Genomic DNA, 139,548 nt, shown 5'->3' with positions numbered 1-139,548 from the left:
TTCCGTTTGTTTGTTTGTTTGTTTGTTTGTTTGTTTTCCAAAATTCATACCGTGGTAGCGTTACTCAGGCTCACGGTCTGTCACTGTTGGCTCTTAGTGTGCGCAGAGTGAGCTGGACGGGGAGACGGTGAAGAGCATCCTGGCGGAGTACAAAATCCACAACGCCGACGTGACCCTCAGGAGCGACTCTACCGCCGATGACCTCATCGACGTGGTGGAGGGAAATCGGTGAGTTCCTCGACCTCGAACGCACCCCGACCCCCCCCCCCCCCCCCAAAACTCTCCGCCCGGCCAAACTCGTCCTTTACTGGGTCGTCGTTGTTCCGCATCCAACCTTGACGTTCCTTCTCCTCCCTCTTTCCTTTTTCCCGCCCAGGGTTTACATTCCCTGTATTTATGTGCTGAACAAAATCGACCAGATCTCCATCGAGGAGCTGGACCTCATCTACAAGATTCCCCACTGCGTCCCGATCTCCGCCCATCACCGCTGGAACTTTGACGACCTGCTGGAGAAGATCTGGGACTACCTGCATTTAGTGCGCATGTGAGTGACCAAAAAAAAAATCACCAGCATGAGGGAGCCAGGCACCTCTTAAGATCAGATAAAGGAAAATTGTAGAGGCTAAGATGCATATATTCTTCCACTTTTAAAGTGAACAGTTAAGCTGTACAAGTTTGACATGTTTAAGTCTGTGTTTCTAGTTCAGTTAATCTAAGTTTGCTGACTGTTTATGATGCAGCGTGTGATAAACTTAGCTGCATAGCATACCTGAGATAAAAATATATTTGCTGCGTATGGCGGACTGACTCTGTTCCAAAATTCGTGAAATGCTTCCCTTCTTTATGACCTCGCTCTAGTGGCACTAAATTGGCGAAGTTTGTTTGGTGTCATTTTAACACATTCAGTCCTGGTAGAATTTTAGTAACTTTAGTTTAAAAAGACACAAGAGCCCCTTTCACACATGCAGTTTTAGCCATTAATGTTCAGGAAATTTTCCAGACAAGGGTTATGCGTGAATGTAAGCCAGAGTCAGAATGAAGGAAAAGTTGACCAGGTGATTTTCTGGGACCAGAACTATTCCAGGACTGAGTAAGGTTCCTGGAAATGGTGCGGATAGTCTGAAGTGTGAGCAACGCTGTGACATTGCTGGTTCAGAGGATGATGTTTTTGATGACATATTTGTCCGGTGATTTTTCTTACAGCAGGTTTAGCCAGGAGATTTCAATCAGTTAAACAAAAGCTAGTGAACCTGCGATAAGCGGTCGACAAAGATAACCCAGTATGTAGCAACACTGGTTGTTTACAAAACGTATTGTAAATTAATAACATCGTCAGCAAATCGACACCCGATAGGATCTGTTCACGTATCATTTCATTCATTCATCCGTTCCTATATTTGGTAAAGGAAGAAGTTTTAACTTAGGAGTCATATCTTCTCTGGGATTTTCATTCCATCTGTGAACATTCTTGTCCTGGCCAAGGGGTGCAAATGTGAAAGGGGGAGTCCGCCAGCAATCCCGGAAAAGTTAAGCCGGCAGCATTCCGGGTTCTGTGTCTGGAAAAGGCTATGGAAAAGGAAGCTTGTATAAGGACAGGCCACAGTCATTCAGATAACTAAATGACATTTTCGTACAGGTGCAATAGTGCAGTAGTGTTGACTGACGGAATAGTCATTCTCTCTCGTTCTGACTGTCGTCTGCGTTTCAGCCACACATCTCGGTCTCGCACGCAACGCTGGGGTCAAGGTGCATGTCTGCCTGGCGCTGCTGTAAGTTTACTGACACACATTAACTGAGGGGGTTTGTGTTTCGGTTTCTTTTCCTACAGCTATACCAAACCGAAAGGCCAACTTCCTGACTACACCGCTCCAGTGGTCCTTCCAAACGGACGGACGTCTGTGGAGGACTTCTGCCTAAAGATCCACAAAAACCTAATTAAAGAGTTCAAGTAGTAAGTCACGCCTCTTTCATGAGCTTTGCAAGCTACACACGTGTGTTAAGCACTTTAACTTCATTCCTGTGCCAACCAGAGGAGGATGGGTTCCCCCCTATGAGTCTTTGTTCCACTCGAGGCAGCTTCCAGTGTTGCCTTAGGCTTGCTGACTTGGGATACTTCAGGCCTGGTATACTGCAAAGCACCTTTGTGACAATGTCCACTGTGAAAAGCACTGTACATATGTAATTGAATGTGAAGTGTGCTCCTCAAAAAAAAAAAAAAAACAAAAAAAAGGTCCAGGGGATCGTGATCAGCGCTGGTTCCCCAGGCTGGTATCTCAGACGGGGCACTGTCTCTCTTGCTGGTCCCCATTGGTTCCCACTACAGCCAGTCACGGACACATCACCATGTTAACATTGTTCTCCTTCAGTTGCCCTGTGTTGCCCGAATGGTGAGATGCAGCCACAGAGTGAAAACGTTCAGTCACTGTTTTCACATGTTTCACAGACACTGTGTGTTTGCCTCACTGGTCCAGGCCGTGTGAACGGAGCACTTACACAACACACGAGTCATTGGCCATGAAAAACGAATGAAGCCCCTGTATTTATGAATGGGAAACAAGGCCATTGACATGCTTCATACTGCCTAACGTCTGTAACAGGGTTGTGAATGGGGAAACGCAGGTTTGGAGTTTGTGTCTGTTGGTATAGGTTTACTCTCTGACCTCTTACTCTCTGTCTCTGTGCTTTCCAGTGCCTTGGTGTGGGGGTCGTCGGTGAAACACAACCCCCAGAAGGTGGGAAAAGACCACGTGATGGAGGACGAGGATGTCATTCAGCTGGTGAAGAAATAAAGGGAGGGATGGAAATCCACCCGACGGAGAAGGAAAAAGACTCTTGAGAAGCTTTGCATGATCGTTTCGTTCTTATGAAGGAGCGATGAACACGCCCCCCCCCCCCCCCCCCCCCCCCCCCCCCCGGCTGTCTTTCACTCATTTGGTCTTCATTTCATTTTGGTGGAAAAAAAAAAAGAAAAAAACACATGAATGTTGCATCGGACCCCTCTCTTCCCGCCACACACACACACACTTAAGACTTAAGTCTAGTATGACATTGAAACATAGAAGAAACAAAAGTTCAAATGCATCTTAAATGTGGGAAAAGTTCAAAATAAACCCTGGTAATGGAAATCATTCAGCTGTCCTGAGATTTTTGAATCCTTTGACCAGGTCTGTATGACCAACATGGAGAGTGGTTAATTATGCCACATGAGTTTTCCTGAAAACCTTACAAACTCAGAAAAAGGAAAGAAAGATTTGCACCCCATCTCATTACTATTCAGGGTTGTTTTGTTTTGCGGGGGGTTTTTTTTCTTTGGAATGAAAGAAATAAAGCTTTTTTTTTAGTAGGACTGGAGACACACAGGTCCATACACTTTCTGTTTTAGTACAGGACTAACACTGGTACCCGAGGCAGGTGAAGGGGTCACTGAGCTGCAGTCATATTGGATCCAGCATCTTTTAACGGGGCCAGAGGGACAGTTATGCAGGAGGAGGCTGGGATTGGAAAGCGCTGGTGGAAACAGATTGATGGGTACATTTTTACCCTCCTCACCCCTTTAACAGACGGTCACCTCGGGTAATCAGGCTATTTAGTCAATGACACGGCCAGCGCAAAGAACATAGGCTGTTTTATACCCAGACGCACAGTCTGGGGCGGGTTGAGTGGCATGAAACATGCAGTCTGAAATGTCTGATCTCTGTCTGCTCTGGGTTACAGAGAACACTGAAAGGGAAAATTAATGTAAATTCTGCCAGTGGCTGTACTCCACAGTATTGTCTCTCATCACACAATATCCAGATTTGCTTTATGACCTCATCGAAGGAAAAAATTCTTTTTGTGTTTTTTTTTTGTTTTTTTTTTTACTCAGTGACCGGAATGTGTCCGTATCCCAGCAACCACTTTATTTGCAAACAAACGCTGCTGCAGGACAATGGACTGGTAGGTCAGTGCCGAGATGACACGACAGAGCAGCGATGCCGTGTGAATTCATATGTGGGCTGATCTGTTTCCCAGTGCGCTGTCTAATCGCACTGAAATCTCAAGGTGCTAACGTAGGGTATTCTCAGGCTTTGGGTGTATACATGAACCATATCGAATAGAAGTGTGGAGATACATTTGGGTGTATGCATTAACCATATACCAATATCAAGACAGAAGTGTGGATGTATATTTGGGTGTATGCTTAACCATATACCAATAGCAGCAGTGTGGATGTATATTTGGGTGTATGCTTAATCATATACCAATATCAGACAGAAGTGTGGAGATACATTTGAAAATGTGTAAAATTCTAAGACTCAATCCTTTGGCATGAACATTTCTCACTGCCCCCCCCCCCTCAAATTTTTTTTTACTGTAGTCGTGACATTGGCACTCTTTCTCCTGAAGTTTACATACTGTAATGGGGACATTGTTGCTTTGTGCTCAGTCTAAAAAAAAAAAAAAAAACAGTTCTTCTAAGTTTCTCTGGCGAAGAATTTCAGCCAAGTGAACTAAACTGGAATTGTCACCTGGCAAAACCACTTCTGTGTCACTTGAAGAGAGAGTGTTTACAGGTGTCTGTTGGAAGGTGTGCTACTAGTCTTCCATAAAGCAGAGAGGAGCCAAACGTATGCACCAGATCATCTCCTCCCTGAGAACTGCACAGAAACAGGCGTGCATCACTGAGCCTTCTGTCTCTCGCACCAAAGTCTGAAGGGTAATTGCACGTGTAGTGTTAGGGAGCCGGCAGCAATTCTGTCACAAAAGAAAAGGACATGTTTCTTGCTCGCATGCATTATTAAAAGGTGGTAAGACAGCGAGTGATTGAATTTTGACCTGTTGAGATGAAGAATGTGTGGTCTGAGCTGAACCCCACGGATGTATGATTGGTAAGTACCCCCCCCCCACCCCCCACCTGCCGACTCTTCCAAAGGGGTTATTGAGTTCATGTCGGATGAAATGGAGGCATATTGGAGGACTCTGGAGGAATAGTCAGGGGTTTTTTTTCCTTTTTTTTGGATGCTGTGTCTATAGAGGAACTGCTTGCATTCAGCCTGCCAGCAAGAACATCACTAATCAAGCTCCGCCCCTCCCCCACCCACCTCCCCTGCTGCACTTTCCCCCTGTAAATTATAGCAGCACTTTAGCTAATGAAAGAGTTGAAGTCCGGGCACTAATAAAAGCCATTAAGTGAATAAAGCACTTCCCCCTCTAACAAAATTAAAGAATCGGCCCCCCCCCCCCTTCAAGAGGTTGGACTCCATATTAATATTTATGAAATGCGGAACTGGACCCCGAACCCCCTCCCAATGACACCCAACCTACCCCACCCTACCGAAGTTGTCTTCAATGGTCCACCTATCCCAGGACATCTTGAGCGACCCCCCCGCGAGCGGAGGGAGGGGCAGAGGGTGTGGGGTGTTTGGAGGAGAGACGCCCAGGGCAGTTTGTCTCCAGTCCATCCAGCCGGTCCAGTTCAGACACCTACCTCAGAACAGCGTCTCACCATCTCCACCTCCTCAACCTCAACTCTTCCCCTTATGCCGCCGTGGAGCCGAGGGAAGGCAGGGGCAAACGGTCCGGATGGAGAACCGGATGGAGAACAGGATGGAGAACCGTCTGGAGAACGTCCTTCTCCAGAATGACCCCGTCTAAGGGCTTCTGACAGACTCTGAGAAAGGTAGGACAAAATGGGAAATGTAATTATATTGTTTGACTGTCTGATTGTTGTCTCTCTCTCTCTTTCTCCCCACAGACAGCTGCACACAGCTCCTGGAATCCTTTTACGAAACCGAAACGTAAAGAACCGTCCGTGATATCCAAAGAAGCGAAAGAGAGCGGAGCGAAAGAAAGTGGCGGCAAAGGACATTTCTCAAACCGTCCCCCAACGGGTAAGACGTTGAGAAGTCTTTAATCGTATACACTATGTGATGAGTACAGTCATTAAAAAAAAAATTAAATTCAACCAAAGGAGCAATATCACAACAAGCTTATATGAAGTAAACCGTTGGTCTATATCTAGCCATGATGTCATCTCAGCCATTCACATTTTCCATATGCTCAGAGACATTGTTTTCTCTCTCTCTCTCTTCACTTTCGTGAAAGAGATTTCATCGTCTCAAAGTTGAATCGGAATCCTATTGTTGTGTTTGTTTTTGTCTTATTTTCATTAGCCGAAGTGGTGGAGTCGTCCTTTAGTGGGTAATTGACACCCCAACTCTTCCTGGTCTCCCCTCAGAATCTCTCCTGGGAAATGATAAGTATGGAAGTAACGAGATTACCATCTAAACAGATTGGCAGAGCTTTGGCAAATTTCATTTTTGGGAAAAGCCATTTATGGTGTGTGCACAGATGTGTCACTGGTCTGTACGCTCGTCTCAGAGAAGCATTTGCATCTTGTTCATCCAATTTTGTTCAAACACAGCTGAAACCCTCCTCTTTTTTTACCAAGGTCTTTCAGCTCTGCGTTTAGGCCGAGCAGAACCAAGTTTTCTGGTTTCTCGCAGGACGGTTTTGTTGCTTGTCTGTACTTTACTTAACTTGACTTTATGTTCTTATTCCTCCTTGTCTCTGCACTTGGAAACAGAGACTAATCTAAGTCTATTAGAAGTGGGGACCAGAGAGCAGCATCTCTTTAGAAGCTATAGATGTTCTTTAACAAGACAACCATCGCTCCCACAAACTCTGTTTCTATTGATTTTCTAAGAAGACAAACAGGGCAATTCATTCATGTCTAAGTGATTTGATTAACAAAACCATTTTTGTTTGTGATGCCTATACAGGGTGAACTCCTAAGTCTTTCTTATCTTTTATATTTATACTGTATTTCTTGAAAATGGATGCATTTAACAGGTTGGTTGTTTTATAGGTCTTTGTGCGTGATTATCAGGGAGGTGCGAGGTTTGAAAATGGGGGTGGGGTTTGACGCAGTTTTTTGCGCAGGAAGGGCGGTGCCATATTTTTCCGCAGTGAGTGTACGACCTATGACTAATCCTTTTTTTTTTTTTTTTAATTTTGCAGATGTCCTTAGTCGCACTGTATCACGAACATAGTTCCTCCTCCTCCTCACCTTTCGTGTGAGACAGTTCCAAGCCAGTCCATCACTTTGCAAAGACCTCTGTGACCCTTAGCCATCCTGAAATAAATGAGGCCTGGGGTCTTGGTCGCGTCAACTTTTTTTTTCGGGTTTATAGATTAAGCCGTCTTGACTTTGTACTAGACTTTTCCTTCACGAACCGCAGGATGCTGGTGACACATCAAACCCAGTCTGGAAAAGGACAGAATCTTCGGAACGCTTCAGCCGTCGGAATCATCCCCACCCATGTCTTACAGCTTCACGAGTTTCCACCTTACACTTCACCCATTTGATTTGGATCTGCTCACTTTTTTTTTTCTTTTTTTTTTTCCGAACAGCATGTTTAACGTCCTCTGCATCTGCAGAGCAGGAGTGAATTTCATGTCCGCTGAATTGCTTTCTCTCTCGTCGCAGGCTGTGTCTCCGGACCGAACCCTGAAGCCAGACGATGCCTCTGCCGTCTCAGGCCTCTCTGCCCAGGACCCCATTGTGCTTGATCTAACCATGCGGTTTCTCATCTGTCCATGGTTGCGCCAAGCACTTTGGAGACTTGTGTGCTCTCTCTCCTGCTTCAGTCTTCACCCTCTCCAAAACTTTCCACTCCGTCCCTTACTCTGCATCACCAAACCAGCAGCGTGGACTGCTGGAGACAATCTCCCTTCTTACACTATTGTCTTGTTCATTCAGTAGTTTGATTTTTTTCTTTTTCCTTTTTTTCTATTTTTTTTTTTTTAATTTGTCTTAACTGGAAAGGAGTGAAACTCAGAATGAGTTAAGTCTACAGTGAAAGAAACTGTAGTCATGGCGGGATTCGATGTTGCCACTGTCAAAACAAGCTCCAAACCAGAGGGTAACATCCCATGTTCTCATTGGTGACCTTGGGGTTGAACTGTCCAATCGTAATGAAGCCAGGAAATGGAAGTGCAGCTGTATTAAAACGTAGGCAGGGCATTTGTACAACCTCCATTTGCGTAATGCAATTTTGAGCCAAAGACACACAAGAAGAATCTGCCATCGTTGGTGAGTAACTTTGTTGTTTCCAATCTCAGTTTAAGCAAATGACAAAATAAAGGAACAGATTAAAAAAAACTGAGTTTGATTGTCTGGGATGGTCATCCATATGACTTGGCAAATATTAAAAAAAAAAAAAAAAGTAGACATATTATGATAAAATAGTTGGGGGAGGGGGGTCAATATAGATTAGTCAGTAGGTCTGTGCAGACTTAATTTACCCTAGTGAGTGTGTACTTCTGTTCCTCCAGCAGAGGTCATGTGTAAGCTTGAAGTAGCAGTCGGGGAGTATTCCTCTGTGCCCGTACTGGAACCCCACGGTCCGGCACGGCAAGGCAAAATTTGTTCAAAGCCAGCGTTCACCCACCCCCCCGATCACCCACCCCCCTGGTCAAAAACTTGATTAGTATGAGTTGAATAAAGGAAAGACGTGTTTGCACTTTATCTGAAGCAGGAGGAGTGGACAGCTCCGTGGGCTCCTGTGCCCAGAATGAAGAAACGGACACCTGAGCCGCAGAGACGGAATGTGTTGCCTGTATATGTAACTGAATAAATTACATTTGCAAACCTGTGGTATTGTCTTTTCAAATGGTGATTTATTGTAACGTACCTCTTGTGGTATATAATGGCACGGTACCTTCTGCACCAAATCTGAAATCCCACCTGTTAAAGTTGCTTTCGTTATTTATCATGGGTAAAGCCTACATTGTCTACTGTCTCATTAAAACCTGGAGAGCCATGATTTTACCTTCACCATAAGAGTTTGATATAGAGAAGGCAAAAGCAAACAAAGCTAAGAGACTGGTGTTGCTAATTCCTTGGATATAACCAGGTTTCCTTTGATGTCTCTACACTTCCCCTATATACAATAATTCAGAGAGAAACATAAAAATCCACATTTTTAACTTTGAGAGAGAAACGCATTGAATATAAATGTATTTGGGATTTTTTTTCCCCCCCAAGAAAACCCCAAGATCCCCCCTGCAACACTACATGATGTCTCGTTAAGAGTCACCTGAACACTCAACTCATCATCCATTACTATTTGAGGACTGTAGGTAGCCTTCGAATGAAAATAACACGTTACATTCCAATATCTGGTGTCTATTGTCTAATCGGCCATTTAAGGAACCGCTGAAGGACTGACCTTGGTCACGCGATAAAAGACAAATACGTTTGCGAGGCGTCGGCTTTCGCGAGCCACACCACCAAACGAGGCTTCATAATTAGCAACCTATGTGAGACATCTATACTGGAAATGTCAAGAATCCTCGAAAACTACATAAACAAAAAATAAATAAATCCAACTGCACTTTCGTTGAAAAGATTATTTTATTACCACCTATTAGTGAATTTATTAAGCTGTCATTTTCACGTGAAAACACACAAAATCAGAAATTCTACACGTAACCTTGACTTCATCTCATCTGTTCCGTCTGTGAGTAAATTATAGTCATCAGACATTTTCAAATGCCATTTAAATACAGCATCTGCGTTGTGAATTATTGACACATACCGGTGGCATACAAAATGATCGCACACCAGACATTTTTAACTTCTACATTCACAAGCCGAGCATTCTCAAACATTGCATCAAACAATGAATTACATCTACTAAATTCGAGTACATTTCCTACATTTCCATGTTAGATACCTTTTACACTCTTACGTCAAGCAGAAACAGTTCGCTTTATTCTGTCAAATATGATAGACAAAAGCGGGATCACTCATCTCGAAAGCAACAAAAAATACATACAGTAACACAAATTTGTATTCGTCGCAGGAGTGACGTAACACTGTAAAAATTCATGTGAGAACACGCCGAGTGACAAGTTAGAGCGAAGCATAACTTTGAGTCACTATACAAGCAGACACATTTATTTAAATTCCACATTTCACAAAACAAACCTGAAACAAACTGAACTTTCCATTTCGCTAAATTTAAATCAAACCGTGGAATCCCTAGAAAGGGAAAGAAAAAAACAAATCAACTGGAATAACACAAAGAAAAAGTCTTGATTTGACAACGAAACATTTCCAGTAACACAACTAGATTTGTCTTCAATTAAAAAAAAATTTAAATGAAAAAAAAAAAAAGAAAAAAAAAAAAGATAATGGAGTTTGGGGTGGGGAAGGGTGGTGGCATTTCCCATTCCCGGGAACACAATAGTTCACATACAAACAAACGGTTAAACTGAAAACAATTTTATTGGGTGCTGAAGTCTCACAGTGTTCTCTCTGAGCACAAGAAACAAACAAATAAAAAAAAAAAACCAAACAAAAGATAACAACACAGGAAACATGGGCGTTGTGAAATTATCTACCACTGGTAGTAACGAGGAAAACTGTTTGTGAGAGTCTGACATGGGTGAGCGGAAAGGACTGAGTTTGGTGTTATCTAATCACTGACTGCAGCGTATCTGACCTGTAATATGAATGGCATGTGCTCTCGGCCTTGTGAGCCTGAACAGGCAAACAGTTAGTTTACAGAGTACGGCGCGTGGAGCACGTGTTGAGGGACTGATCACCTTAAACATATTCTCTCTCTCTCTCTCTCTCTCTCGGTCTCTCAAACGCAAGTCCTTCACGTACAAAAAGTACAGCACATCAGATTGACTGCCCACTCATCCCAAAATTCATACCAACAATAAAAAAAACAAAAAAACAACCAGATTCACTTCTTCTGTGACTGAAATGTGAGTGGAAATGAGCTACAGCACATTAATCAATCAGTCTAGTTCCAAAAGAGAAGACAAGACTGGAAAATAAACGAACCCACGGAAATACATACACATATGAACATTTGGCTTCATGTATGCACGAAAGACCTCGATAATCATCTCAAGGTCAGATCTCATACTCCCACATAGAGTCCTCACAACAACAGGAAAATGACAAGCCATACATTAGGTGGAGCAAATGATATTATCTATGTTCTTTTTATCTCGTTGTTCTTAAAAGTACTGCACTTGAGGAGTTTTTTTTGTGCCCTCCCTCCCAAATATGGCAAAAGCCAGAAATAGGTCAGAAATCTAAAAAAAAAAACACACAAAAAACTGGCATTGAGTCTGACAGTCAGGAGTCACTGGACGCTGGTTCTGCCGCATGGAATGCTACTGTCGTTACGGTTTCACTGAAAAACGGGCACAAAGTAGAGGGCGTGGAAAAAGAACGGACGAGTGGAACACCGAGGGCGTGAGAATGTTTTTTTTCTTTTCTTTTTAGCCTATCAGCCTGTGAAGAAACAAAACTGTAACAGCCCTGGGCAGCCACCTTGACAAACAACAGACGTTTGAATTAACAAACGTAATAGTATACCTGCCTACATGCTCTCAGAAAACTCGCAATACGACAACAGGAAAAATGGGGAAAATGCCCTTAGCAAAGATGCCGTTTGACACCCCGGAAAAATTCCAAAAGACTCCAAAGAGAGAGTCACGTTTCCTAAACCTTTTCTCCCAGACTGTGCTGACAAGTTCGTCTGTGATCCCTACAGTTAGAAAGCCATAAATGATTTCCGTTACCATTACATAAGTTTTCACAATGCAGAAGTAAGAAAGCTGGGAATTCCAGCTTAGGGCCAGTTACTCCTGATCTCATTCTGAGGAAACACCCATTCACATTCACTCCACTTCATGTTCACATCAACGGTAACTGTTTCAGCACTAGTGTATACACGGGTTTCTAATGCTGATTCACTCTTCCACTGCGGAAAACCAGTGGCGTGTAGTTCATAGTGTGGAGGCAGACAGAGTGACCAGACTTTTTCAGATGCTTTTTCAGCTAACGTTTATCTGACTGTGACAGGAGTTTCATCTATAGCCTTTGGCTGCATGACCTAACGTAGGTAAATATGCATTTAGCATCAGGGCACCTTTAAAAACACACACACACACACACACACACACCAGTACCAAAGCAGGTGTCACTAACAGGTCTCTGCAGCCACATCATCGCTAGCACTGAATGCAAAGCCTCATGTCTGTTCAGAGTCCTTTTCTAAATCAGCACACATCATCATTATCATCATGTATGACACGGTTGTCCTGCGTCACTGTTCGCGATGTTCCCTACGGCCTATCCCCAAAGGACGAGTCAGGACTCGTTGCCCCAGCGCCCGTGGGTGGATAGGGACGGTAGAACGAGGATGCAGCGGTCGGTCGTAAAACACGACGTCTCGTAGGGAAGAGGTACTGGTTATTTTCTGAAGGCTGTTTGGCTTGAACTGGCAGATTTGAAAAAAAACAAACAAACAAACAAGCGAATGAACAAACAAACAAAACATTCGCGTACGAAGTGGCCGTAAAAGCCTGAGGCGCAAAGAGGCCTCGAACAACGTCACAGTCTCCGTGGTGTGTGTGAGGCAGGGATCACACGAGCCCTTGGATTCGACTTTTACAAAAAGGATTCAAAAGTGTGTGGCTGGCTGGGACCTTAAAGTGATCCAAAAAAACCCAAAAATGCTCCTGAAGCAAGTACTGAGAGAAGGTGGTGTAGTTTCCATCTCCCAAAGATGGTTAGATGCTTTATTTTTCCAGTGTCATGGTGTGAAATTGTAGTCATTGCAAGAGAGACATCAATAACAGAGAAGGGAAAAAAACAAAAAAATACTGCTTTGGCGACGGTATCTACAGAATAACACAGATCTCGGCTAAGTTCTGCTCTGCGGTGTTGCTCTTCAGTGAAAAGCAACAGGCCTTTAGTGGAGTGGAGATCAGTGCGTGACTGATCCGGGGGGAGCTTTCCGGCAAGACAAATTTAAATCACTTCTTTGCGAAGGGGGCTAAAAACAAACATGTTAGAACAAATCATGCATATTTCTGCTTCAATGTACAACTCAGGGAACAGGGAACGGGTCTGTTCTCTTCATCCAATGGCCCGGCGCCAGTCCCGTGTTCGGACCGGGAGCCGTGTGAGTGCAGGCTCAAGAACAATCCCAAACCACCGTCCTCTGGTTCCACCTGTGGCCGGACATTCTGGTTTAGGCGTAGATCTGGTTTGGGCCTCCCGCGTGCGTGCCCTCGTTTCCTAGGCGATCCTGGGCTGGCTGAGAGGACTTGATGACTCCGGCGTAATCGTGGATGCCCACCTCGAGGTTTTTGGCCCTCAGGGCAGCGGTGTGGAGCTTCTCCAGGAAGTCGGGCATGCCTGCGAAGGAAAGAGAGGAACGTCTGATGGGCCAGATCGGGTCGAAGGAGCTCCTTCAGGGAGGAGCTCCGTAAGTACACTGAAGAAAGAACCTTTTTCTCTGAGAATGGTTTTATGCTATGATGCTGATAGACTTATGCTTCCTACTCAGTCAGAATATAATTCTTGCATATTGTTAGGGATAAACTTGGAACTATAGTGTTAATCAAGCCACTGCTCATATGAGTGATATTCAGCAGTGAATATCACTCTTTCAACTACAACTGAGGTCAAAAAGAGGCAGGAGTTTCGCCAGGAACTTGACAAGAGACCAAAACTATAAATTATGTTTAGTCTCAAAGCTATATCATCCATAAAATAAAAAAAACAGAAACACAAGAAAGGCCCTCATTCACCAAGTGTTCTTAAGAAGAAATTTCTCCTTAAAACCCACTTGCACAGTTTTCACGAAAATTCTCACATTCACCAATCTTTTCTTATTTGGGATTTCTTCTTAGGTAGGAACAGAATCTATGGACACTCAAGAGCACATTTACGGATGTGAGCGCCGACATGTTTGTGCAAAATAATTGTTTATTGCATTTTCTTCAATTCCACAGTGGTATAATATTAAAGGATTTAAATTACAATCATATTTTTATCATTTATAATATTTTTAATATTTTCATCGTTTCATAAAGCATTATGGTCTTTTAAAATAAATAAACACTACACTAACACTTCATGTAACACTCAAGAATGTAGTGCATATTTATTCATACTTTTTGAACAATGAACAAAAAGAGCAATATGAGAATATAACAGTTAACGGAGATTGTGATAAGTGAGCAGTAGTTTTACATACACTACTTAGGGGTTATCCCATCTGAAACCAGACAGGTTGTAAAGCAGGTGTGTGAGAATCAGTCAGTTTTATTTTTATACATATGGATAAATATTAAAATACCTGGACAGAGCAGACGCGGCCATTGCTCCTGTCTGCTACTGTACGCGCGTTGCATTGAACTATTAAAGCGGGAGGAGAATCGATGGCTCAAGCTACTTGTTGGTTGTTAGAAAAGAAAGTCAGAATTGCAAGAAATAGTCGGAATTCCGCGAAATAAAATCGGAATTGTGAGAAATAAAGTCGGAATTCCGAGAAATACAGTCGCAATTAAGCAGTTTTTTTTTTTAATGTTGTGGAAACGGGCTTCCTGCACACGGCCCAGCAGTCTCATGCCCTTTTACAGGGATTGGTGGGGCATTTACCTATGCTAATTAGGAACAGCTGACACACGCTTTCAATTTACAAGGAAAATGGGATCCACCATTATAAAAACAAACGTGCAAACAATTCTGCTGGTGTAAGAACACATCATGAATCTGCCGTGGACTTTTTCTTAGGAACTATCTCAAGAACAAATTTAAGAAAAAAAAATGACGAAGATATTGGTGAATGAGGCCCGATAATATTCCATCCCTATGTCAACGAATGAAGAACAATAAACAAAGAACCATAACAATAAACACAGAAAACAGCACGGAACAGCAATCAGCACAGGTTTCATGGCACCATGAATGGCGAGATAATAAAAGAAGCTGGAAGCCATAAAAGCATTTCTGAATTGAAGTGAAACACAGGGTCATTCAGTGGAATTATGTAGGACAGCGAAACCCTGTCCAACACTCAACTGAGAGGAGACATGATGGAGTCAGAGTAAAAAGAGAGGGTGGCTCACCACTGGACACCATCCAGCTCACGCAGTAGCGCGGAAAGGCCGTCTGAGGGTCGTCGCTGTAGGTCAGCAGGTAATCAAAGCCGTTCTGCGAGAACACATTGACTTAGGTCAAGGTCAAACGCTAAAAAAGCAAGAACAACAATGCAGCGAACGCAGTCCCGCCCCCCGCCGCTCACCTCGTCGAAGGATCTGTGGGGGCGGATGACCATCCTGGACTGGTAGGATCGCACGCGGACAAAGTCCTGGCTTTCTGGCACACCAGGGTGTTCCACCGCTCTGTGACGACGCAAAAAGAATGCAGGTTAACATTCTAGAACCCCAGCTGTCGAACTCTAAGAATTTATATTGTTTAAATAATATAAATGCATAAAAAAAAAACAAAAACAAACAGTTGAAACTAGACAAAAAATACAACAAAGCAAAACAATGTATATACCTGGAAACTAGAACCATCAAGTTGTTTTCCAAATCCACGTTGTACCGGCGGACATAAACATAATCCCTGGAGTACATGGGATACTGCATGAGTGAATCAAAAGATACATAACAGGTCAATAATAATTAATGTCCCTGTAGACCACACAAAACAAACAAACAAACAAACAAAAAAACACCATCGTCTCTGCACTCCTGAGTCCTCTTCTTAATGCTGCAATCTGGTCTACCCTAATTGTTTCCATGAGGAATACATACATGTGGAAATCTTGTTCAAGAATGGCCTCAAGAGAGAATGGGTGCATTATACTTCCGGAGAGGTCAGTCTATATTTTCCAGTGGTATGAGCAGAGAGGATGAAGCCAACTGCAAATCTGTTATGAATGACCTACACACAGCGTTGTAGGCTTGTGGAATAACCATGACATTTTGTAAAAACCGTGGACTGTCGCTTTAAGGCCAGGTCTTGTACTTACATTCTCTCCTAACAGACAGATAAGAAAGAGGATTAAACCTGCGACGACTCGGTCTCGTCAGGTGCTTAATTAAATGATTTGCTCAAGACAGGCCACACGTCTGAGGTGGCCAGCAATGTGGGTTACAATTTAGCACAGCTGTGATTACAATCATGTTGTGTTGTGACAGAGAGCACTGAATGGGACAGAGAGCTTACTGGAAAATGTGTGGCCCAGTGCACAACCTCAGAGCCTGTGTTGGTGTCCCTGTCCACCACATCCAGTTTGATAACAAGGGAGTCCCACTTTTTTCTATACTCTGTGTCCAACTGGAGCAGAGAGGAACAGAACACATGAGACATGAGAAGGGTCCGGGACTAAATATAACTCACACATGCATACTTACATCACAGACCTTTCACACACATCTAGACACACATATCCAGAGGTACATTCCAGCATCAGTACACACGTGGCGCACAAACTCACTATTCAAGTTTAACCCATCCAATATCCAGCACAAACATCCAGCACACATCCAAAACAAACAAACAAATAAACAATCAAACAAACAAACGCCAAACTCTACCAGCCACACAAGGGTTACTAAAGACACATGAGAGGTTGCACATGTCACAAAGCAGTAACACCTCCATACCTGAACATTGAAGAACTGCCGGGGGGTTATGTCAGTGTATGAACCAAATACTGTCACGAAAGAGAACAAAAGGTACTTTAAAAAGTCACCTGTACATACCAGTCATGACATTACTACTGTTTGGGGGGGGGGGGGGTTGTGATGAGTATGACATGAACAGATAAAGGTGCAAAGAAAAAAAAAAAACAGAACAATGCATTCAATATTTTGTAAAGAAACTACAATATGTGAGCAAAGCTTGGTACTCCGTCAGCTAGTGGCTGACCTCTGTATTCAAAAAGATGGCTCCCTTCGATGGGTCGTCTCCACACTTTGAAGTTTTTCTTCTCAATGACGACTTCCCAATCATTCTCTGCCAGCTTGGGTGTCTGTTGTTTGGCAGTAGTCTGAGTCTTGACTGCTTCCAAGGACTGTAGTTCAAACGCACACCTCGACAGGAGAAAAAGATAACTCTTAACATCTATATTTAAGGTACCGGAAACTTTCGAGGTGAACTTCAAAAACACACATTAGCACGTGTCCCATATCCACAGAACATAAAACACTTGTAAATACCTTCTGAGTTCATCGTCTCGAATCTTCTCATCTTCCCACATGAAGACACCAGCCAGAGCTGCAATCAACTTTCCAGTTGGGGCGTGTTTGCTCTGAAAACGGCGCCATATGCTACCGACAAGTGTCCACCTAGAGCGCTCAGAGTACAAATTGGAGTACAACTCGCCAATCTGAAAGGCACGTCGAAGCCTCTGGCCTGTCACAAAACTACAGTGGTTTGCAAATATAGACAGGAGTCCTTCCTTACGCTTTTTAGAGCCAGTTTCGTACGGTTGTACTCCTGCTTTCTGAAGCCATGACAGGAGCAGGGCCACGCGCCGACCCAGCCATGCGACGGTCTCAGATTTAGCATTGCGCTTACTGCTTTCAGAACCCCCTCTAAACGCATTCGTGGTCTGTAACCTAACAGCACGAATGCTAATGTCGCAGATCGGGCGACGCTGGACGGACGGAAACATTAGTGCTTACAAAAGAAGTCTGTCTCTCAAACTAGCAAGAGATTGAGTAAACTGAACACGCGTGGATACGGACGTTACAAAAGCTCTCTTCGCTTGAACATTTTCCTTCGTGCCTAACTTAAGAAAGTCATTTAAGATGAAAAGGCCTTGAACTCCAAGCGTTTTGGAAAAAGTCAACTTAGACTAACAATGCGTAATGAGCGTGCCAGTACTCAAAGTCAGTCCCGTTGTATCAGCACAAGAAACTGTTCAGGAGCTTGCAATGTCACACTGACACAAAGCATGCATGAGTTGTTGTCTATCAAAAACTCCAGCAAGTATTCAGCAATACTGACCGATCTACTTGCTAGCCCAACAATAAGCGATTGGCTACGTACCTGTCAACCAAGATCACAATGTACCGCTTAAATTACAGTATGGTCACCTGGAGAACAGTTTGACATTTACATAATAACATGAAGTGACTCTGTAGTAGTGAGCTAGCTAGCTAGCGACGCAGGCTAGGGAAACACTTAAGCAAACACAAGACACGGACAGGGTATTTCAAGCAGGTATAAAACAAATTAAGGTAGAATGCGTGAACTGTTTTATCACATAAATCGGCACTATGGATGAGTTTGCTGTTTCTTTTCTTTTTTTTAAAACTATTCTCTCACCACGGTCACCCCCGTGTGTTAGCCAGCCACACGCCTTCCTCGTACTAGGCAGATTAATCTTGACTGTACAGCAGGTCACGCCCACTTTGTTGCGTTCCCGTCACAAAGAGCGATATTATTGGCACGCGCTTCAAAAATTCACATTTCCATTGGATCTACATGGTGTCTGTCTCTACTTGAATCTACTAGGCAAGTTGCTCTGAGTCTTTTACGTCAACACATGGTCGAGGACCCTAACTGGTTTAAGGTCAAAGGGCGACTGAACATTTGCCTGACTTTGTGTCTTCATATCAGACAGTTCTCTCCCATGTTCTATATGACACAAAGTGATGGTCAAATATGCATTTTATTCGTGTTTTCCTATTTGTCAGCTTTTCAGTTCACAGCTCTCTGACAGGACGATGTCGTTGAGATGTCCCAGCAAGATTCACGCAGTTTTGGGTTTTTTTTCATCAATCGTCATAAATTCTCAACTAGAAGCCGGGTCTCAAATAATTTCTGGGTCTCAAATTATTAGCCAGGGGGTGCCTCCTGTTTGGGCAAATACAGGCTGGCTGCAAATACATGCGGGGTAAAAAAAAAAAAAAAAGCCTTACTAACTCACACAGATTGTGGTCGCTGTAGCGCTATGTGTGTTAATGGTCCATTATTACTATTCAGGGACATCACTGCCAGAATTCTCTCCTTCCCATTTCCCATGCATTATTTCATTATTTCTATGAGTTCTATTAGCGGTACTTGGAAAAAGTCACGGAAGGGAAATAAAATGTCTCACTACTACAGAAAAGGAGAGAGGGAATCTTCCTTGGGTCAGATAAATGGTTACAATTCTTGTATAAATGCAGGGTGTACATCAGAATGGACCTCTAAACATCTCTTGGGGCAAAAGACAAATATCTGAGACACTCCCACAATAAGTATAAAAAGCCTTTATTAAACACTGTCTACATGCCCACGCGTTTCGACTGCAATGTCTTCAGTAGTGCATGCCAAACAGACACAGGTGTGCACATTTAACAGGCAAAAAAAAAAGAAAAAAAAATCATACTCCTTTTCTGAAATCCATTTGTGATCAAATGCTTTATACAGAATGTTAATGAGGTCAGATTTCACCAGGTTCACTGGGTTAGATGTAGGAAGAGAGTAATAATGTGAACTGCTCACTTACCTGAATACCTCTTCTATGTATTGCCATGAACCCCAGAAAACTACAGCTCCACCCTCATCAGCTGTTCTAACAACAAAGTCTTTTTTCCTTTTTTTTTTTTTGCAGTCATTGAATCGCCTGCCCCTCCCCAGCAGTCAAGTTTGATTGCCATATGCAATCATCATTCACTCCTCAAAAAGCACATCCACGTCCCTTTTTTAGTAAAAGCAGTGAGACCAGGTTATTAGTAAAAACTGGGGTATTTTCCACAGTGACCCCCCCCCCCCCTTACATTCAGTGTTCTCAAAGCCGCCCCCCCCCCCCCCCCCCCCCGTTCTCCCTTAGGTCGCCACCCACTCTCAAGGATAAACTTGTGAGGAACTATCTCCCTCCCTCAAAAAGCCTACCCCGCTGTCTTCCAAAACCTAAGGGTACTTTACAGATGGGGCTCAAGCATATCTTTCAAAGGGAGACCTGGTGGATTGTTAAATTAAAGTCCACCACATTTCCAGGCCTTAATGAGGATGTGGACTTTTCTCTTTTTTTATAGATTCAAGGTTTATCACTGTTTTCTACCTAGTATGACACACTCACAAGTGTTTTATTTGTTTAAGTTTATGAATGCATCTGTCTCTTGTGTCTCGTGTCTTTGTTGTGTGAGCATGCGCACATGAGTATTTTTTTTTTTTTTTATCTCTGTACAGTGTTTTCCGTTTACTGTTCTTTTAGACATCATTAGTAGAACAATCTCTCTTTTCTTTTTGTGTTCCTTTTTATTGTTCTCTGTGTAAGTGGTCATGTGAATGATGTCTTTTGGGCATGGGCTCTTACTTTGTACTTCTTGAGTGGCGGGCCAAGTCATGTGACTGTTCACGCCTGTCTCTTTACCTGTTAAATGAGTTTTTTCCCTTTTCCTCAGATTTTTTCTTCTTTTCCAGGGAAAAAAGGTCTGATTTTAGATGACGTAGGTGCGGTAGGGACATGTCGCCTGGTGAGCTGGAAACAGAGGAGCAATTCTTCCCTTTAAACCTGTCATTATTTCAACATGTTCCCATTTATCCTCCTTGATTAACAACAGAACAGATAATTCACAGAATAATTGACACTAATCGATGAAAATATATATTAAACAATTACCGGCTTAATTCTGTGATATAATCACTGTTCTTTGCAAACTATTGCATCATTTGCTATATCCACAGATGGTTTTAGTCTGTCAATAATTGTACTCTTCATTCTCTCTCCAAATTCAGGTAATACTGGTACACTAAAATGATCTGCGAAAGTTCTGCAGTTTGAATGCTCATTAAACATCTGCTTTTGTGCGGTCTGTGCGCTAAACTTTTTTTGTGAATTGTTATTATCAGCACCAAATCATTATAATCTAACTCAAACTGCCTGTAGTAAACCTAATATTTAAAGGCTTTATTCAAATAGTAGTATGCCAGTAAATCCTTAAAGGATCAATTAGAAATGAAACATTACCACAATATGACAAAATACACGACTAAAAAGGACAAATCATAAATAATGGCCTGCCACTAATAATATCCCATCTCAAATAAAGGCCTGGTTCTTTCTTCAGTTGAGGTAAATAAGGGCCTCGGCCACTAATTGAGAATTTACGGTAACAAAAGAACATAACACAGATTCAATATACAGGGGATAGCATAGAAATAGAACAATAACAGAAGAGCCAGGGGTATATCACACCAGATAAAAGTATTATAAAACATACAGTTATTAAGTGTTTTGATAGTCTTTTTGTTTGTCCAATTAGAAAGAAGTTTCACATATAAAATATGATTCATGAAACAAATTCTTCATGCTGTGAAGTCAGCTGGGTTGGGCAAAAATACGTATGGAGGTGCAGCCCTAGTTACATCCTCAAAAAACATTATGGCCTGTTGGAACTACAGCAAATTCCTTACTGGGGAACTGTGTGTAGATAAGAATTCGTTGTAAGTGAACAATAACCCCTGCCCACTGGACAAGTGACTCACCAGCAGAATCTGATTCCAGTGTGGTGAGAAGTTGCGCTTGTATATCAAAGACCAGGCTGGAAGGACCTGCTTATGGAATACAGATCATTTTACAGGGAGTGTGTCTTCACGCAGTTTTCTGTCCTGTGCACACGAGGGTGCTGTTCTGTCAGACCTATCAGTACATGTGAAGCAAAGGATTAAGCTCGTCCTATTTAAAATGGGAATTTGTCGTGTTTGCCCCACTATTTCCATTTCTTTCTGTTCTGTTTTTTTTCTTTTGTAAGAAAAAATAAATTAAAGAAGTGTCAGTCAGACAAATGACGAAGACCCGCCTTATAGTGAGGACACCTTAGGACATTACTTCATACAAAAAGTAAATAAATGCCAGAGAATTAGATCGTTTACAGACATTTAAGAATGTTTTATGTGTTTAGCTGGCCACTTCTTGCGTTTCCTCCTATAGTGTGCAATGTGTATGCAAATTATAAACTATATTGTATATTAATGTTTTGTAATTGATGTGATAATGAGTGTTGTTAACTCTTTATCCAAACCGAAATATGTTTTGAGAAAACTTGGCAAGGCTGCAGGTGACTATGGTTGCTTTATTCATAATGAAAGGCAGGTTTTTCAGACAATAAAGACATCAGATATCAGATGACAACAGAGACTCTTCGCGAAGATGGGCTCTATTTCCACATAAAGGGTGTAGCAATGCAAAGACTGTCACATCCTGTCAGACTAGTACTTTTCCGAACCTGCCGCTGAGAGAAGTGGGCGGGCTTTGGGTTTGTCCTCACCCATTTGTGAACTGAAAAAAAAAAAAAAAAAAAGTCCCACCTCCTACAACCACATTTATAACCAGCGTGATCTGGATAGGAGCAGCTCAGCGAGGTGACGCGTGAGTTGTAGAATTAAGTCAGTGTGCTCTGACTACCAGGTATTTCAGTTTATTTAAAACTTTAAGAATTTGTACTGTGAAAGAAAGCTGACTCTTCGGGGGCTATCCTGAATTGATAGAGCTTTCGAGTTGGGTGTTAAGAAAAACCGGCGTTCATCTCGTCACGGTCCCGCGCGCGCCCAAGAGGTTTCGGGAAATAGCCAGCTTGTGGTGGAGAGCGGGCGGTAAAAGGCGGAATATCAAGACTTTTGACTCTTTCATCGACATTTTGCAGTGTGTGGTAAGTTTAAGTGTTTTGTGATTTTTTTTAATTGTGACATGTCATCGGTTAGTACTTGTCAGCTTCTAATAGACGTATGACTTGGCTTATGTTACGTTAGCTGAAATTAGCTTACTGCATTGTCATACGGTTACAATGTGAAACAAAGCTCGGTTCATTTAGTTCAGATAAAAGTTATAATTGATCATTTCAAATAGAATGTGGAGTATTTTCTGATGTGTTTATTTATCGTCTAGTTTATTCGCTTAAATTGTCTCTTGTCAGTCTTAAGATGCGTGGGGGGAAATTAGCTGCTCTGTTACAACAGCCCTTCAGGAAGCCCGTAAGCCTGCGGCTCTGAATGAATGACGACACGTGTTGTAAAATCTAGCTAGCCGGTCTAGCCACTAGACGACATCGAATGAATCGTCATTTCTAATTCACAAGTATTGGTGTTACTGGGCACATTTAAATTGGATGAAAATGTATAGCGTCTCTTGGTCTAAATTAATTTGCTTGCTGCTAGTTTAGTCTTAAAATAATATCTCGGTGAGATAAATGGTTGACGGTAGCTAAACAGCACAAGGAGTTTTGCTGGAATAGTTGCTGAGACTGTCGCTGTTGCCGGTGTATGATGTGCGATAACGTCGTATTTTTCTCTGACGTCTTGTTAAAATAAGGCTGCATTTTTACAAAGGACCTTGTGACGATACACATTGTTTTTTAACATTGTGCTGATCACAGCTGCGGTTTGTCGCATGAAGTAGAAGACCGGTATGCAAGCGAACTAAAATGGCTCCCATCTAATTAGCCACTTACTTGCGGCTCTAGATCCGGTTAGCGATTTAACAGCTGGTTTTTACTTTCATCTAGCGCATTTTCCCTATGTTTTAGGTGAGCTGTCACATTTTGTTTCAAGAGTTTGTGATGTTGCCGCTGGAAATTTAATGTATTGTTAAATGGTTTGTTGAGTGGAAGAAAATGTATTGGCATTGTCGTAAAGTAAACTGGTGTTTCAGCTGCGCTCGCGACGCACTACGATGGTTTAACTTGTGTTCTCGTGAGGAGGAAGTTGTTACGCAACGTGGAACCATCCTATTTCTTTTTCTGCATTTCAGGATGTGCTGCCATTCACCTTTCGTGGCTATCGCACAATGGATGTCCGTTCCGTCTGCTTAATTGCTTCAACCCATGCCCATTGTAGCAGTATTAGTCTATTCAGAGGATAGCAATAGCCCCCTCACTCCGCCCTCTCCCTTAACTTGGCACGTCAGTTTAGTGCAGAACGGAGGTAATACCCTCTCCAGGTCTCTGAGTTGAGTTGCTGTCAAAGCGAAGGGTGAAGGTAGGTCTGAGGCAAAAAAAAAAAAAGTTTAGAAACACTAGTACCTCAGTTCTCTTAAATTATTCCAGATTGCTGCTTCATAAAATTTGCGTGCCAAGTTTGGCAGACATTCCTCTAAGATTGTGAAGACAGGATAGTACCCATAACTTGAAAACAGCAACAACAACAACATCAAAAAAAAAATCACGCACAATGGTGGCAACAACGTTAGCTTCGACAGTAGACCTACTGCTGCATTCCACTGTGCTACCTACTGGTGTACAGGTCTCTGACTATTTATGGCTGCTGATAGTAGGATTCATCATAGCTTTTGTCCTGGCCTTCTCTGTGGGTGCCAATGACGTAGCTAACTCGTTTGGCACTGCCGTGGGCTCAGGGGTAGTCACCCTAAAGCAAGCCTGCATCCTGGCCACTGTCTTTGAGACTGTTGGCTCCGTTCTGCTCGGGGCCAAGGTTAGTAAGACAATCCGTGATGGCATTATCGACGTGGACATGTACAACACGTCGCAACACGTCCTGATGGCCGGCTCTGTCAGCGCCATGGTTGGTGAGTGGAGTCGTTAAATAAAAGGAATAAAAAAATTCTTTTGGAATTGTTAAGAAAGATTAGGAAAAAAAAAAAAAAAGGTGATTCCTGATCTTTGTGATATCGCTTTTTTTCACCCCAACAGGCTCTGCGGTATGGCAGTTAGGGGCGTCTTTCCTGAAGCTTCCCATTTCCGGGACCCACTGTATTGTGGGAGCCACCATCGGTTTCTCCCTGGTTGCAAAGGGTTCTAACGGAGTTCACTGGTTGGAACTGCTCAAGATTGGTAAGCAAGTGTTCCGTAAAAGCCTGACTGTAACCTTAAAAAAAAAACAAAAAATAATAAAGGTTACCCTTTTCTACATCTCATAAGTGTGCTTTGCTCTAAGAAGTATTGAAAGGTATTTAAGTCACTGAAATTCTTATGGTATGTCTTATGGTTTTTTTTTTTGTTTGTTTTTTTTTTTTTTTTTTTTTTTTTTTTTTTTTTTGTAGTTGGCTCTTGGTTTCTGTCCCCCGTTCTTTCTGGTATCATGTCAGGCGTACTCTTCTATTTTGTCCGAATGTGCATCTTGCAGAAGGTAAGTGTTATTTCCCCACTTTCAGACAATGTGTTGTGTGCGTTGTAAAAAATAAATAAATAAAAATAGCACGGTGAATATCAGACTAGAGATGTCGTAAGCACGTTGGTGTGTGTTGAGGGAGATGCGCTGTTCTCATCTTTTAGAGGTTGAATTTCCCTGCTCCCGTTCTTTATCTCAATCATATCGTCTGTGTTACGATATCACGTCTTCCATTTAGTTAACAAATGCACCACAACGCGATAAGATGTCTTCAGTTCATCGTGACATGCTGCTTTTTCTTTTCTTTTCTTTTTTTTTTTTTCTTTCCTGTAGAAGGATCCAGTGCCAAACGGGCTTCGAGCTTTGCCTGTCTTCTATGGTGTGACTATGGGAATCAACCTCATTTCCATCCTGTTCACGGGAGCAACGAGTGAGTATCATGTGCCTATGTTGGCTCACCTTTTTTTTGTTGCATGCTTGCGGCTTCTGCTGTAAATATCCTGCTCCTATTGGTGGATGCCCACATCAGCCCAGACTCAACCACGGTCTGTTTACGGTGCTAAAGGCAGGACAGGGTTGTGTGCCTTTTTATTTTTGTTTATTTATTTTTAAGCAGTGGGCTCAAGAGAGCACAGTGGAGCACATTAGAGAAGGATGCATCTGATGTCCTTTTTTTTTTTTTTTTTTTATTACTTCTCTCTATCAGTTCTTTCTTTCTCCAACACAGAGCAGAACATTAAAAAATACAGTGGATTTACAGAAGCCTCATCCTTCAAAAAAAAAAAAAAAAAAAAAGGATTTGTTAATGACGTTTGGGAGCACTTCATTTTTTTTTTAAGTGCTCTTGAAATGTAGACTTTTTTTTTTTTTTTAAGACACTTTGAATTAAACGAGCGATTTTCGCTCCTTTTTGTTTTTTCTTCTATCTGCAGGGCTCAACAATGCAAGAAGTCAGCTGGCCTGGGCCTCTAAAAAGACGGCTACAGGCCAGAGCATAACGACACAATCTCTCGAGAGCGTGTATATGTTCACTTCATGGTGCGACTTTTAAAACGACACCCCCCCCCCCCCAAAAAAAAACAAACCCAAAAAACCTCAGCATGGTGTCTCACAAACATACATACATTTCAGCACACAGTTAGCTACTACATTCGAACACTGGGAAGTGCACAGTGACACACAGACTCAAGGGACACAGAGACAGACAGACAGACCCAGAGAGCGAGAGTGGGAGGAAGAAATCACTGGGTTCCACTCTGAGAGGGGTAGTGCTTGCAGAGCTGACTGGGGGGGGGCGAGGGATGACTGGATGAGAGTAAGGGCAATAAGTTTGACTCTTATCTCTCTGAAATTTAGCTGCAGGTTTTGGAGGCATTCCTACAAATGCAACATCTTGGTGCGTTTAAATTCCGTATGAGCTTGCGGTTGTGGATAAAACTGAAGACAGTTTGTATAATTGCTGTCATTGCGATTCATTAGACTGTTCCATTTTGGTACACCGAAGTGGGGGGGGAAAGTAGGACTGGCCCCTGGAGTCCACTCCTGTTATCCCATGTCTCCAAATACTTACTCACTCACTCACTCACTCACTCAAAATATAAGTGACCTTACTTAACTTTGGGCCACACTTACAGGTGCTGATCAGTAGGAGATGGGAACTTTGAACACATTAATTCATTAGTCACCCACTGTATCAAACACACGCACACATCCATTCATGCACAACATGGTATAGGTCCTCTATGGCACATCTATCCAAAATGTGGTGTCATCTCTTTTTCTCTCTCTCTCTTCCTGCCTCTCTCTCACACTCACACACACACACACGCAAATTCAGAGTCTTAGACCCATACAGACGTCCATGTTAGCCCCAGATTAACTCGGATTATCCCGATCTTTGGCTACACGTAGTGACTTCTCATGTCATCTGCCGGAGGATTAGCTTTAAAAACAGAACACATGATGCACCCACCCCTCTCTGAATCTACCTGTCCTCAGTCACTTGGCCCCAGTCTCACATGTTTAGTTCACACCAAAACCTATTTGTTTTTGTTTTTTCTTTTATTGAAGTGGAGGTAAAACTTGTTTTACTCTCTTCCGCCCATGCTCTTGTCAGCGAGGAACGGTTGAGGTGCAGGCTTAAAAACGTAAAGCTTTTGTGGGCGTTTCCGCCACGTTGCATACCTGCATCTGCTGTATCTCCTTCCTAGGAACTCCTTGTTCTTTCGGTTGCATATTAACAGTCGGAAGAGCATGGCAGTTGGCTGCTACATTCCAATGGCTCTGCTTGGCAGGGTGTTAGACAGACAGCGGCCGGCTTGGCTTGGCCGCAGCGTGACTGACCGACGCGCCGGTCGGTCAGGGGGTTTGTCACAGACAGGTGAGACCTCGTGACGGTGGGTCTCACTCCGCACTTTGTAAATCATGTGAACTCTGAATGAGCTGCCGCCCCGCAACCCAGGGCCGCCTGCCCCGCAGCGGGGCCTTCCGATCATTCAGCGAGAGCACCTTCTGGAACGTTCTCCTAACATAAAACTCGCAGTGAGAGAGAGAGAGAGAGCACAGCACATCCATTTCGTTACCGCTAATTTTTTTTTTTTTTTTTTTTTTTTTTTTTATGGGTACGTCCCGCTTGGAAAATTCAGAAAATTCTCCACACTGCTTAGTCTGGGTGTGTTGAAGGGCTCAGTTGTTCCATTTTTCTTCTCCCCCCCCCCCCCCACTTGAAGAGTATTGTTGGTGGACTCCCCTCAGCTTGTTTTCAGAATGCGGGCAGGGGTCGTTCAGAAAGAACTGGTTGATTTTGTCCTCTGTTCCTCCCCCTTTTATCAGCGTGTATCAGTGCGCTCTGGCAGGAATGTTAATTTTCTGGTCTGATTCCCCTTTGGAAAACAGATGACGGTTTGAGCTGGGAGTTTAAAACAAACTGACAAACCGATGGGGGGGTCAGTGACCTCACTTTCTTGTTTTCACATGGTTTTTATTTAGATTTCCTGAGCCATCAGTTCTGCAGAAGCAGGTCAGTGAACCAAATCTTTATGTGGAGGAAGAAACCAAAAAAGAAAAAGAAATGACAGAACATTATGATAAGATAAAGACATGCACATGACAGACGTGGCATCCATTTGAATGAATTTTAAGAGACAAAATGCAACCAAATGCCTTATCAGCCATGTAGTTACCTTGCCGTTTAATGGTTCCCCAGACAATGTGGCCCTGACTGGTTTGGTCCAGAAACTGTTTACAACCTGCTTTATGACAGTTGGTCAGTTTTATACTTGGTCTTCTTGTTAGCCTCTTGCCACGAGGAAGCCGAGGTGTTATTATGTAAGGAACACGTACACGATAGTATTTTACGTGCTTCTCGTGTCGGATACAAAGGTGGATTGAAATGGTTCTATTTACGCTTCTAAAGTAGGACGAGCCCTTTGGAATTGAACTCTTATCTGTTTTCTATCTTTTTTTTTCTTTTACGAAGGGAAGCTTTCAGGGAGAAAGGAGATAAGGACAATGATAATAATAATAATAATAAAAAAATGTTTGAGAGGGTTTTTCTTTTTTTTTTAATCCCCCTCCTGCCCGTCAGTGAGTCATAAAACAGTTATGAAATTGTCATCTGTTTGGGATGTGTATCTCAGACACTGAAAAACACCTCCCTGTTATTGTGTAATGAGGGCCATGAGATAGGTGGATGAGTGGTTTGCTCCATAAAACAAAACCAAACCCCCCCCTCCCCAAACAAAAAAAAAAAAACCCTCTGGAAGTGGAAAGGAATGCTGCTCTCTCATTCATTGAGCCCAGTGCATGACTGTGGCCTGGTCCACACCCACTTTAGTGGGAAGGAGAGGAAAGAGTGTGTACCAGGAACTGCCTCATTCCTACTGTGTGGCCTTACTCATGTTTCTCAGTACATACTGAAGAGGCATACCACCCCCCTTTTTTTTCTTTTCTCTATCTCTCTCGCACATACTGAACCCGGCAGATGCTGAGCTGGTACATACTTGACACATGTCAAATGAGGCATACATATTGACAACACACATTCTCTCTCTACACTCTCTCTCTCTCTCTCCCCCTCCATCCTTTCACACACAGTTGCTCATTTTAGCCTTGCTCTTAATTTGGGCCTTTGCTCCTGTTCACTGGCATTAGCACCTGTTTTTACCCTTCCAGAATCTGCTGGTTCATTCTGGTAAAAGGACGTTCAGCTGTTCTGCCCACTCTGGGGTTTTCTATTTTTTTTTTTTTTTTTTTTTTTGTGGTCTCTCTGTACTCCTTTTTGAAAGAGACACACCACCTCCTCCCTATATCCACTTCCCTCCCTCCCTCCCTCTCTCCCTCTTCACATGGAGACAGTAAGGTGGAGTTGCGTAACAGAGGCCCATAGTGCTGGTGCTACAGGCCCTGCTGTTTGCCTTGCCGTGGGGGCATGTGTGAGAGACAGAGTATGAGTCAGCCAAGTAAAGGCAGTGAGGCTAAACTGGCAACCTCTGCCCTTCCTCTGCCTGCTCCAGTTTTATCTCTCTCACATTTGTCCCCTCTGTTTGTTTTTCACATCCTCTGCTCAGTCTGGGCACTTCTTCTTTTCCCCCCCCTGCCACCCCCCCCCTTCCCCTGCCCTCCTCTTTCTTTCTCTAAATACTGTGCCAAAGACTTGTCCTCAATACCTCTGTGGTTTTCTTTCATTCCCTCCCTTTGCTCACCCCCCAACCCCCCCCCCCCGGTCTCGGACACATTTTAGTGTCTGTGGCTTCGGTTTGGCAGGGTAGCGGGTAGCTAATGGTCCCTTTTCTCTGCCAGCGTATTCTCCACACACTACATGCTGGTCACATTTCTTCCCCACGGTTACCGCAGTCTTGGCACCGAGGTGAAATCACTGCACGAGTGGCCTCAGGAGAGAAAAAAAAAAAAAAAAAGGGAGAGAGAGAGACTAGACCCTCCTCTGTCTCCTTGAAACCACTTTTTTTTTTCCCCCTCCCAAGGCATCTACAGTTGCTGATGTTGTGTAAGAGCGGCCAGACCCTCAAGGTTGAACTTCAGCAGCGTTTCTGTCACCCTCCCTCTCTCTCTCTCTCTCTCTCTCTCTCCCCTCTCTCTCCCCCCCCCCAGGCTGTTACATAAGTGTCTGTACGTATGCTTGCATTCTGGATGTGCCTGGGACTTTTCCCGCTTTCCTGTGGCGCTCCGCCGCCTCTTTGCTGTTTGCCGTGATGCTTTTGAAGAAGCTGCCACACCGCTCATGTTCTTGGAGAACTTGTACAGTGGGCATTAAACTGCTGCAAGCAACTCCCAACCCCCCCCTCCCCAATTGCCCTCACCTCTGTAAGAGTTGTTCTGTAGCTTGCACCAAGTGCTTTCAGCTGTTTGCTGGTCATTGACAAGGGAGCTTCAGTCTGAACTGAACCACGTTTGTTTAAGGCAGTACTAACATAACGTAACCGCTCCTTTTAAATGATTCCCCTGAGTTTTTGTTTTTTTTGTTTGTTTTTCCCCCCTACTTATAATGCTCATCATGATCTGAAACGGTAGCATCAGCTGCCTCATGTCTCAAATGCACCTCTTCCCTCTTTTTTCTCTGTCTATCTATATCTCTCTCTCTCTCTCTCTCTTCCCTTCCCCCATCTCTCCATTTCTCTCTGTCTCTCTCTCTTATCTGTGGGCCTGCAGTGTTAGGCTTTGATGTGTTGGCCTGGTGGGGCAAGATCCTTATCTCACTTGGCTTTGCCATCTTGACGGCTGTGTTCGTCTGGTTCATCGTCTGCCCACGTCTGAAGAAGAAGATTGAACGTAAGTAGAACAAGAGTTTTTTTTTTTTTTTCCCCTTTCCTCCCCAGGTTGATAACAGATTACTCAGACTCTGAACGAGCTGCCTGTGATGAGAGACCATAAAAAGTTTGGGAGTAACACTGTATTGTCTGACACGGTGTGAGCCAAGTCCACAAACATCTGCTAAAACCCGAGTTTGTGTTAGGAATTATAATTAATTCACAGGAATTTAAAGTAACCAGCTTGAACTTGTTAGTCAGTCTAACCTCATTGCTATTGCTATTGCTATGCAGACTGGAGAGGTCAAGAGAAGTATGAATGTGATCATGTACCTTAGCTCTGTGTGTGTGTGTGAGCGAATTAGAGAGAGAGACAGATAACCCACCCTTTCAGAAACAGCTCTGTCACATGAACCCAGAACTTCAAAATTAGATTAAAGTCCTGGAACAGCTTCATAAAGATGCCGGGGCTGATCTTAGTGTTGCAGATTGGAAGACGCCCCACTCATTAATTCACTGGAGGTGATGGCATTGCGTTAGCCAGAGAGAGAGAGAAGTCTGCGTTTTCAGTCGACCCATCTGGTCAGACGGCATGTGTCTGGGGCGGCATAGGGCCCTTGCGGAGGAGCGGCAGTCTAATTGGGTCACAGTGATCCAGTAATTGGGCTTTGCCTTCTGGACTGGAATAGCTCTAGGTGATTTAAGGTGTTGACGGAGAGTTAGCACATCCTCGCGGGGCAGGGTTAAGGTTCAACAAAAGGATCAAGTTATGCGGTGCTTTGACAGGGCTCCTGTTTTAAAATAGACCACCAGGTCACTTTTTCATACTACTCTCGACTCTAGGCTTTTGCTGGACGGTGGGGTTTGACTTGCGTCATCATATTTGACCGTCATGGATATTTAGGGTAAACCAATCTCTCGTGTCCCGTAAACGGCTGAAGACCAGGACAGCTTGTCACTCAGGCCAGTTACGATCGGACGAAGAGTTGAAAGAATGTTGTATTCGGCTAATGATTTAGAGCCTGAATACCAGGTTTCAAATAGAGACTATGAGTGTATTATCAGCATCCTGTTTCTAAACTGGGTTACATGGGGACAGTGCTCTCTCAAACATTAAAAATTGATTTGTGAGTCCTGAACTGGGTCTCATGTTGTCCATTTGTTTTAATATATTTCCTGTTGCGTTAGTGCTGTCCCTGAGTCAGTCAACACAATCGTCCAATTATGTCTTTTAAAAGAAAAAAAAAAAAAGCTAGCTTTCATGTTCCTCTTCCGTCCGTGTGTGTGGACAGCTGTGTACCTGTAATCTCACCTTTGTACCTTTTGGTCCTCCCAGGTGAGGTGAAGTCTTCCAGCCCCTCTGAGAGTCCACTCATGGAGAAGAAGGAGGTGCCTGAGGTGCACTGTCCCATTCTCAAAACTGTTCCAGAGGAGTCCTCCGCCGCCCTGACCTCCCCTGCCCAGCCGACACCTCCCGCAGAGGAGCGCAAAGTGACCTTTAACATCGGAGATTTAGACGACACTGAACCAAAGGACCCCAAGGACTCTGAGACCAACAACGGCACCGGTGTGTGTCTTTGTGTGTTCGAGCCCCTACTTTTTTATTTTCTTACTAGTCTAATGACGTTGGCGCCTGTTGTAAATGCCAGCCAGTCCAACCCCTTTTGTTGTTGGTGTCTCTCCGTCCAGGTCCGAAGGCAGCCCAGGTCCAGTTCAGCACTGGGCCGACCCACATTCCCAGTAACGGTTACAGCCAGTACCACACCGTGCACAAGGACTCAGGCCTCTACAAAGACCTGCTGCACAAACTGCACCTGGCCAAGGTGGGCGACTGCATGGGCGAGGGGGGCGACAGGCCCATCCGCCGAAACAACAGCTACACCTCCTACACCATGGCCATCATCGGCATGCACGGAGACTTCAAGCCCAAGGAGAGCGACTTCCGCGCCTCGGAGGAGGGAGACAAAGACAAGGCCGGGGGGCAGGAGAGGAAACGCGTCCGCATGGACAGCTACACCAGCTACTGCAACGCCGTGGCCGAGCACGGGGCCCCGGAGGGCCTGGAGGAGGGGGAGGTGACCGTGGAGGTGGAGGAGGAGGACGCGGGGAGCAGCCGTAGCTCCCTGGAGGAGGACGGGCTGGAGGCGGACCGACCGGAGGTGTCCATGCTCTTCCAGTTCCTCCAGATCCTCACCGCCTGCTTCGGCTCCTTCGCTCACGGAGGCAACGACGTCAGGTGAGGTCACCAAGGGGTCAAAGGTCACGCCCGAGAGGACCGCGACGGTTCGTCGACCGAACCGACGGCTTTGGCGAAGAAATCTTAATTGCCGTAGTTTAATTTGTTGTCTCTGTGTGGAGTGACTCGATAATGCAAAGTCACTCGTCCAGTTTGCAGCAGAATGCAGTACGTTACAGTAAAGCAAGATGCAGCACTGAGCAATACTGAGTCTTATGTTCTTTGCACCAAAAAAACAAACAGAACAGAACAGAAATGGCTTATTGCACTTGACAGAACTTTTAATGATGTCAAAGGGGGAGGTACTAACAGGAGGCAACACTGGGAATGTGCAGAGTGTAGGGAATTTTTTTTTTTTTTTTGGTTTTTTTTTGGCCTTCAGCAGAAGTAACGGCTTGGTGCACTGCAGCATATGCAAAACAGAGACGTGCTTTCATAACAAAGCTGATCACTGACCTGAGAACAGCTGAAGAATGCTCTCAGGGGTCCTGTCTGAGGCAAAGCGCTCCTGACTCTTCCCTCTCTCTCTCTCTTCCCTCGCAGTAACGCTATCGGCCCGTTGGTGGGGCTGTGGCTGGTGTACAACACCGGGGAGGTCGCGTCGAAAGCGGCCACGCCCATCTGGCTGCTGCTGTATGGAGGAGTGGGCATCTGCGTCGGTCTCTGGGTCTGGGGTCGTAGGGTCATTCAGACCATGGGCAAGGACCTCACGCCCATCACCCCCTCCAGGTATTCAGACGACACCGCCCACCTCTTAACCGCAAACATACACACATCAGAGGACTCCCTAACTCACATATTATATATATGTGTGTGTGTGTATATAATATAAAACACACACACACACACACACACGAGTTCACAAACTGTTTTTCACTCTTTAGCATCGCTTTGCAAATATACCCCAATGAGTATTATTTTTTTTTTTTTTATTCCAAAACCAGTGGTTTTAGCATTGAGCTGGCCTCTGCCGTGACTGTAGTGGTTGCTTCCAACATCGGCCTTCCTGTTTCCACCACTCACTGTAAGGTAAGCTGGCAACGATCAAACAAGCCACAGAATGCAAATCGGGTCAGCTGACCGCAGAACCCGTTTGAAATGAATGGAGGGGGGGGGGACTGCCAATGTGCCTGGCAGGGTGTGGCGGTTTCCTGATTCTCTCTCTCTCCGATGACAGGTCGGTTCGGTGGTAGCGGTAGGCTGGCTGCGTTCCAGGAAGGCTGTGGACTGGCGTCTGTTCAGGAACATATTCCTGGCCTGGTTCGTCACCGTGCCCATCTCTGGCCTCATCAGCGCCGCCATTATGGCCCTGTTCATCTATGTCATCCTGTGATCGCCCGCCGGGTCTGTGGGCTCGTGGGTGTGAGAGAAAGAACGGCGACATGCACCCACGAGAGAAAGAGAGAGAGAAATAGAGAGAGAGAGAGAGAGGGGTGGGGGTAAGCGCTTCCATTCTCATCCCGCTGTGCCACATCACCCTCCCTGAAGGGAGCGTGAGGGGGGGGGGCAGGGGTCTTCATACCGGAACACCCTGACCTCCACTGACAGTTGTGTGCATTCTGTCTCTGCACCATGTCACGTAGGAGGGGAATGTATGTTCACTGTTTTTTATTTCTCCTCTCTCCGGCAAGAACGAAGTGTTGCCATCAAAAAAAAACCATATCTTGTAAATAGCTAATCAAAAACACCAACATGATTGATTTTGTTTTTGGTTTTTTTTTCTGATACTCCAGTAGGTTTTTTTTTGAGATATGTAATTATGTACATAAAACTATTCCATTTTTTTATTATTATTATTATTGTTATTATAATTTTACTAAGAGTTAAGAACAATAACAATGCAGTATTAGGTTTCAGAAAAAAAAAAATCTCTTTCCATGTTCAATAAATTTTCACATGTATGCTGAAAATCACTTGGCATATCAACGTTTGAGGTTTAAAACGAGGTTTTCTGAAATTTCCTCATTTCGGTTAGACAGTACGAAAGGGAAGCGTTTGAATAGAGGACAGAGGTTTTGTGTCGTCATCGACTCAGACAGGAAATGCGAATGTTGCAAATGTGACATTTCATCAGTTTACCCAGTTAAAATAGTCTTGCCCCCCCAACCCCCCCCCCCCCCCCCCCCCCCCCGTCATTTCTAACCCCGTCCCCACACTGTTCTCTGAGCCTTAACTCCAAGGGCCCCCCCCCCCCCCCCTTCTCTCTTAATGAGCTTGAGAGTGAGGAGTCCATATGACATTGCATAATCTGTGCATGAGTTGTACTGGGACCACTCAGTGAGACTTTTTTTTTCCAAAAGTGACACTATGAATCAGGCTCCAGCTTACACCACACAACACCACCCTAAGCTCACACAGCTTGAGTTCAGCCAAACTGGGTGTAAAAACAATGCCAATAGTTTCACAGGGCAGTTATGCCGTATTTCAATGGACTAGTGTGTGTCATTTCCCTTTTTTTTTTTTTTTTTTTTTTTTTTTTTCCCCCTCCTCACTCTGGTTTTTGGGAACTTGAATTATCTCTTCATTCATACAACTTATGTTGTAAAAGGCCTCTTTGATTCTCTCTCTCTGCACCAGAGTGTTTTTTTTTTTTTCTTTTTTAAATGCAGTTATTTATCCCGTTTGTGTGTGTTTTGAAAAGATTTTGTTTTTTGGTCCAAACTATTGTCCAGTGTTTGGTAAGAGCAGACACGAGGTATCTGACGAATCGCACACAGAAGCAGGCATTTTGATGCAAATAACTATTTTTTGTTTTTGTTTTTTTCCGCCTCCTCCTGTTCCAGTGCACAGTTGATTCGGGTGGAAGGCCAAAGCTTTTGTCAGGGCTGACAGAAGTGAAGGGCTTTAGTGCAGAGATTGGCCGAGATTGTTATAGCGTTCGTTCGGTCAGTACGTTCAAACGCGGCGTGTCCCTGCATGCATGCCGCGGACAATTCGCCTCCATAATAACTGGACTTTGGTCCTCTTTTGTGTTTCCAGTCGGCATGCGTGCCGCTGTTGTGAAAACCGATGGAAACGTGTTACCAGGATACTTTAGCTCTCGCTTGTTATTGACCAGTTTTGAACGTCGGCCAGTCGTATATAATCATCCTCTTTGGAAACCCATCGAGCCGCGTGACTTGATTAACAAAACCTCCTCTGTCAAATTAGCGCGGTTGTCCATGCTAAATTAGAGACGGTTGCCGTCATAGTCGTTTCATTTTTATTTATTTTTTTTAGACGAGGGTTCCTAACCAGCCAGATTAGCTGTTGGTTTGAAAACAGTTCAGTTTGCCATTTGATTTGGCGATTACATGCTCGGACAGTAAGTGTTGGAATGCAGTAGGTTCAAGAGAACTTGGGACCTTGGAATAGTATTTGGATCCGTTATGTTGCTATGCTAGGCTAAACACGGACCTGTAAGACTGATACGAATGAGGCGAATCAATGCTGGAAGAGGAGGGGGGTGGAAACAAAAAACACTCAACCTAAAACGAGACCTTATCGTTTCCTGTAAAACTTGATAGCATATTAACTTAAGACGGTGTGGTGTTCATCTGCTACCAGCCTTTGCCGCAGCCCGGCCTGCCGTGAGAACGGCAACGACAACATCGCTTAAAAAAGCCCTTAGACCTGTGAGAAGCTTCTCTCCTGCTGAATGTACATACACAAACTCAGCGTACACGTAGGTGCAGCATACTGTATGTAGACACAGAATGGCTTTTCTGCTAATGGCTGCAGCAGTAGTGAGGGGGGGAGGGAGGGCTGACGGATGGATGAGGGAGGTGTGGGAGGTGAGTGATGGGCGTCGGGGGTAAAGGGGGGGGAGGGGCGGTAGAGCCATGCGCTGCGAGTGCTTGCCTTGAGGAGGGTCCTGCGCCCTCCATCCCTGCTCTGTAGCCTCCATTGGCCTGATGTAACCAGGCTACCGTATGAAAAAAAAAACGCATCTAGACCTTTAGAGTTGCTGTAGTTGCCTTAAGAATTGGTTTTTTTTTTTCCTTTTGTTTGTTTTGTTGTGTTTTTGTTTTGTTTTGTTTTTTTTAATTTTTTTTTTTTTTTTAGGTACCAAAGAAAAATCTTGGCGTGTGTTGTTGTTGCCAGCATACACACTATTGTCTAAAATGACTGGACTATGAGGGGAGGGGGTATAATCAAATAAAGTGGTTTTTTTTTTTTTGTGGGAAATGAACTCTTGTGTGGTCTGTTTGCTTGCTTGTTTTGGTGTGTTTTTGTGAAATGAACCAGACAACCCAGGGACTCATAAAAGCCTGTTTTGTTGTTGTTGTTGTTTTTTTTTTTTTTTGTAGTTGCAGTGAATGGAGTACACACACGCACAGTACAACACTGACACGCAGCATAGAATGGATTCTGTTTTATTCATCACAGATCATTCTCCCATAGCTTTGTCTCCCTCCCTCATTCTGCCAGAGCAGAGAAAAGCTCTCTGTGTGTGTGTTTGTACATTTAGAAACAAATATGTACACACACATCAACTCCTTCCTGTGCCCTCATCAGCCATCATCCCTCTCCTGCACTCGGTCACTCCTCCAGTCCTGGTCGACAGGGTCAGGGGGGAAAAAAAACATGGTTCACTTATAGCTCGTGAGTCAGGGTTTTCACGTCACATGCCACAGACACACTGGGAGTTTGTCCAGCGTGTCTCTTCCCTTTGTCCCAGTGAGTCAGTAGCCCCGCAACGTGTCTCTGGGGCCAAAAATAAGCTGGGACAATGCAGCTAGCATAAATCAAACTGGATATAAGCACCTGGGGAACGGTAGGCCGCGCTGCCCCAGATCTGGTTTCGCTCTAATTTCTCTGAGGCCCATATTCAATAAACAAACGTCTCCCATCCAGGTCATTCGTTAAAAGCCTGACCGACGGGAGACCGAAGTGTTTACGTTACATTGCAATACGTTACAACTGTTACATTAATGCTGGCCATAGCCCGGCACCATAGCCCAGCATACGTGGGCTTTTTTTCCCCCTTTTTTTTCCCGCTCTGTCTGAAAATGAGGGAGTCACGTGGAAGGACTCGTAAAGTTCTGTAAATAACTTTGCGGTTAAAAATTGAGCAATGTGCTTCATAAAACGATACAACCCTAATGCCTGTGATTTATAACACATCACGTCGCCGTCCCCTCCCCCGTTCACTCTCTCCTAAAATCCACACTGATGGACACACGACAGTGTATTTACCTTCCTCTCTGACCATGTCCTCAAGGACTTCACCTGTAGAGAGAACAATTATGACAGAACACTTTATCAATATTTCAGCGATTTAGAACATTTTATCTAAATTTATTTACATTTACTCAAAACAAGACTCCTCCTCCAGCATTTTTTTTTTAAATTTATTTTGTACAGCTCAGTAACTGAGAAAACTTACCCAGGTTTTTTATCTCCTCCTCCTGCTGGTGTTCTGAAAAGATTAATTTTTACAATTTACACTTTTTTTTCTTTTACACAAAATTCACACAAACTGGGCTATTGGACAGTAATCTTGTTTTCAGGATTTGACGTCAATAAAAGAATATGATTAATCAAGACAACGTGACAAAGTACTAATATTCTAGATATCCATTTAATTAGATCTCAGGAAACTAATGGTTCAACCGGTTATCAAAGATCACTTATTTATCGAAATATTCAAGCATAAAATCATAATTTTTTCTCTTTACCTCGCTTCGACCGCATATCTGTTGAGGGGGAAAAACGTTTAAATATAAGTAGTGACCTTGACAACAACGCATTTCTATCTCGTCAGCTATAAACATTACAGCAGTAGATAAACAGTATTCTCTCAGACCGAACTTTAAAATGAAGTCCGTCATTGAATTTCTTACTTCTTAAGAGTTAAGGTTTGTCACTCAATTTCTTCGACCCACCGCAAAAACAGATGGTATTAGGCTACAAGTAATTTAGAAAAGTCAGCGAATACATTCACTAAGCAGCTTAAAGACCAGAGAGCTGTAATTAGGGACGGTAAATGTAATTGGTTTTACATAAACATAGCAGTAATGTTTTCTCACATTATTCTCGGCCGATTAATTCAGTGCAACTCATTTCAGTAGGATACTGGAGAGCGGAAGGCTTTATACATTCCTGACCAGTGTGATCTTCATTCAACATTGCGAAAACTGGCCGCGTCTTTTTTTCTTTCTTTTTGTTTTTTTTTTTAAAAAATACGAAATGATGGTGAAATACAGTTTTAAAAAATCGTGGCACAGCCTTACAGAAAATCGTGCTGAGGCGAAACTTTATTAAGACTGCGCAAATGAAAAAAAAAAGAGGAAGAAGAATACTCACTATCTGAATCCTCCTCTGATTCTACCTCTAAGAGAAAAACGGGTTGTGAGACGCTGTAGTAACTTCATAATTCTTCAGTTTTATAATTTCAATGACTTCGTCCGTTAATCTGAATCGGAAATCATTTATTTGTTGCAGATCTCTGTCGCCCTCTTGAGGTAATAAGAGTGTAGTGAAGAAGAGCTCACCTTCCACCTCCGCCTGGCTTTCTTCATCCTCTGTGTAGAAGGCAAACACAGGGATTATGCAACGGTCGCAGCATCATGTGACAAGTCGTCATGTGGTTCTTGTAAGCTTTTCGGGGTTTTTTCCCCATAGGTTTTTGGCTACATATCCTTACCTAGGCTGTCCTCTGCGGCCTCTCGTTCGACATCTGCCAAAGGGAAACGATTATTACGTAATCCAGATCAGTAATAAAAAGATTAGAAACATTAAATTACTTGATAGAGTTAGAGTTTATCTGCCGTGATGATTCTTACCATCTGTCTCCTTCTCCACAGCCATCTCTGCATTAATTGAAAGAAAAAACATTGCTTCGGCACTAATATAATTTCATTCATACATTTTTATAATTTATTTAATAGTTTTTATTTGATTTATTTTACTATGTAATTTAATTATATTTGTATCTTATTTTATTCACAAATGGTTTTGCCCAGAAATTGAAAGCCAAGTGTTCAAATACTTAAAAAAAAAAAAAATATTGCAGTAATACTTTACCCTCTGATTCGTCATCTTTCACGGCCTCTGTGACGAAATGACACTCTATGAGTCACCTTTTCAAACAGTTTCAAACTGTCAGACTAATTATCATCAAATACTGTCAGACATACTGTACAACCTCCTGGCATATTTCTACGAATAAAAATAACATATAGACTCTTTTATAATATCACAATCATTAATGTCACAAATCAGTAAAAATCAGTTGAAACCATTCTCACCCAAGAACTGAACCTCTTCTTTACTTTCCTCCTCTGCAATCAACAGACACAAACTCTTATTGTTATAAGATCTTCACTATAGTGTGATGCCAACATGTCACCTTTTCGGGAAAGTCTTCAGGGCCATATTTATGGTGCGCTGAGTTGAAACTAATAAGGACAAGTATGTGCCCGTGAGAACTGGATGCCTGAGTGAATGCATCGTGGACCTGGATCCTCTGTCACTGAATTGCATATAGTTTATGACCAGTCTTTTGCCTCATCTCATATTTACCTTCTGCGTGTGCCGCCTCAAACTCCATCTGATCTGAGGACACAGAACAAACAGAAGACTGGTGAACCCTGTTTAACATGGATAACATGGACAATGGACACCTCACACTGCAGAGCTATCGGCCGCTGAACGGTGAACCGTTTAGTCAAATTCAAAGTAGTGACGGCGATAAGGACGGTTCAGTGAACCACACATTCGTGTGTCTGAAAAGACAGAGCGTGTGTGAGGTTGGCACAGAGGCACAGCTGTATACTCTTACACTCAGCCCTAAAGCAAATACCTGCTCTGCCGCACTCCCTGACGCTCTCAACGGCAATATCAAACGATTCACTGGCTGAACCTGTGAACGCTGGACAGTCCCATTAGAACCAGTGTAATGATGAAGATGAGGGTGGAATAGTGATGAAGAGGAATGATGAAGATGAGGGTGGAATGGTGATGAAGAGGAATGATGAATATGAGGGTGGAATAGTGATGAAGAGGAATGATGAAGATGAGGGTGGAATAGTGATGAAGAGGAATGATGAAGATGAGGGGGGAATGGTGATGAAGAGGAATGATGAAGATGAGTGTGGAGTAGTGATGAACGGGGCTGAAGTGAAGCGGTGTGATGAAGATGAGGGTGGAATGGTGATGAAGAGGAATGATGAAGATGAGTGTGGAATAGTGATGAATGGGGCTGAAGTGAAGCGGTGTGATGAAGATGAGGGTGGAATGGTGATGAAGAGGAATGATGAAGATGAGGGTGGAATGGTGATGAAGAGGAATGATGAAGATGAGGGTGGAATGGTGATGAAGAGGAATGATGAAGATGAGGGTGGAATAGTGATGAATGGGGCTGAAGTGAAGCGGTGTGATGAAGATGAGGGTGGAATGGTGATGAAGAGAAAAGATGAAGATGAGGGTGGAGTAGTGATGAATGGGGCTGAAGTGAAGCGGTGTGATGTACCTCTCTTCTGCAGATCATTCACGTCCTCAGCTGTGACGGGGAAAGAAAGAGATCCATTAGTTAGTTAACTACATCTCACCTCATTTTACGCAAAACACAATAAAATATTCAAAAGATGCAACAAGCCAAACAGTGAGAAAGTCAGGACCTTTCATTGCATCTGCAGAACAAAGAGAATTTCAATTCGGGTTTCATCTTCATTTAAAAGCCTTTTTTTTTTTTTACCTGTCTCACTCGAAATATCCTTACTGTCGTCAGTTTCCAGAGAAGCGGAAAGCACTGAAAACAGCGAGATTTGACAGTGAGTCATGGGTCATTAATTATGTATTACAGTAAAAAATACAGAGCAGTCCTGTCAGTGCATCCCAGAAGACAGTCTCCTGTCTGCTCAGAAAACATGAAGCTCTCTACAATTATTTATCACATATTTCAACATCAGTAATAAGCAAGATTGGTGATGCACATGCACTCACAGAAGAATTCATAGACTCCTGCATGAATATAACTACTTGATGCGATGCTGTGTGCATTGGAGTTATTTTAAACAAACTAAAGAAACTAAATGAATAACCCGGTCAACACAATGAGCAAAAAAATGATATATTTTAGTGACGTGCACATATAATTAATATGCTGTGAACAGTAGCTGGAAAAAAAAAACGACTTCCTGTGTCACTCCTCTACTGATAACTCCATCCACAGTGACCTGCCATTCTTTCTCAACTTAGAGTTAAAACAATCAGCGACCAGAGGCCACCAGTAACCTCCGCCCCAAACCAAGGCAACTCTTCATTTTTCACTAAATATGTTTATATTCATCTATATTATTTAGACTAACCTTAACCCATGTACTCAACCACAGTGGATACAGTTTCAGCACAAAAGATGAAAATGTTGTAAATTTCATGTTTTATCCTCAAGACAAAATAATTTAAGAAAAATACTGCTATAAATACATGTGCATGTACATATCTCTCCCTCTCTATATAAACTGTGTATAAAATGCTTTCATCTTACCGCTTTGGAAACCTGCGATGGCGAGCAAGACAAGAATTGGCACATCGGCTCTCATCTTGGAAAGGATGACTGAGCTGCAGTTGTAGGCTAGGTAACTGGATTCTGGATGTCAGTATCAGCTGCGTGGAATATGTGTGTGTGAGATTGAGTGAGTGTGTGCGTGCGTGCGCCGGCTGGGTCTATTATACTGCCACAGTCATCACATGCTTTGCATGGATCGGCAGGCACATCCCTCTCTACCTGCCGGCAGCTGGACGGCACGTCGCGGCCGCGGCACAGACGGGTTATTATTCGGGCCGTGAATGAGGCACATTGTCGGCTTCTCCGTGAGATGCCCCTTTGTAGTTTTGGAGTTTGTTTGGTTTTGTGTTGCGTTTGTGTTTGTGTGCAAGGGGTGCGGGGTGGACCTTTGGCCACAGTCGTTTCCTCTGTGAACCGAGCCAACGTGTGGTTAGCGATGTCATTCACAAACGCTCCGAACAGTCTCCACGGAAACAAACCGTCAACTGTCAGAACAGACCTGATGTCATCGCCACCGGCACATGATTGGTTGTTTTGCTCTGTGTCTCTGTCTTTCTGTTATGGAGACAAAACCCAGTCTGAGTGGACGGCTCATATCACAATTATATCATAAGCTATTTCATAACTATGCCATTAAATTGACGTATAAAATGAAAAAGTAACCTCGAAAACATTTTGGACAGTGTCACAGAATCAGTCGGAGGTATCGGAAAACCAGTCACAATTACAATGAGAGAAACGCTGACAAGAAGGAAGGCTCGGTTTCAAAATAATTTTAAAAGAAGTGTCACTGTCCAAAAACATAGCTCCATGTAAACTGGAAACACTGTGCACATGCACATGCTACAAGGATGTATGTTCCTCACAGCCTGTGGTCAACTTCTGTATGTGACCGCTCCTCACCACAAAAGATGTGGCATGAAATTCAGCGTGAGATATGACAGAGATATTATAGAGTTATGACTGAGCCGTGAATGAAATATCACTATATGACAAAGATATCAAGAGATATGGAGAACTGAGACAATATGACAATAAAGATAAGAATGTCACTTTGGCAACAATACGACAAAATTATGGCACCACTATAACACAGATAAGGAGACAGATGACAGAGATATAACAACAGTATGCCTGGGTTATGAATGAGGCTTGGAAACATTATGAAACAAGAGACACAGAGTTTTGAGTTTTGACAGGGATATAACACCAACACTAAACATGACAAGAACACGATAGAAGCCTCACACTGCACTGATATGAAAAAGGCATGAATTCAGACATATGCCCACGTGACAAAAACATTTCTCAGAACCTCAGAGCTGAGTGTGACATGTAGTGTTCTCTTGTAGCCAGCCGGGCTGTGTGTTGTATAAAACTTACTGGAGTTGGGAGCAGATATAGCTGTCTCAGACTATCAGCTCAGAGTGTAATAGAGAGTCGGCTTTGGCAGACAAACACAGTTTATCTAATCTGAGCTCTTTGCCTAAGCGGCACACGTAAGGACCACATTACTGATAGTCAAATGTGGTTCTTTCAAGGTCAGTGCTGTGGAGTGACTTTCGATGGGTTCGCACGCCTGACACGATCCCTCACACGACACACGTCCTCCACGAGACACAGTTCCCCGAATCCACCCCTGGAGTGCCGAAGGTCATGCCAAAGTTCTTCTGACCCTGAACTCTTAATGAAAGGCTTTACTTTCACCTGGGAATTTTTTTTTTTACCGTGTTCACAGCGGGGTGTGTCCACTCTTCAGCCAATTGGAGACTGACTTGTGTGCTGGAATTAAAAAGCCAGAAAGCGAGACTCTGGGCTTCCAGGACTCAGTTTGGTTAACCCTGGTCTGTGCTGCATCTGTTTCATCCAATCAGAGATTAGGGTCTTCAGAAGTTGGAATGGGCTTTCAGTCTAGGGTTTATAATGATTGGCGTAAATACATTTTCTTATGGTTGTAAAAGACCTCCGAATAACCCACAAACACACTCTGAAGATAAACTTATCAGTTTATTACAGTTGTAAAAAAATGGATGTCAAACTCAGTTTTAATGCTATCATTCAAATATTTATCAACACTGTTTAATCCAGTTCTACAATCCCCTCTTTTACAGAGTTACACTGTTAGTTTACAATCAGTACAAATCATTTCAATTCTAAGGAACATGTATTAACATCTACGTGCACACCGTCAGTATGGATTGCTACCCTCACAATTTCAGTAATCAAAAATCAAGAGCTGTTCGTCATTACTAAAAGTGAAACAAACAAACAAACAGACAAACAGACAAACAAACTTACAAAGTCATCCATTATTAATTTTCAGTGCTTGTTATAGGAATTAAAGATCCTAAAAGGAGCATTTTCATCAGCACCTGTAAACCGTACAATTTCACTGTTTCAAAGTGGCAGCTGTCAGTCCACACTGTGGAAATTACACAGCCCGGAAATGTGCATTCGGAAGACGTCAAGGAACATTACAAAAGAAAAAAAAAGTGCCAGTGATTGCACTCCCATTTCCCTCAGTAGTAGCAATATCCTTCATTTCCACGGGAGGGCGCCAAAGGATTGTCTCATTATTAGGTGCTTTGGTAAAGGAAAGTCATGTGCGAGGTCAACAACAGAAAACAAAACGTGGTTAGAGGTGTTTAGTAAGACTATTAGTCCCAGCCTGTAAAACAATGTCATATTAATCAGAAACGCTATCAGAACTGATCGAATTGGCACGATCTAAAAATAGACCTGTAAACTCGAGTTTGGTCCTCATCGATTATAAATCAAATACGTCGGGTTGACGTCCATTTCACGCGAATGATGTCGCGAGCGCCCCCTGGCGAATATTCTCGTTTTTAATGCTGCACTAGCTGAAAAGGCACACAAGGTCATCTTCAGAAAAAAAAAACGTTTACTCATGATGTTTAAAGAAGAGAAACGGCTTGGTTCAATCAGCGGGGGAAAAATCTTCCCATCAAATGTACAGAACTTTTTGTTCTCAGGTAGCAGGCATAAACCATTATTTTTCTTAGAAAAGCTAATGCCACATTGGTGACCTAAGTTACCGTGTGCTCACACCGGCAGCGACTTTTTTTCTCTCACCAAGTCGCTTGCAGCCAGCTTGTGGGCGTCGCTAACGTAGTTTTGAAGAATAATACAATACTGGGCTACAAATATATTGACAGAGGATGCATCAATTTTCCTTAGAAAAAGAATATACTAATAAATATTATAAATATATGTTATATTTACGCCGTCTTAGCTATATTCATCGTGGAGTTCTATGTTTGTATATTCTGAAAGGCAGACCTGTTGATATATCGCTCAATATATGCGTGAACAGATCAGGTGCATTCCCGCAGAAAAATAGGTTTTGGAGATAATTTATTTTCCTATAAATAGTGTGATCTTGCTTCAAACACTACCGTTTCACCATGGACCGCAAAGTAGCATTCGCAATCGCCGCTATCCTTGCGCTGAGACAGCGTTGGGAACCAAAATGCTAATATAGGAACTAAGAAAAAGTTTCACAGCGAAAGAATATAAGAGGAACATAACTGCCCTCTGATTGGCCGTCGTTCAACTCTGCCGCTACTCATTTGCATAAAGTCGAACGCTGCTGAACTTTTTTTCGCGCCGTCTCGCTCACTGTACGTTCACACTGAGAGCGGCGAGAGCGTCAAGAGTCGCCCAAACCTCCCTGCCAACGACGCTGTTGAACACTGTGGACGCTCTGCCGTTGATGAAATAGGCGGGTACAAGTTCCTTCGGAAAGCTTGGTTATGCAAATGTTTTTAAAGGGGCTATAAAGCAAACAAACCGGTCGAGCGGTATCTTTGTGCTGACTGACCACCAGTAGGCTATAAGTTAACCTTATGAAATATTTTAAATGAGAAGGTGCGAAATCGACCGATGACAGAAATAAATTAACAATGCTAATTACATATTTCGTAACAAAATAAACTAATGAAAAACACTACTTAAAAGCTTTTTTTGTTGTGTGTCTTTTGTGTTAATGATAGGCTAGGTCAAATTCCAGCATGGAGTTTATAGGACACGTTTACTAGCCTTGGTCTTTAATTAACACTAACGTTTGTGCATAACCTACATTACAGTACAACATGGGGAAACCCACCACCGATATAATCAGTTTCTCCTCCATTTTGCTTAGGACCAAAAGTTTTGTGGGAACAATAGTTTATACTGTCGTGTTCTCTACAATTCTCTAGAGCGGAGCATTTCCAAGTTTCTATTGGCTGCCGCCCAACCGCGTCATATCTCATTACCATAAAGTTAACCGAACTTCAACTGTATTTTGACGCCCAAACCACCCTCGCCGCGACGCCCTTTGCCGCGACGCTCTTCGCCGCTTAAAGACGCTGGCTCTCATAGAAAATGAATGACTTCCGGTCACTTTGACGCTCTCGCCGCGCTCAGTGTGAACGTACAGTTAGTGTCGCCCAGCGACCATTGGAAACGAATGGGTTCCTGTCGCTTTTTGTCGCTGCAGGTGTGAGCGAAGGGTCAATGTTTTGGCAAATTTTGCATCGCTTTAGTTTATAAATACACTGAGGAAGCTCATTGTTATTTCCGTGAAAAGATTCAAACGCCTGAGAGGTTTTAAATCATCGACAAAAAGGAAAAGTGTCTTCAAAGTGTTTTCCTTTTTAAAGTAAGGTCTCAAATTCAAAGTAAAAATTCACCTGTAAAATTCAGTATTCAAGGCACCAAAGAGTGGTTACTGACAAAGTTTTAAAAACTCAAGTCATGGGGCGTAATCCTGTTCTTTGAGTTACACGTATTAAAAAAGTGTTTTTGCCCTTTTTAGGAAAGACTGCAGATATCTCTAAATGTTCAACATACTTCCTTACACAAAAATGTGTAAAATAAACTGTGTTTCATGATCAAATCACTGAATGTACCGTTAGAGAGCAACATGTGGCCTTAGATGTCGACCTAGAATTGGGGGGAAAAAAAATCAACTAATGTGATATCCCTGTGCAAGTATGTTATTGCCACCATAATCAGTAATTTAAAAAACAAACAAAAAACAAAATCAAATAGAAGACATTTCTGATGTGGGGTTAAAAATTTGTCATCATTATTTTTGGGGTAACAGTAACATTCGTCATTGTTCGACTTGTGTTTGACACAGAGGGGAACCGCTGTCATTTCTCTCTCTGTCACACACACGCACACGCACACGCACACAAACACACACAAAAGCTCTGTTTCATGCTTTGACTTGAACCTGAGTGAGTGACAGGCTGAGAAATGGTAAATGTTACAACATCTGACTTCACCACAGTCCACGTGAGGGTGTGCAGGCCTCTCTCTGTGAGTGTGTGTGTGTGTGTGTGTGTGTATGTGGCTTCTGTGTCTGTCACTCTCACTTCCCTGATCATTTGTGCTTTTTATATATATATGTATTATATATGTATGTATATAGGTGGCATTTGAATAACAGCATTACAGAGCAATACAGAGCTTACGGGGCAATACAGCATTAGACTCAAAGTGTTTCACATATTTTCCCAAAAAAAACCCAACAAAAAAAAAACCCCATACAAAACAAAACAAATCAAAACAAAAACAAAACAAACTCCTACCTCCTTAGAGCTACAGTAAAGACATCTCTGTCCTTACCTCCTCATTAAATAACTCTGCTCTGTCTCTCTATAACTCCCCTCTGAGCCTGGTGTGGAGGTCCTCCTGGTCGATCTTGGCAGTCTGCTCGTGCCAGCGGTGATGGGCGAGGAGCGCCACGTTACGGGCGGAGATGGCGCTCATCTCCATGGCGCTGGCGGCCCACTCCACGGCGTTGACGTAGTAGATGCGGTCGTGGAGAATGAAGGGCGGGGTCCTGCGTTGCGGGGGGCTGTACGACGGGTACGCCAACCAACGCGTCTCCGAAACCTCGTCCCAGGACAGGAACATCTGCTTCAGCTGATCCTCAGACAGGGGCTGGGGGGAGAACACCTTCCAGACTTTGCGCTGGTTGGCCGGGGGGGGCCTGTAGCCCTTGGCTACGTGCACAGGGGTCAGGGCACTCAGGCTGTTGATGAAGGAGCCTTTCTGGTCCGTGGTGAGGACGTCGGTCACTCTGAAGTCAGCCGCCTTCGCGTTGGTGCCCAGGAAAGACACGTTGAGAATGCCGTGGACCAGCGTGGTGACGGTCTGGTGGTACTGGCCGGGGAAGGTGGAGGGGATGGGCGGAGAGAGGCCAGAGAAGGTGATCTGAGACACGTCCTGATGGAGGGGCGTGGCCACTATCACAATGTCATAGAAAGAGTGGGCGGAGCCTGATTCCTCGACATAGTTCACCTCGTAAAAGTTTGTGGTGGCCCCTAAGGGGGAGGACAGACAGAGAGAGACAGAGAGATGAACAGACCCATGGCAGAAACCCACTGGGCTTAAAGCACTGGCAAGCTTTACAGTAAGATTGCACACAGTACAGTAAGAGTATAGCAAAACATTCACTTCACTTCTAACATTCACCTCCACTTTTAGCAGTATAGCGAACACGTGTGTTTGTTTAAGTTTGTGTGTTGTCGTGTTTGTTTCTTTCAGCTGACAAGGCCTGACATATGATTGTTCTATCAAGTACTCTTGCCTTACGACAGTCATGGCACTCCACACAATACAATGAGCACAGACTGGTTTCACATGGCCAACATAACGCAGTCGGTTTGATGGGGAAATGAGTGCGTTACGTACCAGCTCTGGTGGACCGTAGCTTTACAGAGATGGCAGTTACCCGGGCTGGGATGAGCACAGCTTTGCTGTTGTACAGCAGACCAGAACACACCTTCTTATTTCCCCCATCCACTGCCCACAGACCTGAATCTGCCCCCGCTAGAGACACCGCACCTATACACACACACACACGTAAGCACGCATACACATGCACCCGCGCGCACACACACATGTACACACACACACGTACATGCATGTACGCATGCATACACATGCACCCACACACACGCGCGCACACACACACACGCACACGTACACGTACACACACACACACACACGTACACACACACAGAGCGAGAGAGAGACACCCAAGCTTATTCTAATATTCTCAGTGGGGTAACAGCATGAGGTTGAAACAAATTTGTACAAAAATCTACAAGAATCTTCCGGACTAACCATATAACACCTGAAAAACAGCCGAGGTTGGGTTGTTTACATTATTTACGTTTAAAATCATTAGCTTTCGAGGTAATAAAAGTAGAGTTCAATTTCGCAGCGTCATTCTCAAACCCACCCACGAATCCGTTGACGCGGACGCTCTGCCCGTAGTTGACTCGGGTGACGGGCGCCACCATGTCGTTCAGGAAGACCTGAGAGAAGCCCTCGGCCAGCATGGCTTCCTCCAGCGTCTGATTGACCAGAGTGAGGAAACTGTCTCCGCCCATGGCGTGAAGCAGCTTCTCCACGCTAGAGAACGAGTAGCCAAACTGCTGATACTGATAAATCCTGTCACAACACAATGCGAGCAAAAGGGTTTGAGGTTTGTGCTAAACGCCAGCCACAAGACACCACCACATTTTCACCAGCACAACATGTTTTTATTTTCAGCTGTTTATTATTAACGTTGTTGTCGTGGCAGCCAGAGGAACTCCACAGCCCCATGGTTGGAGTTGTACACAAAACAGGATTTCCCAATCAGTCGGATACCTAGAGCCAAAATTCAACCCCGACCATTAAGGGAGGAGTTCAGGAACATTCTAACTGGACTTTTTAGGCGTTTTGGGTCATATAATGTCTCACTGAAAAATTGTGCATTGTGGAATACCTCACTGTTACTATGACATTTTGACAATGGAGGTCGGTATCACTGCATTTTGGTAAGAGAACTGAACTATTCTCCAGAGGGTTCAAACCCCAATCATAGCACCATGCTACTAATGTGACCCTGAGCAAGGCACTTACCTCTAAGCTTAGGTCAGGGGTGAATGACCTCTGACACAGATCGTAATATTTCAGTTTCCTTGGACAATAAAGTCAGCTAAATAAACATTTCATCTCATGACAGCTGAAGCATACAGTGAAGACAGTGAGGGACGGTGTAGGAAAACCTCTAACGTGTTTTCAAAGGTCCGGCTGGCCCTGGTTAGTGAGTGCAGTGCCGTCATTTCAATTAAACTGAACACCCCCCCCCCCCTAAAAAAGCCAACAACAACAACAAAAAACCCCCAAATGTGAGCCATACCTCATGAATTTGTCCAAAATGCTCTCCACCCACATGTGCATGCGGAGAAAGTTGAGGCCGTAACGCCACAGCATTCGAAACACGTTGACAATGAACCAGTCGCTCTCCTCAAACGTCAGCTCCTTCCCATCAAAGATCGCCACCTTAGACGGAACGTCCGCCCGTGGGGAGAGACCTGGAGCAGACGAAGGGACAAACGAGGAACAACGTTCATTTGTCCTCAAGTCCATCTCTTTAGATGCATTTCTGTGTGTGTGTGTGTGTGTGTGTGTGTGTGTTTGTTGAGACAGTGTATCTTTTTTGCGTGTCAGGTGAGGATATCTGTATGAGAATAGAACCATAGGGTCATGCTTCCCAATCTGAGTCTTATGAATCAATCTGAGTCTTATGAATCAGTCTGAGTCTGAGGACGCATTTACATTACAGTCAAATCACCATACACCTCACTTAATTAAATTTTCACACTTAATAGTGGTTACGAGATGTGCGGAATTAGGACTCAAACGCCTACACTTGTCTGAGTGTGTTGCCCAGAGTAAAGACAGAAAGCACCAAAACAGTCTTTGTGTTAACTCTGTGTGTGTGTGTGTATGTGTGTGTGTGTGTGTGAGTGTGTGTGTTTGAAAAACACTGCCTTTCACCTATTTGATCCACAAAGTGCTTCATGTGAAGGTTAAGGGGGTGAATAATGGATCCTCCTGTCTCATAGTCATCTCCTCCGATGTTCTCCGTCGCCAGACGTCCTCCCACTTTTCCCGCCTCAAACACGTCGATCTTCACCCCTGGCCCGAACTCCTGCCGCAGGAAAAACGCCGCCGCGGTTCCGCCGATACCAGCTCCGATTATCGCTAAACAGCACCGAACACAGAGAACCCAGCTGGGTGAACATTCATTCATTCATTCATTTTCCTAAGCCACTTATCCTAAGAGTTGAAATCTACGGCACAGATCACAAACCCCAAAGACAGCGACCACTGTCACATTCTGAAAGCCGCGTTCAGCAGGGGGAGGGCTCTAACGTTCTTATGTTCAGCCAATGTGATTAGAGTAAAATATGCGATTGGAGTTAAGAGCGTTGCTATTTTATTGAACTGATACTAATGCGGGCGGCACGGTTGGCGCAGTGGGTGGCAAGGCGGTCTCGGGTTCGATGCCCGGCCGGGCGGCCAGGGTCCTTTCTGTGTGGAGTTTGCATGTTCTCCCCGTGACTGCGTGAGTTTCCTCCGGGAGCTCCGGTTTCCTCCCACAGTCCAAAGACACGCAGGTTAGGTGAATTGGAGATACTAAATTGCCCCTGGGTATGAATGTGTGTGTGAGTGTGTTTGTCTGTGTGTCTGCCCTGCGATGGACTGGCGACCTGTCCGGGGTGTTTCCCCGCCTTTCGCCCTATGAGCGCTGGGATAGGCTCCAGCACCCCCCGCGACCCTAATCAGGATCAGCGGCTTAGATAGTGAGTAAGTGAGTGAGTAATACTAATGAACAGTGTGAGTTTAACTCACTGGAATACTTGTTGTCTTACCTATTTTCTTGGGTTGCTCTTTAACTTCTGGTGCTGAGGCAAGACCACGGCGTCCTACTTGACAAAGTCCCAGGATAAGGAGAGTCCTCACTGATACTGTTGTTAGACTCATTTTCTTTTCAATTGTTCAAAATCATTTCACCTGAACAAAAATAGCAAAGAAAGCATAAAATAAAACATGGGGCTAAGGGGAGATATAGGGGGACAGAACAAGGGTGCAAAAACAAGTGTGAAGGAAAAAAAAACGGAGAGAGAGAGAAAGAGAGAGAGAGAGAGAGAGAGAGAGAGAGAGAGAGAGAGAGAAATAGAAACAATTCCTCAGCATCTCGATGAGATCGTTTGTACAGCAGAATAACTTTATGAATAAGTTATGAAATACTGATGTTGTTGAAAAACAACAAACTGTTTAATCCAAAGGTAAATCAAAGTGGAACAAGGTCACACCAAGTAATAAAACAAGGGTACGACAGCTCAAAGGTTAGTCCAGAATTGGCGGAAATAATCCACCATTTTCTCAGTTAAATTTATACAAGAACCAGTGTCAGTGATATAAAAATAAAAAAAGCAAGACAGATTGACTGGTCTTTAAATTTATAGACAATCTTAAAATATTCTACATAACTAGCTGTACTTCTCGTGAACACTTGCTAACTAGAAAATCCGAGAGACTAGTTCCTAAACCAGCAGCGAAAAAGGAGAGACATAATACTTGTTGTGCAATGTTTGTTGATTAGACGACAACTAACCGAAAATTTGTAGGACTTGACAAAACGAATAGCAGTAGCACTCTTGTTAGTCTCCTTGTTCTACTTCCAAATATCATTAACGTTGCACAAAACAAAACTGCTATCCTAATCTCTAGTCCGATTCTCACCAGTAACTGGTTTACAAACTGGTCCCTGTGTATTTGGGTTTCCTTCACGTGGGTGATCGGAAGCACCTGTCAACAGCAGTCTGAATTAAAGTAGACGGGAGAGTTTGTGCCAGAGTGCCGAACTTCTCCTTCCCCAAGTGGATATGGGAACCGGAACTGTGTCATACTACACGGCGGAAGGCATAGAGAGGGCGGAAGCGGCATGAGTCGTCTGGTTACACGCGCGCCTGGAGAGAGGTGACCTTAAAGCAGTTAATGAAACCTGAAATATTTGTTAACTCACATAAGTTACCGTGTCGAGGTTGAACTGGTGTCCAGACAAAGGACTTTCCTCTCTTCCCCTTTAATTAAATTTGTCGTTGGCGGTAAACGTACCGAGACAACGGGCCAACAGGGGGAAATTATTGCAATTCGTCTGACAGTTAAGTTTATTTATAATGGCAGAGGCGCAGCAAGCACGAGTACAGAAGGCGGTGGAAGATATGGTGCAAACCCTGGAGAAGGACCATATCCGTAAGATGCAGGTAACTGAATTTGCAAAATGGAAATCATCATTTATGTTATCATGCAAGTTAATTGACCTGTCTCTAATACCCCTCACAGTGGTCATAAAAATAGCCAAGGGCTCTAGATCTGAACGTTACTTAATGCAGCTGTTACTTAATAAACTGATTAACAAAACTATAGTCGTGTAAGTGTATGAACGCTTGTAAATCACATTCTTTGTGTGCATTTGTAGTTTATAACTTCTCCTTCCTCCGAACCTCTGCTATCTGTGTCCAGGGTCGGATGTTTAGGTGTAGTGCCGACTGTTGTGAACGGTCCACCGACTCTATGACGCAGGTGCATCAGTGCATAGACCGCTGTCACGCACCTCTGGCTCAGGCACAAGGATTGGTAACATCGGAGCTAGAGAAATTTCAGGTGAAAACACACATACATTTTAAATACAACACTTGTCATATTTTTTTTTTTCCTGACAAGAGCTTAGAGGAATTGACGTATTCTTAGCAGTCAGCTGGGTGTCTCTTGATCTGAGAACAGACTCCTCAGATACAGCATGACAAACATGTAGTATCATTATGAGAGTACATTTATCACAGAGTCAATAAGTCCCACTTGATAACTCGACGTATCTGCATTTCACATAACTGGCAAGAGTTGAAAGAATAATCATTATTATAATAATAATAATAATAATAATAATAATGCAGGATCGACTAACTCGGTGCACCATGGCCTGTAATGACAAAGCCAAAGACCTGTTTGATTCGGGGGCTAAAGAGCCGGCGGTCCGCGCCCTGATGGAGAGCTGCGTGGGCAGCTGTGTGGAGGACCACGTCAACATGCTCCCCAGTATGACACGCAGGCTTAAAGAAAACCTGGACTCTATACGACAGTGAAGCCGCCGCCGCTGCTCTCGGATCGTGGCTTTCTCCGGACTTGATCATGTGGCTACGAACTCCCACCTCCTGGGGGTTATTATGTGTGGGGGGGTGGGAGGTCATTGAATCACACGTTTTGATTGGATTTCGTTGTTGTCAGTTGTCTGTGACCTCACGCGTCGCACTTCAGCATCACCCTCCATTAACAGTTCTACGCTGTAACTTTTTACTGAAGTCTGTGTTTCTCTGTTTGTCTCCGTTTTTGTACAGACAATTAAAGCATCAGGAGAAATCAAACTGATTGGATTGTTGTCCTTTTGGTCTGGATTAGAGAGTTCTCCAGGGCTTGTTGTGTTGACTGGTGGTATTCTATCTCTAGCACACATGATATACATACAGACTGGTCTGCCCTAATGTTATGCTGTCAGTATTTGACAGTTAAAATGTACACATACAATCTATAGGACAGGGATTCTGAAATCATGCTCTGGAGTTCAGAATCCTTCTTGTTTTTGACCTCATCTCATAACTGGAGGCAGGTTTTACCTGGGAAACCAGTGGGAGCACGCTGCAGCCAGGTAAGAGAGAACCGTGTTTGATATGGAAAGCAACAGCACTGCCTCGGCTTCCGCCTCAACCCCCCTGACGTGGCTCCTGATTGGCTCAGGAGTAAAATGGCCCAAATATAAATGGACTCAGAGGAAGAGGCGACGAGGAAACGCTGCAGGACTTTGTCCCCCTGTGGTTGGGTTTAGGGAGGCCTGGCTCTCAGGATTTGTGCTGTATTGGACCAGTGTATGAAATTTGTGTAAATGTGTGTAGAGACGCGTACAGACGCAGAGATACAATCAGTTCTGAATGCAGATACAAGCCACTGTATTTGTGAGGCTCAGTGCCTCTTATCTGTATGAACCTGACTATCTGATCACACACTACCTCCTTCTGCTGAATAACATCTGCTTAAAAAATGATTTCACAGAAAAGAGAAAAAGTATAAAACTTAAGCTGAAAATATGGATGTGAAGACACAGTTGTCTATGTGCGTAGAGGTCAGTTATGGAGCTGCAGATGTCAGTGTTTACAGCTGTAAGTTACAGAGCTGTAGCACTGTGCTATGAACCTGTGGGTGACGGAGTTGTGGAGATCAGAGACGGAGCTGTAGGTGATGGAGGTTTTGAGACCAGTGACAGAGGTGTGGAGATCAGTGACGGAGCTGTAGGTGATGGAGGTGTGGAGATCAGTGACGGAGCTGTGGGTGATGGAGGTGTGGAGATCAGTGACGGAGCTGTAGGTGATGGAGGTGTGGAGATCAGTGACGGAGCTGTGGGTGATGGAGGTGTGGAGATCAGTGACGGAGCTGTAGGTGACGGAGGTGTGGAGATCAGTGACGGAGCTGTGGCAGATGGAGGTGTGGAGATCAGTGACGGAGCTGTGAGTGGCAGTGCTGCCGAATGCAGTGGTGGAGCTGTAGAGACCGGTGGCAAGGCTTTGGGTACGAATGACGGGAGTTGTCGTTAAAAACAGCTTTACATTTAGCACCATTTTATTAAACTATTTACAAAGACCTCCATCCCACTCCATGTTCCTTTGGTCCCTACGTATACTGTTTCGTTTCATTTTGTTTTGGTTTGTTTTTTTTGTCAAAAACACAGACCACAAAAAATGTACAAAATATGTAAATATCCACAACACTATATTCAGACAAAGCCATGAAAAGTATGAAATGCCCTTGATGAAAAAAACATCCAGATTAACGTTAACAGATGGGGAGTTTTAAAAAGGGCCAGCACCAGGGGGAGCACTCTGTAAACAAGAGTCATAGCTGCTGCATTTCAGTCTGACTGTATCTTCACATAAATACAGGAATGCATAGCAATATAAGAACCACAAACATTTCATGTATAAAATTAATTCAAAACCAAATTTTCGAAAAAAAAAAACCCCAGAAAAAGAAAACAAAAAAAAAACCTTTTTGGGAGAACAAAGATAATGGTGATAGCACACCGCAGGTTGGACGGAAAAACAAAAACAAAAAATCATATCCATTCATTGGCAGTGTTTGTCTGATAACAGATAAAACTCAAAAGCTCAAAAAAAAGAAAAAAAAGGAAAAAAAGGAAAAGAAAAAAAGATTACACATAACAGAGTCAAATTATATATATAAAAAAAAGGTCTGAAATAAAAGATGAACTGAAAGAATTCAACATCAGGCTTTAAAAAGCCTGTGTGTTTTTTTTGTTTTTTTTTTCTTAAGGCTGGGCAGCTGTGTGTTAGCTGGGCCAGGGTGTGTGTGTGTGGGTAAGGTGGGGGTCAGGGGTCAGAGGTCAGGGGGGTCAGGACACACTGCGGGCGCTGCTCTCTGGTTCAGGGACGTCAGCGCGGCGCTCCGACGGAGGAGACGTGTAGAGGAAGTTACAGCAGACGTAGAGCGGGAAAGACAGGAGCCTGCTGTCCAGGTTCATCACCACGTACTCCTGTAGGGAAGACAGACACGAAAAAAGATCACGTGGAATTTAAATTACCCAAAAAAAATTAAAAAATCTCCTTGGCCCATCTCAGAATTATTCCAAGGAATATTCTGAAGGAAAATCATACCTCAGGATATAAGAGGTATTTACAGAACACTGTATTTTAGCCTTCGACGAGCAGTAAAACTCATCCGGAGAAGAGTCTCTCATCTTCACTTTGTGACATGTGAAACACTTAAATAGCCATCAGCGTCAATGTTTTTCACTGACTACGCTGAAATTTTTTTTTTTTTTTTTTGAGAAAGAGTTTGTTTTTCAGAGTTTGTTGTTTTTCTTCCCGTTGCTAAGATCTGCAAAATGACAGAGCCTGCTGGGTCATTGCTTTGGCAGATGACCGGCTGCGGGTGAAATAATGTCCTTAAGCTTCCTCTGACACATCTAAGACCTCACATTAAGACTGCATTACTGCACAGCTGAAAGGCATCTTGTCTCTCCCCAGGAGCCCTCCTAAACTTCAGCTGGGAGTAGCACTGTTCAGCCACAACACCGGTCATTAGTGCTGAATCTCAGAGACTCAGAGAATTTAGAGCAGGTACAAGAGGCGGGAGAGTTTGATCAACATTAGGCCTGACGTACAGTCAGAGATAAGAGACAATGCAGTAACAGACAATCACATAATGAGAGTGTGTTTTTAACACACAGTCTCCAGGCTTTAAACACACAGACCTGGTCTTTCTCCAGAGTGAGGAGCTGGTAGCCAGTGGAACGACTGCAAATCAGTTTGCCGCTGCTGTCAAATGAGGCTAGACGTAACCTGAACACACACACACACACACACACACACACACATACACACACATACACAAAAAAGAGTGAAAAAGCCAGCTATTCTCCATCTAATTACTACAGCAATGAGGATGCAATCACATTTAACGTTTACGTTGCTTACAGGCTCCTTCTCTTCTAAAAGCGTGTGGTATTGCGTACAGCTCTGAGTAAGGTAGGGTACGAAGCTCACCTGTACGCCAGGTGGCGTCGAGGCTGCAGGCTAACGGCGCCCCCGCACGGCTGACTGAGGGTGTTTCGTTTGAAGACTATGAATCGGTTGGTGTAGGTCACCAGGAGGTCAAATCCGAAGTTAAATCCTGTCCACCGCCAGCAGTACTGAAAAAGAGGGGGAAGGATATAAACGACACATGAGCCTAAACCTCCTAGGGACAACGGTAGGCGCGCGGTCAAGGTCAGACGCTAAAGGACACGGGACCGCGTTACGAGAGCAGGAACGCGTTACGGGAGCAGGACAGAGTTATGACACACTGACTCACGTCGCCATCTTTGGTGAGTTTCCTGCCACACCGCATGCTGTTCAGCTCGAACTCTTCTTTATTGGCTTCTTGGGGTCTAAAACAAACACAAACACACAGAGAGACTTACAGAGAGCGTTATGATCTTATGATTCATAAAACGAGTATTACAGTTCATTGTCACATGTGTCCCTGAACAGGGTCCTCAAACCCAATTTACACCAGGTGTACATGACCTCTGACATGAGGGAGAGTGAGAGTGCGGTACAGTGAAAAGTTCCTCTCTTACCCTATGTCGTTGTCATGTTCCATTCGCAGCATAGCAAACCACTGCTGTTTATACATACAGGACAGCCACTCTGAACATACAGAACAAACAGCCTGTCAATCACACCAGCAACAAACAAACCAGAAGTTCATGTTCACTGATATATGATATATTGATCTTGATATACTGATATATGGGCTCATTTTAACCCTTACTAAGGTGTTTCTCTGAACCGTGAACATTTCTTTTTCTATAAAATGCTTCAATTTTTAGGGTTTTTTTTTTTTGTATTATCATTAAAAACACAATCAAGACTACATTCAGGTCCACTACACAGGAAATATAAAGCCCCGGTATCAGGACAAATGGTTCAGTCTTGTTAAAAGATTTCCTGTGCTCCCTCTTGTTCTCTCTCTCTCTGTCTCTCTCTCTGTCTCTCTCTCTGTCTCTCTCTCTGTCTCTCTCTCTGTCTCTCTCTCTGTCTCTCTCTCCCTCTCTCTCTGTCTGTCTGTCTCTCTCTCTCTCCCTCTGTCTGTCTGTCTCTCTCTCTCTCTCTCTCTGTCTGTCTGTCTCTCTCTCTCTCTGTCTGTCTGTCTGTCTCTCTCTCTCTCTCTCTCTCTCTGTCTGTCTGTCTGTCTCTGGGGACCTCACCTGGTGGCAGGATGTTGTCCCGTTCCAGGATGCGTGCTGAGGCCAGGTCGTTGATGATGTACTGCAGGCGAACGTGGTGAAACACTGGGCTGAAGGGCAGGCCCTCCTCCGTGTTCAGGAACGGCTCCTCTTCCCCCAGGTCTGCACGACAACGGCATGGAGACAGGAGGAGGTGTCAGTACGCATCACAGCCTGTGTGTGTGTGTGTGTGTGAGAGTGGGAGAGAGTGAGAGACAGAGAGAGAGAGAGAGAGAGAACACACACAAAACCTACCACTCCTCCGTTTACAAAGCCACGTGTCAGCATCAGAGAGGAGCTGCTTCAGGGGGCCGTCCCAGGATGGATTGAGCTGTAAGAACATCCACTAAAAGAGAGACAGAAAGAGAGAAAGGATGAGAAAGGGAAAAAAAGAGACAGAGTTAAAAAGTGAAAGACAGAGACCGTTTTAGCACAGCGAGTGTTTAGCGTGTTTGCGTAACGTACCTTTTTAAGCGCCGTGTACACGTCCATCTCAACTTGCATCACAAACAAGTCTGAGGACTGAATCAGCTGCTCCATCACCTCCACTCTGTCAGTAAACACATTTCACATTCAATCCTCTCTTCCCCACTCCTCTTAAAACCTCTCACAGCACCGACCACCTTCTGATCTTCTCCACCCAGAACTGTCACTCACACACAGAGCCAAACACACACAGCTCCACTCTCTCTGATCTTAATACTGATGTGTCGTATTATTATTCCCACATGATGGTATTGCCCAGGTGGCCTAAACTCCAAATCCAAACCCAATCCTGTTTTTTTTTTTTCCTTTTCTTAATGAACAACTAGGGTCAATGGATTAACCGCAGTGTCATCACACCTGACTCCTTGGTAACAGCTGGGAAACCCTGCAGTACCAGGCACATGGGAACCGTGGGTTGAGTAATCCTGGGCTAATGCATATCTATCATTGTCAGTGTATCTTAATGGAGATTTTTCTAGAACCTTCCTTCTTTCTCTCAGCCCAGTCCACCACTCCAGTCCTGCCTCAGGACACGAACAGCACTGTGTGTGTGTCAGGTCTCCCCTGCACTGAACTGAGTATTAGAGTCAGGTGTGAATCAGGTGTGTACATGTCAGGTCTCTCCTGCACTGAACTGAGTATTAGAGTCAGGTGTGAATCGGGTGTGTACGTGTCAGGTCTCTCATGAACTGAACTGAGTATTGGAGTCAGGTGTGAATCAGGTGTGTACATGTCAGGTCTCTCCTGCACTGAACTGAGTATTAGAGTCAGGTGTGAATCAGGTGTGCACATGTCAGGTCTCTCCTGAACTGAACTGAGTATTAGAGTCAGGTGTGAATCGGGTGTGTACGTGTCAGGTCTCTCCTGAACTGAATCAGGTGTGTACCTGTCAGGGAAAGACCTACGGTGTGCAGCAGGACTCAAAAACACAGGTCTAACTGGTGTCTCTCATTCCCAGTGTGTGTTTGTGGGGAGGCTGCTTACCCTAACTCCTTCATCAGGTCCACGTTCTGATGGGTCATGAGGTTATTCAGCAGCCACTCCAGGCACCTGCAACACACATTTACCAAACGTTAGCCAGCAGAGGCTGTTTTTTAAATGAAAGATAACAGTGTGGCCACACACGCACACATGGTACACACACACACGCACGCATGGTAGAGAGAGACACACACACACACACACACACACACAAACACATACGCATGCATGGTACACACATACACGCACGCATGGTACACACACGCACGCACGGTACACTCACACACGCACACACAGACAGAAAGAGTATCAAAGGGTGAGACTACTGACTTCTTCATGACGGAGTCCAGGCCGTAGATGTTGGCGGCAGAGTAATAACCACACACCGTCTTCACACTGACGTTCTCCTTCATCGTCTCTCCACACTGCTGTATGAGCCCGTCCTGCGCGCACACACACACACACACACACTGCTGTATGAGCCTGTCCTGCACAGACACAGACACGACACGTGAACACGCTTAGGGTCATGTATGCCTTTTTCTTTTCTTTTTTTTCAAAACGATTTTAAAGGACGTCACAAAACAGTGTGACTTGAGGACTGGTAGGTACCTCAGCTTAAAATAACCTATCTTCAGCTTTTAACTTTACTCTCCCAAAGGATCTTTTCTTCAGGATTATTCAGCCAAAGGAGGATATGAGTACCATGCGTGACCTTAAGGGAAACTTAAGGCTGTCTCCGTGACATAACAGTATCCACAGCAACTTATCCACATATCAGTAACAATACCCATGTATCACACTCACAAACAACACCCCGGGCATCAGCACGGTCTTAAGTTATCGGATAAAGACGCGAGTGGAGTTACCAGCTGGAGCATACAGGCCGCGGCGAGAATGCTGACAACTTTACTGGGTTTGATCAGAACGTCGTCTCTGTAGAGCGATCCGAAGACGACCTGTAGAGCTAAGAGAGGCAAGACCGGAAGCATTACGAGGGTCCACATGAAAGATACACATGTACTGCCCGGGAAAAAATGAAAACAACTTATGTTTGCACATCATTTCTGGCATGCAGTGGGAAGATTTTAACTACCATATGTGCTGTATTTGTCAGGTTAAGAAGGCCTGTCTCACCTTCTGTGTCGATGTTCTGGTCAGGAATCTCTAACTCAATAACCATCATATTAGACTCCTTCCACGATCCACTGAACATGCTGGAGAAATAACCCGACTGGAGAGAGAGCGAGAGAGAGAGAGAGAGAGAGAGAGAGAGAGAGAGAGAAATGGGACAAAATAAAAAAAGAGGGGAAAAAACAGATACATTTGACCAAGGAGATATCAGTGTATGGAAACATTACACTGACTGATGTAGTTATCTCTATACTGACGAGGGTAAGTCCTGTAAATACACAGTGATATGACGGCAAGATGACTCACCTGACACAGGTAGACTTTGTGTAGGTTCCACTCCTGCCCCAAAGCACAGATACGGATGTCGCTGTTTTCTCCGTTTAGAAACAGAGTCTGGTAGATGTACTTCGAGGTGCTTTTTAACTTTTTTCTGTTTCAGTTTCACAGAGAGACACAGGAAAGCCAGCACAAGAGAGAGACACAGTGTGAACACACAAAACAGCCCAACCAAAACTGCTCACCCAGTTCAAATGTAATTTAAAGGTTTCATCAAAAAGACTTTATTTGACCATGACCAAGGGTGTTTAATTGTCAGACAGGTTAGAATATATATTAAATTCTGAGTCGTACAATGATTATGATTCTCTCTTTACATCTGTCCCTAAAGTCAACTGTAAATGGCCAACTGGCTGGGGGCATAGAGCTAGCACCTTCCACGTACTGCTGTGTGTGAATGTAAACAGTCACGCAACCATTAATCAACGCAGAATGTTTCCAGTCGCTTGTCCAATCAGACGTCAGGACCCAGACCCTTCAGATTTAACGGCAGAGTTTGAGAAGATGACAGGTTACGCTCAGGTACAGAACACTCCGGAACTTTATTTGTGTCTCTGCTGGAAGGATTTTAAGACACCTGGAGGAAGCTATGACGGGGAGTGTGTTATGTATGGTGTGTGTGTGTGTGTGTGTGTTTGTTAGTTACCTGCGGGGTGTGTCTAACAGGCTGTCTTCATCGTCCGGCTCACTGTCACAGTCACAGCGCGAGCTTCGTTTCCTCTTCCTGCACTCGCATCCATGTTTTCCGCCTGCACAGTGGCCCTCGACAACCTCCTCCGACGTCCGCGGGGCAGCCTGGAAGCGGCTATTAAGTGAGCCCATCGATTCTACAGGCTACACAAACAGAAACACGAGTACATTCATTCACTAGCAATAACCTTTACTGCCATCACTCAAGAATCCACCCTCCTCATAACATTCCCCATTATTCAAAGACCCATATGAATTTGATCCATGCTACTGTAGCGGTTATATAATGTCAATCAAGCTGGGGTATGAATGGTTAAAAGACGCGTTTAAAGTGTTGGAGGTGCACTGATTTCCATTTAAATAGAACATTTCTGATTCTCTTCATCACTATAACAATAATTAAGCTACCTGGCTTTCAGAAGTAGCCGCGGCAGACAGGCAACGTGTGACCTTTTCATGAAGTTCTACATATTATATTTCACACGAATTACCGGGCGCTCGGAACAGTGGCACGCATAAATAAACTTTTATGTTTGTTACTTTGCTGTCTGACAGATCTTTACGATGAAAACAGATTTGGTCGTTGGCGCCTCTATCTAATGTTGGGTAAAAACACATTGCTAAGCACTCCTAATTTTCAAAACAATGAAGGTATATCAACGTAGCTAGCACTGAATATTTCATTTAGGATATGCTCTTTAACCTACCCTTTAAAACTATGATAAAGTTTAAATTTCACTGTCGTTCCAACTGTCTGGACTAAAAACGGTAAGTGTGCAGCCTCCGTAAACTTACTAACGCTCTGATTTGACATACAGCAGATGGTTGCTAAGCTATCTCGCAAAACACTGACAACAAATCTTACCTTTTTGTTCCAGTGATGACAGCTGGAAGGAATTAAAGCCTTACAAGATGCAAACAACCCTCAGTACGATATTTTAGTCAAGCAGCAACCTCTCCTGTAATCTGCTAAGTTTGTGCACTTCGCTGGCACTTTGTAAGGTTAATAAAACAACAGCTACCGTTAATTGAAAGCATTCAGTCAAAAAGACACGCCCTGCGGCGAGCCGCTCAATGCTTTCCAGCATTAGCAGTATTGCTAACAATTACGATATATTTATGTGCTTACTGATTAATCGTTTTAGTCTCTACCACATTTGAAACCTTCAGTTTCGTTAAATTTATGGAAGAAAAACAACTACAGTATGCAAGCCGGTCTGCCTCGACAGGCAAACACAACAACTCGTTATTCTATTTCTCCCCATGTGGTTCGCTGATATGTTATACGCGGTAGTGACACCTTCTGCAGCGGAGTTTGAGTTACACATCAAAAGAAAATTCAGATGAAATTTCCCTCAGCATAGGTAGTGTTATATTCTCGCAAAACGTGGAAAAGCACAAATCGTTTTTTTTGCATGGTGATTTTACTTTGATTATATTACGCGAAAATAAAGAGTAATGTTGGTGAAAGCGCGGTGTGGTTGTATTCATCAAGAATTTATCCAGACCAATTTACTTTGATTAACTGAGTTTGACCTGAGACAGGAAAAAACGCTTTAAGAAAATATAGCTGCACACAGGAGTTGAAATGAATTTCATGAAATTTCCACAGTGCGGGGGGTGAACAGGACACAGTTTAGCTAATTTGAACATATTTTCTGTAAAAATGAAGGAATATTTGAACAGGCACAGTTTAAAAAACTTCTGAAACCTCCAGAACCCTCTACATTGTAGATAATTTTCATAGACAGCTTTGCGCTTTAAATAAAATGAGGTCAGGAAGTAACCATGAAAAAAAAAAAAATCTTTGACAAGAATATTTAAACACATGTTATTTTATGACCCATTTACTGAATTTAACTGAAAGGAGTATATTTCTTACATATACCTGTTACATGAGAATAACGACGACAATATTACTACTACTATTACAACTACTACTAAAAATAAAATCAATAATAACAACAACAAAAACAACTACAATAATAATAATAATAATAATAACAATAATAATAATAATAATTGTTGTTGTTATTCTTATATTTATTCTTATCATTGCTGTTGTTTTCGTTGTAAAGTTATAAGCTGAAGTCTTGCGACAAGGCAAAATAAAAGGAGAGCAAATATACAGAGAAATCAGCTTAATTAAATATTTCATTGATTTTCTTGGTCATGCAGATATTTACAGATTTATTCATTCCTTTTACCGTGTACTTAAATCGACCACGTGAAAAACCACGTTCAACCACCAGGAGCAGCATACTTCCGGGTGGTAGCAGTAGGGAGACCTGTGTGTAGACGTTTGGGGTTTTTCAAGCATCAGTGAGGAGCAGCGAATACCACTCTTCGACCACCACGGGTAGGAGTGGCCCATGGTAGAACCAGCCAATGTGTCCACGGCAGTCAATCGACTTCAGGATCGACATTCTTAGTCCGGTGTACCAGCGCTGACACGTATTCAACTGTTTACGTGTCTGAAGTCAACAGTGCTAGTGCTGAACGGCACATTTTTGTTTGGGACCCAGGTTTCCGTTTGAAAACAGTGGTACACAGTTTCATAACAGAGACATGGAGTCCGGAGCATGCGACGCGACTGCAGGTTGGTAACATGAGCGACTGCGTCGAATAAGCGCGTCTTTCCATACATTCAGTGGCATAAAATCAAAACACAAGTGCATCTGAAATAGTTTGGTGTATTACCGTTTGAGAGTCCGTTGTGTTTAAAGCAAACGAAAGCACGTTCACGTTAAAACGTCTTTGTTTACATTCATTTACGAGACGACCACATCACAGAGACACAAGAACAAAGCTGAAAAGCAAATTTATGAATGCTACACTTTAAGGTACGATTATCACTCAGTGTTGCTCTACAGAAAGAGTTTACAGATCTCCTGTCACAGACTGATTTCAACCTTAAAATCACTTGTCTTTAAATTTTTCCACACCGTTTCAGGGGCTCCGTATGTTGAATCAACCTCAGAACAGGGTGAGAAAAGTCATGAGAGCACGCCAGCCTCAAACAAACCAGCCAGCCCTGTCCAGACACCCCCTGAGGGCAGGATGAAGCGCCTCTTTGGGTTTGAGAAGGACGACCTGTCCTCGTGGCACCGGCTAGTGTGCCTGCTGAATCGTCCCACTGATCCTGCCTCGCTTGGCATCTTCCGATGCCTGTTCGGTGAGTCGGTGGCGGTGCATCCCGGGTACTTCTGGATATTGTAAGAGGAAGACCATATTTGGTGTGCCCTCTATCACAAACTCTCAGCTGTCTTTTATTGTTTTCTCTGTAACTTGGATCATTCTGGCAGAGTGACTTGTGAAGGTTACGCCTGACTGTTTTATCTGTGTGTGTGTGTGTGTGTGTGTGTGTGTGTGTATTCCCTCAGGACTGCTGATGGCTGTGGACATCACACAGGAGAGGGGTCTAAGTCACCTAGACTACAAGTACCTGGATGGGGCACCCGTATGCCGGTTCCCGCTCTTCAATTTCCTGAAGCCTCTCCCGTTGGATTGGATGTATCTGGTCTACCTGGTGATGTTCTTTGGTAAGTAGTAGGTTTGTCATTCAGTTGCAAAGGAGGAGCCCAAGTCTAGTCCTGAATGGCTGAACTTGTAGTCTCTCATTGGTTGAAGAGTGCACACATCTGTTTCCCAGCTGAAAGTCGGGGTCTAATTAAAAGGTGAGTTCAAAAGCAGCGGGCTTTTGTGCCTCCAGAACTAGCCATGGGCTTCTCTGTGTCTCGTGCCAGTGTCCCTGTTAGGAACGTGACCTCAGAAGAAAACTCATAAAGTTTGTCGTAACGTGTGTGTTCATACAGGTGCCGTTGGCATTATGCTTGGCTGTTTTCATCGGCTTTCCTGCCTCATGTTCATATCCACCTACTGGTACGTGTTCTTCTTGGACAAGACAGCCTGGAACAATCACTCCTACCTCTACGGCCTCGTGGGCTTCCAGCTCACGCTGATGGACGCCAACAGATACTGGTAAGATACTGGTCAGATCTTCGTACCTTGTCAGGAGTAAATATTTTAAGAAGTAAGAGGTATTTTATTGTCCCCATGGGGAAATTGGTCCTCTGCATGTAACCCATCCTACGTGTACACCAGGAGCAGCGGGCAGCCGCGTGCAGCGCCCGGTTAAATATGAACTCAACACGCCATAGAGTTCGCCACCCATGAAAGACAGAATTGTTCCGTAAAAAGGAACATGTACTCGTATGAACTAAACTGTAACGGAAACACAGCAACGCGCCTTTTGTGGAACGGTTCTGGACTTCTGTGTTTTACAGAACGGGCGGCAGCTCTTTACCTGGGGCATTGTAATTTCCCTTCCTGGGCCCTGTGGGCTGATTCTGCAGGTGGAAACGGCTGGCCTGGTGGTATTAACGTTTTAACTTGTTTTTTTTGTGCAGGTCCATTGATGGACTGCGTAACCCCAGAAAGAGGAATGCCCATGTGCCTTTATGGAATTACACCATCCTCAGAACTCAGGTCTGTTATTTTGAATTTATCCCAAGTGGTTTTGTGCAATTCATACCACTCACACAGTTTATCACTGCTTTATTAGCAGTTTATAAAATGCATCATAAGGAGCAGTCATCTGTGCTGTGCATAAATGACCTTCTGTTTCATTGATTTCTCATTTGTGAATTACAAATGTCTGTTTATGACAGATATTCATTGTGTACTTCATCGCTGGGATCAAGAAGCTCGATGCTGATTGGGTAGAGGGCTACTCCATGAAATACCTAGCACATCATTGGTTGTTTGATCCATTCAAGTGAGTCACCACAGCTGTGATGGGGGGAAACTGTTTCAGAATGTAACCTCCCCTGTAAACCTCAAAAGTTGTAACGAGAAGAACAGCTGGATATTAACATTCGATTCTGTATAGCAGTTACTTCATATGTTCAGGGGAGCTGTATTAGTATATGTGCTTGTGATGTATGTGCAGCAGACCTGGGTGAACTACATATATTTTCAGTGTTTGAATGACTGGGCCCTGTTCTGTTTTTTTTGCATGGTCCCATCACCATGTGCCCTTTACCACCAAAGTTACTAACATTTTAACAGGACAGAATGTGTCGAAGCAATGCCAAGCAAACATTTAACGAATGCCTTACAGAGTCTTCATCAAAACTGCCATTTGTCCTGTTAGTTAAGAGTGTCAAGGGAGCACTGAGGTGATGATCTAGTCATTTCAAATGCTCTGAATATGCATTTGACCCAGGTCTGTCTGTTGTGGCTCCCTCAATATGCCATAAGCTTCGGTCTGATGTTGAGTTTGTGTCCTGCAGGGTGATTCTGCCGGTGGACATGGTGAGCGTGATGGTGATTCACGGCGGCGGACTGATTCTGGATCTCACGGCCGGATATCTGCTCTTCTTCGATGCCACGCGACCTTTGGCCTTTTTCTTTGTCAGTTATTTTCACTGCATGAACTCCCAGCTCTTCAGTATAGGTGAGAACCTGAGTGCAGAGCTGATAAAAGCAGGAAACTCTGTTGCCTTTGTTTTTAAAGCAGACGTACACTCAGTGGCTGATTAATTAGGTGTAGCTGTGCTGTGTTTGGCTGGAGCCCTCATTGCTTCTGTGGTGAGATGTTGGTTTGTGCTAATGTGATGGTTTTGCCCACGGCTTGGCCAGGATTACGTTTGTGCTGTGAACAGTCCAATGCATCTCATCCCAAATGCACTTTACTGGGTTGAGGTCTGAGGAGTGCACAGGCTGCTCAGACCAAGTGAACTCACTGTCATGTTCCCGGAGTCCTTCTGAGATGACGTACGCTTTGTCACATGGTGTATCATCCTGTTCTAAGTGTTTGTGTCTGAGGGTAAAGTGTTGCCCCATAGGAATACTCCCTGCTCCCCTCAAATGCATGGTTTCATATGATAACCCACAGACGTGAGACTCCCTGGTATACCTAATAAACTGGCCACTGAGCGTATGTGAGTAAATATGGGAAAGAAGTTATAAAACCAAATGTTCATGTTTTTGATCTGCAGGGATGTTTTCCTACACCATGCTGGCCACCAGCCCACTGTTCTGCTACCCAGACTGGCCAAGGCGTTTTTTCGGCCGTTTCCCATGGTTCCTCAAACCAATACTTCCACTTTCGTCGCCACCCCCTCAGCCCAGTTCCTCTTGCGTATATCCGATTGCTCCGAGTGTGCCCGGAGAACGGCAGGAGACCAGCGAACCTCCAAAAGCTCCCAAACTGCGACTGAAGCACAAACTAGGAGCGATTTTCACCATCGTTTACATCGCTGAGCAGTTGTTCCTCCCGTACTCCCACTTCATCACACAGGTATTTTAAAGTTCTCACACGGCGGGGGGGCGGGGGGGGGAGACTTTAAAAGTCCCCGAGCTCTGTTCTCCTTACTCGCGTTCATGTTCGTGCTCTGAGAGCAGTTTTTACAAAAGAGTTCTCTGAAAGCCCATGAAAAAAAAAAAAAAAAGTTCTTGCACAATCTGAGTACACAGATGATGTCAACCTACAGCAAACAAGAAGGGGCTTTATCAGCAGAAACACAGAGACATGGAGGGAACAGTTTTGGTCAATGCCTCGGTATCTTCACAGTGGTGTCCGTTTTGATTAGAGAAATTCCGTTAGGTTTGTGCGGATTCAGTTCGGTTCAGTTAGTTCGGGTTCCGTTTGCTTCAGCTCACAGTTCAGTTTGGAACAGATTGAGAGGACTGCTCCTAACCATCAAAAATTTCACACAGTTTATGTAGCGTTAGAGGTAGCAGATGGCTGGATGAGGAGAGATATCTGATGAATGAAATATTGTGAGATAGAAGAGGGCTTTGGAACAAATACAGTTGAAAAGAACACTAATCAAAGGGTTGGTACTGGTTAAACAGACCAATAGCCAGTCAGATCAGAGAGTCAGTTCATTCCCAACCCTAACCAATGCTTGTCAAAATGATGTGTCATCAGAAAAATTCAGAACCTGTTTTTTGAGGCTGTTGAAGAGACCAAACACTAGAGTTGTGATTTCATTAACGTTATAGAGTTAATGAGAGGTTGGATAATTTCATCTGTTTTGTTTCTTTTTTTATTATTGTTGACAGGGCTATAATAACTGGACCAATGGACTGTATGGTTACTCGTGGGATATGATGGTTCACTCCCGCTCTCACCAGCACGTGAAAATCACCTACAAAGATGGCGTAACCGGGGAGGTCGGATATTTGAACCCAGGGGTGAGTCAGTGCACAGTCAGAACAAACAAACTGGCCGAGTCAGCCAGCAATGCAGGGCAGTGAGAACTTTCCAGAAGTTTCTGGGCTCGTGTTGAAAAGACACAGTGAATGGTACACATAATGCAGGATATAGTGAGGAAATGCACCATGTCGCTGGCGTTAATAGTTAATATCCCGCTGCATTTGCGTTTTTTTCCTCGACGGCGTCGCACTTCAGGTGTTTACGCAGAGCAAGCGCTGGAAGGACCACGGAGACATGCTGAAGCAGTACGCGACCTGTCTCAGCCGCAATCTGCTCTCCTACAACATCACCGACCCAGAGATCTACTTCGACATATGGGTGTCCATCAACGACCGTTTTCAACAGAGGTGCATGTCCAAAGTTTTTTTTTTTGTTTGTTTTTGTTTATCAATGAACAGGTTCAAGTTTTAGTTGTCAGTGAACTTAAAAAGACACTTTGTTATATACACCTCTAAGCAAGCAGACTCAGCTTTGTCTGTGGTATGTTCAAAGCGCTCACTGTCACTCCTGTTCCCCTCTCCTGTTCTCCTCTCCGTCTAGGATCTTTGACCCTCGCGTTGACATCGTGAAAGCCGATTGGTCGCCTTTCCGCCCAAACCCTTGGCTCATGCCTCTCCTCGTCGACCTTTCGCCCTGGAGAACTAAGTTTGAGGAGATCGAGGACACGTTAGACAACCAGACAGAAGTCGTCTTCATCGCAGATTTCCCAGGTGGGCCTCTCCGTCCACCACGTCTCCAATTTAACGTTAATTTTACGTTGATTTAACGTTAAATCTCGGACGTAAAGGAAACAAGCTCTTACTCAGATTGACTCCTTCTTTTCCCCCCCTTTATTTTCACCCGCAGGTCTGCATCTTGAGAATTTTGTCAGCGAAGACCTGGGGAACACTAGCATTCAGGTTTTACAAGGTCTGCTGAACGTGGAGATTGTAGATGAGAAAAAGAACTACAGCCTTCACCCAGGAGAAAAGATGCAGGTAAAACTTGGAGTGATTCTAACAATTACCAACCTGGTGCATCGTAGTAAAGAGAGCAAGATTATACCGCAGAGTTCATTAAGCCCAGTTCTAGACGTGTGAAATGAAACTGGTGTTTGTTTTTTTCAAACCACTGAGGCTGGTAATCTGATTACATAGGTGAGGCCAAAATCCACTGGATAAGAGAATTACACAATATTTTAACTGTGCCAGTTGTTTCTGTTTATATTTTTGCCAGAGCTGTGTGCTGTTGTTGTAACTGTCAGACTTGTCTTTGTGTCTGGACAGCTTCCAGCAGGAGCCTACCACAAGGTGCACACTGTGTCAGATGATCCGTCCTGTTACATGTACATCTATGTGAACACTACTGAGGCTGAGCTGCAGAAGAACTTCACTAAACTATCTGAGCTCCAGGAGAAAGTGCGCAACGGAACAGGTCAGTCTGGAGGCACATGCTTCACGGTGTACACAGTAATATGCTACACACACCCATGCCCATGCACACACACACACACACGCACTCCACACCATACACAGTTATAGACCTACACCTACACACACACACACACACACACATTCCACACCATACGCAGTTATACACCTACACACACACACACTCCCCGCCATGCACAGTAAGCACACCTACACATGCACTCCACACCATGCACAGGTAACATCACTATATACGCACACACACACACTCCACACTAGACATAGTAAGAGAGCCACACATACTCACTCACCCACTACACCATACCCAGTAAGACATTTACACGTGCGCACACACACTCCATTTTCCATACAAAGTAATATTGCTACACACACACACTGTACAACATACAATGCCCCAGAGGCACGTCACCACCAAAAACAGTGCTACACACCACACACAATTAGAACAATGCCTTACATAAGCCTTGCCTTATCTAAACAGTATACAAGAACTAAGCTACACTCGGTCAGGTTTAGTAACGAGGCTGGACACACACACACACAGAGCCTGACCCAAACCCGTAATGCCCGACTGTTCCAGAGACAGAACCCCTTCCTCCAGAGCTTCAGCCGCTGGTCACGGGGCTGGACCCTAACGGCTCCGAGCCTGACGTGATCGACCCCGTGGTTCAGCTCTTCCTCAAACGTCAGCGACGGATGCAGGAGGTCAAGAAGAGGCGAGAGGCCTCCGTCGTCGAACGCTTCCATCGCTTCGCTGTCAAGAAGTACTACATGATCCGACGAGGGTGAGCTTCGGTTTTGGAAGTATTTGAAGAAGATTAGAAGTATTTAAATGATCGGGCTCTGTCACTCAGGTTTCAGTTTCACTTACCTCCAGTGCCCCCTTTCCCTTTAAACTTGCCTTATTTAATAACAGGAGGAACATCAGTTTTCATTAAGACTGTGTGAAACCGTTCATCTGATGTCTGATGAGGTATTGCAGGAATGCATTCAGTCCTGTTTTATCAGTTTTGATGCGAAAAAGGACTTAAGTCAAAGGCACCATGGTAGAGTATGGGACAAGGCCCAGTCATACAAGTGTCTCAAACAGCCCAGGACTCATGGACTAGAAATCTCTGCGATGTCCACGTTTCTAAAGCTCCGAGCATAAACAACTACTTAACCGGGCACGGCACTGACGTCTGTCCAGTCGACGTTAGTTGATCTGTGTTTCCTCTGCCTTGTTGTAGGTTCCTCATGACTGCCATCGCCGTGCGGAACCTGGCCGTGGGTCTCCCTCCTCTGGAGCAGCTGACCAGGGAGGTAGCGTACGCCAACATGAAGGAGCCGGAGGCTGAGGCCAATCAGGACGAAAGGCTCAAGGACGAGGTCGGCCACGGAGAACTGTGAGGAAGCGTTTAGAGGCGTGAACCCGGGATAGGTACTGAACAGATGGGCTCGCCCGTCGATAGAGGAGGAACAAGCATTGTTTTGGGTTTTTTGGTTTTTTTTAATAAGGTCAAATCGTTTTGGAACATTCCAGAAATGTCTGTGATAAAAGAAACAAAGTATTTTTATGACTGCTTTACAAAACACTAAGATTTATGAAGTTTTCTTTCAAATGCAGGGTTTTTTTGTTTTTTTTTTAAATAATTATCTTTGGATTCCAGTTTTGAGAGACAACTGTCATACAGCGAACACTATTTTTTGTTGTTGTTGTTGTTGTTGTTTATGAGAGTGATGGCACAGTAGGATATCTCACTTAACCTGATTTCGCAGTCAGTCAGATAATTCGAGCCAAAAGTTGAAACCGTAAAACTGTCCCGACAGGACTGTTCATTAGCTGTTCTCCTATTGGACAGTTTTGTATTTTTGGCTCCAGTTATCTGACAGACTTTGGAATCCTGCTTTGTTTAAAACTCCCGAAGGTTACTGAAACTGTTACATGACGATGAGATTACAGTTCATCACAGAGTGTTAGTATTGCACACTCAAAAGGCTTGACTGATAATCATCTCAAAAGCGCGCAGCAAAAACCAGGCAGCCAGATGGCTACACAACGACGAAAGAATCTAGATGAAATTGCGTCAAGTCTCTCAGAATTCCTCCGTGAATCCTGATTTGAAAAGAGTTATTCCATCACAGTGTTTCACGTTCAGAAAGTTGATCACTGTATGACTTTTTAGAATGGTTTTGCAGACCAAACGCTATCACAGGAAACTAGAATTTTTTTTTTTTTTTTTTTACAGCTTTTGTTTTTGAATAAAAATAATTTGTGAAAATGGGTGTGTTTTTTGTGCCGCTGATGTCGCTTGTCCTGTGGGTGAGAACACAGCCCTGCTGGTTGGAGAGCCATTTCTTCGTAAAAGTAACGGTTTTCTGACGCCTGATACTCAAGATATCCACAACACATCTGCATGCATAGCCTCACACTGCCTCTGAAGATTGTTCTGAATGACCACATGCTTAAAAGACAAAAAGAAAGACTTTCTCTGTGAGTTTGTGATGGGTTTTTATTGCTTTTCAGTTTCAAAAATGTCACATTATGCTCATTATTTAGCATGGGGTAAAGTGCCTTGGACACACGTCATTTTAAAAACACAAACACGTCAGAGCTCGAAAAAGCCTATGGCAACACTGGTCACAGATACAGGATGTCAGGTCAGACCCGGGCCCAGTAAGGGTCTGAATGAGTGGGCCCTGGCCCAACCTGCTCTCGGGGTCTCCTTTGCTTTGTGCTGTTTTCGTACTGAATTTCTACAGAACTGAGTGAGCTTAGGGAACGTTGAAGGAAGATCTCTTGATTTAAGAGAGCGAGGTTATGAGGAAAGAGAGCACCCAGGTGAATTTGGACATGGCCCACTCATTCAAGTCCTTCATTGACCCAGTACTGCAGGATGTCTGTCGCGTTTCTCAAAAAGGAAATAAATGAACAGAAGAGGTCATTACGGACAAGCTCGGGCTGAGAGCGTCTGAATCTCCAGCCGAGGCAAGTCCCTTTGGCAGCTTTGTAAATATATGAACAAGCATTTCAACTGGGTAAGTGTTTAGTCCCTTTTATCCTTCAAAGCTGTCAGTTTACGGAAAACGACACGACCGGTTTGGATAGATCTTACATCTTACGGGTGAACAAGAATAGCACGTGATTCTCAAGGCCTAGAATTTCCTTCAGTCGTTAGCTTCTCGGTCAAAACATTGAACACGACGGAAACTGACTATACTTCTGTATCTACAAACGTTGAGAATCCCGTTGTTCCGAGGCAGGTCACGGCCACTGTCCCTTTAACTTTAAGACTATCGTGATGGATCGATGCCGGAGGTTCAATCAGTAAGTTTTTTTTTTTTTTTGGAAAAAAATGTCACCGAATTACGAACCGAATTCCATGCTGCGTGACAAAGGCTCATGGCGTTCAAAAAGCCTTTGTCTTTAAACGTGTTCAATCCCAACAGCAAATGACATTTTCCTTTCTCCGAGAAGGAATTTAAATTACAAAACGTCTTCGTGGTATATTTATCTGTTACGCGGTCACTCAGGACAGCATCACCGGGACTAAAGTAGCAGTACCTAGTTTTATTAGCTAAACTGCTGGTAAACAACCACCGAACGTTAAGACGCGTCTCTTTAAACTAGCACCACTCTGATTGGCTCAGATATTTTCACCGTCATTTTACAGTTGAGAATGACAATTTTACTGATTGAATCTCATGACACATCTTCAGTAACAAATCTTCGAACAATAAAACGTTTGACAACTATACATCGGGCAAAACAAAATGTCCAAGTTTTGTGTCACCTGCGTGTGGCCCTCATTTACTAAAGTGATATAGAAAATAAAAGATTATTACATCTCACTATTAACATTGACGAGTCTCCTCCACCAACTTGTGAAAGTACACAGTTCCAGTATGCAGTGAAACTCCCTTAAATGGAGTCAGTAGTACTCATGGTTATACACAACAGGTGAAAGATTACATTCTGAGAGTGTTAGTAAACATGTAGATGACTGATTTAGTGTGCAGTTCCCTTGGATCCCTTCGTGTCAGCCAGACAGAGGCGCGGGCGAACGGTCTACCTCGGCTGAAGGTCAGGGTAGAATATTCCGTGGATCACCCCTTCGATGACCACATTGGAAAACGAATCTGTGAGCGAACACCATTAAACACCGTTAATACCTCAATTTAACACCGTCTTTTACTGATTAAGGCAGGCTGTCTCTTGGCTGAGCGTGTCTGGAAACAGAACTAAAATTTCCTCATTTATTTACCAAACCCAGAAAGAGAGAGTGAGTGTGAGTCACATGTAAACCATTCAAACACAGCCAGCGAGGATCTGGGCCGGATCCTCCTGGACCTCAGAGCCTCAGTGCGCTAGAAGAAGAGGATCTTACCATTGTTGGAAGGAAGTAGATACGGGTCCCTCAGGAAGAGAAGGGCAGGCTGGTGTGTCAGTTTACTGGACGAATGAAAAAAAAGAGCCAAGTCAGCACATACAGTAACACGAACGAACAACGTGACTTTCGCTCTGTTCCACACACACACACCCCAACAGACAGTCACACAGTCCTCCCCTTGTGTGTATGATATTTGAGAAACACCCAACGGACAGTACTGCTGACTCAAGCCTACGACATCGATCTCGATTTCCAAAAGTCCTTGAGAGCACATTTCTTCATCTCTGTCATTTTCTGGGCAGTTCAAAAATGATGTCAATGCCAAATCATTAGAAACAGAAAACAGGCCAATTTCGCCTTGCTCTGTTTACACCATAACATTTCTAACGTCTGTTATGACATTAAGTAATGCCTGTTTTGGCTTTTTTTTTGTAATTTCCACATGACTGGAGACAGATTGCAGTAACTCACAAACCTCGACTCCTCCGACTCGGTCTCAAACGACCTAAAAGTGAAGATGTTAAAAGTTAAAGTTAAAAATACTGGCTTTAAAATGTCCATTTGTCCCCTTCAAAGGGTGGTGTGCTTTCTAAATGTTGTTTCATTCCAAGCTTAAATCACACAGTATAAAACCTTACCCACAACTCTCTGTTTTTGGCAGTGAGGGAAAGTGGCGGATATTGAGGAAATCCAGGAATATCTTCGGGAGAACCTCATTCTCCATGATTATAGTCTTGAGGAAGAACAAAAATGAAATATATACATACATTTTAAGAGAGCCCACGGAAAGAGTTACTGACAACGAGACAAAGACAGAGGGATGAAACCATTACCTGCGTGCTGGTGAATCACACTGGGGGCGGGGAGGGAACTGTAGATTGCGCTGAATGGGGAAGTTCACTCGTTTTGAACCCTTGACTTGTTTTAACCTTTACTATGTCATATTCGTCATCGGCTTCAGACGATTTTCCAGATCAACTATATGGATTACTGGGTTTTTCCTTTTTTTTTGGGTGTGTGTCTGCATTTTCAAAATGACAAACTCCTTGTTTTCCCCATAATAACTCAAAACTCATTGTGTGTTGTTCACTATGACTAATTTGGTTTTTCATTTCTTTCTTTCTTTTTTTTTTTTTTTTGTTTCTGAGTTTTCCTCATAAAACACTTGTTATCCTATGACGGCTATGCTGTCAGTGAACATCCAGATGAATGGCCCTAAAACTCTCAGTAGGGAGAGAGCAGTACGGCTCTATTTCATGCTGACGGACAGTTTTGTGACTGATGTGTAATTTTTTTTGTTGAGGCTGTTCCCGTTTGCTCTCAACAGCGGGTGGGCTGGGGCCGCATTGTGCAGTTGCTCTGCAAACATTTGGTGTTAACGTAATTATGGGATTCCAAATATGTAAACAACAACAACAACAACAAAAAACATGGGTACGTATTGGTTTACTGAAACACCGTATCGGGAAAAAAAAAAACATGTTAATTTTGTTGATCCTGTTCTAATTAGCTCTAAAACCCTAAAGCTGCATCCTCACAGTTGACCTACCAAGGTCACGCTTTTATATACCCATTGAACTCCAAAACATGAACAACAAGAAACACACGAGTAACTACTGGCTTTCTGGAATAACATAGCGGAATAACCATGTTAAGATTTTAAATTACAAGGGAGGTTCATGTCAAAATGGGCCCAAAAAGTCAACAAAGGGTAAACTGCTGTTGTAACTCAGAGCAGCGCCTGTAAATGCAGCCTGAGGAATTCCCCTGGTCTAACTCAGAGGTTCCCAACCAAGGGTTCCCGAACGCCTTGGGGTTCCTACTGCAAGGGGATCGTGCGATTGCGATGGAAACGTCACTGTCAAATTGATTTCAATTCATTAAAACGTCAAGGGGTTCCTTGAGGAAAATGATTTTGATTCAAGCGGTTCAGCTGACCAAATACGATTTAGGAGCCCCTGGCCTAACACGTTAACGGTTCACTTTGAACGGTCACGGTGTCGACTTTAGGTCCCGGAATGAACGAGTACCTGAAGGTAAAGCTCCAGACCATGTCTCCTCTGTTCCAGGACCTTGGGAACCCAGTTCCTCACGTGCTTAGATGGGATCTCGGGTGGTTTGATAATCCTCTTCAGCTGCGCGATACGGACAGAAAGTTTAAATCATTGCAGCTAATTTCTTTACCTTGCAAATACAGCCGTGAACCGAGGACAAATAACAGAAGGAAAAAAAGATCAAGATCTCTAAACGGTTCAGTCTGTATTACATGTTCATTTACCAAGAAGGTATATTGACTTATTTAATTGTGTCAGTATTTGAAATATATTTGTTTCTTTTTTTTTTACCTGTGGTACACAGGAACATCTGTTTTGTCTACCTGCCTACCACAAGACCACAGTCGAAAAAAAGTCTCCTCACTTAACTGTGTTGCCCATGATATGTTTCAAAGTAATATATTGTGTCTTAACGTACATCGTTTTCTCAACTTGTGTATCAAATAAGTCAAGTCAGTTAATCAGTCAGTTCTAGACTGATGTATTTTCCAGACTGAAGATAAAGGTGTGACTAAAACCCTGTTTGTAAAAAACTAAAGCCAAGCCAAGCCAAGCCCTCACCACATCCTGTGCTACAAAACAAACTGTTTTTAAATAAACTTGCGTTTGTAGTTAATGGGATTACTGGAACAACTCATATAAATAAGGTCAAACGGGTGCGCGGGTTACTTCAGGGCTCGGAATCTTTGCCGGAACACTTACGGTTTCAGTGAACGCATAAACAACACTGCGGCGCCATACAGATTTTTAATAAACTGAATATAGACAAAATAAGATGTGACTACGTGACTTCTCTGATGCTGCATACAAACACAGTTTCATGTACTCTGCAGGAGACTTTGATCTAATCTGGGTATTCGCTCACAAGGTCAAACAATCAGGTCTTGGTTTCTAAAACAACACTCTATGTAACATTTAACTGGTATCAGTGACAAGGAAACTGTTGAACGTGCACTCACCATTTTGTGCAGAGCATGAAACTCGCTGTATCGCTTCTCTACTGTGTGCTGTCTCCCACGAATCAACACCTCTATTTTAAAGACCTGCAAAATGAAGTCAGACGCGATCAGCAGACGTTCAACACTAAGTCAGCATTTGAGTCTTATAGCCGACAAGTTTGTCAGAGGTTACTTAAAAAAGGAATCCTCGTTTAGTCTGTAAAACTGAGAAAAATACTGAAGTGGTCAAATAAATATGTGTCAAAGCAATACGGGAGTAAACCCTCGCCGCCGAACTCAAACAGAGGAAAAACAAAAACCACCGACAATAGTTACCTCTCGATTGTGGTCGTGGGACAAACCAACACTGAGTATTTGAGTTCATTTTGGTGTTCCCTTTTTTAAGTAGCCGGGCGAGCGCTATTTCAATGGCTGGCAAAGAGCTGAAGTCAATGGAGGCAAAATTGTAACTCACCGTATACCCCTTTTCCATCGTGTTGTCCTCCGATCGAAAAGAAGGAATAGACACCATAATGGGATGCATTCTGTAGTAATTAACTTCTAAACCTCACCGATGACTATTTTTACCATATGAGGGGAAACAAAACCCTCTTCCCTTAACGAATCAGTTTCTGTAGCTGTCAAGTTTCGCCTGATCTCAATGAACGACTGACATAAAAACAATGGAAAATTTCCGGTCGCGTTCTTCTGGAGAGAGGAATCTCGACCCTGCGTCAGAGACATTAATGCCACCTACTGTACTGGAGCACAAACTACTATCCTCCAGAAAAGGGTTGAACTATAAGAACCTCTAACACCCCATCGCTCGAAGAACCTTATTTTGTAAGTGAGACGTTTTTTGTTGACCAGGGCAAAATGTTTTCTTTTTATATTTTTACATTAATACGATTAAATCAAATATTAATGCAATTTTACTTAAATGACATTGCCCCTGTCAGTCACGTCGTTTTTATTTATTTAATATATTTTCTGAGTTTTGCCAAACATCACTGGATAGTGATTTCTTTCTTTCTTTCTTTCTTTCACTCTTTCTTTCTTTCTTTCTTTCTTTCTTCCTTTCCCTCATTCTTAATTAATGTATTTATTTTTTCTTTATTAATTAATTTATTTCTTCTTTATTTCTCGTGGGGAATCAGAGAATCAGATGGTATCAAGTTGAATGTGACGTTATTTATTCAAGTAATTCTTCTTTAATACACGAAAATGTTTTGTTGTAATATAAGTTTCTGTATATAAATACCTACGTAGAATACACAGCTCTATAAAGCGATATTTTAGCACCCAATACTAGCAATTCTTCGCATTTGCTCTTTGTAAACATGTAAACCTCTGTGGGTATGTCATAAACCGCTTATGATTACTTCACTAGTCAAACCTCATGAAATAAATTCTCAGTCATCAAATAATTTCTACCTCTACATGATAAGAATTATTAAACAAGAATAATGAAATTCACGACATAAAAATTTGACATACACTGATAATATGAAGCGATGCGACGAAAATGCTTAATCAAATATACTTTGACAACAGACCAAATGGATCATCATTCATAGTTTGTTAGTTCGTCACACCGCTGAAGGATGCGTCGTGCTATCTGGTTTTGATCGGCCACTTTAGAAGCATCGTCCTGGTAATCGAAGTAGGTTATCTCCAAAGACTTGCTCTTCACTGGCCATTCAAGATGGTGATTAATACCTGGAGAAAAAAATCATATCGCTGTTAATTCTCACCAGTTTGATCACGACACACGTCGTCGTTCGCATTAGACTCTTTGAAAGTGATTCGATCGTCACATAATGTATTCATAATGTATCGGCACAGGCAGACAACAAACAGACAGGCGCTCTGACTTACGGAGAGATGTGACATCCTGAAATATAGGCGTAGTTGCCGGTGTAACGCACGTCGCAGCGGACAACGTTGTTGTTGTAGTCAGACTCGGGAACCTGATAACTGGGGTTAACGCTGATCTACAACACGAACACAGATGAGGCATTCAAAACAGAGGCGTCAAAAACGCGGCATAAAAAACGCACTGCTGTGGATGGTTTTACTGTGTTTCTGTAGTTAAGCAATTTTGGGCTTGATGACATTGTAGTGCAATTACACATACTTTCACCGAAAAGTAGCCCATAATTGTGAAAACCTACACTACCAAAACAGAGAATGAGAATCTGTTTTGGCCATCTGGCAGCCAGACTAGGGTCAGGTATTTAAATCGCTTAAAGTATTTGAATAACTGGGGCTGTGTCCCAATAACTCTTGCGTGCCCTCCGTTACCTTGTGTCCTTTCCTGCTGCAGTTAATAAAATTCTAACAGGACTCAGTATGTTTGAACAGTACCAAGCAAACACTGTACAGTGCCACCTTACAGTGTCTTCATCCAGACGGCTGTTAATCCAGTTAATTAAGAGAGCAGCAGTAGAGGGAAAGGTAGCACTGAGAAGAATTGGGGCGGAGCCCAGTCTCTCTAATACTTCACATTCTTATGTGACCCAAGACTGCTGTGCAAAGTTGGGAGGAATGCAGTGTGGAGTCAGAGTTTATATAAATCAGGGTGACTCAGACAGTAAACTATGCGGTGTTAACCTGGCGCTGACTCAGATATTAAACTAATTATTGTTAGACTTGAGCCGATCACACAGGTGCCCATCTCTGATTTACATCTAAATGTGGGAAGATATGGCTTGGGTCTTAGAACTGTAATTGATTGATGAGGGTCATGTCACACATTCACGTGCACATGCACACACACACACACACACACACACACACGTACACACACGTACACACACACGTGCTGTCTGTCTGGCGTGTGTGGGAAGGTAACAGACCTTAAGGATGTAATTGCCAGGTTTGACATCAGTGATGTCTATCCATTGGCAGTCGATGTCGGCGTTGTACGTGTCGTAGCATCCCGGGCTGAGTCCCTGGACACGTGACAAGAGCAGACAGGTTCAGTGCACATGTTCTGAGGAGACGTATTCTCACCGAGAGTTTTCTCAACCTCCTTTTAACCTTAACCTTCACACTGACACAGAACAGAGCATGACCAACACGCAGCCACAGTCTGTACTTCTCAGAGGAGACCCAGCTGGGCGGAGTCTTTCGTCTTTCTCCGAGTCTTTTTTTTTCCCTTCTATTTCTTTTTTTTTTTTTTCTTTTTTTTTCAAACACACCATCTGTGGCTACTTTCTAAAAATGTCAGTGAGTTCTTGTGAACAGGCTAATATGACTCAACAAGATACATCATTTAAAAAAAAAAAAAAAAAAAAAAAAAACTGAAACGAGCTAATAATTAGGTTTATGAATACATATTCTGGGAATAAATATAAGTTGATGGGGCTCGCTAATTAATCTAGTGTCGAGCAATATTTGGTGGGGTATTAATAACGAAAAAAAAAGGTGGGAGGGGGCAGACTTTCGATCACAGAAGTAAGCACACTCTGCAGATTAGCGGTGGGACTACCTGTACCTTGTGTGCGTTGTTTTAGACATCGCTAACAAAATCGCAGGCGTCGCACCTGTGTGTGTGCGGTGCAGGCGAATCGTCGGTGGTGGCCGTAGTCGCAGGACGTGTCCTCCAGGCAGAAACTGGCCTTGTGTCCCTCAGCCACACGTCTCTGGCTGCTGGCGTCCAGGAGGTCATAGTGGCTAAACTCGTCCATGCTGTGGTAATGCCTGAGGAGGATGGAAACAAGGGTTGGGCACACAGTGGCAACCTCAAGACAACAGATGACTATTGTCAGTGGAACAGACTGGAGCCAAATGAGCGTCTGAAGTGTTTGGATGACTAGGCCCTGTCCCAATACCCTTATGTAGATCCCATACCTACTGTCTAATGTTACCGAAAAAAATGGCACAGAATATGTTGAAGCGATACCAAAACAAACATTATATGAACCTTCAGCGAAACCATCATTCATCCCTTTTCAGTTAAAAGAATAAGTTCTAAAGGAAAAGGGAAAACTACAGAGATCTGGGACTGAGTCCAGTCATTCAGATACTTCAAAAATGCTAATTTGATCCAGGTCTGTGGTGGAGCTGTGTGTTTCGCTCTTGTTAAGCGCGATGAAGAACAAGAAAGAAGGAGACAGTAAAAAAAAAGGGCTATAACGTGTTATTTAAAGAGATCAAAGGTCAGGTTAATGGAGGCCTTTTAATGTGTGAGTTCACTGCGAGTGAAGATCATGTGACATGAAGGTCATGTGAATGTATATGTCGAAAGGCTGCCAAATGTAAGCCATATTTGGTGTTGAAACACAGCTTACTTCAGAGCGAAAGTATGCTATAAGCCACAAGCTCAGTTCTGTAGAACCGGGGGAAAGAGGGCCTCATCGGAGTCGGTTCATTTCAGCCAGAGTGCAAACATTTTCCTCAGACAACTGCTCTTTGCATCGCCAGGATCACATTCAACACAGCGAATGCTTGTGTGATTTCATGAACTGCGCCAAACCCACCCCCAACCCCCTCAAAAAAAAAACAAAAAAACCCCACAAATGGTGTCAGTGCAAATATGCTTTCTCCAGAAACCTGGTCTGTATCATCGCGTTGCATATTCCCGTTCGAGAATTTATCATTTATGTATGATTAGACACATCTGGAGCGATGAATTTAAGCCAGGCGCACACACTGTGTGGAGGGAGATGGATGAGAGAGACGGGAAGAGGACAGAGGCACACGCAGAGGGAAAAAAAACTCACTGATGGCAACTGTGCCATTCCCAAGCGTAGCGTGGCCTGCTGGGAAGGAAGTCCGCCGTCCCTTGGTTCTTGACTCGCTGCGGGAACCTCAGCAACATGCGGGTGTCGTAGTCCCGGACGCTCGATCTGTATGCCGAACTGCAACAAGAGAATCAACAATTTAAAATAAATGAATAAACAAACAAACATTGAAAAACTGAAACATAACACGAGAAAGTCGTTGCAGACTGAAGACTGAGTGTTTTCCCTTGGCCTGCACAGGACTGTTTTGATCTGCCCTCGCAATGTGTTTAGCAGTCAACCTGGTAATGATTTTTCCATCTAAACAGTTAAACAGTTTTCCAATTAAATCCTGTGTGTAGAGAGCTTCCTCTCCACCCATTCCACATATAACAAAACTTTAATTTGATTTTTTTTTTTTTTTTTTGCTGAAATGTTGTTGCTGCAAGTTATGAGCATCTTCAGTATCAGGAGAGTTTTAACAGAGAATTACGTGACTCATCTGTTGTTGTCAGAAAGCCAGGCTTTCAAAGAGTTCCTTCCTCTTAAGCACAGCTGACAATACAAAATACTTCTTTCATTTAATAGTAATTTATGTCTTTTCTGTTCTTTTGCTTTCTTTCTTTCTTTCTTTCTTTTCTTTCTTTCTTTCTTTCTTTCTTTGTTACAATACCTTGCCAAGCAGTTTTCTTCCGATGCACATCTGAGGTTGTACATAGGCACTCTTTGAACGTAGGCAGAAGCTTGAATGTAGTACGGGTCAGCCACGAGATCGGGCAAACCTGAAAACGGAATCGTCTGGTTATACAGTGCGCACATAATATGTACACATCATAAATCATCAGTGAGTGACATATATATTCAGTTATGTGTTACTGAAACTGCATTATTGTACAATTGACCGGCTCCTAACAGGTATCGTAAATAACATTAATCCTTACCGTACTGATAGTACCTTGTGCCATAGCCAGGTCGCGATCTCGGCCTTGGTCTTTCGTAAGTGTCATAGTAATTATAGTATGGATTGTCTACGTCTGTAGACTTGTACGGGTTGTACGGGTCGTCTCCAGCCATCATGTCCTCTCTTCTCTCATTGTTCAGCGATTGTGGTGGACTCACGGCAGGTCTGTTGTCCGAATGACCTGTCGTGTGATTCCTGCGTTCCTGTGGCGTCCTGGCGCGCCCACGGGCTCCACTTGTTAACCAACGCAAACCGCTCCTTTGCACTCCAGTGCCTTGCGGCGAGCCCTCGGATCCTTGCGCCGGAGGTGGTCTTGAATCGACGGATGATCTATGGACTTTCTCGGGTGCATCGTTGTTGCTAATAATAGTTATAGGTCTAGCCTGGGTTTGATTTTTGTTCACGTTCCTTTGCACCGGTGGCTGATACTCGGATCCGCCACTTAATAAACTAAAAACACGGCCATTGTGCTGCCATTGTAGCGTTTGTCTTACACCAGTGGCTCCAGAATTTCCCGTCCTTGCCTCCCGTTGTCGCTGAGAGTGAGCCAGCTGCAGTATGCAGCTTAATAAACACAGATGCGCACATGCGTAAATGACGGTGTCAATCATGCGCGCACGCATTTTCAATTTTGCAGGATCGGTTAAATATATCCTTTGAACAGTGATGATAGATAAGTTAAAGGTGTGGCGTGGACGTTGCTAATAGAAAGCGAACCACCTGGTGAGATAACCGTATTAAACAGAAAAGGAAGAGCGAAGCCGTAAAAGAAACGCTTACATGACTTGAGGTATCATCTGAATGCAAACTCTCATTGCTCTGCACTGAATTCTACTGATGCGCGAAGCGTGAGCTGGAGGAGGAGTGGATTTTTTTTCAACGTCTCTGGTCCCGTTGTTATACAAGCCCCACTAACGGAAAATCCTGGCTCAACTCTTGTAGTAGTCTAGCTATAACGTGATATCTACGGCTACATCGATCATTGGGGGTGCGCTGCCGGCTAACAGAAAGTTTACGTCTTAGATGATCTAGGCTAATGGTGCGTTTAATAGAAACTGGCTCTAACAGCAGTAATTATGCCAATGATGAATGTTATTGGCTATTATGAATGAAAAGAAACAGCTGGAACTAAGTTTAATTTTAGAACCAACAAAGACTCAAACGAAAAGTTAAATGATATGAAATGTGATTATTTGGCTCATTTATATATATAAAAGAGAGGCATGAAGGCAAAAATTTTCACATGACAAAGTTTCACGTGAAAAAAAAAAAAAGATCAGTATTTATTTGTATGCCAACTGAGTCCTTGATACAGCCTCAGTTTCCACAGCCTAGTCCAACTTCATCCCTTTGCTTGTGTGAGTTATGAATAAGAACAATGCTTGTTCTGAGGTTAAAATATTGCAACTCCCAGGTTGCGTCGTCTGGTTTTCTTTAACTCTTAGCCTCTTTTACGCAGTGACTCTCTGGCTGTCTGAACACATTTTGCATGTTGCGATCCGACTGTTGGATGAACTTTTAGAAGCCATACATAAAGCAAAGAGAAACAGTCTCCAGATATCAAAGTTCTGAAGAGCGGAGCCCGAAATGTAAACAAAGATGTACGTTGTTTTTTAACATGTCTTTTCTCTGTTAGGTTGACGCCCACATAACCAATACAATCTGTTACCCCAGCTTGCCAACCAAATTTTTTATTTTTATTTTTTGGCTCTTTCTCGAAAGCAACATGAGTACAGTTTGAATTTCCGGTGTTTACACAGTGATTTAAACATCGCAAGTTTTCCAGGCAATAAACACGTCACATCCTTCGTGTTACAGTTTCATCCTTTCATCCGCTGATGAGCATCTTGCTATTGAGATGACTGGTGTGTCCTAAACAGATCATCTGATTGTGACGTTTTCCAAACTTTCTCTGAACCATGACACCCTCTAATCTTTAATACATCCTGTTCTTCACTTTCCCACGGACAGTTTAGCGTTACGGCCAACACCAGGAACATAATTGCCGGTTTCACAAGTTTAATCAGTAGCTTACTTTCCGCTGTCTAGCTTCTCTGTACCATTCGTTCTCTGCGTCAAACCACAACGGAGCCGCTTTTTGTGTTCTCAAACTCTTAAAATAATAAAACCCAAAGTACTATTGCTTTTAAGGACGTTTTCACTTGTGATGGAAAAAATTAGTTTATTCACTAAGATTGAAAATACGTACTGTTACACATAAAATACACAACTCCCAAAGGGTAACTCTTGGAGACCAGTGTGATGAAGTACTGGTTGACTGCACCTTGTTCCCCTATTGTTGACGTGCACATCATCACGTTAGAATACGAGTTTGACGGAGAGCACTAGGGGGCAGGGTTCTGCACAATATCCACTGGAAAAATCCACTGATGAAGACCAAGATTACAATGCAGCCAACCACACAGGCTACAATGGGTCTAGAATTACATATGTATTGTATTTTCAGAGAAGTATGGGACTTCTTTGTGATAGGGGACCCTTAATGTGGTAATAAATTAAGAGATTCTGATCTATGCCATTTTCCAAACAAGAAGGATGATATATGAGACAACAATATGAGAAAACAGTTTTAAGTAACTGTGGCACAATCCTTATGATGATACATTACATTTGACAGTGAGACTTCCATAAGCTAAGGCCGAAGAGCATTGCCTGTGCTCTTTCCCCTCACGGTCATGATACGTGTTGTAAACTTTTTGGGGTTTGAAAAACGGATTCAGTATTATTTAATCTGATCACACCGAGAAATGCACTACCAAATTGTACTGAATCTTTATGCTTAAGCATATTTGTCTCCACCCTTGGATCCGCGAGCCGTCACAGAGGTACTTTAAATCTTTTTTTTTTTTTTTTTTTCTTTTTTTTTTTAAATTCAGATGTCGAGAGGGGCCGGTGTTGTAAAATAGTCTGCTACACATATTTCATACTGAAAGTCACATGACTTCACTCCGTTGCTTGTGTAAGGCCAGCCAGTGCCAGGAAATCTTATTTTACTCTGAAAAAATGCGTCGTCCCTCTAAAGTTCTTGGACAAATCAGAGAGTCTTGGATACACTGCAGACGTTTGACCTAGTGTGTGTTAGAATAGCTGCTAGCACTGGGCTGTCGTCGTAGGAGCAACACAGACGTTATGAAAGTTTGAAGACAACGGCATTGGCGTCGTAGTCTTTCATTTAAACACGTCAACTCTGTCTCTCTCTATTACTCTGAGGGAGAAATCCAGCGGAAAGAACTGGAAATAACTAATTATTTCATGGACAAGGTGATGAATGAAGATGAAGACAATAAATGTATTAATTTGACAAAACCTAAGCACACAACAATAGCATAATAATAAGCGATATTAGCTGTCACGTTTCTAATAACAGGTCGGGAAATTCACCGTGCACTTTAAGTGTAGCGGGGCTGACTCAAACGCACACATTTCTAATCTCCTGAGAACACCTCAGTGGTGCCGAAGAATGCCTCAAGCAACGTTATCAGAGCTATACTAACAGCCTTTGGCATGAAGTACACCCCTCTGTTAAAGCTGGACTGTGTCAGAGATTCAGTGAAAAACAGGAAAAAGAGAACCCCTCTCCAGTGACAGCACACATCTGTGATTTCTTTTTTAATGTGTATTAGTAGTCATAAATGTCTATCCTCATCCTTCTTTTTTAAACCCTCAGAAAGATAAATTATTCTTGTTTTTTCCTGTATGATTTATAAATGGTTATTCAGGACATGGTGACCAGAGTCAACCACAAGTGACTGCCACTTTCCACAAAGACAAATTGTCTCAAGAGAGTTAATAAATAAATAAATAAATAAATAAAATAAAAACCGGGGGGGGGGGGGGGGGGGGGGGGGGTGTCCTCTGTGACACCACCAGGTGCTCATATAAGGAGTATTCAGAAGAGCATTTTTTAGTGCTGCATATGGCAGCTAAGCAGAATCCGCTGTGCTGGGTCACAGTTGTTTTTCAGATTTTACCCCTGGTTTTCCTCCCTGCTGGACTCCCTTTTGTTCTGGCACGGGGTGCACATGCTCTTCTCCGACGGCGGAGCCACATCTGCAAGCCATTAACCCAGTTCCTCTGTCCACGTAGCTGGAATTCTCCTCTCCTTACGCACAGCCCAGACTGCCTCACTGAAGCCTTGAATAGGATGAGTATTGTCTAAGACCTGGCATTAGTGGGCAGGCTGTGTGTGTGTGTGTGTGTGCGTGGGTGTGTGTGTGTCTGTGAGTCAGCGGCACAGGGTGAGATGGCACTTTGTATGAAGTGACATGGCCGTTTGTGTAATCTGCAGAGCTGTCCACAGAAAATGACAGCCAACAGCTCATTAATGGTCCTGATGTCATACCTTCTATAAATGTCCTCCTGTTAATATGAGGCTTCTCACTATGTCAGTGCCCCTTAAAACCTATTGACATATTTCTGTGGGAATCACCGCAGATACTGTGTCCAGAGGAGACGACACGTGAGCTGTGTTTTTTGAACTAAGCATTCAAGACAATAAAAGAATATTTAAAAAAAAGTAGAAAAAGTAGAAGGTCTAAAATTTAGAACAGGTTAGCGAACCAACCAATCAAAATAGAAAAAAAAACAAAAAAAACATTCTCTCAAGCCAATAGGCCCCTGTGATCAGCAGTAGGTGTGTGGTCCATCCCGGATCTCCAATCATTGACACCGGCTCCTCTTCTGTGAGGCTTGTAAAAACTAGCATGAAAAACTGGTAGCTCGACACAGATGATTGCAGATCACTCTTCCTATAAAAAACACACCAGGTTTCCATTACATAGAGTCTAAGACCAAAACCTCCAGTGGAAGGAGAAACACACACACACACACACACACACACACACACACACACACACACACACACAGAGGCATACGTGGCACTGTGCACATGTAGGCAAGCTACAGTCAGATTTCACTGAGGAAGAACAAGAGGAGGAGTTCCTTTCTCGGATTTTTTTTCCCCTTATAACGCTTAAGATTGGGGAGAGGGCCGGGAAAGCTAATCCTACAAATGCTTTCAAGGGCTGAAAATGACCAGAGCGGCATTCCACCGCCATTAAGTCATATAAAAATAAATAAATAAATAACTAGGCCTTTCTTCTTCCATATGTCGTACTTTTTGGTGGTACAGTTGATCACATAAATATAACACCTTCCTCAACAAAAAAAAAAAGAAAGAAAAAAAAATGGAATATGCCAGTGTTTTCACTTTTTGCTTTCTCTCAGTTCTTCACCTTTTTTTTCACTTCTTCATGTTCAGTTTCCAAAAATATACCCTTGGTTCTCTTAATTACAATTCCAAAGAGTCCATGGAATTTCATGTGGCATGGAGAAGACAGTACAATGAAACTCTCAACTCTGGACAAAGAGACTGTAGAACTCAAGACTTCCTGTTAAGCTTGTTATTACTGTCAAAAGACAGGAAGAACCACATAGGAACAAGATGCTTCTAACAAGGAACTATATGTAAAACCGTAACTCATCCAGGCTTCAGTTCAGTTCACTCCTGTTTGCATAGCTCTTTTTAAAACTACCTCAGAAGGTAGTTTTAAAGAATACATGGCAAGAGATGCCTACAAAGCACGCTTAGAGGCCAATGGCAAGCAGAACACCCCCTCATCCCCATCCCACCCTCCGCCAGCTTATTTGGCTGTAAGAAACCACAACTCAGAAGGGAGAACCCATCCTCCTCTGCCTGGCACCAGGTTATTAGAGTATAACATTTTTCAAAGTAGTCTGAGTGCAAAGTTACCTTGATTTGCCCATATCAGTGTTAGTTTAACAGGTTCAGTCAGGCAGAATGCAGGGGCAGAGACCAGGCTTCCCAGTTGAACTGGTTTATTCTGATAATGGACAACAGTGCAATCACTGAACTGTTCTGGAACATGTGCAATATCTCCAGCAATGATGATACTAGAAATATTGAAACACTCATGTTATCACACACACACACAGCTTGGTAGCTGGCTAACTTAACTGGTGACACAGCCTACGTGCCCTTGTTTGAAGAGCAGCGATAATGAATATGCAAATCTACAACTGCACAAAAGTCTTTGTCCAAACTCCTCTAGGTACATATACATTAACATAATGATAAAATTGTGAACAAATATTAACCAGTCTCTTCAAATAATCTAAACAATATTATAACCATGGCCTACCGCTTACACGGGCAAGTTAGACTGGGAAGAATGCAAGATGCATCATTCCCTTAATGGCAACCGCACTTGTATCTTAAAGTGACAGAACACTAAACCAAAAAACATGTATACCCGTTACAATGGCAAGTGGAACCATTATTAACCATGTTACATTAGCGCTAATAGAATCTACTTTCCTCCATCTTCACATAAGGGCATCTCTATACTATTTAAGTCAGCCACTGAAAACACGGTGTTCTGACAAAGATTAAAAAAAAAAAAAAAAAACACTTGCAAACGTCCAAATAGGTTGTTTTGGTCATTAAGCTATTACATTTCTAAAGGGCATTTGTGATGGAGTTGTCGCAAGGAAAGGTTTTTTTTTTGTTTTTTTTTAAGGCAAAATTTCATTCTTTGAAAAAATCCTTGGCCATAATAAGCAGAATTAACTCTAAGACTATTGTGGATATGTCAGTGTTTCGAAGGACTCGTACAAAGCTCCGCTGTTTCCTCAAGCCAGATGAAATATACCAGCCCACATCAGAGGAACAGAATGTACCAGAAGAGGAGCCAACCAGCAACCTGCTCAAAGCTAGCATCCCAAAACCTGTCGCCTCTCCAGCAGCAGTTTCCTCACTGTCCCCTTCAATGCTAAATTCTTCCCCTTTTAACATCTTCTCTGCCCTTCTCATCACTGACCCCCCCTCCCTCCTCCCCTCCCTCCCTGCCAAACGTTAGGGTCAGTCAGGATGCCACAACATGCGGTCTCCAACGGCAACAGAGCAAACAGCCTTTGTGGTCCAAGAGGAGACAGCTGGAATCTCAGGGCAACAGAGCAGCTAATAAGCCTCTAGGCTTTGATCTAGCAAACATGGGCAGAAGCCTACTCATCAGCATCTAAAAGCTTATGACGGGGAGACGATGTTTAAGGGAGGAGGAATTATGACTGTTTTAAGTACAACGTGGGCACATCTTAACAAATGCAACAGGATGGGATTGCTCAGACGGTCCACATCTGAGATCGTTAGAGGACGTAATTATCCAGAGGGAGTTTGTCTCCTTGTTTGAGTTCTTCAGTGGTGAATGCAGGAGGGGCAACTGTTGCAAAGGCTCCCCTCCTGGTGTGAAGTTGCAACTGCATTCACTTTCTCCTCTGTCTGCAGGCTGAGCTTCCTTGGCCTGGAAAGTTGACAAACTAACAGACAGCATGCGAAAGCTCTCTTACAAAACAAACAAAGACTGGAGCTCAGTGACCAAAGAATAGAAAGATTTTTACTGCTGGAATTTTTGAAACTGTCATGACCTCATAATTTAAGAGTAAATGAAGAGACTACATTAATTCTATTATCGAGATAAACAGTCAAAGTATAAAGTTTCGTTTTTCAGTGAATCAAGTTGTTAAGCTTCGTTGTCAGTCAGATTTGGCATCTTCCAACCATCCAACACTGATTCTACTGACTGCCAAAATCACCAGGTTAGCTGATTTAGGACGTAACCTTAACCTAATGCTCAGACCCCAGATAGCTTTGCTGTCATCTCAAACAATTGTTGGCAATGATAAAGGGACCACTTGACGCAATAGAGGTATTAATATCTAAATTGCAGTCACCACAGGCGCTGTATTAGCTATTCAATTTTGGCCCATTGGTTGGACTTCTGGTGTGCAGTTATTATACATGCAGACTTGCGTAAGATATACCAGTGAGAGCAGTGACATTTGGTTCAGAGTGTATTTCCAAAGGAAATGTTATGCACACTACTGAGACTCAGGTTTGAATGAGCATGTAGTGAAACCACTTCAGGTAAAGAATGGGAACCGTTTACTATAGCATGCAACTGTACACACCGCTATGCAGAGCTGCTATGGAACGCCACACTGCACTAGCTATTGTGTGATGTCACCGCCATCTATTGGCAAAAGGCTAGAAGGCAATCAGCGTTCTCTTATCTTTCACCTGCTCACGTGTCTGCGTTTCTGTCACAACCCCTGCAGCTCTTTTCCCTCTTATCCTCATTAAACAGGAGTAACGGTTCTGTTTTCATTTCTCCTGTAGACGTGCTGGGGAAAACCGGTGATAGGAACAGTATCGTCCTGAGAAGAGTAACGACCCGCGGAGCTGTGGACGGAATCGAGGAGAACCCTGCACGCTGCACGTTGACGTCGAGTTTTTTTTTTTTTAAAGAATCTCGGCTTGTGTCTCACTCAGCTTGTTTCTAAGATACAGGAAAAAGGAGATATACTAAAAAAAAAAAAAAAAAGATCCAACTGCAATCTGTCAAAAGCTTCATCTTTGGTGTAAATCGGTGTATGTTCCATAATTGTCACAAGGTCATAAGTCCCACTTGACCATACTGTTTTGAGCAGAAAGTTCTGGAAATCTCTCAAACAGGTATTTATGTACAGCATATTTATTCGAGTGCCCGTTCCGAGGTCTGTTATAAATGAGTCTGAAACCCGAGATGGACGGGACAGCCTAACGGTCACGGTCACTCCCTGGCTATGAAAGACAGACAGGACACCACTGGACAAGGAAGCTCTTTCTCCCCTCACAGGAAAGAGGCATAAAACATAAAGACATTATTTAAGTTGCAAAGACTGCTCTGATTTGCCACACTAGCCCACAAGGGAAAAACAGGGTGAAAATGAAGTGATTAACAGTGTCAGGGACCGCTGGGAAACACACTCACAAAGAGTAGTTTTACTTTTTAAATTACAAAAGGCTTGTAGATACAAATCAAACGTCAGATCATTCAACTAGACATTCATTTGTGATGGGCTGAGGTGTTCCTTACAGACCAGAGACAACTAATGATCTTAACTGGAGTCTAGCTGCTAAAACACTGGCAAATGCAGAGGACAGTCTTAATTCTTAATAGGATTAATACATCCCACACCTTGAAGCCAAAATAGACAATGGAATCAGCTGCATTGACTTGGCTGTGGAAAGTTGTCATAGCACTTACTTGACCGATTCTTGAGACATCAATTTTCACACGTTATAATATCTGATATAAAAACTAGAATTTCAAGAAGGAAGGGAAAATTTGATGCAGAATTTTCAAATTTCTGATATCAAGAATTAGATTTCAACTATAATCACACCAAGATTTTTCCCTTTTCACATCAATGATCTTTTGATAACATAAATTGACTTTTAAAATGTTACCACTGAAATCTCAAGAAGAGATAGGTTTGATTAAATATAAAGAATTGTCGCTAGTTGTAATACCAATCTTTAGATACAAAAAAATTCAAACGGAACTGGCTGAAATTGCAGTCTTTACATCAGGAAATTCAGTTAAAGCAAGTTCAAATTCATTTGTTTAGCTCCGACATTTGTACATTGATGTACATTGTACATTTGGACATTGGTAGCCTGTCCAAGGAGAAGATTATTAACTGTTGCGTCCGTTTCCAGAACCAGATTTAATTAATTTCTTCACAACTGTATCACTAAAAGGGCCGCCAGGTTGCTCTGAGTTGCATGCAAGGACACGTCTTTATTCACAAAACATTTTGATTACAAAACAATTTCCACCACAAGTGACGTAAAAAATCGAATACTTCATACACCTACACACCGTCAAAGTCACCGGACAACAGTTGTGATGGTCACCACGGAATGCCCTGTCAAATCATTTGGGGGATTTCAAGTATGTTAAAGGCACGATGTCCCTCTAATCATCTGGCTTGCTTTATGAACAGTGTTCAAAATTAATTCAATCAAGAAAGATAAACAGATACATTTCGCACATGTAAACACTCTACTAACAGAGCGGGATGTCTGTCAGTAATTCCTGTAATAGGTGACTAGGTCAAGTCTGTACTGGAGCTGTAGCCACTTGTGGTTGTTGGCACCGATTCCCAGAGTAAATAAATCCATCGACGCGCTTTCTAGTGCAAATTCCTTGAGTTCAGATCAGATTCAAGGGGGAGAAATGGAAGACTGAAGTGAACCTAGTCATCACGACATGTAGTTTGATTTGAACTGCGGAGAGGACAGTTTAGAGCGAAGCATGGAGTATGTCCTTGGGTCTTGCAGTCCGGGCAGATGATGAAGGGTAATATGCTGCGAATTGTTTTGCGCTGCAGTTTGACCCGCTAATTTCAAAATTTCGCCCACGAGGTATTCCAGTACACCGGTAAGAAACACCGAGGCGCTGGATCCAATCCGTCCTGCATAATTCCCTAACCGCAACTGTCTGTGAATACGGCCGATTGGAAAAGCCAACTCTGCCCGAGCAGCGCGACTCGGAGCTTTTACTTTAGCTTTCGCCTTCATTTCAATACTATTTTAGCGACTGCTCCTAAATTTGTTCAGTCTCTGTCAAGGGGACATGTTGTTTCACAGAGCTCCCTTCACACATGCGCAGAGGAAACTGTGAATAAATAGAGCATCCGAAATAAATACGTCACTTCGTGAAAATTAGTGAGCTATTAACTCTGTTTAGATACCAGGAAATACGTCCGGTTATGAAATTGGATTTTACCCCTCTGACAATGTGGCAATGCCGCGATGTTTATGACCATAATTCACGTTTACATCTTTCAGGCCATATCTGAAAAATAATAAAAAGCGTTTTATTTGTGTCATATTTTGATGGTCCGACAGGCCATCCTATTCGGCGGGATTACTGACTAAGTAAATCGCTCTGCAAGAGGTCAGTGAAGTTTGCAAGACGATATCTTCCCCGACCAAGAGTTACGACGGCTCAGCTAATCGACATTCTCTTTCGTTTCGGGTCACAGGCAGGCTTTAGCGTGTCGGCGCCTATCATGTTTATTTTAGACAAAAGTCGTATGATTACTGCACCTGTTATGTAGTTCGTGAAAACACTGTGGTGGCCCACTGTACAGAATCAGTCTTGAGAAGAGAGAACAACACTTTTCATCTCTCCGTAAAACGTGTATGTATGGATAGAAGATTATAAATATCGGCCCGTAACTCGCGGAATCAGGAAAGCACTCTAATTCAAACCTGAATGTGTACGTATTCACAGTGACCCCAGTGTCAGACGCCCCCCCCCCCAGCCTCTGCACAACAGAAAACATACATCAGAGGATTTTGGCAGAGTAGGTTTTAATATTTGTTTGTCACAAAAATCACTCTTTATGTAATTTTATAATTGTTTTATATTTACGTTATCAGTCCATGCATTGCCTGCTCGGTATCGGTTTCGTCCAAACTTATGTTAATGAGTGAATCAGCACAGAACAGTTGTCGGTCATCTCTCCGAATCACTACTCAGCTTTTGAAAGCTGTGATGTGAAGATGCCATTTAACACCTGTGGTTAAAACAAGATTATCTAGGGATACCATTGTTTGCATATATATTGGGAAAAGTCACAGAAACCGAGTATGTATAGGCCGAATGACTTGCCTGAGTTTAAATTTACCTGTCAGTCCTGCTGTTTGTGTGTAGGAGTGCGGGCTGGGAGGATGTTCCTCTCACTATAGAGTTCTCTACTCTCGCCTGATTGTGAAAATGTTAATCATACAGTTCTTTTTGTTCTCTGCAAACTTCAGTCATTTAATTATGCAGGATCTCTTGGCTATAGCTATGAAACAAAGAGCGCTGAGGAGCTGTGTGGATCTGGGCCTGGACAGACTGTAACCAGTGACACTTCGCAACGTTTAAATGGACCTTCTAAAACCACAGTGAGATTGATTAGAGACTGACTGACAGTGAGATTGATTAGAGACTGAGGTCCTTTTTGTGTCTTGTTTTAGGCTCTCAGGATGAACATTAGCCAAGGTATATGAATATTATATTAGCTATGTATATCAGCTATGGTCCAGGCATTGTTTTCCAGTGTTTGAAAGCTTGTGATAACTATAGCATTCACAAAAATGAACACACAGTCACACAAATGATTATGCCTCAGCATCCACTGATTTTCAAGACACAAGACATATAAAACCAACAAGCTTTTTTTTCCTTCTTCTTCTTTTATTGAATACAAAATGGGGGGGGGGGGGGGGGGGGGGGGGTTGTACCGACAAAACTTAACTGACTCTGGGGCAGATATTTTGTGCAACTTTTATACATGTTACAGAGACATTAGCAGCAAATAAACTCGTTGCTTTCACATAAAGCGTTGCTTTCAAACAAACTGAAGTAAGGTGTGAACCTTTTACTCAAACAAAACCTCCTCTAAAATCACTTACTTAATATTTTCCTCATGAAGAAGTCAACAATCAATGAACAATCAATGTTTCGGTTGATCATTTCCGATTTTACACTCATAATATGTAAGTAACCTCATATAAGAACAAAAAATCTGAAAAACAAAAACAAACACAAAACAAACAAAAACAAAAAAAGCCAACACAGACGGTAAAAGGTTTAAATATCACATTTGTTCAGGCATAGTAAAGTTTCCCTAACATGTCAATTCACCTTGACTGAATCAGACACTTAAAGACACAGACTGGCCAACGTGGAGCATGCGGCAGCGCATGTGGGGCTGATCCTTTGAATGAGGCAAAGCCAGCAAACAGTGGGAACTTTCTATTGTGAGATACATCACAGAGTAAAACAAAGGCAATGTTTTCTACTGCTTTAACACAAACAGACTGAACTGAACTGTCTAAATCAGAGAAAAATGGTAGGGTGTTCTCCTGTACCTTAAATCACCGTTCATACGGTTTTTCTCCTTTAGAGAAAAACAATACAGTACATTTATAACAAACCAGTAAACAGAGTTTGGCTACACAGACTCAGTGCATTAGAAATAGAACGGAAGATTTCAGATACTAGGAAGACACGAAAACTGGGGGATTCAGCCGTGAGCTTCAAAGACGGTGTGAATGCTCGGGCATGTACGAGTGTGAGAGTGAGTATGTGTGTCCGTTACAAAGAAACTGCGCGTCAGGGGTCGCCGTTCAGGATGCTAAGTCGGCGACGGGGAAGAGCACGTGGCCGGAGAATACGCTTTCAGCGGTTAAGCCCCTCGCGCCCCGGACGGCTTCCAGCCATACGCGTTCTCCCCGCTGCAGACTCAGAACCGTTTGACCGCTGATGACTCGCCTGCCGCTCGAGACAGTGAGGAAGCCGGTCAGGATCCGCGACCCGTCAAGCCGTAATGTCACGTCGCCCGTGTCTTGTGTCGCCCGTAGAAAAAAGGTGAATTCGTAAACGCCAGGCACAACGCATTCGAACACCCCCGTTTGCGTATTGTAGTGGTTCTGTCCGTTAAATATGACCTGGCGGAAAACGATTACTCTCGTTGGGGCAGAGATGGCGTTGCCGATCTGGACTGAGAAGGCAGACTGCAGTCCTGTGGTGTTCAAACCAGGTCCGGGGGGTCCGGGGGGTCCACTTACTCCTGGGGAACCTGGAGATAGTGGGAGAAGGATGATGATTAAAAAAAATATTGAACAAACAAACAAACAGCCTAATTCCCTGCTTAAAACATTCTCTCATCATTCGGATTAACACTGCTTTTGACATTAGAGTGAATGAATGTAGGTTGTAGTGTGTTGATTACAATCATCTCTCTGTTATCATAAATACAACGGCCCAATCTGACAAGGACCTAGTGATATTCCTGTTAGACGGTCTACTTCCTGGGATACTCTGCAGACTTAATTGTTAAAAAACGTGAATAGTGTGTTACCTCGTTCGCCCGCGGGTCCTCTTGGTCCAGGTGGGCCTGGCTCTGGCTGTTCGTCGGGATCTGTGTAAAGCAGAAAAATCCACGCTGTTATACACTCTCTACTCCTTATGGCTGTATAATGTTCGGCAGTTTAACACAGGAAGAAAAGCGTGGATGGACAAAGAAACAGCCAATCAGGCTTCTTTTTGCAGCTGAGCGCCAACAAACCCAGCAAAGCACATTCTGAAATATCTGTGATGTGGGCTTTTTCATATGCACCATAACTGCCATGGAGGTGCCGTATATGTGTGTTCCCAGAACAGGTGGAACATGTTAAAAACATACAAAAGCAAAAGAGATGCCTATTCTTCCACAGCAGTTACAGCACACGTGACAAAGGCATTTAAAAAGATTACAGACAAAGTTTAGAGTTGGATCAAAAGCTCTTCAAAGATTTTATGTTACAGCATTAAAGCATGACAGTATCTTTGAGCTGATATTATTTATTTACTTATTTATTCGTTCATTCATTCATCGATTGATTGACCGATTGACTGATTTTTGACCCAGAAATTTCAACACAATACCAGACAGATCTTTTTATAAACAGCTTGGCCAGAAACAAGTTTAATGACGCAATTACAAGATCAATAACTTTGTGCGTGCATGTGTGTGTGTGTGTTTGCATGTGTGTGTGTATGTTTGCGTGTGTGTTGTGATTAACGATTGCTGTGTTCATCATGACTGAGTAAGACAACAAATGAATAGATAAGTAATTAAACACTGGTCTAACCTCATTTCCATGGGCTACCCTGTGAATGTCTTCTGGGCCTGTAGAATCAAACACCAACGATAAGCCCACATGCATAAAGAGTAAGCTCCTGGCATACAGTGTAACTACATGCATGCAGAGAGAGTAGTCTCTTTAGGCATGTACCCAACACAGACACTTGTGGTACACCGCTGCACCCTTGCAGCACCTTACTGTGTACTGTGGTACATAGCTGCACCGCAAGCACATGTGTTCGGTCATGGAAAAAATTCAGGCATAAATTTGCAGAAGCGTTAGAAACCATTGGTTTCTGTGTGTAAAGACGTAAGTGTGTGTGTGTGTGTGTGTGTGTGTTTCTGTTTGTGTGGTGTGCGTGTGTGCGTGCGTCTGTGCATATGGAGGTGATCTCCTAAACCCTACCTGTCTCAACCCAAGGAGAGAGGTCGAGGGGTGGGATGTCGTGACACCGGATGAAGTTGGAGTCTCTGAAGATGAACGGGTCGGCGGGCACTCGCGTAATGCCTGTGTTGTCACAGATGATGCGGGCCAGGGACACGGAGGCCAGGGAAGCCCTCTGTCTTTTAGTGAATGTCCCAGGGTTCTCCCACCACAGCCTGCAGAGAGGAAACAAATGACACATCAACACACGCACACACACACACACGCACACAGCCGTACACTCGCACTCACACACAAAGATGCACATACAAACGCAGACTCAAAGACACACGCTAACACACACACACACACACACATGCACACAGCCGTACACTCGCGCACACACACACACACACACACACACAGAGTCAGTCCTTACCTGTCTCCCTGGCGGATCTTCTGGAACTGAGTGGCAATGAGACAGGCAAACAGAGGACCCACACGACCTCCCTCCACAAACGGCTCGGCCACGCCTCCCAGCCACACGTCGATGTTGTCTGGAGTACCGTAGAGTTCGAGCAGCCTGCGTGCCAGTTCGGTGTTGTTCAGAACCGCGGCCAGCTCACCCTCGTTTTTGGGTGTGGACAAACCGCAGAATCGACGCCACGAGTTATAACCTGCCGAAAGACAGAGAGAGGAACTTTTTAGTCTTCTGTCTTCACCCGTCTCCTGTGTGTGTATGTGTGTGTGTGTGTGTGTGTGACTGTGTTTGTGCTTGCATGTGTGTGTGTGTGTGTGTGTGTACCTGGCAGGCCGTGGTCTCGGCCTCTCTGCATATTGAGAGAGCCCAGGTCCAGAGCCACATGACTGGTGAAGAAAAACAGTCTCTCCCTCAGTGCATCCACCATCATGTGATCCTGTACGTTCAGCTTGGCTGGACGTCCAATCAGGCCACGAATCAGAGGGTCCACACCACCTGAGAGAGAAGTGACAGGAATCAGGTGTAGGTATTCTGTTGTTGTTGTTGTTGTTGTTTTTAGGGATCTTACTCGGATCTCATCAACAGCCAACATAGAGGAAACCAGTCCAAACGTGCATTCAAGGGGAAAGCAACCTCACACGGAAAGGCCAACTTTTCCCAGTCCCACCTTTCCCAGCTGATTCCCAACTCCTTCATTAGTGTGTTAGATCACAGAGTTACCTCTAATGTGCAGAGCTTTGGAGGTCCAGGAGTGACATTCAACACAACAGTGACTTAGGACACACTCAGTGCACAGAGACATGCTACAAATCACATAGAGAAGACACCCACCTTCAAAGATCACCCTCCATGGGCTGAAGAAGCTCTCATAGAGAGGTACGCTGGGAAACTGAGGATGGTTCTGGTAGTTCTCGTCCAGCCGGAACATCAGGGGTTGGATGGTGTTGTGGGCGAAGCGATAGGCAGCGGTGGCAAACACGTTGGCGATGCTGGGGTCCACGTTCTCGTCGTAGCCCGGGTACGGACCCAGCCTGGTACGCATTTCCTCGGTGCCCACAATATGCGGCAGATAATCCCTTAACACGAGGACCTGGGGGGGGGGATCACAGAGAATGCATTAGCAAACACCTGCATCTGTGCATATCATAGTTATAGCAGATAAAGACAGACCTGGGTCAAATACAAGTCTGAAGCGTTAGAATGACTGGACCTTGTTCCTTCTGTCTTTAATGCTTTCTTTCCTTGTGATCTTGCTTTCTTAATAGGATATATGGTAGTTCTGATGAAGAGTATGGCATTCATGTAATATTTGTTTGGCATTTGTTTCAACACATTTAGCCTTGTTATAATTTCAGTAACTTTAATAGAAAATATCACAAGGTAAAGGTGTCACGTAAGAGCATTTGGACAGGGCCTGGGCATTCACGTTCTTCAAATATTTACTTCACCCACGTCTGGTCAGATACGATTGTGTGATGTGTGTGTATGCGTGTGTGTGTGCATGTGTGTTTCTCTTTGGTCATGGTTACATACCTGATGGTAAGCGCCCAGAATCTTGCGAGCTTCCTGATAAAGCGTCTCGCTGCTCCATCGGGGGTTGATCTGACGGAGGGCTCGAGCCAGTCGGTTGTGTTCCCTCATGAAGAGCGTGTGAATGGAGGTCAGACCGATGTTTTCATCTACACGGCTGTCCCCTGCATGGAGAGAGAGGTATTACTGTAAACTGAATCATCCAGCTCTAGCCATCGGGCCATCTCTGTCTTTCACTGTACGCTAAAGAAAACAACAATAGCACGACAGCCCAAGTACTGAGGACACGTACCCGCGATAAAACAGGGCACCTCTGTGGCGGTGGAGTCGTTCGTGATGGCACGGCGGGTGGCACATGTGTTGTTGACCATGCTGGAGAAAGGCAGCAGCTCTCGGCCGTTGTCTAAGAACCGGTCGTTGACGCGAAGCAGGCCTGCGTCGTTGGTAAGGTCACGGAGGTTTCTTGCCAGAGGTTCCTCAGAGCCGTAGACCTGGCCCGCGTCCAGGAAGGCCGTCAGAGAGTTCATCTGCTCCCGCACCTTGGATATACCACCGAACACGAAAGCGTTGTTTCCGGAGCCGCAAGCCGGAGCAGACGCGGAAGGAAAGGCAGGCAGCTGTCCGGCCCAGGGGTCAGACGGGGGTCACCAGGAGGGGACCTGAGTGTTTAAAACAAACCACCGATTCAGAATCGCCTTTTTTTCTTTCTTTTCTTTTTTTTTTTTTTAAAAAGAGCGACAAAGAGCCCTTGACAGTTAAAGATGGACAGTGAGGAGACAAAAGAATTAGCCTTAGGAAAGTTAGAAAGTGCAAAGGATTAGGGATGGGATGTTTTTGTTGTTGTCGTTGTTGTTTTTGTTGTTGTTTTTTGAGCAGACTCACCCCAATAGGGAAACAGGGCTCAGAGCGCTGACAGCTAGCGTCACAGTTGATGCCGTTGCTGAAGGATCGGATACTGGGTGAAAATGGGGTGAAGGACAGGTCGTGGTCGTTCCACTGGCCGAAGATGGTCACCATGTACGTGAAGTCGGTGTCGTTTTGTACGCCGCTGTCAGTGGTGCTCAGAATGCGGTTGGAGACCAATCTCACCTGAAAGTGACACACACGCAACCAATGAAGACGTACCGAGGCACTCATGGATTGGCTGAAAGTGATAAATGGGCGCGGCCTTCGTCTATGAGGTCACTGTTATGACCGTACCAGTGGCAGCAGAACTTCGTTGTGCAGCCGGGCGGGGTCCCATCCCTTGGGCAGGGAGACTCCATCTTCATATTCGGCGGGGAGCCAGCGAGCTAAGGGGGTGTTTGAGGCACCAATTCGGGGGTTTCTCCTGGAGATTACAGAAAAAAAAATGTCAATAATAATTTGCATGCACTGTTGGAGCAGCCCAGTATAAGAATGCTGTTAAAATCTCCTTCAGTGGGGCGGGGCTTACCGGTTATTGCATACACCAGTGGCAGTGCGGTACTTGTTGATGAGGGGTGTGGTCCGGCAGGATGGGGGCTGGACTCGGGCAAAACAGCCAGTGAGACGGGCGATGGTCTGCAGCTCATCTGGGGTCAGCAGGTCTGAGAAACCGGAATGAAAATCGTCAATGTGAGTGTGTGTGAGTGTGTGTGTGTGTGTGTGTCAGTGTGTGTCTGAGTGTGTGTGTGTGTGTGTGTATGGGTATGTGTGTGTGTATATGTATGTGTGTTTGTGTGTGTCTGAATGTATGCGTGCATGTGAATGAATGTGTGTATGGGCCTATCCTAGTGCATACATGCGTTAGTAGGGTAAGTGTTCTCAATTATAAAGGCATACTGATTGTGCCGTTTTTGTATTTCTGCGTTGTATTGACAGTTTCGGTAAGCCAGAGCACAGCATCAGTGTGTTTGTGTCTCAGACCTGATGAGTTGATGGACCTCCTGTGGACATGGTGAGCTTTCTCTTCGATGAGTCGGAGTGTGTTGATGTAGTAGTCGGCCGATCGGACCGCGCTGCGTGTGTCGCGTGCAGGCTGCTTCATTAACCGCAGGACGTCAGCGGGCGAGAAGACTTCTTTCCGCACTCTTCTCAGGCTCCTGTGAGCAGAACACACACATACACACACACAAACACACACACACACAAACACACGGGTTAAGTCGAAAATTTAAAGACCAGCCTAAAGGATATCTGTCTAAGATCCTACAAAATAACTGTTGTCTGAGGGTTAACCACACGAACAAACTCTGAGATTTTTACAGCCATTTTTTGATGAAATTAAAGACAAATCAAGCAGGTAATAAATGGAGTGACGATGCCAGTGTACTCACTCTTCGCGAGAATACTTGTAGGCCTCGTCTACAAGTTTTTTGGCCTCCTCCACAGCACTGAGGATGAATGGTCGTCCTGCACTTTCACCTGGAGGTCAAGACAACGACATTTCAAGTTTACTTGGTATTGCCATACAAAGGTGCACAAATAATGTACAAGTTCAAATCAGCTCTGTTAGATCTGCCTTTTGAAAAAATGACCTGAAACCCGAGTGACCTGAGTTACTGTAGCTCTTAGCACACATGGTAAATACCATTCATTGCACATATGGCTACAAATGGTTTTCTTAACTTTCACATTCATATCTGTGTTATCCTCTGTGTTCCATACCAGTTGTGTCCATGGAGTAGGTCAGTGTGTGGCAACAGCCCAGCACTAAAAGTGCAATAAGCAGGTTCATGTCTGGAACACGAGGGCAAAGAGAGCACCAAGCTGAGAATTTAATCATTTAATAAACACTTTCTGTCTTTCATGAACTAAACGACTGGTAAAACTGTCTTACTGATTTAAATGCTATTTAAATCTATTACTTCTGTTCTGTAAGTTGTAATTAATTACATCCCAATCAGTCACATAATAATAATAACAATAGTAATAATAATGATAACAACAACAATAATAATAATAATAACAATAATAATAATAATGATAAGGAGAAGAATACATTAAATATATTGAACATAATTGTGTATTGTAATAACTGAGGCTTTGGTAACTTTTAGTGCTTAATGAGTCATTTTGTTGTGTTACATATCAGAGCTTCTATTGATCACAGACATTCAAATGTTTTACATTTAAATAGTTGGAAAATGCAGTCATCTGTCCATTACGTTCACAAGAGTCTAAAACTGCGTTTGTAACGTCTGACATCTTCCCTGTTACCCAGAGCATCACATTCTGTCTGACAACATCCCTACAGCATCACTAGACTAGAGCAAAACAAAGACCAAACCAAACTTTCTGCAGGATCACCTTCAGTAAGGAGGCAAGCAGAGATTATGGCATGGATGCAATGATAGTATATTTAGAGTGTTCTCACCTGCGTAAGAGTGGTGTTGATTTGCTGAAGGATGAAGGATGTGTATTGGATTGTCTGTCCACAGACCTGGTATTTATACCCCATCAGAGACCTCACCCTCACACGGTCACTCAGGTCAGCGGCATTGGTAGTGCACTGCAGTTCCTCCTTCCTCTTCCAGTAATGTGTCCTACTTCCTCGTGTGACAAGTTGATAGCACTATCTGTGAGGACTTTGGGTGTGTTATTGCAGTTTCTGACCTTCAGTCAACTTACCAAAAGTTATTAATGTTATCACACTCTCTTTCTCTGTGACATGCAATTGCAAACATGTAAACATTTCATTCCTATAGAGATATGTTGAATCTGTTAGAACCCAGGTTCTTTAATGATAAATCTCTAGAATCAGTGCCTTTGAGCTGTTTAGTGATGAACCGCAGAGAACGACACAGAGCACACTGCATTTTGCGTTGACAGTCCAAGTTTTGGGTCCCAAAGTTAATATTAATAATGTTAATTTACCTGGATTACTGAAAAATCTCATATTTAAAAAAATCATGCTGGCTGCGTACCGTAACTAAAATGCCTATAAAACAGATTTATGTAAATATTTATTTACAGTAAGAGAAACGCCCACGGAGACGCAGAGTTGTTGACATGTTCCTTAAGATACATCCCAGCTCAGTTCTCAATCTACACAGTAAACAAAAAACAATAATCTCCACTACACACTATACATGTATACATACACACATATGTAAGGGATAATGTATAGTCCGCTGTCCAAAAAGACACTTCACACAATATTTCATTTTAGCGATTTTATTGCCGTCTCGTGGCTTCCGCTGAGAAAAATAGTCCTTCTAGCAAATAGAACTTTAAAATTGCAGGTGTTGCGTAGCAGCATGTTAGATTACCTACAGACGTGTCAACTGGTTGCAGATTAATAGGCTAAGCGTTCTGTTTATTGATATTAAATTGAATGTTTGAATTAATGGTGCAGTTTGAGAGAATCAGTGGCACATCTTGTGGAAAGTTGAAGTTGATGTCCCCATTCATTTCTTGTCTTTGATTGTCCACATAAACATTTTTTGGGTTTTGTCAGATACAAATTAGAATGAATTTCCGTTACGATAAGTCACGTTTGGCCAACGCTCCCTTTGTTTTGGCCCGCCACGGCACTTGACAAGCTCATGCCTATTCTCCTCTTATAATTACAATAAATAGCTAATAATTACAAAATAGGGGTGGGCGATCTTATGTCATGGACGATCTTAATTTGACATATGATCTGCCTTTCAGAGGAATCGCACGGGGGGGTTCCAGAAAAGGGTTTAGTGAAAACTCCAGTAAGTAAACCTACTAATAGAAGAGCCTTATGGCTTCATTCTCCTAGCAAAACAAAGCCATATTGCTCCTCTAGGAGAAGGTTTACTACTTACTCTGAGTCAACTAACGCTGAGTTTTCACTAAACCCGCTTTCTGGAACACCCCCCTTATCGTCTTCTCAAACAGCGTTTGAGAAGACGATAAAGTATGAGCAAATCAGTAAATCTGCCATAAATTTATAATAAAGTGACACTAGTATTTTGAAAATTAATTTGACATCATTCATGATATATTGGCTGTGTCCGAAATGGCATACTAGCGTACTGCATACTAGCTTAGTATACACTGCGTACTGCACACTACTCCACACGCTAGTATACAGTATGGTACGCAATTATGAGAACTTTCGTGTAGTGTACTACACGTTTGCTATCGGTTGGGATATCTGTTCTGTTAAAATCGAACAACACACAACTACCACAAATATGTATCAAAAGTAGCCCTATAAGAAAGCGTATGAAGCTTATTACACCAAAATATGCAACTGATACATTTATATTAGAAACTGCAGCTGCAGCTGCAGTTGAAGTTGAAGCTGCTTTTGTCGCTGTCCGCCATGTTTTTAAAATTTTTTGACAGTTGGAAATCACCGCGTTGCTTCATGGGATGCGGTACCCGACGAAGTCAGCTCCGGTTGTATACTGCAAATTTTCGCCAGAGTAGTACATCATCCGGGTAACTGTCGTGTAATGCAAAATTTTTATTTTTCATGTACTGCATACTACTTACTACTTTTACGTCAAAATTAGTATGCGAGTAGTATGTAGTATGCCATTTCGGACATAGCCACTGTCTTTAATCGGGTACAAATAGAAAAATTCAAAACTATTTAAAGTTTGGTTCTAACTGGCCTACATTTTAAAGGAGGTGAAAAAAAAATTGTGACCCAGATCGTAGATCGTGATTCTACCCCTAAATATCGTCATGTGATCTTTTGGCCAGATCGCCCACTCGAAACGTAAATTTTGTGCAGCTAAAAAGTGTATGTATAATCTTAGTTTTACGGCAATGAACAGCCCAACCTGTTACACTTCCCTATTAAATTATCTACGTCTTGTCTACAAAGAATTACGGTATTCTATCTCTCTTTCTTTCCTCCGTTTTTCATTTTGAATATTTTGTTTCAGTATATTTTTACACAACAACAGAAGGGAGTGACAACTGTAAAATATTGCTAAATTTTCAAGCCGAAATCAAATTTCCACTCTTGTTTACGAAGGTGGACAATACAGCTGTTTTCGACTTAATGTTCCAAGGCACCTTGGGGTAGGCTGCACTTTCTGTCTGAAAGGTGTCTTTCCTTTTAAGTATGTTTATGCTCCCAGAAAGAAGCATATGGATGTTTTATGTTTTTAATATCATCTGAATCATTTGACAATCAAATGATAAAGAAACTTCACACAATATTTCATTTTAATGATTTTATGTTGCAGGTGTTGAGTTGCAACGTGTTAAGATACAAATTACCATGCATTTCCATTACGATAAGTGAACGGACTACTTGCGGAATGATATGAAAGATTTGACTCAGAAGCACAAACCCAGTTGCCAATGGTAGCGGTCGTTAATTTTGTTCAATAGTCATAAGGCTATCAAGAAATATCGGACGTCCGAACTTTGGGATGGCCCATTTAATTCAATGGAGCTTTCTTAGGAATATTACTTTAAATGTAAGATGTTTGATTTCACATTATGTTATATATATATAGATTAAATATTTCCTGTGGTTTATTATGTAAGTGCACCACTATTTTTTCTTCCGTATAGGAAATGAGGGCATGGCTAAAGACCAGGAATAGCCTATATCCAAAATGTTCAAAATTAGTGAGCTATTAACTCTGTGTGGGATACCAGGAATACATCCGGTTATGAGACTGGATTTTCCCCTTTGACAGTGTGTCAGTGCTGCTATGTTTATGACCATAACTCACGTTTACCTCATTCAAGGCCATATCTGAAAAATAATTAAAAGGTTTTTATTTGTGTCATGTTTTGATGATCCAACAGGCCATGCTACCCGGCGGGATTAATGACTGAATAAATTGCAGGTTTGCAGGACGATTTATTCCCAAGAGTGTCTACGGTTCAGCTAGTCGACATTTTCTTTCGCTTCAGGTCACAGACAGGCTTTAGGGTGTCAGCGTGTATTATGTTTATGTTTAGACAAAAGTCGTATGATTACTGCACCTGTTATGTAGTTCGTGAAAACACTGTGGTGGCCCACTGTACCGAACCAGTCTTGAGAAGAGAAGAGAGGAGAAGAGATCACTTTTCATCTCTCCGTAAAACGTGTATGTGCAGAAAGAGAGAAACGCAAGATTATAAATATCGCCCCATGCATAATTCGCGGAACCTGGAAACCACTGTAACTCAAACTTTAATGTTTGTGTTTAGTCACAGTGACTCCAGTGTCAGAAAAGAACAACAACTCTGCAATACAGAAAACATACATCAGAGGATTTGGCAGAGTCGGTCTTAATATTGGTCTGTTACAGAGATCGATCTTCATATAATTTTATAATTGTTTTATGTTTACGTTAACAGTCCATTCATTGCCTGCTTGGAATCAGTTTGCTCCAAGCTTATGTTAATGAGTGAATCTGCACAGAGCAGTTCCCAGTCATCTCTCCAAATCACTACTCAGCTTTTGAAAGCTGTGATGTCAAGATGCCATTTTTTGTTGTTGTTGAAGTTTTTTTTTTTTTTTTTACTGCTTTTTATAGGAGGAGTAGAACAGTGTACAACAATCTATATGAGAATGAATCAGCATAAACAGATTCCTTTATCCCTCAGCCCATAATCACCCCCTCCCCATCCCCCGACAGGTCTTACAGTACATACATACACACATCCATTACAAAAACATAAATAATCTTAAGCAAATATGAGTAAATAAGAAGACAGACTTAGTAAACACAGAACAGCGTTCCAATCAAATTCCAATGAAGGGAAAAATAAAGGATTAAAAATATATATATAAAATGAAAAAGGTGGTTGGCTGCTCACTGTACTCAATCAAGGGAGTGTTTGTAACTCGTTAAAATACTTTATAAAAGGATTCCAGTGTTTGAAAATCTGTTAGTATTACCTCGAGGGGGGGGGGGGGGGGGGGGGGGGGGACACTTCACTTTCTCTTGTTTTAAAAAGAACGTGAGGTCCTTCAACCACAGGGGGGGCTGTGGAGATCTCCAGGAGAGTAGGATCCTACGCCTTGCCAACAGAGTCGCAAAGGCACAACATGTGCGTGTCTTCTATTTGAACGATGCACGTCAGGTGCTAAACCAAAAATACTGTGGCCTGGGCAGAACGCTCTTTATGTGAGACGCCAATAACTTTGCCAAAACCTTTACATCAACATTGAGAGGACTTAGGTGCCTGTAGGAACTACATGAGTCAGGGTCCTTCCTCTCTTTTAGTAGAAGGGATATTGAGGCTTGTCTTTATATTCACAATCCATGTGACTACGGAGCACTATCGGTATGGTATTTCTGTTAAAAAGTGAAACTAATAGCAACAGAGCGGTGAGCATAATTACCGCATCTTCTTGTACTGATGTGAATAATGCTGTGGAAATACAATGAATTTACCACCTGAGCCTTTCTGGGGTTTCTAGTTTTTTTTTTCTTTTTTACCCAGCCTGTATTTGGGACCGGCCTTTATTTGCCCAAACAAGCGGCACCCCCGGCCATTATTTGAGTATGTACGGTATGTAAGGTACATATTAATACAAATGTGCTAAACATAGGCTCATATTCTACCTCAGATGTAAACGCATCCGTTAACGTTTGTCATAGTTCACAGACAAGAAGAGCAGAAGTGAATGTGGCTGTCCCAATGGTGAATCATGCTATTCCGCTGTCATTTGCTGCCCACCTTAATGCTCTTTCCAAAGAGTGCTTCCCTGATTCTAAAATCGCAAAGAGGTATTCTTCTGCAAGTTGAGGGGGTAGGAGAGAAGTGATAGAATTATTGGGTTACTCTGTTTCTGTAACAAAAGGTACTTTGCTCTAATTGAGATATCCATGTTTTGATTCGGCCATCTCCTTCCGTACGAGGGACCGAGGGAACGCGACCAACTACATGACGAATACTTTGAGTACCAGATGATGAAGGAGAGAGACATCCCTGATGCTACCTGGAGGGAAAGCCTGTGGTCCCAGGCAAGTGAGGATGGGGAGTACCACAGGATGGACCACAGCTGGGCACATCTTAGCACTGTGAAGAACTGTGCAAGAGGGCACCCCAACATTCCCAAGACTGGGGAAGGTGGCCCAGCTTAGTGTTGAGGTCTACCACATTCTAATGCAGATTCTGAACGCACTTTCTCTGTGGTTGGAGCTGAACAAGACAGATATGCGGATTAGACCGTCACTTGAGTGGCACATTGTCACCATTAGGACAATCAAAATGAGTGAGCCCTGTTACAGGTGTGAGCCTCCTGCTCAGGTGCGGAAGGATGCCCAAGTCTGCAACTTCCTCTGTCAAACAATCTCTGAGCTTCGATTGGGCAGTCAGACCGCAGCCTCTCTCCACCGTGGCCGATCTAGAATTTGGGCTGGAAAAGCGAAGAGAGAACTGCACCTCCTTCTCACGCAAGCTGCTTCTCAACCACCTTGTCTAATGAAACCATGCAGTCACTGCAGACAGAGAGGTGTGCTGCTCCAATTCAGCTACACGGCAGGCCTTGCGCTTCAAACCTAGCTGTAAACCCCTCAAGAGAAGCAGCGACGGGTCCCAGGGCAGAGTCAATGGCCGACTTCAGTTGACTGGATGATGACTTGGCTGTCAGGTCAGACATCAAAACCACACGAAGATCGTCCAGGGTCGACAGGTAGCTTGACAGACCCCGGAGCGGCGGCGTTACAAGTTGAAAGCGAGGGGCAGACAGTCCTCTATAACAGGTGCGGGCAGAGGCCACCTTAGTCCTGTTTCGTCGTTTTTCCGACGGCATTTGGTGAGGAAAAAAGTCTTAATGCCAGATAATGCGAGGGAGCCTACTCCACTTGTGTCTCTCCTGCTCACATGCTCAACGGGATGTCATTATCGTCAAGATGCCCATTTAACACCTGTGGTTATAACAAGATTAATCTAGAGATACCATTGTTTTGCAATATATTGGGAAAAGCAGAGTAAATCGAATACGTATAGGCTGCATGACTTGCCTGAGTTTATAATTTACCTGTCAGTGCTGCTGTTTGTGTGAAGGAGGGCAGGCTGGGAGGATGTTCCTCTCACTATAGTGTTCTCTACTCTCGCCTGATTGTGAAAATGTTAATCATACAGTTCTTTTTGTTCTCTGCAAACTTCAGTCATTTAATTATGCAGGATCTCTTGGCTATACCTATGAAACAAAGAGCGCTGAGGAGCTGTGTGGATCTGGGCCTGGACAGACTGTAACCAGTGACACTTCGGAACGTTTAAATGGACCTTCTAAAACCACAGTGATATTGATTAGAGACTGACTGACAGTGAGATTGATTAGAGACTGACTGACAGTGAGATTGATCAGCATGAACATTAGCTATGGTCCAGGCATTGTCTTCCAGAGTTTGAATGCTTGTGATAACTATAGCATTCACAAAAAATGAGCATACCGTCACACAAATGATCATAGCAACGCGTTGTCAAGATTGCTGTTGTTCCCTGGGCTCTTCTTCAACTTTAATATTTTGTGAGTTTATTCACACTGTTTTTGAGCAACTACGCTACATTTTTTGAACGCCATGATCAAGTACGACAGACAGACTTTGATCCACATTGTCTCTGCGATGGATGCACATTTTACATCCAGGGATAATTCAGCTGACTCAGCGACCATCTCGGACTACTTTTGGTTAAGATTTAAATCGTTTAGCCTACATGCTACTATCAGTATAGTATTCTAGCGATACTTTTATACTTCCAGGGATACTTAGGTGTGGCGTTGTTGCTTAAAAATAGTGTGATAGGATTAAATCGTCCGCGATGTTCACTCTAACTAACCCGTTCTCCTCTGTCTGTGATAACTAATCATAATTAATGCATCTGTGCACCACATTCTTTATTTGCTTTGTTAAGTCCTGATACCCCACTTTCACCCACTCTCATCCTCTGTGTGTGTGTGTGTGTGTGTGTGTGTCTCATATGCTTGAGTATGAATGCCTTGTGTGAGTGTGACCGTCTTCCTCTCAGGTGTGCCCTGCTCCCCTCTGTCCTCTTCATCCCTCCCTGTCAGCCTCCTCCTCATCACCATCCCCCCGTCCCCCTTTCGTTGTCTTTGTTTTGTCTGCCAGTGTGTTTTCTTTTGCATTATGATTGTATTACTTGTTATTGCCCCACTGGGTTGGCACCTACTGCACACCTGTCTGGCCAGGAAGGGGTCTCCTCTCTCTGTGGTCCTTCTCAAGATTTCTTCCATTTTTCCCCAGTAACATCTGGGTTTTTGGGAAGTTTTTTCCTGCCCACACTGAGGATTGGCATCCTGTAAAGCCGTTTGAGACTTTAAATAGTGACACTGGGCTCTAAATAAACATGAAACTTGAAACAAACGATCCTGCTTCAGCATACATTTATTATCAAGAAACAAGACATTAATACAAATGTAATCAAACCTGCAAGCTTTTTTTTTAATTAAAAATTAATGAAAAGTTGCAGGGAGGGTTATTTTTTGTACAAGCAAAGCTCATCTGACTTATCTGACTTCTACATATGTTAAAAAAAAACAGTAGCTTCAAATAAATTCAAGGAAAAAGCGTTGCTTTCAAGTAAACTAAAGTAAGATGTGAACCTTTCACTCAAACAAAACCTCCTCTAAAATCATAAGTTTAGAATTCTTACTTAATATTTTCTTCGTGAAGAGGCGAGTCATGCCTACTTTGATCATTTCCAATTTTATACTCATAATATGTAAATGACCGTATGTAAGTACAAAAAAAGTCTGGAAAAGAAACAAATAAAAACAAAAAAAGCCAACACAGACGGTAAAAGGTTTAAATATCACATTTGTTCAGGCATAATAAAGTTTCCCTATCATGTAAATTCACCTTGACTAAATCAGACACTTAAAGACACAGACAGGCCAGCATGGAGCATGCGGCAGAGCATGTGGGGCTGATCCTTTGAATGAGGCAGAGCCAGCAAACAGTGGGAACTTTCTATTGTGAGATACATCACAGAGTAAAACAAAGGCAACGTTTTCTACTGCTTTAACACAAACAGACTGAACTGAACTGTCAAAAATCAGAGAAAAATGAGGTCAGGGGTCGCCGTTCTGGATGCCGCCTTGGTGACGGGGAAAAGCATGTGGCCGGAGAAAACGCTTTCGGCGGCGATGCCCCTCGCGCCCTGTTTGCTCTCCAGCCACACGTTTTGCCCTCGCTGCAGGCTTAGAACCGTCTGACCGCTGATGAGTTGCAAGCTGCCTGACACAGTGGAGAACCCACGGAGGCCCAGCGTGTTGTCGAGGCGCATGACCACGCCGCCCACATTTCGGTTCGCTCTTAGAAAAAAGGAAAATTCGTAAACGCCAGGCACAACGCACGTGAACACCCCCTTTTTTGTGTTGTAGTGGTTCTGCGCGTTATATTTGACCTGGCGGAAAACGATAATTCTTGTTCCGCGAGTGACGCTATTGCCGAGCTGGACTGAGAAGGCAGACTGCGGTCCTGTAGTGTTCGTACCAGGTCCGGGGGGTCCAGGGGGTCCGGGGGGCCCTCTTATTCCTTGGGGACCTGGGGAGATAGTGGGAGAAAGATGATGATTAAACTAAGTTAAACAAACAAACAAACAAACAGTCCAATTCCCTGCTTAAAACATTCTTTCACCATTTGGGTTAATACTACTTTTAACGTCAAAGAGAATGAATGTAGGTTGTAGTGTGTTGATTAGGATCATCTCCCTGTTATCATGAGTAGAACGGCCCAATCGGGGAATGACCTGGTGACGTTCCTGTTAGACGGTCTTGACGTTTAACTCCAGTTGTTTCAGCTTATCAAATAAAAATCCTGCTTTGCGGAATACTCAGCGGACTTAATGGTTTAAAAAAAACGTGAATAGTGTGTTACCTCGTTCGCCCGGGGGTCCTCTTGGTCCAGGTGGGCCTGGTTTTGTCTGATCGTCGGGATCTGTGTAAAACAGAAAAATCCACGCTGTTATACACTCTCTACTCCTTATGGCTGTATAATGTTCGGCAGTTTAACACAGGAAGAAAAGCGTTGATGGACAAAGAAACAGCCAATCAGGCTTCTTTTTGCAGCTGAGCACCAACAAACCCAGTAAAGCACAGTCTGAAATACCTGTGTTGTGGGCTTTTTCATATGCACCATAACTGCCATGGAGGTGCCGTATATTTGTGTTCCCAGAACAGGTGGAACATTTTAAAAACATACAAAAGCAAAGGAGATGCCTATTCTTCCACAGCAGTTACAGCACACGTGACAAACACATTTAAAAAGATTACAGACAAAGTTTAAAGTTGGATCAAAAGCTCTTCAAAGATTTTATGTTATAATATTAAAGCATGACAGTATCTTTGAGCTGATATTATTTATTTAGTTATTGATTTACTGATTTACTGATTTACTGATTGATTGACTGATTGATTGATAGATAGATAGATAGATAGATAGGTAGATAGATAGATAGATAGATAGATAGATAGATAAATAGACAGATTCATTGATTGATTGACTGATTGATTTTTGACCCAGAAATTTCAACGCCAGACAGATCTTTGTATAAACGCCTTGCCCAGAAACAAGTTTAATGACACAATTACCAGATCAATAACTTTGTGCGTGCATGTGTGTGTGTGTGTGTGTGTGTGTGTGTGTGTTTGTATGTGTGTGTATGTTTGCGTGTGTGTTGTGATTAATGATTGCTGTGTTCATCATGACTGAGTAAGACAACTAATGAATAGATAAGTAATTAAACACTGGTCTAACCTCATGTCCATGGGCTACCCTGTGAATGTCTTCTGGGCCTGTGGAATCAAACACCAACGATAAGCCCACATGCATAAAGAGTAAGCTCCTGGCATACAGTGTAACTACATGCATGCAGAGAGAGTAGTCTCTTTAGGCATGTACCCAACACAGACACTTGCAGTACACCACTGCACCCTTGCAGCACCTTACTGCGTACTGTGGTACATAGCTGCACCGCAAGCACATGTGTTCGGTCATGGAGAATTTTCAGGCATAAATGTGCAGTGAGGAGAGGCAAGAACCATTGGTTTCTGTGCAAGCGTCAAGACATGAGTGTATGTGTGTGTGTGTGTGTTTGTGTGTACGCACGCGCGCGAGTTTCTGTTTGTGTGTGTGTGCGCGCACGCATGCGTGTGTGTACACGTGTATGAGTTTGTGTGTGTGTGTGTGTCTGTGTGTATGGAGGTGATCTCCTAAACTCTACCTGTCTCGACCCAAGGAGAGAGGTCAAAGAGTGGGATGTTGTTACAGCGGGTGAAGTTGGAGTCTCTGAAGATGAACGGGTTGGTGGGCACTCGCGTAATGCCTGTGTTGTCACAGATGATGCGGGCCAGGGACACGGAGGCCAGGGAAGCCCTCTGTCTTTTAGTGAATGTCCCAGGGTTCTCCCACCACAGCCTGCAGAGAGGAAACAAATGACACATCAACACACGCACACGCACACACACACACACACACACACACACGTACTCGCACACACACAAAGATGCACATACAAATGCAGACTCAAAGACACACGCTAACACACACACACACACACACACACACACACAGTCAGTCCTTACCTGTCTCCCTGGCGGATCTTCTGGAACTGAGTGGCAATGAGACAGGCAAACAGAGGACCCACACGACCTCCCTCCACAAACGGCTCGGCCACGCCTCCCAGCCACACGTCGATGTTGTCTGGAGTACCGTAGAGTTCGAGCAGCCTGCGTGCCAGTTCGGTGTTGTTCAGAACCACAGCCAGCTCACGTCTGTTTCTGGGCGTGGACAGACCACAGAACCGACGCCACGAGTTATAACCTGCCGAAAGACAGAGAGAGGAACTTTTTAGTCTTTTGCTTTCATATGTCTCCTGTGTGTGTGTGTGTGTGACTGTGTTTGTGCTTGCATGTGTGTGTGTGTGTACCTGGCAGGCCGTGGTCTCGGCCTCTCTGCATATTGAGAGAGGCCAGATCCAGAGCTACGTGACTGGTGAAGAAAAACAGTTTCTCCCTCAGTGCATCCACCATCATGTGATCCTGTACGTTCAGCTTGGCTGGACGTCCAATCAGGCCACGAATCAGAGGGTCCACACCACCTGAGAGAGAAGTGACAGGAATCAGATGTTGGTATTCTGTTGTTGTTGTTTTAGTTATCTTGCTTAGACCTCATCAACAGCCAACATAGAGGAAACCAGTCCAAACGTTTCTTCAAGGGGAAAGAAACCTCACACGGAAGGACAACTTTTCCCAGTCCCACCTTTCCCAGCTGATTCCCAACCCCTTCATTAGTGTATTAGATCACAGAGCTACCTCTAATGTGCAGAGCTTTGGAGGTCCAGGAGCGCGATTGGGAAAGATTGGGGCTTAGGACACAGTCAGTGCTGAGACATGCTACAAATCACATAGAGAAGACACCCACCTTCAAAGATCACCCTCCATGGGCTGAAGAAGGTCTTAAAGAGAGGTACACTGGGAAACTGAGGATGGTTCCGGTAGTTCTCGTCCAGCCGGAACATCAGGGGTTGGATGGTGTTGTGGGCGAAGCGATAGGCAGCGGTGGCAAACACGTTGGCGATGCTGGGGTCCACGTTCTCGTCGTAGCCCGGGTACCGGCCCAGCCTGGTACGCATTTCCCGGGTACCCACAATGTGCGGCAGGTAGTCCCTGAACACGAGGACCTGGGGGGGGGGATCACAGAGAATGCATTAGCACACACCTGCGTCTAAGCATATCATAGTTATAGCAGATGAAGACAGACCTGGGTCAAATACAAGTTTGAGGTGTTGGAAAGACTGGACCTTGTTCCATTTGTCTTTAATGCTTTCTTTCCTTGTGATCTTGCTTTCTTACAGTGGCGTGCCGTCCAGGCAAGCAAGGCAAGCACTGCTTGCCTAACTTTCCTACGCGAAAATAAATGTCAAAAGGTGTATCTCTTCAGACTGATCATTTTCTACGTATATGCACAATAGAGGATCTACTTCTGTCTAGTTTAATGCATTTCTCCAACCACCCACTCACTGCCCTCTTGTGGCATTTTTACCCTGTTTCGCTGTGCTTTTCTGCCAAGATTAAGTTGTGCTTGCCTATGAGCTCGTAAACTCAACGGTGGATCTCTTCAGCCGACGTAATGGGTCCCATTGAAAAAAGTAGGCGCAAACATCAGTTTTTGCATTAAAAGTTTGAAAAACAGTTATCGCTTGCGTATTGCGATCGTGCGATGACGCAATGGGATAACTAGCCGACTAGCATGTTAGCGTCGTTTCCACAGTTTACGTTAGCTAACATCAGCGTTCTTGAAACTGCTTGCCCTGTTCTGAGATCAGTTGTTTATTTGTGTGCTACAGCGTTGAACGGTAAAATGATTGAAATGATCCATTGATAGAGACTGTCATCCACTGGACATTTTTAATAACCTTTTTACTGGTTTGAACAAAACTATTACTTAACTCTGTTTCTCTTGGTCAGGTAGCGTGCAGGATTATCAGTAAATCTGAGAGACACAATATGTGAAGAAAGGAAAGTCCAGGGTCCTACATCAAATGGTAAGCATTTTGAAGATTACCACAAAAATTGTGGATTGAGTGTGGAAAGTTTTCCTGTAACATATTTTTCAAGCAAGATTATCCAGATATGTACAATGTAAAGCAAAGTTTACTGACAATTAAAATAAATAATCTCAGTACCCCCCGTTACCCCCCCCCCCCCCCCACCCCCGGTTAGGCAGGGTGCAAGACACAGGAGAGGCACTTTACTTTTGAGACAGGAAAGATAGACAGGAGAATACCATGAAACGGACAGTTGCTCCGTACTGGGCAGACTACAGATTCCAGAGAGCAGTATGGTTATGCTGTATGGCTGTAAAATGGTATGTCTGATTTTAATTTTTCTAATTTTTTTTGGGGTTGTTTCTGTAGTGGACCACTTCAGGCTCCATGCGTGTTGATATCTGAATATCTATGTGTTTTGGAGGGGGGTCCTTCTGCTTGCCTTAGTGAAAAACCCACCGCAAGCCACTGCTTCCCTAATAGGAGATATGGTAGTTCTGATGAAGAGTATGGCATTCATGTAATATTTGTTTGGCATTTGTTTCAACACATTTAGCCTTGTTATAAGTTCAGTAACTTTAATAGAAAATATCACAAGGTAAAGGTGTCACGTAAGAGCATTTGGACAGGGCCTGGGCCTTCACGTTCTTCAAATATTTACTTCACCCACGTCTGGTCAGATATGATTGTGTGATGTGTGTTTGTGCGTGTGTGTGTCTGTGTTTTTCTTAAGTCGTGATTATATACCTGTTGGTAAGCGCCCAAAATCTTGCGAGCTTCCTGATAAAGCGTCTCGCTGCTCCATCGGGGGTTGATCTGACGGAGGGCTCGGGCCAGTCGGTTGTGTTCCCTCATGAAGAGCGTGTGAATGGAAGTCAGACCGATGTTTTCATCTACACGGCTGTCTCCTGCATGGAGAGAGAGGTATTACTGTAAACTGAATCATCCGGCTCTAGCCATCGGGCCATCTCTGTCTTTCACTGTACGCTAAAGAAAACAACAATAGCACGACAGCCCAAGTACTGCTCATCTGTTTGTCCTCACTGAAATCTAAGGTTGGCAGCCAAGAAGACAAACAGACTGAGGACACGTACCCGCGATAAAACAGGGCACCTCTGCGGCGGTGGAGTCGTTCGTGATGGCACGGCGGGTGGCACATATGTTGGTGTCCATGCTGGAGAAGGGCAGCAGCTCTCGGCCGTTGTCTTTGAACTGGTCGTTGACGCGGAGCAGGCCTGCGTCGTTGGTAAGGTCACGGAGGTCTCGTGCCAGAGGTTCCTCAGAGCCGTAGACTTGGCCCATGTCCAGGAAGGCCGTCAGAGCGTTCATCTGCTCCCGCACCTTGGGCACGCCGCCAAACACGAAAGCGTTGTTGCCGGAGCCGCAAGCCGGAGCGGAGCGGAAGGTAGGCAGGCAGCTGTCCGGCCCAGGGGTCAGACGGGGGTCATCGGGAGGGACCTGAGTGTTCAAACAAACCACCGATTCAGAATCCCCCTTTTTTTTTTTCTTTTTTTTTTTAAAAAGAGCAACAAAGAGCCCTTGACAGTTAAAGATGGACAGGGGAGATCAGAGAATGAGTCTGAGGAAAGTAAGAAAGTGCAAAGGATTAGGGGGGTGTTTTTGTTGTTGTTGTTGTTGTCATTGTTGTTGTTTTTTGAGCAGACTCACGCCAATAGGGAAACAGGGCTCAGTGCGTTGACAGCTGACGTCACAGTCGACGCCGTTGCTGAAGGATCGGATACTGGGTGAAAATGGGGTGAAGGACAGGTCGTGGTCGTTCCACTGGCCGAAGATGGTGACCATGTATGTGAAGTCAGTGTCGTTTTGTACACCGCTGTCAGTGGTGCTTAGAATGCGGTTGGAGACCAATCTCACCTGAAAGTGACACACACATGTCCAATGAAGATGTACCGAGGCATTCATGGATTGGCTGAAAATGATAGATGGGCGTGGCCTTCGTCTGTGAGGTCACTGTTATGACCGTACCAGTGGCAACAGAACATTGTTGTGCAGCCGGGCGGGGTCCCATCCCTTGGGCAGGGCGACTCCATCTTCATATTCGGCGGGGAGCCAGCGAGCTAAGGGGGTGTTTGAGGCACCAATTCGGGGGTTTCTCCTGCAGGTTACAGAAAAAAAAAATGTCAATAATAATTTGCATGCACTGTTGGAGCAGCTCAGTATAAGAATGCTGTTAAAATCTTGTCTCCTTCAGCGGGGCGGGGCTTACTGGTTGTTGCATACACTAGTGGCAGTGCGGTATTTGTTGATGAGGGGCGTGGTCCGGCAGGATGGGGGCTGGACTCGGGCAAAACAGCCAGTGAGACGGGCAATGAATTGCAGCTCGTCTGGAGTCAGGAGGTCTGAGAAACCGGAATGAAAATCTTCAGTGTGTGTGTGTCAGTGTGTGTGTGGGCCTACAATGTTAATAATAGTATGGCTTACCGATCCTAGTGCATACATGTGTTAGTAGGGTAAGTGTTCTCAGTTATACTGATTGTGTCGATTTGTATTTCTGCATTGTATTGACAGTTTCGGTAAGCCAGAGCACAGCATCAGTGTGTTTGTGTCTCAGACCTGTTGCGTTGATGGACCTCCTGTGGACATGGTGAGCTTTCTCTTCGATGAGTCGGAGTGTGTTGATGTAGTAGTCGGCCGATCGGACCGCGCTGCGTGTGTCGCGTGCAGGCTGCTTCATTAACCGCAGGATGTCAGTGGGCGAGACGACTTCTTTGCGTACTCTTCTCAGGCTCCTGTGAGCAGAACACACACACACAAACACACACAGACACACACACACACAAACACACACACAAACATACAAACACACAGCTTAAGTCAAAAATATAAAGACCCTCCTAAAGGACATCTGTCTAAGATCTTACAAAATAACTGTCGTCTGAGGGTTAACCACACAAACAAACTCTGAGATTTTTACAGCCATTTTTTGATGAAATTAAAAACAAATCAAGCAGGTAATGAGTGGAGTGACGATGCCAGTGTACTCACTCTTCGCGAGAATACTTGTAGGCCTCGTCTACAAGTTTTTTGGCCTCTTCCACAGCATTGAGGATGAATGGTCGTCCTGCACTTTCACCTGGAGGTCAAGACAACGACATTTCAAGTTTACTTGGTATTGCCATACAAAGATGCACAAACAGCGTACAACTTCAAATCAGCTCTGTTAGATCTGCCTTTTTACTATAGCTCTTAGCACACACGATAAATACCATTCATTGCACACATGGCTACAAATGGTTGTCTTAACTTTCACATTTATATCTGTGTTATCCTCTGTGTTCCGTACCAGTTGTGTCCTTGGAGCAGGTCAGTGTGTGGCAACAGCCCAGCACTAAAAGTGCAATAAGCAGGTTCATGTCTGGAACACAAGGGCAAAGAGAGCACCAAGCTGAGAATTTAATCATTTAATAAACACTTTCTGTCTTTCATGAACTAAACGACTGATTTGCAGAATTATACAGACTCTAAAAATTCTATTTAAATCTATTACTTCTGTTCTGTAAGTTGTAATTAATCAGTCACATAATAATAACAATAGTAACAATAATAAGAATATATTAAATATATTAAACATAATTGTGTATTGCAATAACTGAGGCTTTGGTAACTTTTAGTGCTTAACGAGTAATTTTGTTGTTTTACATATTGATCACAGACATTCAAATGTTTTACATTTAAATAGTTGGAAAATGCAGTCATCTGTCCATTACATTCACAAGAGTCTAAAACTGCGTTTGTAACATCTGACGTCTACCCTGTTACCCAGAGCATCACATTCTATCTGACAACATCCCTACAGCATCGCTAGACTAGAGCGAAACAAAGACCAAACCAAACTTTCTGCAGGATCACCTTCAGTAAGGAGGCAAGCAGAGATTATGGCATGGATGCAATGATAGTATATTTAGAGTGTTCTCACCTGCGTAAGAGTGGTGTTGATTTGCTGAAGGATGAAGGATGTGTATTGGATTGTCTGCCCACAGACCTGGTATTTATATCCCATCAGAGACCTCACCCTCACACGGTCACTCAGGTCAGCGGCATTGGTAGAGCACTGCAGTTCCTTTTTTCTCTTCCATTATTCATTTCATCACACTCTTGTTCTCTTTCTCTGTGACATGCAATGGCAAACATGTAAACAGTTCTTTCCTATAGAGATATGTTGGATCTGTTCAAACCCAGGTTCTTTAATGATAAATCTCCAGAATCAGTGCCTTTTAGATGAACCGCAGAGAACGACACGGAGCACACTGCGTTTTGCATTGACAGTCCCAGTTTTAGGTCCCAGAGTTAATATTAATCATGTTAATTCACCTGGATTACTGAAAACTCTCATATTTAAAAAATCCCGCTGGCTGCGTGCCGCAGGTGGTGTGCCGGTAACGTCACTGAAGTGCCCGTGGAGCAGATTTATGTAAATATTTATTAACAGTAGGAGAGATGCACGCCGAGACACAGAGACGTTGACACGATCCTTAAGATTCATCCCAGCACAGTTCTCAAACTGCACAGTAAACAGAGAACAATAACATCCACCACACACTGTACATGTATACATACACACATATAATAATATAGTAATGTTACTCTAAGCATAAGATGTTTGATCTCACGTTGTGTTATATTCATAGATGAAATATTTCCTGTGGTTTATTATGTCAGTGCACCACTGGTTTTTTCTTCCGTTCAGGATGTGATGAGGCCATGGTCAAAGAGCAAAAACATGTCAGATGTTAAAGACTAGTGAGCTATTAACCCTGTGTAGGATGCCAGGAAATACGTCCAGTTTTGAGACTGGATTTCCTCCTTTGACAATGTGTCGGTGCTGAGATGTTTATGACCGTAACTCATGTTTACCTCATCGTCAAGCCATATCTGAGAAATAATAAAAAAGCTTTTTATTTGTGTTCAGTAGCGACCAGTAAGACTTTCTCCTGCCAATGGTTTCATTGCTCTGATGTAGAGCATGATGTTTTAGATCAGAGGAGAACAAACGCGCACATGAAGAAGGACCAACGATAGATGAGTGTTTCCTCTCTCTGCACTGGCTGGCTCCTGAAAGGAACAAGTCTTTATCCATCTCTTTTCTCTCATTTCTCCCCCTGCACACCTCAGGGTTTCTTTCCTTTCTTTCTTTCTTTCCTTTTTCTTTCTTTCTTTCTTTCTTTCTTTCTTTCTTTCTTTCTTTCTTTCTGTCTTTCTTTCTTTCTTTCTTTCTGTCTTTCTGTCTTTCTTTCTCTCTCTTTTTTTTTTTTGTTTTGCTGCAGTTTGTCATTAAACACAAAGAACCTGCATACACCGGAGTGCTGTAAGCCTGAGTGCAGCTGTCTGGCCGGACACTAATATTCTAATATGCTTCAGCTACAATAATCACAACCACAAGAGCAGCAAAAAAGTCTTCAAATCAAATTCTTCCGCTTTCTTCGTACCCACTGCGCTGTTGTCTGGTTCTTATGAAACAGCTGGTTGTTGTCTGTGGTGAGCTGCCCAGCGTTGCCTCATGTAAACTGTTTTTCTGAGGTCGCACAGGGCTCAGTGGAAGTTGCTCTACTTCTTTACGAATGGTCAACAGTGTCTCTCCAGGTCATATCAGGACTGAACAGTGACTAACTGTTTGTGCAGCAAACGTCAGAGCCATGAATTTTAGAAGAATGCCAAGGTGACTTAAATACACATCTTTAGATAAGTGCGTTTAGCAGCTGTGCACAAATACATACACGCATAATAAACCAGTTACGTCACTGGCACGGAATCTCCGCAACTCCTTAAAGTTTCCACGTGCTGCACGCGCTTGGTTTCTGTCAGGGGCCGATGCTGTTCTCGGAGCGTTTAAGACCGCGACAACGGAACGTCAGGCATCACTGCATCAACATCTCAGTTCTGAAATAAATTTACCAACAAATTAGAATCTATTGTAGCTAATCACCAAGTGTGTTATGGCGAGGTCTTCTTGTGGAGGTCTAAGGGCTTCGTCCTCGTTTTGACTTCTGTAAGGGTGAACAGCTCGCCCAACTAGCTTCTTGGACCGGTTGCTTTTGTTTCTCAATGTGCATTTTGTTCAAGTTGACCACAAACTACTCAGCGGGGGACATAGAATGTTCCAGCTGACTTTAGACTGAAAGAGAGATTCTGGCATCTCAATAAAGCATAACACCTTTCCGCTAAAGGCTGTTTCGGTCTCTCCTATATCGATGACTTAGGCATTGATTAGATAAGTCGGGGAAAAAGTGTTTGTGCTTCCTCGATATGATGTCGGTCTAGGCGACCCAGTGACCTTACAGTTTAAACAACCTCTCTGAACTCACATGTCGTTTTATTGATTCGTCACCTTTTTTGTGCGTTTATCTATCACCCTGTTAATCATTCGTTAATTGCTGTAATAAGTTTGGGTTGACCTTATTGTTTAAAGACTGAAAACACTTTTGTTTGTGTCGTGCTTTTAATGGTAGACATTTGGCCAAAAAGCTGTCATTAGACTCACTGGCCAGAGATGATCAGCAAGTTAACATTGACCTTGGTTTAGATGAAACTCTTGTGGAAAGAAGACTTAATCTTCATGTTAGAAAGTCCTTGATACTTATACAGTCACAAAAAAACCTCAGTTTTAACCACCAGTTCCGTTTGATGTAATGGAACATGTGTCTCTTGTGAAAAGTAATTTGTCACAATATGTTGCACAACGAAGTGTATGTCCACACTAGGTATGGCAAAACTAAATTGCTTCTTTGATAACTGCAGTCTTGCTTCATTACCAGACAACCAGCTTTTGAAAATCATAGACAAGCGGAACCTGCTTTTGTGTGTGCGTGTGTGTACTTGTATAGCTATCGTTGTGAGGACCAGTTTGAGTTTTAGACTTTGGGAGTGGGGACATTTTGGCTGGTCCTCACTTCTTTAGGGCTGTTTGAGGGTTAAGACCTGGTTTTAGGGTTGATGTTAGAATTAGGTTTAGGTTAGGGTCAGGATAAGGGTTGCGGTTTGGCATTTAGTTGTATTGGTTGAGGTAAGGGTAAGGGGCTAGGGAATGCATTATGTCAATGAGTGTCCTCACAAAGTTGGAAGCACAAATGTGTGTGTGCATGTGTGTGAGTGTGCATGTGTGTGTGTGTGTGTGTTTGCGTGCGTGTGTGGTTTGGTCAGTGGAATTCCAGTCACATCTGTAAATGGATTGGTCATTAACTAGGAGCTGAAAAGAGCTGCTGACACTGATGGAAGATGTTCTGATAGGAATTTTTTCCTTGTTTTTTTTTTCTTCCAGTAATGGACAGATTGTACAGAGAAATGGAGCAGCGGGAAGTGATTTGTATGTCTTAGGTCGAGGAAAGTCTTTATCAAGAAGGGCGTGGCCTTCTCAGTGACATCAGCCGCAGAATAAGGAAACATTTTTGTTATTGTGCATCTAATAGCAATGATTTATTGTTTGACAGAGCGATATGGGTTGAGACCTTTTCTTCAGTAACTGAAAAAAACCCCTTCAATGTGTGGAGAAGGAGAAGGAGGTGACCAGACGAGGGACAATCACAAAAGCATGGGAGATAACGCACCTGCTAAGTCCACACAGAGAGACAGATGAAACAAGCCACTGAACACACGTTTCAATTCCACGGTTTACTGACTAACTGACTAACTCCTCCATGTTTGCTGTAAGACAGTGAGTTTTAACTCAGGTCCGACACACCTGATTCCACCGATCAATTAATCGTCAAGCCCTTGATTAGCTCAGTTCACTGTGTTAATGAAGAGTTAACACAAAGACGTGCAGGACAGTGGCCCCCCCAGGACTGGAGTTTAGAATCACTGCTCCAAGACAAGACGATGACGACACGCTTTCTCTGTAGGCTAATTCTTCACCTTATGCTCAGAGTCAGGTGAAAACGGTGGAATTCTTATTTATTTCTGCTGAACAGAGTCAATATATGCATCATTAATAAATAATGAGGCCATCAAGTTTATATATGCAATTTTATGTACTCCACAATCAGCACAGAACGCAATATTACATTCATTATATATTACATTCATTATATACCCAAAACTCAGCATAGAACACAACATTATATACACAACATCAGCATAGAACACAACATTATACACGCAACAATCAGTATACAACACAAATTACATATGCAAGAATTGACAAAGAACACAATATTATATACTCAACATTTTATACACAACAATTGGCCCAGAACACAACAATACATATCCAAAATTATATACACAACAGTCAACACAGAAATCAACATTATCTACACACAGCATTATACACACAAAACTCTGCAGAAAACAATGGGGTCATGAGACACCACCGGTTCTTGTGACAGTTACAACAGAAATCATTATGACGTGAGTACGGGTTAAACGTCTGGTTTTAGACCACAGCCTAACTTCACAGAAACCACTGCTCCTTTGACCTGGTCTGCATGTCTTCTGAACCCTTATGGCTGAGGACGAATAGAGTTACAGTCTCTCTCTCTCCCTCACTTTCACACATGCAGGCGTGCGCATGCACATGTACACACACGTACACACACACCCACACACACACACACACACATACACACACAGGCACACACACACCACTCACACCTCCTTAGGGAAACTCTGTTTGATCTCTATTTGATGGTGGCTAAGGAGCTCTGCAGTTCTGGCGTTGAAAACCTGTGGGACACACACACACACACACACACACACACACACACACACACGTACACGTACACACAGGTACACGTACACGTACACGTACACGCACACACAGGTACACACACACACAGGTACACACACATACAGACACACGCACACACACGTACACACACACGCACACGCACACACAGGTACACACACATACAGACACCCACATACACACATGTACACACACTCACACACTTGTACACACACATAAAGGGATACAGGTGACATTTCATTACACTGAAAAGGTCTCTACAACAATGCGATCTGAAAAATGACAGGCTAAGTTATGGTATCTCTGCATCAGAATTTTAGGAAGCTGTGAAACTTATAAAGATCTGCGACACACTGGAGAATTGAATCTTCACTCATGTAACCCAATAAAACCATTTTAAAAGTTAAATAAAAAAACCCCAAAACACTTCTGAACACAGAATAGAATCGTCAGTCTCACCAATAAAGTTCCCATCCTGAGAGACAAACCTCTAAAACCTCTTTAGCAAGACAGGACATGTTTCCTCACACTTTGGTTGGTCTGTCATACCCGCCCCCCCCCCCCCCCCCCCCCCCCCCCCGAAAAAAATCTGTCGTTTTTAGCGAAAATGGATTTAAAAAAAACATTCAAAGAAGTTGGGTTTTCATTAAATGATTCCATTTTGCTCAGCAATGTTTTTTGGTTGTTTTTAACAGCCTTTCTTTCTGTGTTAAGAAAACAAAATTATATAAAAAAATATATATAATATATATGTGATATGAATTTTAAAATCAATCAAAAACGACTTTCAGGGATTCTTCAGGCATCTGGGTACAGAGGGACCTCTTTATATGGAGAAGTAATATTCAGCACTCTCAGTATTATCCCTCCATTACAGAGGTCCACATCTATTAGGATTCCACATACGTGCACACACACACACACACACACACACACACACACACACACACATACACAGATTTTGTAATACTTGTTTGTCACGTAAGGGTAAGATGTTTGATCTTGTATTATATTCTTAGATAAGGTTATTTGTGCAGTTCATTCAGGCGGTGCAGACCACTTTTTGTGAGGCTATGGCCAAAGAGGAGATGTATGTCTAATGTTCACAGTAAGTGAGACATTAACTCTGCATGGGATGGCAGCAAATACCCTAGTTATGAAACCTGTGGCATTTAATTTCCTCCTTTGCCAATGTTTTCGACAAAGCAATATTTACAATTACAACCACAATTTTTTTTTGCTGAAGGATTTGAGAAAGTTGAGACTGATTTTCTTGTTATTCCGTCCCTCTAGTATTGCCTCAGTTCTTTCTTCTCAGAATTTAATTCCCCTTTTACACATAAAAAAACATGTCAGGTTCAGAAGCGTGGTCTTATGTTAGAATGCTTGAGGAAAGCAGGAGTGTCTCATTTTAAAGACACATATGTGACAAATATGATTTTGCAAACAATCAGATATGAATTTGCAAGTAATATGATTAGTAAAGTGCAAAATGATGTCAAAACATTTGTGAGAGAACAAAGCTGTATGACATTAATTAACCCCCTGTGTGTGTGTGTGTGTGTGTGTGTGTGTGTGTGTGTTTGCATGCAATTTGCTATTGTCTTTTCCTGTAAGGTAATAGGAGGGCAACATGTTTTATCTGCTGTAAAAGGTCTCAGCCTCTGCTCTCAGAGATAAGTGAAAGTCTCCCAACACAGATTTGGTTATGCTGAGTAAGCCGCTTCTGCACATCACTCAGATCACTAATAAATAATGAGGCAAAGCAATAACCCTTCCTACTCTGTCTGACCCTGAAAGCACAATATTTAACCAGACTTTTAACATCAGGAGAGCTGTACAAGCAACACACATCATAAACGTCATTCCCTGGCAACTACAGGAACATATTTAAGATAGATAGATAGATAGACAGATAGATAGATAGATAGACAGATAGATAGATAGATAGATAGATAGATAGATAGACAGACAGATAGCTAGATAGCTAGATAGCTAGATAGATAGATAGATAGATAGATAGATAGATAGATAGATAGATAGATGGATAGACAGATAGATAGATAGACAGATAGATAGATAGACAGATAGACAGACAGATAGATAGATAGACAGATAGATAGATAGATAGATAGATAGATAGATAGATAGATAGATAGATAGATGGATAGACAGATAGATAGATAGACAGATAGATAGATAGACAGATAGACAGACAGATAGATAGATAGATAGATAGATAGATAGATAGATAGATAGACAGATAGACAGATAGATAGATAGATAGATAGATAGATAGATAGATAGATTACTTTATTGAATTGCAGTGTTGCAGCAGCAATTCACATAAATTCCTGAGCACACAAACTTACACAAAAACGAAAACACACAATAATACACACACCGTATTTACACACACACATATATACTGTATGTATATATGTATACATATATATATATATATATATGTATGTATATATATTTGGACAAACTACTATACTAATAATCAGAGCCTTCCCCCAGCCAAAACCATGTTTACTAAATTTAAAAAGTGAATTGTGGGTGACCCCCCCCCCCCCCTTTTTTTTTGTTTTGTTTTGTTTTTTCTGTTTGCCTAGTTCAAGTAAAGGAATGACGCAGCGGTTCAGTCAGTAAATGCTTTTCCTTATTGCTTTCTCAGTCAAATCCTGTTTTCTTGTTAGATACTTGCTGCTTTTTCTTTTCACGGGGGATTCCCCAGCTTTCATTCTGAGAAGTTAATGTCCTTTTCACCAGACACTCAGAATCCACTGTGTCATCGGGTCCACGACACAGCCATTCCTGGATTTTTTTTTTCTTTTCTTTTCTTTTCATTTGTTTTTATCTGTTTTCTGCCTAAGACTTCCTCTTAACAATCAATGTTCAGAGGGAGTTCCGTCAGAGCATTCAGCTATCACCTGTCACAATTTCCCTCTCAAAGTGTTAATAAGGAGGTAAATAAGACTTTCACCTGGCATCACACCAGACCTCTCAACTGCTATGTGTTAACTGACCTCCTGACCTTTTGGCGTATACGACCTTTGAATGAATGTATGGAAGCATGAGCCACCCATGTTAATGTAACTTCACAGCACTGTCTTTCTTGGGTCCTACACAGTTATAATGAGGACAATACTGGTCTTTTTTTTCTGTTAAACTGTTTTGTTTGTGTCCAGTTATATTTGTTGTTGTTGTTGTTGTTGTTAAATATGAAAATGTTAATGTTTTTGTTTATCCTGTGTCTGATCGATTAACTCATGTTTTCATGATTCGGGTAAACCAGCCCGATCCCTGGTTCCGTTGTGGGGGAAGGATTCTGTGTCTCGATGACAAACGGAAAACCGTCGAGATGGGGCCGAAACGTTTCAGACTGCTCAGCGGCAGATTGTAGAATCAACTTCAAACGACTGTTTTCTGACAGTTATATTTTCAAAAAGTGCTGCCATTTGAATTGTGTCGTTTTCCCTGTGGTTTTTTTTTTTTCCCCTCAGGGTTTAGGTGATTAAACCTGTGTCATTATTTGTGCTTTAATGCATTTTTGCAATGCACATTAAGGCTCATAGCATAATGCGTAATGAACCAAACCACAGAGCATAAAATGAACGGCTGAAAAACTATGGTGTATGGTTTACAGTAGTTTGGTGCATAGATTTTCCACTGCGTAGATCACATTTCCACTGTGGCTGTACTTGGCTGCACTCACGGCTGTGTATTATAAAGCAAACCACTGAGAACAATAGCTGTCTGCCTGTGGCATTCAAAGAGGTCCAAGACCGTCGGGTTAACTGTGTTCACATATTGAATAATATTAAATAATGTCACCGATAAGGCCATTCTTATTGAAAGACATGTTTCAACATGAGTGTAAAGTAATTCCAGTTGAAAGAGTGCGACACACTCACAGTGTTCTTCAAACAGACAGTGTGAACCGTAGCTATTAATACAACACAGTTCTGCATTTGCACAGAGCAAAGCCTGCTCCCTTATCACCTGCAGAGACGTCTGTTTTCTTTCGTGAAACTCAGGGGGTGATATAATTGGTAGGGGGGGTTTGATGAGGGGTGGTCCCTGTCTAGAATACATTTGCCTTTCTCCGACTGTATTCTTGTATTCACACGCATCTTGGGCCGTTAGTTCACCACGCGGTGCTTTATCACGGTTGGGTAACAGGATGGCTGGCGTTAACCTTGTGTTGCTTGGCTTTCTGGCTCTCCTTGCTGCAGGTATACAAACAGGTTAAAATGATAATGGTTGGAATATGGGCTGTTTAAGTTTTTTTTTTTTTTTTTGGTGCTTTCGGATGCGGCTGAACGGCTGTGATGGAATAGCCACATGATCAGCTGACCCTGAAGAACAACTTGTGTGATATTTAAGGGTAAAATAAAATGTTGTGGAGATTATTAATCATTTGACCAAATGATCATCTGCAAAGATAGCACCGTCAGATGTTCAAGCCTGTTTCATATGTATGTGTGTTTTGCTTGATTAATTGACAGAATGGTGTTTTTTTAATGTCAAGTTTATGTATTTTCTTAGACACCTGTGTACTTGCATGTATTTGTAAAATGACATTTATTCAATCAGTCATATATATGGTTTTTCATTGCACGATAGATAGATAGATAGATAGATAGATAGATAGATAGATAGATAGATAGATAGATAGAGAACAGAACATAGAGCAAACAAACTGCATCTATCTCTGTCTGCAGTGATTGGCAGATCTCTTAGCTACAGCTGCATCTTACATTTTCAGTTTATCATTTTTTCTCTAGCAAGAGCAAGATCTGTTGATGCTGCATTTGAAGACGTCAGAATGACTATGGTGAGTCTGACATCACAGGACCAGATATGATGAATAAAAGTACATTGACACGCTATTTTGAATCATAATATCTGTTTCAGAAACATTTTAATTTCTAATGATGCATATTTTTTTTTCTCTGAAGTTGCTTGAAGAAAACAAAAAAGTCTCACATCCCCAAAACTTTCACACCTCTTTGGGCAGAACCTTAATTTAATCAACCACAGATATCTATCAACGGCCACTGTAATCTCACTTCTGTTTTATCACAGCACACCGTATTATTATCACTCACAAAAATGTATGAACAGCTTCATCTATTTCACTTCTGCTTTTACACTATTCACTGAAGGCTATATTTGCATCAGTCCAAATTTGCACTGAAGCGATGGGAAACTTCTGATCCTTTGTTATAAGAAATAAGACGTCGCTTGCGATCAAAGTTATTTACGCTGTGGTGCACTTTGCAAGACTTCATGCACAACATATTTCAGGGACCTGTAGTTCAATCCAATTCCATCATGCAATCTCTCTCTCTCTCTCTCTCTCTCTCTCTCTCTCTCGCTCTCTCTCTCTCTGAGCCTTGATTTTTGACTCTTAGCTCTGTTTTTAAGTCTGCGGTTCTGTGATCTCACTGTGAGCTGATATGGGACATAAGGCCTAAACCATTAAATCTGGGAGCTTGTAAGAGGATAAAATATAAAATTATACTCAAGAAAAGAAATACCGACGCCAGTTTATCCCTGTGGGGGTTTGAATCACTTTGAAAGTCAAAACCTCAACGTTCTCCTGGACTGTTAAATTGCAGAATCTTTTAAGAGCTTGTTACATATTCCCTGTTGTGTTTTTATTCCCAGTCAGGAGACAGCTGCAAGGACTGCACCCAAATCATGGAGCTTGTCAAAGACCTGATCTCAGACCAGGATGTACAAGTGAGAAGAGCATTAAACACACACACACACACACACAGACACACACAAAGATTCAAACATGCACACATCTACCTTTCAACAACTGAAGTACTTTATTTCGCTCCTCGTTTGAAAGACTGTTGTAAGTGAGCAGACATTTGATGGTGAAGCGTGTGTGAGAACGTTAAAAAAAAGTGTTTCTATAAAAAAGAGCGTGTTACGTGCTTTACGCAAAATCTATACGCATTAGCAGAAGTGCTGAACGGAAAAAGCAGTTTGTGTACTTAAAACGTCCAAAATAACACACTGTTCGGTTGTTTCTAAGGAAGAGCCGAATAAAATGAAATGTGATTTGAGATGGCTGTTGCCTAATGAGGTTTCGTGACGTAAAGGCAACATTACTGGTTTGACATGTCCACCGTTTGAACATTTAAAAGGAAAAGCCAATAGATTGCAGAATGTTTTATGCTACAGTTAATTCCCTTTTCGTGTTAAAACTATTTTGTCGGACTGCTGAAAATGCTTTGTAATAAACGATAGTTTAAATATTATTTCTGATAAATGTCATAATTTGAACGTGTTTTATTTTTTAACTGGAATTGAATTAAAGTGCCGTCTCTTCAATGATCCAACGGATACTAGCCCCCGGCCTCACCAAGTGGCTAGCATTTTTTTTTATTATTATTATTTTTCATCTCCAAATAAAATAGCATATTTTTTATTAAACCAAAAATGCGGATTTCCCCCGAATCCACACTTGCGGAATTCACTAAAAACTTTTTAGGCACATGTAAGCTTTAGTTATGCCAAGGGAACGCAAGAAAAAAAAATAGAACAGAGGTTTCAAGGTCTGCTTAGCCAAACCAGGGGAGATGTCTTCATAAAAAAAAAAGGAGGAAGTTAAGTGTTTTTTCTTTCTTCCTTTTCTTGGCATTTAGATTTACTGTTTCTTGTCCTTATCTCTGTACATTTTTCGTTAATTTATTTTTGGTATGACACTATATTTACCTAGCCTATAGGCTGTTTAACTAACATGGGACTTTTGGTACGTTTACTTCCGTACTTGCGTATTTACCGTGACCTTGTATGCTTTTCAATATCCTATTGTCTCTTCATAATAATAACTTCATGATGGCTTCAATGACAACTAATATAAAACAGAACTTCGGAATCAGCTGGCCCCACACAGCAGTTCCGTAAAGATGAACAAGAATGTCAGAAAATAAAACAATAAGACAGAATTTATTTTCTGTATTGCTAGTCAGTGACTGGTGATTTAATATTTTTGAGGTGCGCGGTTGCTACACTATCAAAAGATCATGCTCTCTATATATAGGCTACTCTCCCTGTATATATCTAATATATTATCAGAATGCCTTGTTTTCGTTCCTGCAAATATCAGCAAATAAGCAGAGGGTTGGTTACTGCGGTGAAAACAAAAATGTTGATATTGTGACACAAACACTGTGCCGTAACTGTGGAGACATTTTGTAAACTCGTTCCCTCAGTGTGAGTGGAAATTCTTTAAATGTCAGTTTAGAAATACATTGTACGGTGTCATTGTACAGTTTCTAATTGGAACTGCATTCATGAGGAACATAAGCCAAAAACTGACCGTTGAGAAATGCTGTACGGGATGTAGGGATGAACAGCTGTCAGAGCACCGCATTGTATTTAAGAGGAAGAATATTAGGTCGCATGCGACTTACTGTACAGGTGCACCCTGTACAGCAAGATTAAGGAAGTCTTCACTGACCACAGCATTGCACTTAACATTGAAACGGACAAAACAGGTTCATCTGTCGAAGAAAGATTAGCTGTATCCTCTCGTTGTCATAAACCAGTTCAGGGTTTTGATTATTGTGGGATTTCTTTGATTTCTCTAAAGCCACTAGCTGGGTTTTACGCAATGTCTGTCATGTTCCACTAATATTTATCATTTCGTCAACAGAGACGAAATCACAAACACGCACACATTTAACTGAACTCATACCAGAGCACCGATAATTGACGGCGGTTGCAAACCGTCAGTTTTTTCACGCACCTGGTCTGTGTACATAAATGGTCACACACGTAGTGATAAAGCACGCAGTCATTCGTAGACACAAGGCCTTATCCACAATCTACAGCACGTAGCCTATACACGCCAGGTATTTGTCTTTCTCGCAAAAGGCTTTACAGTAAGTCAAATCCTTATCATGGAGATAAACGTTTTGCCTAACTCTGATTCGGGAAGGATAACAGATGAAAGCTTTGGAGCAGAACGGAGAAAAGTAGTAATAGCCCACCTGTTAGGATTATTTCTGTCTTTCACTCTACGGTTTTATTTCGAAACTGAGGTCGAAATGTAGCACCGATTAAATGCCACACCATTCTTTTTTGATCAGCGGTGAAATGATATATTTTTCTTTGGGTCTTCTGGATCTCCTGCTCGTGAAACCAAATATAAATTAAGGCTATCCATATGATCATGACAAAGTTGTTATCTTTATATTGAATATTGAGTATTGAATAAGTATTTTCCTATATCCTGCGGGCGTTAAATGCATAATAATTTGTTCTGGCTGAGTAATGACTTTTCAGTGGGCCAGTCATCTCTGACGTAGCCAGTCTGTGATAAACGGGAGAATGCCACTGTCCTGTATAAACCGACAGAACCCATTTCTCTTCTGTTTCTCTAGACTAAAATCAAGACGTCGCTGGACAAGCTGTGCAGTATGCTGCCTGCCCCAGCTTCAAAAATCTGCCAGAATCAAGTGGACCAAAAGCTACCCATAGTCATCACCTTCATCACCGGCATCATCGTAAGACACTCACTGCTGCCCCCTTGTGTTAAACTGTGGTACAGTCAAAATGCTTTTACTGTGACCCAGGATCGCAACTCAAAGTCAAAGCTAATTGAAGGCTTTGTTTACAATTCTGGCGAGGTGTAGTGCGGTTACTTGATTAATGTAATTTCTTAGATTACTGCAGACCAATCACATTTGGTCCAGAGGCGTGTGACCTCTGACGTCAAAAGTAACAATTGTAACTCACTCTGGAGAAGAGGTTGAGATAAATAACTAAATGCAAATGCAGTGATCTTCCACACTGTATGGATGGACCTTCTCTTTGCCTACAGCAACCTGGACAGGTGTGTACGTTTCTGGGGCTCTGTGACGGCCAGTCCAGCGGCAAAAACTGCGTTCACATGATCCGTAATGTTCGTGAGGCTTTGATGTCACAGCCTGCAGAGGTGAGAGAGACTTTACATTCACAGTTTGGCCGATGCTTTTGTCTGAAGCCTCGTACAGAAGAGCATAGCAAATAGGCTAAAACTCAAGGCAGAAATGAAATACTCCGCTGTTCTGTGAGTGCGCTGTCTTTACACGTTTCGCTTTTTGTCTGTCATTCATTGCCTTTACCGTCCTCTTTCGCTATGGACAAAAACACACAGGTGGAGTCCTCCGCTTTCTGTAACATTTGTCTGTATGCCATGAGAACTCTGGATTGTCTCATACCCAAAGAGCAGGCTGAGGTAAACACACACACACGCACGTGCGCGCACACACACACACACACACAAACATCTTAAATGCTTTGTTTGTGTCATAAATCCATATGCTTACCTACTAATGCAGTGTTGCATTTGTGTGGCCAAATGTTTCCTTGCTTATCTGTTGCTCGTCCAAGTCACTGTACTATTTTATTTCGTTATTTTTTTGTCAGGCATTGTTAGTTACAATTAAGAACCCTCTAGAAACTCCAAGAATATCCATTCAGTGGTATGACGTAACAACAGTAGAGAACTTTCTGGAGTTTCGTGGAAGTGAATGATTTTGTGACAGTTCGATGCCCCATAAAGGATGATGCATGATCAGAAACACACACTTTTTATGTTCAGTCTGAGTCTCACACACACACGTGCACACACACACACACACACACACTAATTCCTCGCTCCTGCCCTCTCTGTGCGGCCTGACCCTCACAGACTGCTGTGGCTGACCTGCTTGGGGGTATGTGTGGCGCGTTACCCCCGTTTTTTCGGGTCCAGTGTGAGGGGATAATCCAGAGGTACATCAAGATGCTCTTTGACATGTTCCTCAGTCCCACCTCCCCAAATTCCATCTGCTCTCTCCTCCGTCTGTGTCAGAACCAAGAACTGCCCCTCATCAGAGGTTAGTGAGCAGTCAGTAGACTCCCATCTAAGAAGTATAAATAAGCCTTAACACTGGGCATGACTCCTCTTCCTGAGACCAGTGTGATTCATCTGAAGCGTTTAGATGACTGAGCCATGTCCCAGTACTCTTACGTGACTCCTTTACCATGTGACCAAAAGTGACTAAAATTCCAACAGGACCAAGTGTATCTGTGCAATACCACACAAAAATCAAATGTAACCTTTAGAGCGTTTGTTAGAACTGCCCTTTATATCAGGGAGCACTGAAGTGAATTGGGGCAGGGCCCAGTCATTCAAAAACCTCAGATATTCAGTTGTCCCAGGACTGGTACTTACAATCTGTAAGTGTTGATTATCTCTGAAGATCTTCCTCTCCCTCTCTCTCTCTCTCTTTCTCTCTCCCTCATCCCTGCAGTAACTCCTGCTGTGTCTGACTGTGACTCCTGTCTGACTCTGGTGGTTTTGACTCGTCTGCGTCTGGGCTCCAATGCCACTGAGGACCAAACCACCTCCTTTCTGGACACTGTGTGCCGGCTGCACCCCAGCGCCCTGCCAAAGGTCAGCCTCTGCCGCATGCCCAGAGCACACCTAGCCCTTCACCACTCAACCTCTCACCTCCTGACCGCCGAGTACAGACATATTAACTGCTTTTTTTTCTGTGTGTGCCTTCTCTAGTGTGAGAGCTTCACCCAACGCCATGGCAGACAACTCAGAGGAGTTCTGGGTCAAAACGGGGCAGCCCTGCATGTGTGTGAGGTATGTCATCTCATACATTTACAATGTGTCAGAGTGTTACCGCTTTCTTCCTCCAGGGAGCTCCAAAGCACTACTTTCTACCTGGTTGTCAATCTGCAGATCCAACAAGCAGATCTGGTTTAAACCCAAGCAGATCTCCTTAAGATGCCTTTGTGGATATGAATGTTGTGCCGAGATTTTGCTTACGTGTGGCTTAACCTTGTGCCCCCTCAGAAAGCAGATTTGTGCGCGCCAGTGAAAAAGATGCCTGTCACAGCCGGAGACCCGTGCACTCTTGGTGTCAGCTACCGATGCAAAGATTTCCAGACTGCTCTGGCGTGTGGGGTGAGTACAGTGACCTCTGGTCACAGAGACTCTAGCCGGACATCACGTACATACATTATATATGAGAACAGTCCCATAGGCTGTCAGCGTTATTTGTTATGGGTTATGAAATCCAACAGGACAGGAAACTGGGATAGTAGACCCTGCATGCATGGCCATGGGCTTGAGCTGTCACCCCATAACCTTGTATTTTAAGTAAGTACATGAAATATATGAATGACTGGGCTCCATCCCAATTTTCTAACATATCCCATTTGCCTTGTCTCCATCCCGGCTAAAGTTACTGGAACTCTAACCGAACAGATTTAGGCAGTATCAAAAAAAAAAGAGAGAAAAGAAAAAAACTAGACACGAGTGCCTTAGCAAATCTTCATCCAATCAGTGGTTTATCCTTTATTTATTTATTTATTTTTTTATTTTGTTATTTAAGAGAGGAAGTACACAAGGAAAGGTAACATTGAAGAGAAATGGGACAGGCCCCAGTCATCTAAATATCTCATGTACTCATTTGACTCAGGTGTGGCTTTCTTATATCCTGTGCCTTGTGAATGAAACACTTGTTCAGTCTTTTTTGTTTGTTTGTTGTTGTTGTTGTTGTTGTTGTTTTCAAATCACAGTAATTTCCTCCTTTGGTTTTCAGGCTGTGTCTTTCTGCCAGCGGAATGTATGGAAGTAGGTTCGTGCCGTGCTCTGAAACTAATGGCTCTGGACAGCGATATTCCGATGGCACTAGAGTTGCTCTTTGATCCACTGCTCCTGTCTACAACGATTTTTCACCAAAAACCTGAAATCAGCATAGCAAAGTGACCCAGTGTGTGAACTATTTTTTTTTTTTCGGAATCATTTCCCCCCCTGACATGTCAGGTCACTCCAACCTCGCGGTGAACTTCTGCGCAGTTTGCTTTTCTAATCGTAGCCTATACAAACATTTCCGAGCCAAAATAAATTTACTGTCGTGTATTTCTTTAGTTACAAACGGCAACATTCTGTGTGTGATACATACAACGCTACACCCAAATAATGCGATTAACTGCAGCACAGTAAAGAGCAAATGCAACGCAAACGGCTTTAAGACTTGTAAACATGATAAACCGTGTGTTTCAGAAAGCGATGCATCCTGTCCGCTCGTGCGGACTTTTGACCACGTGCATACGGCATCTAAGCTTTCTCTCCGTCACCTCTGCCCTTCCAACTCATCCACATTCAGTGGGCTGATGTGGTGTGATAGGACATAGTATGTGTGCACGTGTGTATTTTGACCTGAAGAGCACTATTCTAAATCTGCTTGTCTTTTATCTTTTATTTGACTTGGCTTACAGTCGCCTTGGTTAACACCGACTATAAATAGTTATATTGGCTGTTAATTTTTTTTTGTTGTTGTTCAGGATTCCGACCTAGTAACATACTCAGATCACGTAATGATACTTTGTACACCATACCACAAACGAATCTTGACTTTTATTTTTACTAAAATGTGTAGTTGATGCTTGATTTACTAAGTACACAAATAAAAACATTACAAATGCTTTTTGGGAAAAAAGTCTCATTTTCACCTTGCATTTGATTTTACGTTAAATTTAAAAAGGGTGGTCGATTATTTATTTGTTTATCGGTTACAAGTGATTAAGGTGGTGGGGAAAAACTGCTAAGGCAAACATTCCTCGTCTTTTTGTGTGCAGACCACTTTTTTTGACCCGGTACAGAAAGAACTGAGATGACATGTCAACAGGTGTCAGTTTAACAGCGCCTGGACAGCGTTCATGTCAATGCTGAGTATTGAAGGTATTGGCTGGTCTAACGACACTAGTAATTTTCCTCCTGTAGCTCTTCGTGTGTAAATCACACTGGAGGTTATGTAGCACCGGTTCGTTCCGGACAGCTTATTGGTGCGATAGAGTCACGCCCACCTTCACCTGTCAATCATCTTTTCTTCTGCTGACTTTACGAACTGAGGGGATCTTCCCTTTCCAGTGACATCTGCCAAATTCCAGTCTTCTAATCTTATCTACTGTATCCAAGTCACAGTAACCTCGTCTCACATTTACAGGCTGTCATAATGCACTCTGGCAGAGGCGAATGATTCACCAGTCTGCGTCTGTGACTACACCCAACCACTCAACTTATCAAAGAAAAGAAGA

At 43.2% G+C, this 139,548-nt stretch overlaps 11 protein-coding genes, 1 long non-coding RNA gene and 1 pseudogene across 18 annotated transcripts in view; 5 read left to right on the top strand and 8 right to left on the bottom strand.

The window, feature by feature from the left end:
- The window catches only part of drg1 (developmentally regulated GTP binding protein 1), a 6,011-nt gene extending 3,103 nt beyond the window's left edge, over positions 1-2,908 (top strand). The window contains exons 6-9 of one of the 2 annotated variants that reach the window (XM_030768146.1): positions 98-228; positions 377-544; positions 1,829-1,951; positions 2,690-2,908. In XM_030768146.1, coding sequence (XP_030624006.1) covers positions 98-228; positions 377-544; positions 1,829-1,951; positions 2,690-2,789 — 522 coding nt within the window. In that variant the 3' untranslated portion in view covers positions 2,790-2,908. The remainder of the gene's footprint in view (positions 1-97; positions 229-376; positions 545-1,828; positions 1,952-2,689) is intronic. The other variant, XM_030768147.1, reaches the window with a different exon arrangement.
- Positions 2,909-10,140: 7,232 nt separating this feature from the next.
- stard7 (StAR related lipid transfer domain containing 7) lies at positions 10,141-18,151 on the bottom strand. The gene is made up of 8 exons (XM_030768901.1): positions 17,035-18,151; positions 16,745-16,908; positions 16,480-16,529; positions 16,040-16,150; positions 15,368-15,450; positions 15,108-15,207; positions 14,932-15,016; positions 10,141-13,213 (listed from the first exon to the last, which is right to left on the bottom strand). Exons 1-8 carry the CDS (start codon positions 17,490-17,492, stop codon positions 13,047-13,049), a joined length of 1,218 nt encoding a protein of 405 aa, XP_030624761.1. The 5' UTR covers positions 17,493-18,151; the 3' UTR covers positions 10,141-13,046.
- A 4,035-nt stretch (positions 18,152-22,186) lies between these two features.
- On the top strand, positions 22,187-34,611 carry slc20a1b (solute carrier family 20 member 1b). 2 transcript variants are annotated; one of them, XM_030768352.1, is made up of 11 exons: positions 22,187-22,461; positions 23,559-24,332; positions 24,457-24,597; positions 24,807-24,892; positions 25,208-25,304; positions 30,542-30,661; positions 31,976-32,206; positions 32,329-32,875; positions 33,419-33,604; positions 33,820-33,904; positions 34,053-34,611. In XM_030768352.1, exons 2-11 carry the CDS (start codon positions 23,978-23,980, stop codon positions 34,206-34,208), a joined length of 2,004 nt encoding a protein of 667 aa, XP_030624212.1. In that variant the 5' UTR covers positions 22,187-22,461; positions 23,559-23,977; the 3' UTR covers positions 34,209-34,611. The 2 variants fall into 2 exon arrangements, with proteins under 2 accessions (XP_030624212.1, XP_030624213.1); XM_030768353.1 differs by lacking the exon at positions 22,187-22,461 and having other exon boundaries at positions 23,513-24,332.
- A 2,609-nt stretch (positions 34,612-37,220) lies between these two features.
- LOC115808763 (uncharacterized) lies at positions 37,221-38,276 on the bottom strand. Its single transcript, XR_004025216.1, has 3 exons — positions 38,244-38,276; positions 38,054-38,086; positions 37,221-37,410 (listed from the first exon to the last, which is right to left on the bottom strand). It is a non-coding gene; the product is annotated as an uncharacterized LOC115808763 (long non-coding RNA).
- A 9,675-nt stretch (positions 38,277-47,951) lies between these two features.
- pcyox1 (prenylcysteine oxidase 1) lies at positions 47,952-53,084 on the bottom strand. Its single transcript, XM_030768601.1, has 7 exons — positions 52,971-53,084; positions 52,097-52,238; positions 51,219-51,425; positions 50,578-50,752; positions 49,630-49,841; positions 49,077-49,229; positions 47,952-48,706 (listed from the first exon to the last, which is right to left on the bottom strand). Exons 2-7 carry the CDS (start codon positions 52,206-52,208, stop codon positions 48,036-48,038), a joined length of 1,530 nt encoding a protein of 509 aa, XP_030624461.1. The 5' UTR covers positions 52,209-52,238; positions 52,971-53,084; the 3' UTR covers positions 47,952-48,035.
- Positions 50,033-54,614, top strand: fam136a (family with sequence similarity 136 member A). 2 transcript variants are annotated; one of them, XM_030768604.1, is made up of 3 exons: positions 50,033-50,047; positions 53,754-53,894; positions 54,185-54,614. In XM_030768604.1, exons 2-3 carry the CDS (start codon positions 53,760-53,762, stop codon positions 54,371-54,373), a joined length of 324 nt encoding a protein of 107 aa, XP_030624464.1. In that variant the 5' UTR covers positions 50,033-50,047; positions 53,754-53,759; the 3' UTR covers positions 54,374-54,614. The 2 variants fall into 2 exon arrangements, with proteins under 2 accessions (XP_030624464.1, XP_030624463.1); XM_030768603.1 differs by lacking the exon at positions 50,033-50,047 and adding an exon at positions 53,208-53,494.
- Positions 54,615-56,688: 2,074 nt separating this feature from the next.
- gmcl1 (germ cell-less, spermatogenesis associated) lies at positions 56,689-62,823 on the bottom strand. The gene is made up of 14 exons (XM_030769681.1): positions 62,648-62,823; positions 61,972-62,095; positions 61,669-61,765; positions 61,401-61,498; positions 60,862-60,974; positions 60,535-60,600; positions 59,530-59,614; positions 59,320-59,410; positions 59,047-59,187; positions 58,417-58,486; positions 58,149-58,224; positions 57,842-57,987; positions 57,550-57,637; positions 56,689-56,829 (listed from the first exon to the last, which is right to left on the bottom strand). The coding sequence occupies exons 1-14, from the start codon at positions 62,821-62,823 to the stop codon at positions 56,689-56,691; spliced, it is 1,512 nt and encodes a 503-aa protein (XP_030625541.1).
- Positions 62,824-65,059: 2,236 nt separating this feature from the next.
- Positions 65,060-73,557, top strand: ggcx (gamma-glutamyl carboxylase). 3 transcript variants are annotated; one of them, XM_030767326.1, is made up of 15 exons: positions 65,060-65,290; positions 65,672-65,866; positions 66,075-66,233; positions 66,507-66,672; positions 67,101-67,179; positions 67,362-67,468; positions 67,986-68,149; positions 68,694-68,995; positions 69,763-69,894; positions 70,112-70,263; positions 70,457-70,626; positions 70,763-70,893; positions 71,182-71,329; positions 71,927-72,131; positions 72,576-73,557. In XM_030767326.1, exons 1-15 carry the CDS (start codon positions 65,260-65,262, stop codon positions 72,733-72,735), a joined length of 2,301 nt encoding a protein of 766 aa, XP_030623186.1. In that variant the 5' UTR covers positions 65,060-65,259; the 3' UTR covers positions 72,736-73,557. The 3 variants fall into 3 exon arrangements, with proteins under 3 accessions (XP_030623186.1, XP_030623185.1, XP_030623187.1); XM_030767325.1 differs by having other exon boundaries at positions 65,061-65,290; positions 65,645-65,866; XM_030767327.1 differs by lacking the exon at positions 65,060-65,290 and having other exon boundaries at positions 65,704-65,866; positions 67,102-67,179.
- A 280-nt stretch (positions 73,558-73,837) lies between these two features.
- On the bottom strand, positions 73,838-79,365 carry snx24 (sorting nexin 24). Its single transcript, XM_030769478.1, has 7 exons — positions 79,184-79,365; positions 78,730-78,813; positions 77,747-77,851; positions 76,355-76,449; positions 76,192-76,221; positions 75,714-75,778; positions 73,838-75,465 (listed from the first exon to the last, which is right to left on the bottom strand). The coding sequence occupies exons 1-7, from the start codon at positions 79,250-79,252 to the stop codon at positions 75,395-75,397; spliced, it is 519 nt and encodes a 172-aa protein (XP_030625338.1). The 5' UTR covers positions 79,253-79,365; the 3' UTR covers positions 73,838-75,394.
- A 1,217-nt stretch (positions 79,366-80,582) lies between these two features.
- loxa (lysyl oxidase a) lies at positions 80,583-85,019 on the bottom strand. Of its 2 annotated transcripts, XM_030769202.1 has the most exons (7): positions 84,555-85,019; positions 84,377-84,524; positions 84,109-84,217; positions 83,436-83,573; positions 82,257-82,413; positions 81,567-81,662; positions 80,583-80,702 (listed from the first exon to the last, which is right to left on the bottom strand). In XM_030769202.1, the coding sequence occupies exons 1-7, from the start codon at positions 85,017-85,019 to the stop codon at positions 80,583-80,585; spliced, it is 1,233 nt and encodes a 410-aa protein (XP_030625062.1). The 2 variants fall into 2 exon arrangements, with proteins under 2 accessions (XP_030625062.1, XP_030625061.1); XM_030769201.1 differs by having other exon boundaries at positions 84,377-85,019.
- A 12,425-nt stretch (positions 85,020-97,444) lies between these two features.
- Positions 97,445-110,973, bottom strand: LOC115807221 (eosinophil peroxidase-like; annotated as a pseudogene).
- Positions 110,974-113,240: 2,267 nt separating this feature from the next.
- On the bottom strand, positions 113,241-121,689 carry LOC115807220 (eosinophil peroxidase-like). Its single transcript, XM_030768088.1, has 15 exons — positions 121,672-121,689; positions 121,039-121,110; positions 120,741-120,828; positions 120,309-120,484; positions 119,962-120,094; positions 119,721-119,850; positions 119,403-119,609; positions 118,829-119,192; positions 118,482-118,642; positions 116,609-116,867; positions 116,115-116,285; positions 115,771-116,008; positions 115,410-115,603; positions 114,065-114,124; positions 113,241-113,731 (listed from the first exon to the last, which is right to left on the bottom strand). The coding sequence occupies exons 2-15, from the start codon at positions 121,106-121,108 to the stop codon at positions 113,241-113,243; spliced, it is 2,742 nt and encodes a 913-aa protein (XP_030623948.1). The 5' UTR covers positions 121,109-121,110; positions 121,672-121,689.
- An 8,898-nt stretch (positions 121,690-130,587) lies between these two features.
- Positions 130,588-138,668, top strand: sftpba (surfactant protein Ba). The gene is made up of 10 exons (XM_030769907.1): positions 130,588-130,676; positions 131,229-131,278; positions 132,115-132,189; positions 134,850-134,972; positions 135,290-135,403; positions 136,142-136,328; positions 136,746-136,888; positions 137,006-137,086; positions 137,300-137,410; positions 138,051-138,668. Exons 1-10 carry the CDS (start codon positions 130,625-130,627, stop codon positions 138,084-138,086), a joined length of 972 nt encoding a protein of 323 aa, XP_030625767.1. The 5' UTR covers positions 130,588-130,624; the 3' UTR covers positions 138,087-138,668.
- The last annotated feature ends 880 nt before the right edge of the window (positions 138,669-139,548 follow it).

Source organism: Chanos chanos, chromosome 3, assembly GCF_902362185.1.
Source record: "Chanos chanos chromosome 3, fChaCha1.1, whole genome shotgun sequence".
Lineage (NCBI taxonomy): Eukaryota > Metazoa > Chordata > Actinopteri > Gonorynchiformes > Chanidae > Chanos > Chanos chanos.
The sequence above is the reverse complement of the archived record's forward strand: the minus strand, read 5'-3'. Positions and strand labels throughout refer to the sequence as shown.

What these genes read in the sequence shown, in the direction of transcription:
- stard7 (XM_030768901.1), bottom strand. Translation starts at nt 17,492, where the DNA reads ATGTTTCCGTCCGTCCAGCGTCGCCCGATCTGCGACATTAGCATTCGT. An exon ending in CGAGACGATGAACTCAGAAG is followed by an intron (nt 16,909 to 17,034) that starts GTATTTACAAGT and finishes TCTCCTGTCGAG; the next exon opens with GTGTGCGTTTGAACTACAGT. An exon ending in GGCAGTTCTTCAATGTTCAG is followed by an intron (nt 16,151 to 16,479) that starts GTATGGAGGTGT and finishes TCTCTGCTCCAG; the next exon opens with TTGGACACAGAGTATAGAAA.
- slc20a1b (XM_030768352.1), top strand. Translation starts at nt 23,978, where the DNA reads ATGGTGGCAACAACGTTAGCTTCGACAGTAGACCTACTGCTGCATTCC. An exon ending in GTTGGAACTGCTCAAGATTG is followed by an intron (nt 24,598 to 24,806) that starts GTAAGCAAGTGT and finishes TTTTTTTTGTAG; the next exon opens with TTGGCTCTTGGTTTCTGTCC. An exon ending in TTTCCACCACTCACTGTAAG is followed by an intron (nt 33,905 to 34,052) that starts GTAAGCTGGCAA and finishes CTCCGATGACAG; the next exon opens with GTCGGTTCGGTGGTAGCGGT.
- pcyox1 (XM_030768601.1), bottom strand. Translation starts at nt 52,208, where the DNA reads ATGAGTCTAACAACAGTATCAGTGAGGACTCTCCTTATCCTGGGACTT. An exon ending in GCACTTTGTGGATCAAATAG is followed by an intron (nt 50,753 to 51,218) that starts GTGAAAGGCAGT and finishes CGTCTGCTCCAG; the next exon opens with GTCTCTCCCCACGGGCGGAC. An exon ending in ATTTTGGACAAATTCATGAG is followed by an intron (nt 49,842 to 50,577) that starts GTATGGCTCACA and finishes GTGTTGTGACAG; the next exon opens with GATTTATCAGTATCAGCAGT.
- fam136a (XM_030768603.1), top strand. Translation starts at nt 53,408, where the DNA reads ATGGCAGAGGCGCAGCAAGCACGAGTACAGAAGGCGGTGGAAGATATG. An exon ending in ACCATATCCGTAAGATGCAG is followed by an intron (nt 53,495 to 53,753) that starts GTAACTGAATTT and finishes ATCTGTGTCCAG; the next exon opens with GGTCGGATGTTTAGGTGTAG. An exon ending in CGGAGCTAGAGAAATTTCAG is followed by an intron (nt 53,895 to 54,184) that starts GTGAAAACACAC and finishes ATAATAATGCAG; the next exon opens with GATCGACTAACTCGGTGCAC.
- gmcl1 (XM_030769681.1), bottom strand. Translation starts at nt 62,823, where the DNA reads ATGGGCTCACTTAATAGCCGCTTCCAGGCTGCCCCGCGGACGTCGGAG. An exon ending in ACAAAGTCTACCTGTGTCAG is followed by an intron (nt 61,766 to 61,971) that starts GTGAGTCATCTT and finishes CTCTCTCTCCAG; the next exon opens with TCGGGTTATTTCTCCAGCAT. An exon ending in CGACGCCACCTGGCGTACAG is followed by an intron (nt 57,638 to 57,841) that starts GTGAGCTTCGTA and finishes GTGTGTGTTCAG; the next exon opens with GTTACGTCTAGCCTCATTTG.
- ggcx (XM_030767325.1), top strand. Translation starts at nt 65,260, where the DNA reads ATGGAGTCCGGAGCATGCGACGCGACTGCAG. An exon ending in ATGGACGCCAACAGATACTG is followed by an intron (nt 66,673 to 67,100) that starts GTAAGATACTGG and finishes TTTTTTGTGCAG; the next exon opens with GTCCATTGATGGACTGCGTA. An exon ending in TACTACATGATCCGACGAGG is followed by an intron (nt 72,132 to 72,575) that starts GTGAGCTTCGGT and finishes GCCTTGTTGTAG; the next exon opens with GTTCCTCATGACTGCCATCG.
- snx24 (XM_030769478.1), bottom strand. Translation starts at nt 79,252, where the DNA reads ATGCATCCCATTATGGTGTCTATTCCTTCTTTTCGATCGGAGGACAAC. An exon ending in CGATGGAAAAGGGGTATACG is followed by an intron (nt 78,814 to 79,183) that starts GTGAGTTACAAT and finishes TTCATTTTGCAG; the next exon opens with GTCTTTAAAATAGAGGTGTT. An exon ending in TCTACTTCCTTCCAACAATG is followed by an intron (nt 75,466 to 75,713) that starts GTAAGATCCTCT and finishes GTTCGCTCACAG; the next exon opens with ATTCGTTTTCCAATGTGGTC.
- loxa (XM_030769201.1), bottom strand. Translation starts at nt 85,019, where the DNA reads ATGCGTGCGCGCATGATTGACACCGTCATTTACGCATGTGCGCATCTG. An exon ending in CACAAGGTACTATCAGTACG is followed by an intron (nt 84,218 to 84,376) that starts GTAAGGATTAAT and finishes TTCCGTTTTCAG; the next exon opens with GTTTGCCCGATCTCGTGGCT. An exon ending in GAATGGCACAGTTGCCATCA is followed by an intron (nt 82,414 to 83,435) that starts GTGAGTTTTTTT and finishes CATCCTCCTCAG; the next exon opens with GCATTACCACAGCATGGACG.
- LOC115807220 (XM_030768088.1), bottom strand. Translation starts at nt 121,108, where the DNA reads ATGAACCTGCTTATTGCACTTTTAGTGCTGGGCTGTTGCCACACACTG. An exon ending in CTGCTCCAAGGACACAACTG is followed by an intron (nt 120,829 to 121,038) that starts GTACGGAACACA and finishes CTTGACCTCCAG; the next exon opens with GTGAAAGTGCAGGACGACCA. An exon ending in ACTAGTGTATGCAACAACCA is followed by an intron (nt 119,851 to 119,961) that starts GTAAGCCCCGCC and finishes TGTAACCTGCAG; the next exon opens with GAGAAACCCCCGAATTGGTG.
- sftpba (XM_030769907.1), top strand. Translation starts at nt 130,625, where the DNA reads ATGGCTGGCGTTAACCTTGTGTTGCTTGGCTTTCTGGCTCTCCTTGCT. An exon ending in CCTTCATCACCGGCATCATC is followed by an intron (nt 134,973 to 135,289) that starts GTAAGACACTCA and finishes CTTTGCCTACAG; the next exon opens with CAACCTGGACAGGTGTGTAC. An exon ending in CAGCCCTGCATGTGTGTGAG is followed by an intron (nt 137,087 to 137,299) that starts GTATGTCATCTC and finishes GTGCCCCCTCAG; the next exon opens with AAAGCAGATTTGTGCGCGCC.